At 36.0% G+C, this 137,500-nt stretch overlaps 3 protein-coding genes, 5 long non-coding RNA genes and 1 pseudogene across 8 annotated transcripts; 7 read left to right on the forward strand and 2 right to left on the reverse strand.

The window, feature by feature from the left end:
* Nucleotides 1-11,432: 11,432 nt before the first annotated feature.
* On the forward strand, nucleotides 11,433-12,203 carry LOC114533395. Its single transcript, XM_028554908.1, has one exon. It carries the CDS (start codon nucleotides 11,433-11,435, stop codon nucleotides 12,201-12,203), a length of 771 nt encoding a protein of 256 aa, XP_028410709.1.
* A 7,841-nt stretch (nucleotides 12,204-20,044) lies between these two features.
* LOC114533390 lies at nucleotides 20,045-20,543 on the reverse strand. Its single transcript, XR_003688052.1, has 4 exons — nucleotides 20,504-20,543; nucleotides 20,329-20,437; nucleotides 20,154-20,235; nucleotides 20,045-20,081 (listed from the first exon to the last, which is right to left on the reverse strand). It is a non-coding gene; the product is annotated as an uncharacterized LOC114533390 (long non-coding RNA).
* Nucleotides 20,544-32,487: 11,944 nt separating this feature from the next.
* LOC114533458 lies at nucleotides 32,488-32,875 on the forward strand. Its single transcript, XR_003688061.1, has 3 exons — nucleotides 32,488-32,588; nucleotides 32,680-32,759; nucleotides 32,844-32,875. It is a non-coding gene; the product is annotated as an uncharacterized LOC114533458 (long non-coding RNA).
* Nucleotides 32,876-46,657: 13,782 nt separating this feature from the next.
* On the forward strand, nucleotides 46,658-47,210 carry LOC114533392. The gene is made up of 3 exons (XR_003688053.1): nucleotides 46,658-46,728; nucleotides 46,836-46,935; nucleotides 47,151-47,210. It is a non-coding gene; the product is annotated as an uncharacterized LOC114533392 (long non-coding RNA).
* A 3,741-nt stretch (nucleotides 47,211-50,951) lies between these two features.
* LOC114533396 lies at nucleotides 50,952-53,406 on the forward strand (annotated as a pseudogene).
* Nucleotides 53,407-61,839: 8,433 nt separating this feature from the next.
* Nucleotides 61,840-66,031, forward strand: LOC114533453. Its single transcript, XM_028554971.1, has 3 exons — nucleotides 61,840-62,418; nucleotides 62,605-63,367; nucleotides 65,747-66,031. Exons 1-3 carry the CDS (start codon nucleotides 62,179-62,181, stop codon nucleotides 65,776-65,778), a joined length of 1,035 nt encoding a protein of 344 aa, XP_028410772.1. The 5' UTR covers nucleotides 61,840-62,178; the 3' UTR covers nucleotides 65,779-66,031.
* A 14,245-nt stretch (nucleotides 66,032-80,276) lies between these two features.
* Nucleotides 80,277-81,029, reverse strand: LOC114533397 (protein ALP1-like). Its single transcript, XM_028554909.1, has one exon. It carries the CDS (start codon nucleotides 81,027-81,029, stop codon nucleotides 80,277-80,279), a length of 753 nt encoding a protein of 250 aa, XP_028410710.1.
* An 8,065-nt stretch (nucleotides 81,030-89,094) lies between these two features.
* Nucleotides 89,095-90,424, forward strand: LOC114533448. The gene is made up of 3 exons (XR_003688060.1): nucleotides 89,095-89,244; nucleotides 89,575-89,661; nucleotides 90,104-90,424. It is a non-coding gene; the product is annotated as an uncharacterized LOC114533448 (long non-coding RNA).
* A 34,617-nt stretch (nucleotides 90,425-125,041) lies between these two features.
* LOC114533432 lies at nucleotides 125,042-132,750 on the forward strand. Its single transcript, XR_003688056.1, has 3 exons — nucleotides 125,042-125,094; nucleotides 130,335-130,410; nucleotides 131,175-132,750. It is a non-coding gene; the product is annotated as an uncharacterized LOC114533432 (long non-coding RNA).
* Nucleotides 132,751-137,500: the final 4,750 nt, after the last annotated feature.

Consider the following 137,500-nt stretch of genomic DNA (forward strand, 5'->3'; position numbering starts at 1 on the left):
TAATAGAACTAGCTTGTTGATTGGACGATCCAAGATTGAACCACTTGCGGTTTGTACAGTTGCTGATCGAACAAAACATTGATCATCTTCATTGACATTCGTTACTCTTGCCATAGGCCAGTGATTCCTTACTTTGTCCACGTGGATCAGCAAAACTATGTCTCCTACTTTGAAGTTTATCCGTATCCCATCCATTTCGATCTCGTTTGAAGATTCTGCAAGTACTCTTTCTTCCAGCGTGTCCAGAATTGATTCGACAGGTGTTGTACTCGCCGCCATCGTCTTCTACAATAAAAATCTTCGTTCTGAAATTTGCCCGGAGGTGGTAGCACTAGTTTCGTTTTGCCAGTCAGTAGTGCATTCGGAGTGAGTGGTAAAGGCGAGAGGGGATCATTTAACGTTTCCACAGTTAAGGGGCGACCATTAACGATTGCTTCTGATTCACAGATGAATGTACGTAAAGACTCATCATCTAGTTTCTGACCATGCTGCCTGATGAGAGCGTTCATGACGTTACGGACAGATCGAATTTGTCGCTCCCAGACTCCTCCGAAGTTACTCGCTTTCGCTGGATTTTTATCCAATCAATACTATTCTTCAGCAGTTCCGATTTAATCTTGTCATCATCCATCTTTCAAGCTTTCTTCAATTCGTTTTCCGCGCCTATAAAATTAGTTCCTTGATCACTACGAAGTTCTCTAATGTTACCTCTGCGACAAATGAATCTACGTAGCGCTTGTAGGAACGAGTCCGTTTCCATTGAGTGCGCAATCTCAATATGTATAGCACGACTACACATACACGTGAACAATGCTCCGTACCGCTTGACTTCTTTTCTGCCTTCTTTCACGTACCAGGGACCAAAATAGTCGACTGCGCTATAGATGAATGGTGGCACGTCTTCGAGTCTCGACTGTGGCAGGTCCGCCATCTTCTGTTCACCTGCAGTTCCTCTAAGGCGTCGACAAGTTACACACTCTGAGATTAGTCGTCGAACTACTGTATTGCCATTGATTACCCAATAACCGTGAGATCGTAGTTCGTTCATGGTTATACCTTACCACTGTGTTGTGTTTTCTCATGAACATAGCTAAAATCAACTTCGTAAAGTGTTCAGACTTCGGTAAGATAATAGGTGTTTTTAAATTTTCCGTGAAGTTTGATCTACGTATTCTTCCTCCAACTCTCAGAATACCGTCGGAATCTATGAATGGATCTAGCGTCTGAAGCGAGCTCGTTTTCTTCAAAACGGCTTTCTTTTTCTTATCGGAATGACGATTGCTTAACGATGTATCAGCTTGAATGCTCTTTATGTTCTTGATCTCCGTAGGAAATGCCTTGGATTGTATCTTTGGAAAATGGTTTAATGCCTGACTCTCTAAAGATTGCTGTTCTTAAACCGTTATTAAAAAAGTGTGGTCTCTCCTATGAAGAATTCTGCAGCTTTCGTCCAATATCTAATTTGAAATTTGTTTCGAAATCTATTGAGAAAGCAGTTGCTGTACAATTAATGAATTATCTTGACGAGAATAAACTACATGAGAAGTTCCAGTCTGCCTATAAGTCTCGTCATAGTACAGAAACAGCATAATTAAGGGTTCAAAGCGATATTCTCCAAGACCTCGACAATGGAAACTCTGTCATTCTCGTTCTACTGGATCTGTCAGCAGCGTTTGACACCGTAGATCATTCGATCTTATTGACACGATTATGGAAGCGATTTGGTATAAAGGGTCGTGTTTTGGATTGGTTTACTTCATATCTTATATCTAGGAAACAATTTGTTCGTGTTGAGGGAACAGATTCGCTATGGCGTGATCTTGAATGTGGTGTACCGCAGGGATCGGTATTAGGTCCGCTGTTATATTCATTGTACACTGCCCGCGCTTGCAGATGTGGCTAGGCGTCATGATCTCCGTTTTCACTTTTTTGCTGATGATGGACAACTTTACATTGCATTCAAAACAAATGATCCCGGTGAATTGATTTCATCTAAGATTCGTATGGAAAAATGTATATTTGAAATTACAAACTGGTTGATGCTGAGTAAATTGAAACTAAATAGTGAAAAAACAGAACTTATATTAGTCCATTCACGCTATCGCCCTATGCCTCCCTTGAATTATATCATGGTGGGTGATGACAGAATTGTACCAACTGGTTCAGCTAGAAATTTGGGGGTTATTTTTGATGAGTTCTTTAAATTGGAGGAACATATTAATGGCATCTGCAAGTCATCTTTTTATAATATCAGAAACATTTCAAGAATAAAGAAGTATTTGTCTCGGGACTGTCTTGAAATAATCATTCATGCTTTTATAACTTCACGATTGGATTACTGTAACTCACTGCTATATGGTGTATCAAAATATTCTCCAGAGGTTACAGAGAGTCCAAAATACTGCAGCACGTCTATTAACTGGTACTAGGAAATCGGAACATATTACACAGTACTTATTGAATTGCATTGGCTACCAGTCCAATATCGTGTCCAATTCAAAATTATCCTTCATGTGTATAAGGCTATGAACGACCTTGCTCCACCGTATTTGAAGGAACTCTTGCATTATCATACTTCGCAGCGTTCACTTCGATCAAATAACTGTGAATTGCTCCAGATTCCCTGTTCTAGACTGAAGACATTTGGGGATAGATCATTTTGTGTCGCGGGACCACGATTGTGGAACGAATTACCCATTAATGTTCGGATGTGCAAATCAATTACTGTTTTTAAAAAAAATCTTAAAACATATCTTTTTAACTTATTTTTGAATAATGTATGACGTTGGTCTTAACATTTATATTATTAGGTTTGTTAATGATTTAGATATTTTAATAGTTTTAATATTAGATTTTACTGTAAAGCGCCTAGAACAGAACACAATTTGTTTGTGCGCTATAGAAATACTTTTATTATTATTATTATTATTATTATTATTATTATTATTTAATTATTATTATTATTATTATTATTATTATTATTATTATTATTTATTATTATTATTATTATATATTATATTATTATTATTATTATTATTATTTTATTATTTTATATTATTATTATTATTATTTTATTATTATTATTATTATTATTATTATTATTATTATTATTATTATTATTATTATTATTATTTTTATTATTATTATTTATTATTATTATTATTATTATTATTATTTTTTATTATTATTATTATTATTTTATTATTATTTATTATTATTATTATATTATTATTATTATTATTATTATTATTATTATTATTATTATTATTATTATTATTATTATTATTATTATTATTATTATTATTATTATTATTCTTTTTGCTCGTCTCCTGAATCTCTGCTTCATGTCGTTGCTGGTTGTCAAACGTACTTAAAAGAAGGCCGATATACATGGCGACACGATTCCGTCTTAAATTTCCTCGCATCAACCCTTACTGCGGTACAAAGTTCCAGACTTTTCGTTGATTTACCTGGTTTTATAACCCATCTGTTCTCACCGGAGATAACTTGCGACCTGATCTTTTACTTGCCATTGAAAACAAATATTTATATATTCTTGAGCTTACTGTTGGATATGAGTCAAACATGGAAAATAACGCCCATCGGAAACATCAAAAGTATACCCACTTAATTAAAGAACAAGAGTCAAGCTATGATAGTGTTAAATTTGTCAACTTATCCTTGAGTGCACTAGGCGTTTTTAGTAGATCAGCTAAATGCTTCGATGAAATGCTCAGAAGCCTAAAATTTGATGCCCAGCATAGCAAATATATAAAAAGAAAATTGTAAATATGTGCATAAGATCATCGTATTATATATTTTGTAAACGAACAAGGAGTGGGATAACCCAACACTTATGACACTATAATCTTTTTATAATCGGAAAATCATGACATATAGTACATTTTAATCAGTATATACATATTAATATAGAGTCAATTCTTGTAGTCATTGATAAGCTACCTGTAAAGCGAGGATTATCAAGTTTGTATTTTGTAATAATCAATTGAAAATAAAGTTTCCATTATTATTATTATTATTATTATTATTATTATTATTTAATTATTATTATTATTATTATTATTATTATTATTATTATTATTATTATTATTATTATTATTATTATTATTATTTTATATTATTATTATATTATTATTATATTATTATTATTATTATTATTATTATTATTATTATTATTATTATTATTATTATTATTATTATTATTATTTTATTATATTTTATTATTATTTTTTATTATTTATTATTATTATTATTTTATTATTATTATATTATATTATTATTATTATATTATTTATTATTATTATTATATTATTATTATTATTATTATTATTATTATTATTATATTATTATTATTATTATTTATTATTATTTTATTATTATTATTATTAATTATTATTATTATTATTATTATTATTATTATTATTATTATTATTATTATTATTATTATTATTATTATTATTATTATTAAGTCTTCATAACTCATCTCATCTCTCAGCACGTCTGTTATCTTGGCAGCAATTGTAGCAGCCGTCAGCTCAAGTCTTGGAATACTGACAGTTTTCTTCGGAGCTACTCTAGCCTTTCCCATTTGGAACGAAACATGAATAGTTCCGTGTTCATCTACCAATCTCAAATAGGAGCATTGGCCATACCCGTATTAGATGCATCTGACATGGTATGAAGTTGGGCGGACTCGATCTTTCCGAATCCCGGAGGCTTCGAACTTCTTTCTACTTCTACGTTTTCGAGCAGGAACAGTTCTCCATTTCTCCCATCGCACCCGTGTTGTCTCGCTAACTGGCTCGTCCCAATCTCGGTTACATATCTCTTGCAGGATTTGCTTTCCCACTAACACTACTGGGGCGATGAATCCAAGTGGGTCATATACCGAGCTAATAGTTGCCAGTATTCCTCTTCTCGTGCAAGGTTGATCTTTAAGCTGTATTCTAAACTGCAGTGTGTCCGATTCAATGCACCAACTCATTCCGAGTGCCCGTTCTATAGGTAACTTATCCTGTCCTAGGTCTAAGCCTTTGATCTCTTTCGCTCGGTCTTCTTCCGGGATCAGCTCGAGTACTTTGCGACTGTTGCTTACAAACTTGGTCAGATTGAATCCTCCTTTCTTACATATTGCCTTTGTTCCTTGAACTACTTCGATCGCACTTCCTCCCTAGGAACAGATTTAAGCATGTCATCAACATAAAAGTTCCGTCTCAGTGTGTTCGCTATGTCTGCTCCAAATTCTTTTTCGTGATCGTCGGCTGTACGCTTCAGTGCAAAGTTGGCACATCCTGGCGAGGATGCACCACCAAACAAATGGACGGTCATGCAGTAGTCCACAGGTTCTTTTGTCAAGTCAGGGTCTGGCCACCACAGGAATCGTAGATAGTTTCGATCTGATTCCGTTACCTTGACTTGGTAGAACATTTTTTCCACGTCTGCCATCACTCCTATTCGTTCTTCTCTGAATCGTATCAAAACACCCGTTAATTTGCTGGTCAAGTCCGGTCCTTGTAACAAATGTTCATTAAGGGACTCTCCTTGATAACGAGCTGAGCAGTCAAAAACAACTCGAAGACTATCAGTCTTCTGCCGATGGTAGACTCCGTGGTGTGGCAAATACCAAATACTTCCTTCTCTTGCTGTAACATTCTTTTCTTTCGCTTCGGTCGCATACCCTTTACTTATTATATCATTCATGAAGTTAGTGTAGTCTTGTCGAAACTTTTCGTCAGATAAAAGCCGTTTCTTCAGACTCTTTAATCGTTGTTCGGCTTGTGGACGGTTATTTGGAAGAGTAACGTTCTCACCTTTGAATGGCAATGGCATTTCATAATGCGAGTCTTCACGATGCGCGGCACATTCCGTTTCCAACCTTGTTTAGAAACTCACGATCTTCCTTTGAAATTGCCAGCCCTTTCTCCTTTTCCGAGAAGTCTATTCAAACATTCTCTCTACAGTTTTCGGCGCTATTTCTTCTTTGACATTTCTCTCGGTTACAATGCATCCTGACGATTTACCAGGATTTGATACGTGTGCTCGATTACAACGAACTGTGGCATCACCATTGCTGTCTACTGGACCATTAACATACCAACCAAGTATAGATCGCACTGCGTACGGTTCCGTCTCCTGACCGTGTATTACTTCTCTTGGACGTAGAGCCTTTGGGCAGTTCAGGCCAATTAGTAGGCCAACCTCTACGTTCTTCATATACGGGGCTAGTTGTTTGCTAATCTTCTGAAGATGTTGATGCTTCACAGCAACTTCTGGTTTGGTATCTCATCTCTGTCGATCGTATTTGTTGTCTCTCATAACTTCTTGGTAGGTCCACAGATACGTCTTCTTGCTGATAGTTTACAGCTACTAGACCATTGACCACTCTTGTTTCGATCTCTTGTGTACCATGCATAGTTGTCAACACTAACGTAGTGTTCTCACCATTGATCCCAAGTCTATTCATGGTTTCTGTCTTAATGAATGTTCCACCACTTCCGTTATCTAGTAGAGCATATACCTTTACTTTATTCTCTGGTTTGCTTTTATGGAATAGCCAGACCACTACAACTCCCATGCTGACTGGAACATCGCCAGCTTCAGTGATACTGCATACGGTAAGTCCACTATTTATTCGTTCTTGATCGTTCTTCCCAAGTTCTTGTGTTTTGTTATCCTCTCTTGAATCAGTTTGGCGCCTTTTGGACTTTGACTTCCAATCAGGGTCATGTAATACAAGGGATGCTTCTTTCACACGTCTTGCATGTTAGCTTATCATTACACTTGCTTGAAATGTGTCCTTGTTTCAAACATCCAAACATAGCCCTTTTCTCTAATAAAGCCTTTACGCTCAAGCAGAGTTTTCTTTCGAAATTCTTCGCACTCATTTAAGTCGTGTGGCTTCAAGCATAATATACAGCTCTTAGTACGTTCTTTGTCTTTATTATCCCCTTTAACTACTGTACCAAAGTTCCTAGTACCCTTGTCTCTTCGATATCGTCCGGTGTCACCGAATTTATCCTTACTCTCTTCCTTCGACCTTTCCGAGAAATCTTCTGAGAACACTGGGTCTGTGGCGAAGTCAGCTTGTTCTGTGACGAACTTAAAAAATTCAGCAAAGGTTGCGTTTCTGCTCTGACTACTTCTTATTCTACTTGCTCGCTCTGTCCACTTGCTTCTCATGTACAGCGGTAACTTTTCCCATAGCTGACGTAACACTTGGGCAGTATTAAGGTCATCCATGTAGGGCAAGTTGGTTGTTGCATTCTTAGCTTGTTCTAGTGCGATAGCAAATTCTTGCAAACGCTTTCCATCCTTAGGTTTTACTGATGGCCATTTGGTGAGCCTCGCAATGTAGGCGTTTGCTACTTTGAAAGGATCTCCAAAATGTTTCTTTAACAACGCTTTAGCTTGGCTATAGGAATCATCCGATTTCATTTGAATACATCCTTTAATCACCTCGTTTGCCTTTCCAGATGTGTATTGGTCTAGGAAATACAACCGTTCGATAGGTTGTGTAACACATAAAACTTAAGCCAACCAAGCATACATATAAAACGTAAATAATTTCCGTTTTCTTAAAATATGATATGAAAACTTCATATTCAAATTCTTTCGAGATTTTAGTTCGCCAATGTTTTCAAATATCACCATTATTTACTAAAAATTTTCAGCTTTTAGTAATCGTATGCCACATTTAAAGCACAACAAGTACGTGTCAGTTGTGTAGATCTTAAAATGAAATTAACAAATAGTAGAAAAAAGGTCGAAAAATAAAAATTCATAACGAAAACAATTTACCGCTAAGTGTTTTTAAAAAATACGCAGGGGAGAGTGAATGTTGGAGCGGCCTCAATATTGAGCAGTGTCAGTGGTCATTACCATTGCCCAGTGGGACCACATCTGGCGTCAGCACGAAAAATCCGCCATGTTTCTTGCTTCACTTTTTGAGAAGAAAACATTAGGAACCGGTCCTCCAGGAATTATTATATAGCTCCGTGCATAACAATCATGATGGTCATAATGATGATCTTGATCATAATTAACATATTAATCGTAATAAATTATAGTTGCCATAGCAACCAAGATGATCATTATGATGATCTTGATCATAATTAGCATATTATTCATAATAAATGATTGTTACAATGGCAATTATAATTATCATTATGATGATCATGATCATAATTAGCATATTATTCATCATAAATTATGGTTACCATAGCAACCATGATGATCATTATGATGATCATGATCATAATTAGCATATTATTAATAAATGATGGTTGCTATGGCAACCATGATGATCATTATGATGATCTTGATCATATTCAGCATATTAATCATAATAAATGATGGTCACCATGGCAACTATGATGATCATGATGATAATCATGATCATATATAGCAAATTAATTATATTAAATGATGGTTGCCATGGCAACCATGATGATCATTATGATGATCTTGATCATCATTAGCATATTAATCCTAAAAAATGATGGTTACCATGGCAACCATGATGATCATTATGACGATCTTGGTTATAATTAGCATATTAATCAGAATAAATGATGGTTACCATGGCAACCATGATGATAATTATGATGATCATGATCATAATAAGCAGATTAAACATAATAAATTATGGTTGTTATGGCAACTATGGTGATCATTATGACGATCTTGATAATAATTAGCATATTAATTATAATAAAGTATGGTTTCCGTGGGAACCATGATGATCATTATCATAAATGATGGTTGCCATGGCAACCATGATGGTCATAATGATGATCTTGATCATAATTAGCATATTAATCATAATAAATTATGGTTGCTATGGCAACCATGATGATCATTATGATGATTTTGATCATATTTAGCATATTTATCATTGTAAATTATGGTTACAGTGGTAACTATGATGATCATTATGTTGATCATGATCATAATTAGCATAATAATCATAATAAATTATGGTTGCTATGGCAACTATGATGATCATTATGATGATCTGAATCATAATTAGCATATTATTCATAAGAAATGATTGTTACCATGGCAACCATGATTATCATTATGACCATCATGATCATAATTAGCATAATAATCATAATAAATTATGGTTGCTATGGCAATTGTGATGATCATTATGATGATCTTGATAATAATTAGCGTATTATTCGTAATAAATTATGGTTGCTATGACAACAATGATGATCATTATGATGATCTTGATCATGATTAGCATATTAATCATAATAAATGATTGTTACCATGGCAACTATGATTATCATTATGATGATCATGATCATAATTAGCATATTAATCATAAAAAATTGTAGTTACCATGGCAACCATGATGATCATTATGATGATTATGATCATAATTAGCATATTATTAACAAATGATGTTTGCTATGGCAACTATGATGATCAGTATCTACATCTACATCTACATTTATTGCTCTTCAACACTTTCGTATTATGGTTACAGTGGCAACTATGATGATTAGCATAAGAAGATCTTGATCATAATTAGCATATTAATCATAATAAATGATGGTTACCATGGCAACCATGATGATCATTATGATGATCATGATCGTAATAAGCAAATTTTCAATAAATGATGGTTACCATAGCAACCATGATGATCGCTATGATGATCTTGATCATAATTAGCATATTAATCATAATAAATGATTGTTACCATGGCAATTATAATTATCATTATGATGATCATGATCATAATTAGCTTATTATCCATAATAAAATATTGTTACTATGGCAACCATGATGATCATTATGATGATCATGATCATAATTAGCATATTATTAATAAATGATGGTTGCTATGGCAACCATGATGATCATTATGATGATCTTGAACATATTTAGCATATTAAGCAGTATTAATGATGGTTACCATGGCAACTATGATGATCATGATGATGATGATCATGATCATAATTAGCATATAAATCATAATAAATGATAGTTGCCTTGGCAACGATGATGATAATTATGATGATCTTGATCATAATTAGCCTATTATTCATAATAAATTATGGTTGCCATGGCAACCATGATGATCATTATGACGATCTTGATCATAATTAGCATATTAATGAGAAAAAATGTTGGGTAATATGGCAACAATGATGATTATTATGATGATCTTGATCATAATTAGAATATTAATCATAATAAATTATGCTTACCATGGCAACCATTATGATCATTATGATTATCATGATCATAATTAGCAAATTATTAATAAATGATGGTTGCTATGGCAACCATGATGATCATTATGGTGATCTTGATTATAATTATCATATTAGGCATAATAAATGATGGTTACCATGGCAATTATGATGATTATTATGATGATCATGGTCATAATTAGCATATTATTATTAAATGATGGTTGCTATGGCAACCGCAATGATCATTATGAAGATCTTGATGATAATTAGCATAATAATCATAATAAATGATGGTTACCATGGCAATCATGATGATGATGATCATGATCAAAGGTAGCATAATAATCATAATAAATGATGGTTGCTATGGCAAGCATGATGATCATTACGATGATCTTGATCATACTTATCATATTAATCATAATAATTTATGGTTACCGTGGCAACCATGATGATCATTATGATGATCTTGATCATAATTAGCATATTAATCAGGCTAAATGATGGTTACCATGGCAACCATGATGATCATTATGATGATCATGATCGTAATTAGTAAATTTTTAATAAATGATGGTTGCCATGGCAACCATGATGATCATTATGATGATCTTGATCATATTTACCATATTAATCATAATAAATGATGGTTACCATGGCAACTATGATGATCATGATGATGATCATGATCATAATTAGCATACCAATCATTATAAATGATGGTTGCCATGGCAACGATGATGATCATTATGATGATCTTGCTTGATCATAATTAGCATATTAATCATAATAAATGATGGTTGTTATGGCAACCATGATGATCATTATTATGATCTTGATCATACTTAGCGTATTAATCATAATAACTTATGGTACCCGTGGCAACCATGATGATCATTATGATGATCATTATCATATTTAACATAATAATCATAATAAATGATTGTTCCCATAGCAACCATGATGATCATTATGATGATTTTGATCATAATTAGCATAATAATCATTACAAATGATGCTTACAATGGCAACTATGGTAATCATTATGATGACCTTGATCATGATTAATATATTAATCATAACAGATAGTGGTAGCACGGCAAGATGGCGGAAGCAGAACTTTGAGCTCCGTCAATTTGCGAGAAAATTTAAGTATTTTTGTACATTTCTCTTTATTTTATTACTCAAACATCTTTAATTATGGGTTCAAAAGGTGCCATTACGAAAGATGTACTTGCATCTATTCTAGATGACAAATTAAAGCCTATTATTTCTACCATGGACGGGCTAAAGGAATCGGTTCACTTTATGAGCGAAAAATTTGACACTATCACGATGAAGATTAATGACCTAGATAAGAAATATTCAGCAGTGGAACTTGAAAATAAACATTTGAAAGTCGAAGTATTACGCTTGGCAAATATCGTTGAGCATCAAAGTGTTGAAATCAACGATATAGAGCAATACTCACGCCGTGATTGCCTGGAGATAGCTGGGGTGCCTGAAACTGAACAAGAGAATACAAATGAATTGGTGAAGAAAATTGGTAACTTAATTGGCGAAAATCTCAATGATAGTGATATTTCGGTTAGCCATCGGCTACCCAAACCAAGCTATAGCTCGCGTACAAGTGAAGGGATTTCTGGATACAGTACTAATTATTCAAAAATCATCGTCAAGTTTGTGGGAAGAGACACTAAGGAACGATTCTATAAAGCTCGCAAATACTTAAAAGATAAATCAACACGTGATATTGGAATTTCTACAGTAACAGAAAACAAGATTTTTATATCTGAAAGTTTAACGTCGAAAAACAGGGAACTATTTAAAGAATGTCTCAAGTTCAAACGTGACCATGACTTTAGATTTATATGGACGAGATCTGGCCGTCTATTTTTACGAAAAGACACAAATAGTCCAATTCACGCTATCTCCAACAAAACGGATCTTCAAGCATTACTACCTCGATAAGTATAATTTTATTCATCAGATAATTATGCTTATAATTGAGTGGCTTCAATGAGTGAAATTTATAATTCTCTTCCTAAATTTGACTTAATTTCTAAATTATCAAATATACCAAACTTTGATGCTGTTGATATAGAGAATAATCTGTTGCCCCAGATAAATTTCAATTACTACACAATTAACGATTTTAATAGTCAATATAGTACAAGTTTGGAAAGTTCTAATGACACCTTCTCTGTGTTTCACTGCAATTTAAGAAGTTTAAGTGCAAATTTCGACAGTTTTCTAACTATGCTCTCTGAAGTCCTGATTTATTTTGATATTATGGGTATTTCAGAAACTAAACTAATTGCCAATAAAGATCCAATTATAAATATTGAAATACCAAATTACCACTTTTTCTCACAACCCAGTTCCCAAATTGCTGGTGGTGTTGGCTTCTATGTTGGTTATGACCTTAATTTTCACTCTCGATTAGATTTTTCTTCTACCACAGAGGATTTTGAATATCTGTGGATTGAAATTCATTGCACCCATACTAATTTTGTTTGTGCAGTAGTATACAGACATCCTAAAAGCAATTTTGAAAACTTCACTGGTTATCTTATTTCATGTATCCATAAAATTTCGAATGAAAAGAAAAAATGTATAATAATGGGAGATTTTAATATTAATCTACTTAATTTTGAATCACATAGTCCAACCGAAGAATTTTTTAATACTATGACAGCTTATTTCTTCCAACCACATATAATCCAACCTACCAGAATTACAGATCATTCAGCAACTCTAATAGACAATATTTATTTAAATACTATTGAGTATAATACAATAAGTTGAAACTTGATATATGACATTTCTGATCACCTACCTAACTTTATTATAATTAGTAAATTATCTAGTAATAGCTATAATTATGATAGGCATATCAGAGATTACTCACAATTTAATGAGTCAGAATTTTTAGAAGAAGTTGCCACAATTGACTGGATGACTATCTTTGGTGGTACTGGTGACGTTAATTCTATTTTCAGTTCTTTTTTTGATACATTATCCACGTTAGTTGATAAACATGTACCCTTAAGAAAATTATTCAAGAGAAAAGCAAAACTATTATCTAAACCATGGATTACAAAAGGCATACGTGCTTCTATTAAAAGAAAGAACAAATTTTACAAACTATACATGAAATCAAAAAATACCTACTATTTTTCTAAATACAAATCATATAGAAATAAATTGAAGCATTTGATATTACTAAATAAAAAGTCATATTATGCTAAATATTTTGAGAGTAATTCCAACAATATTAAGAAAACTTGGCAGGGGATAAAACAAATAGTTACGTTAAAGAACAAAAATCTTATTGCCTTGGCAACCATAATTTATTATGCTAATATTGATCATTATCATCATAATGATCATCATGGTTGCCATTGCAACCATTATTCATTATGAATATTATGCTATGTATGCTAATTATATTCATAATCATCATCATTGTTGCCATAGCTAACATAATTTATTATGATTATTATGCTAATTTTATCATGATCATCATAATGATCATCCTGGTTGCCATGGCATTTGTATGACTATGTTTCGTGGTGTTTGTTTTCAAGGGGTAATAGATGGACAGAAGAGACAAAAATAAGGCTCACAGTAAATCTCATAGATGGAGAAAGAATAAAATTAGACCACTAGATGTCACCCAGCGAGGTTGATCTTTTTTGTTATTTTCGTAATAAATTTTTCAATAAAAATGTTATCATGTTTGCTCTCTTTTGTCATTTCCTACCATGTGTTGAGACCTCTGTGACGCTAGGCGAGCTACAGCGAAAGAGCACTGGCTTCAACTGTGATTAAGAAAGAGAAAAAAGTATTTAGTGAAGTCTTATCTGTACCCGTTTCGTTGAAGAAACGTTGAACGAAGATTCAACTTGTCGCCATAAAATATTTGAAACATCAGCCCGACTTTCTTTATATTTCAACTGAAGGCATTTCCGTAAAATACTTTATATAAAAAAGTCATTCGTATCCGGATTGGGTTCCTCCTCGAGGGGAAGAGTCGTGTATAGGTCACGTGATAACGAAACATTCTGAGCTCATCAGTGAAGGATGAACAATTGTAAAGGTTTTATTGTAACTCATAAGAATTACCAAAGGATATATTTTGTAAAATCTGTTATATTACGAGCGTCTTTCCTTAAGTCTAGCGACCTACATTGTTCCAGTACCGCATGAGGAACTCTAGCTCAAATCCTCTTGATCTGACGTATTCTTTTTAACTAATTAGAGCCTAGGTATGTGTAGTTTTCTTCTGATTTTGGTCAATAACTGACGCCATCTTAAAAAGAAAAACATTCGTATACCGTCAATATCACATCCGGACATTTAAATTACCCTAAGTTACTGACCAAATTTTTTTAACATGAATTGCAATATGACGAACCAACTTCGACAGGTTTTTATCAAAAATAACTCTAGGGCCATAATTTGTATTGTTTAGAATATCCCTGAGTTCATGTTTAACGTTCAAACACACGATATTACTGTCGTTATCCACAAGCTTGATTACTATTTCCACAAAGTTGAATTGACCCTTGAGAAAGAAGAAAACATTAACACAATTTAATCTCTTAAATTTCGTGTACTTACAACATTCATGATCACGCCAAAAAGGTTTACTTACTTTAATAGTTCCCATATTATACGACGTTTAGGAGTCGTTGTAGACAATAGTGACAAAGTCATTGCCAAATGTGTAATTTCTTCGAGTGAGAGTTTGGATGATTTTCTTTGTTTGGCATTAATATGGCGACATGGAACATAACTAAATTTAAATGTTAGGACTTTTTAAATTGACTGTATATCATTCCATGTTCAACACTTGAAGCACAATGACTAAAAGAGCTACATTCTTGGACAAAAATGTTGTAACACCCCACCCCCAAAGTCAATGTTGTATGGAGATTTCGTAGCAACATTGAATTTGAGGGAGGGGATTGGTGTTACAACAACTATGGTCCAAAAATTGTAGAAATCAGATTATGCAATGACTGTGTGCAATCTCACTTCTCCATCTATAACCGTAGTGTACATCTGCGCCGTTTCTTTCCAAGCCCCCAGCATAGACCTCAAATTACAAGAAATCTCTAAGACGCACAAATTCACCATGATCGGAGAGGAACATCATGTACCTGGAGGATCCATATTGATTACGCAGGATAGAAACCTCATCGTTTTCCTGGTCTCGACCCACAAACTTATCAGAATTTTTGGTAGCAACTTGAAGCGGTCATCGCAGTTTAGGGAATATAGTAAGAATATGCACTAACGTCTTGTAAGGTTCATGCAGTATACAAACCTCTTCTTTCAGGTCATGGAAAAAGTACATTTTCATCGCCAAACCAGGATGACTGAAAAATTGCAAGAAAATAAAATTCGGGGGCATCGCGTCATAAGTAGTAGACACGTATTCCACGTTCTTCTCGCAACGTTTGGTGATCGAAACATGGAACAGTCCGTTGTTATTTCTTCTATTCACTTGGTTTCTTGGAGGTTGGTTAGCTGCTGACAATGTTTGACGTGGCATCACCAGGGGCTGCCTCTTCTCCTTGCTTTTCTTGTCAACTTCATTATCAAAATACTTCCTCAGCCCCAACAAACACGAAATTATTTTAATAATCCTAAACTCGATTCGGGAAAGATCATTCAGTCGTTACTAACCACGTCTTCCGTTATTCGGTTCATCTAATCCCGGAGATGACGAAGTCCGAGATTAGACACTCTTCGTTCGCGACAAAATCGGAGTAGTTGCGAGCGACTGTTTAACTGCTTGTCTCACTGACTGGACAACATCGCTCAAGGTGGGTTTGGGGACTCTGCCCACGAGAACCAGGTAATGACGTAGTGTCGTCGACAGCGATAATAGCGTGATTTGTCGCACAATCTTCGTTTACATCAACAAATTCTGGAAAGCAAGTCCGGTCATCCTCGTGAACAGGTAAATTTTTTAGTTAATTGAGCGGAACTTTCGGCTTTTGAGCTTTACCTCTAAATTTCGACGAAGGAAACGTGTTGTTATAATACCTGGATTTTCTGAATGCTCCACGCTATTGTCTCCCTGCAGTAAATAAGATAAGTTGCAAGTCCTCACCTTCAATCACGAGGATTAGATTACGTAATTGAAAGTGCTAAATTGAGATTACTGGTTTCTGAGTTTACCCGTTTATAATGCTCAGTTTAGTCCGTAAGACCAATTTTATCATTATTATTACTTAACTCACGGATTCATCATGTTCATCCTCGTGTTAACTGAGAAAAGTTTTAAAAGGACTTGCATCCAGAAAGGATTTACCAAGAACAGGTTAAAGTTAAACAGATGTTGAGATTAATGCACGATGATTCGTGATCTTAAAATTGCGATCTTTTGAAACTCTTCACGAGTTAATAAGTCTTGACTGTTCCCTGTGAAAGAAAAATATGTAAATATAGTCATATTATAATGCATATCTCCTTCATATTGCAAAGGTAATTTCGCTTGCCTTCAGTTTCTTCCTTGTGTAAAACACTGTCTTTGGAATCTGGTACGAAATCAAGAAGCTTAAGAAACGATTGAAAATAACAAAGCTAGTCTAAATCAAAGATCTCTTTCTTTTCTGCTTTCCCTGCCAGTCATGTTAGAAGCAATATTGGGATGGATAGTGAATGTGCTTGCATGAAATAAATTTCACGCAAAGCAAGTTTGAAAAGAAATTCTTACCATAAAAGCGCTTGGTCCATTCCTCGGACTACGAATCAAATATCGAGTTCGTTGAACAAACGACGACCCAAGATTCAATTTTTGACCGGAATCTTGTAATAAAATTGACGAGGGTGAAGATCTGCCGTGTTCTGTAAGCAGCACCTTTTGTTCTGCGTTGTTTAAAATGTAAGCACATATTTTTTTCATTTCGTAAATGCGCGAACAATGGCCGATCTGTTTTAACATTACAAACATCATCCCGGGTATCTTCAATATTAGTTTCCTCATCCTCTCTACACGATGCGAGGCGATCTTTGATAAGATCTACAATCAATGTATCGCTGTCTGCACTCTTGCTAAGAAGTTCTGTTGTAGTTTCAAGGCGTTGTCTGGCTCCTTCTTTCATGAGTTCGGCCGGTAAAGCATCTGAAATACAACAATATTAATTTGACATTCCGCCAAAGGAAATGCCCAACCGAAACATTGAACAGGTTTGACACTTCGTTAACAAGTTGTGGGCGAAAACATTCAGAGCACAATTTGACTGAGAAAATAAATGGGCTTATAAAATAATTATTTTGGAATTAAATTTAATAAATCTCTGTCTTTCCCACCGCTGGTCGTGAAGTTTGCGTTTCTTCGAGTTTCGGCCGACTTTGTAATCTCAAAATCCACGAAGTAAGTCTGGTTGGTCTTCGAACCAGAATCTCGGCCCATCCTTGACACACGCACAAGTGCACCCATTGCTTGAGTCACAAGATTTCTGTACTGAGCCTACGGTACCAGTGGCCTTTAAATCGCGGGTAAGAAGGTCAGTTGCTGTGGTATCGAATTTTGTGTTTGACACCTGGCTAGAATCATTTGCACGAGTTTTGCTATCAGTTGAAGAAGCCTGGAAATGTCAAATACGTTCCTAAGAGCTTTCACTAGAAGAATATTAAAACTTGGTCGCTCTTGCAAATATATTTTGTTGTTTAAGCATGAATACGCTGGGCAGACAGTGTATGCCAATTTAAACAATGATACTGAAAGTATTTTCCTGACCTGACTAATTGAGGCCTCGTTTTTGTTTCTCTTAAGCTCAACTTTTAAAACCTCTGGCTCCGTGCCCTTCAGCAGTAATCATCTCCCACAAACACTTTTCCTGCCGAACAATATGCGCATGGCATGTTCGAAGTTGCCCGCTTGTTTGACTGTAACCGTGCTCAACACATTGCCAAACAACCAACTTCTTGACGCTCCATTGCGCAGGAGTCGTTCAACAACTGCAGTTCTATAAAAACAACAAAATAGTCATCTTCCTGAAACACAGTGCAGAAAAATACGAAACCAATATACAGACCTTTTTGGTTGGGTCAAATAAGAAGAAAATGTATATTTGACCATCATATCAACCACGATTTCCATCATCTCTGAACTAAGTGTGTTGCTGTAGTCTTCCTTTGATTTCTCAAGGGAGTTTGGGGGTGACTGGAATTTGGTGGGGGATTAGTGACTTTAGGGTATGGGTTTGCAGCATCTGAAGATATATCTGTGTTGTTAAGACTCTAAAGGAATACAAGGACATATATTTTAACAGAGTTTTCAAATGATTGAAAACGAGCTTCCATATTAGCAAAATTATGTAACATGAAATGGACAAGTTTATGTAACAACACTGACTAAGCTGTATAAAGTTTAAAGACCACTTCTTAATATCTATTGAAAATTTAGCAAGCAATCTCCGTGGCAATAGAATGAAATGTGGACTTACTTTTGTAATAAATGGCACGAATTGCTTTCTTAACAACAGTGGACAGTTGACAAACCAGGATGAAATGACATTATCAGCAAGAGTTACCGTGTATTGAGAGTATCTAAGGTGAAACATTTTCAACATTTTCAACTCATCAACAACTTTTCGCCGAATACGATTGTGTGTTTATACAAGCTAGCTCTCTTTAGGGGGTACATTGATATTTCGCAAAAGATTTCTTAATTTACGTAACTTCAAGAAACATACCAGAGAGAAATTCTAACAGTGGTATGACAACTTGAGGCGTTGGCGAAAGTTTAGTAAACTTTTCCAGATATGTTGGGAGCAGTCTAAGGAACGAAAATCTAGAAATAATTGCTCAAAAAATCTTGTATTTGTGAAGGAGTATCTCGCATAACAAAAGACGTTACATTTAGGCTGGAGTTTGTTGAAAAACATTTCTGTAAATTCATTGAGTGCATTATCAAGGCTCGATTTCAAATATCTCCAAAGCAATAAACTTCTAAAACGCTTCAATTACTTAAACCAACTTCATTCTTCACAAAGTGCTAATGGACATAAAAAAGTCTCAAATTCCACACTATCTTAAGTAGCCATACCTTGTCATAACTGGCAAGGCATTTCTAACATACATATGGTGAGAAAGGATACGCATAACGTTGCGGAATGAGCAACCAAACCAATCTCCAAAGTACGCATCAGACAAAACTAGACGAAATATACAACAACGTTTAAGCGAGAACAGACAACCGCTGAAAATAAAGTCAAGCAGGTTCTTACCTGTTCATCTTGACCAATAAAAATGTGGTACGTACACAGCTCTGTTAATACCTTCACATGTTACAATAAAATATCCAATTAAATCATTAGTATGGTATGATATAATTATGGTATAAATTGGTTATGGTATGGTATGGTGTGATATAATTATGGTATGATATGGTTATCGTATGGTATGATTTCGTCATGGTTAGTTATGGTATGATATGATTATATGATATGATTATATGATATGTTGTGGTATGGTTATGGTATGGTATGGTTTTGGTATAGTTATGGTAAGATAATATGATAGATGCAAAACTGAATGATAAGAACCGTACTGGAAAAATTCTAGCGTACAAATGAGGTCGGCGCATGTCATGAGGAACACGAAATAATCCAGGAAGAAAATCAAAATTCCAAACCTGAATGCAAAGTAAAATTTTTAGTTCAGGATTTTGGTGTGAAAAGTGCACAACTTTACTTCCCTTACCATTTTAGATAACACTGTACATATTTAACGTAAGTAGTGCTTTCAAGAATGTATCAAGTTTTTATCTTGCAGTGCCTCTGGAAAGTTTCTCAGAACAACATACAACACCTCCCATTCCAATTTCTAGAAAATGAAAAAAGTTGAACTTCAATCGAAACTTAATGCCAGATGATATATTATGATGGAAAAGTTTACCTGTTGTAAGCACACAAGAATAACATTCATTGCCTCGTTGTAAGGCAGTGAGACAATCCCGGTTGTCTTATCTTCTGCAGAACTAAAACAAAAATGAGGATGTATTACACTAAGAAGAAAAGGAATTTTGGAAGCAGAATACTTGACATGCGTTGCACTATCATCATTAACCAACCTTTTCCTTTCAGAACAAATAACATACGAAGTGAATTTAACTTTTCCAATTTTGTCTTCCACAAGGCCTAGATGTTCTCAGCTCGCAGACTGAGGAAACATTGAAGAATCTTTAAAAAACCACAATGTAAGACATCATAGAAAGATCGCGAGAAATAACATTGAATTTGGCTTACCACAAGTCGTATCTCCGATGCAATAGACGTCCGATAGCGATTGTCATAATGAGTTTTTATGTGCTACACTAATATATTGAATATTCGTTCTGCATGTATTTTGTGACTTCTATAACAAAAAGAATATACAGAACAAAATGCAGGCTGTTTTCTTTCATATTCACATAATACCCCCAACCCCTGTATATTGGTAAATGGCAATTACATAATAGGAAAGGGAGAATAAAAAAAATTATATTTTATATAACACCAGTGTAAAATGAATGATAAATGGAACTGTACAGCAAAATAGGCTATTACTCCTAACAATAATGTTGCACAGAAGCAAGACATTAAATGTCTCAGAAATATTTGGGCTAAAGACCCCGGAATACCACTAAACGATAGCGGTTGAAATGATTATTTGAATAGTATATTCCAACCAGCATATAGTTATAACCTGCATTTGTATTATTAGTAAAAACAATAATCAAAATAATAGGTTGCTTTGTTATCTCAAATTACTCACCCATAGCAAGATGTATTTTAGAAATTCCATATCTTTTCGCTTTTTTGGTACTCTGTTGTCTTCAAAATGTCCCAATTTTACATGTTATCAATCTGTTGTAATTATGAGTAATTTTTGGGATAGGATGTGCAAAAGAATGGAAGAAATAGCATTTCATAAGTGCTAAGCGATAACCGTTGGTAAGCACGTGCTTAAGACAAGCTCGAATCCGAAGTAGGTCAGAATTTCGGCTTTTTGCCCGAATTTGTTTTCCATATTTTTATTATTGTGAAATATTATTGCCGGTGATGCGATAATTCATATCATCAGGTATGTTTATATAAAAAATCGGCAAGAATCTTCTAAAGGCTCGATTTTGACGCTAAATATATCAAAATAGTACTGATTATTTGAACTAAACAACTGCAACCGGTTTTCGTTTGCATTTTGGGCAATACCCTAAGGATTAGGCCGCTTTGATGTGTAATATTGAATATATAAAACGCGTGAATATCATACCTGTGAATAGTTATGTATGCATGGCGGTAAAACGCCATATTTCCACTGGAATTTGCAATATTTAGCCTTGAAATTTACTACATTTGCATTTTTGTCAGTTTGTTATATTTACTATTATTCCATGCCATGCCCAATTCGACAATATTCTAAAAGGTTCAGTAGTTAAATGTACCACATAATCCACATAATTCTAAAGCTGGTAGGGAAAAAAGCCTTTTAATAATGATTGAACTGTAATTTTTTGTGAACTTCATGAGAGAAATAATCGAACAAATACACACATACTGTGATACATTGGCTTGGAATATGCTCCAAAACGTGTGAAATTGAACATTTGTTGTGCAATCACCTTGCAAATATCAATGAAACGGGATCAAAATTTGAATATAGATTAACCAATCTGATTGGTTTTTATTGAACCAATCGTGGAGTACAAAAATTGACCAATGACAAATTGACCTGTGCACAGAAATAACCAATCAAGTTGTCTTAATTTTGCTGAATTATGCAAGAGCCTACAGGCTATAAAACAGAGCCGTCTGCAACCGTTTTATTCAGACACAATTGCCTTCATGCTAATTTTGAATGCTTCCTTTTCTAGGAACAACTCACCATATTTTTTGTCGTTTCAGCTACAGAGTTAGTGGGTTGTGGGTTGTTGGATGTTGTGTCGTCGGTTGTGTGTTTTGTGTTGTACGTTCGTAATGTCTGCCAGTAGGTTTGCGAGTTGCCCTGTAGCTCTGGCTTTTTCCTGGCCACACAAAGAACACATTTCGGTTACTCCTTTTTAGGAGATTGGGTTCGAGTCCCATGAATGTGTCAATTTTGCGCTGATATCTAATGTGGTCCGTCTCTAATACAAAAGCACAACATCCAACGGACAATCTGCATCCTTTCACCACACCAACTACAAGTGTTTCCTCATACAACAGAATGGAACTTCCAACAGAGTAAGGAGTCACCAATACCCAAGATGAAGTTCTCGTAACTTCTCAAACAGGACAGGATGCGTCACTTGTTAATGAAGTATTCTCGATGTTTAAGGGATCCTCTCAGTTAGACGTCCGATCAGAGGATATTTCAAAGTGGTAAGCTGATTTAAACTTGTGATTACTGTGCGATTACTTCACCCATTTTAATAAATATGAGACCACTAAACTCATTGCTGTCTGCTCGTAAACGGCGCACAAAGATAATTTCGATTTTATCTGGAAGTGTTTTATCAAATCAACTAGAAATTGTGTTATCTCAAAGAAAAAACATTTACCTATTTGTATAAATTTAGTTCATTTCAAAAGCTTTCCAATAAGCCAAGATATTTATTGCCGAACTTGTACTTTTTAAGTTGAATTTTAGAGAAGCGAAAATACGCAAAGCCTTCCAAAAATCTCGCCTAAAAACCTTCAAATATTTGTAGTATACATTGAGATCAATATTTTCATCTATTTTACTTGAAATACAGTCGCTTTGGCGATTTGTAGTGATATTTCCAACAAACGTGTTTACAAATGGAAACTGGAAAATGTGCATATAATATTCCATATCACCATATTGGCGAAAATTTGACAATTATGACTTCTAGGGACAATTTTACCCTGGAAATCGATTACCAGGCTTATTTTACCCCCACGGGGTAGGCAACCTTACGTTTTTGACACCTCTAACCTCACGTGACAACCACATGTGCGTGCGGCTGAGCAACGCCTCGCTATACACAATAACAAATAAAAAAAGCTATATTTTTCGAGTTTTTCTGCCCATCCTGACTTAAAAACTATCAGAAAAGATAACTAAACAGTTTACATGTAACGGTTAAAAGACGACAGGATAAAATTAACGAAGAAAATAACGATATTCCAAAGGCGAGTTATATTTCCGTTTGTAATCCCGTGTAATTTGATATGATTTTTAGAGCTGCACTGCAGTGTCAGGTTAACAGCAATATTGATTAATTTCTGGATTAAAACAGAAGCGATTGGGTTAAAGTATTTTTCTTCAGCTATATTTTGGTGGTATTTTTGTGCTTTTCAAATTAAACGGATTAATTTAAACATTAAAAAACCAAGATAATTTCATGATATCTGGTGATGGAAGGCATGACAAGAATTATGCCTACACAATATTTTGCTGTACAGTTCCATATGTCATTCATTTTACACTGGTGTTATTAAAAATAGATTTATTTTTCTCTCTTTCCTATTATGTAATTGCCATTTACCAATATACAGGGGTTGGGGATATTATGTGAATATGAAAGAAAACAGCCGGCATTTTGTTCTGTATATTCTTTTTGTTATAGAAGTCACAAAATGACATAGTTCGTTATAGGGTTTTTAGACTAGGCAAAAACACTCCAATGGAATTTTTACCTTTGCGTATAAGCATCACCAACCATGCTACCACAATGATGCTAAAGACGGGCGTCATGTAAACAATTTCTGTGTGGCAAAGATCCGAAATTTAAAATGAGAAAACTGAAAATAGCTATTAGTAGTTTACCTTGGACACAAGTGTAAGTGCCGGATACTCTTCCAAGACGTTCTCAAGAGTTTTAGGCGCACGAAGGATTTCGTGCCTCCTGGAAGGGAAAGTGACCTCCATTAATTCCTTACTCAGGTCTACGTTTTTGTTTCGACTTTTGGCCATCTCCTTCTTTATCGCTACCACATGTTCCCTGCAGGTTTCTGCCGTCTCGCCTTCAGTTGCTTCCGACAACACCGACAGTTTAGACGACCCGGCCGTTCGTTTGGAGTCACTTTCCTATTTGAATTAAGTGAGCAAGTGTGAATGTGAGTGATGCTAAAACCGAAGTATAGTGAAATTTCACTTAGGATAAAAAAGAAGGAAAACAAGATAACGGTTCGAACAAGAGCTCACGGAACATGGCGATTTTAGTAAGTGCATTACGTATAAGGGGTAAATACTCCTTCGAGTGTCACAGTACTCCTACTTCTCTTCTTTCTTCGTTGGTTTTTAAATATATTTTTGTTTGCTTGTTGCCATGAAGCCTGCAATAAAATCATTTAATATATATATTATAGGTCATTTGGTATTTTCCGTTGAAGAGTCATATCTTTTTACACTGTATACTATACAAAAATACGCGACGGTTTTGAACGAGGGTATGTAGAGGATTTATTCAGGCCTGTGAGCATTACGAAATGACCTAGGGTGCTAACTAACTAGCGTATTATACGCACATGAGATAGGCTTGTAAACTTATTGTTTTAGAACCAAGTTTGTCTGCTAAAAACGGCTATTTTTAAATGATTAGAAACGCTACGTGTTCACGTTCCGTTTTTTTAGGATTCGTCGTATGAATCTGAATGGTGGAGCAGACATCACGATTGAACTGATCGCGCAGATTACCAATGAGTTCCTGTTTCTCCAAGGCGGCAGTAACGGATGGGGGAAACTGTAAAGGTATATGTACTCTGTGTCTCCATTTTCAATAGTCAATAATGAATAAAATCAGGTCTTATATAATCCTTTCAAAGGGGTATTTTAATGGTCTGTGAGGCGATACCTGAGGACAAGCTAAGTCCAAAACTATAGAATATGAATAGAATGCCATTGAGTGGGGATGTTTCACTTGTTCCATCGGTGTAAAATCTACTATCTCTTCAATAGGAGCGACCATATCATCAGCCAAAGACTCTACCTTGATTGCTACTGGGAATTCCGTTTGCTGTTTGTTTGATACCTCCTGGCCAACTTCGTCCGTGATGGCTTGCCTTATTCGAACAATTTGTCCCACCTTTATATTTATATAAATCCTAAAAGGGGATCTGTCGATGACTTAAGCAAGTTCGCCGTCAACAACTACGTACATCATTGAAATGTAGTATATATAGTATATATATATTTATATTATACCCAAACACTCCATAAAATGATGATTTTCACGGTTTGCATTGCCTACACGCAATACATCTAGAATATTTCGCAAATTACGAGCGAATGACGAGTTTGAAAATTTAAAGATTTCAGCAATGCTACGTGTGCAGAAACATGGTGGGTCATGGTGACATTTTCCGCAGTAAAAAAGTTTACCCATACAGAGGCTTTTGAAACATCGTTCTTCTATGCGTTTTTACTAAACCAATTAGTATACGATGTCCATTTTGTCAACATATGGCAAAGCAAATTTTTCACACCTCTCTAGTGGCCGTTTACAAATTACGTGGCGCATTTTTGGCCATTTTTGACACCCCCTTCTTACACATACTATCAAGTTGTGAAGGCAACGATTGTGGCTGTTTTCCTTGTTGTCTGGTTTATGTTGTCCCTTCTACAGCGTTCCTATCAACTATTCCTCTTTTTATCAACCGTCGTCCCCTTTTGCTCTCACCCACGACCATCTTCTCACCCCTTCCCCCAGTCATTTGGCGTCAATCTGACGTTAATTGAGGGGACCATATTCATATCTGCTGTGCCTGGTTAATTTCTTTTGAACACAACTCACTTTCAATAAAAATCATCCTGGCGTAACAGAATATATGAATATAGGTCCTCCCTAATTAACATTAGATTGACAGCGATGCCCAGTCCCTCTGTTCAGTCCCTTTTAGCGGGATTCGAAACATCGATTTACCACTTAAGAGACAGTCGTCTTCGCCTCTAGACCACAAGTTCTTGTACTGGATAGCCATGGTTATTTAGTTTACTTTACCCTTTTACGAAGTTCATAATAAAAAATGGTTTTATCAGGATTCGAAACATCGATTTACCACTTAAAAGACAGCCTGCTGAAGACATGCTGAACGGCCATGGATGTTTAATTTACTTTATTCTTTTCACAAAGTTCATAATGAAAAATGTCATGGCAGGATTCGAACCATCCATTTACTACTTGGGAGACGATTGTCTTCGCCACTAGACTGCATGATCTTGCGCTGAACCGTTATGGTTATTTTAATTTATTTATCCTTTTCACAAAGTTCATAATGAAAGACGGTTACTGTAGGTTTCGAACCATCGATTTAACACTTGGGAGACCATCGTCTTCGCCACTAGACCACAAGGTCTTGTGCTGGATGACCTTGTTTATTTAGTTTTCTTTACCCTTTTCACGAAGTTCATAATAAAAAATGGTTTTGGCAGGATTCGAAACATCGATTTAACACTTGGAAGAAAATTGTCTTAGCCACTAGCCCAAAAGTTTTTCGGGGGAATGGCTATATTCATTTGAACTACTTTATCGTTTTCACAAAGTTCATAATGAAAAAAAATTATGGTAGGATTCGAACAATCGATTTAACACTTAGGAGACCTTCGTCTTCACCAGTAGAGCACAAGGTCTTGTGCTGGATGACCATGGTTATTTAGTTTACTTTATCCTTTCACGAAGTTCGTAATAAAAAATGGTTTTGACACGATTCGAAACATAGATTTAACACTCGTGTTAGCCACTAGACCACAAGTTCTTCGGGGAATGGCTACGTTTATTTGATCTACTTTATCGTTTTCACGAAGTTCATAATGAAAACGGTTATGGTAGGATTCGAACCATCGATTTACTACTTGGGAGACGATTGTCTTCGCCACTAGACTGCAAGATCTTGTGCTGAACGGTTATGGTTATTTAATTTATTTATCCTTTTCACGAAGTTCATAATGAAAAACGGTTATGGTAGGATTCGAACCATCGATTTAACACTTGGGGAGCATCGTCTTCGCCACTAGAGCACAAGGTCTTAAGCTGGATGGCATTGGTTATTTAGTTTACTTTATTCTTTCACGAAGTTCATAATGAAAAGGTCATAGCAGGTTTGGAACCATCGATTTACCACTTGGGAGACAATTGTCTTAGCCACTAGACTACAAGATCTTGTGGAGAATGGCCATGGTTACTTAATTTACAGTATTTCTTTTCACGAAATTTATAATGAAAAACGGTTATGGTAGGATTCGAACCATCGATTTACCCCTTTGGGACCATTGTCGTTGCCAATTGAGTACAAGATATTGTGCTGAACGGCCACGTTCATTTAATTTACTTTATCCTTTTCACGAATTTATAATGAAACACGGTTATGGTTGGAGTCGAACAATCGATTTAACACTGGGGAGATCATTTAAGTTTGACAACCTTCAATCCAGCTGTTTTTGAAGCATTGTAATAAAATTTTTGTGTTCCTTCACAGGCAGCTAGTGATCTACAATAAAAATAACCAATGATTCAATATTTTGTCCACCACAACCCAAGGTGTGTGTACATAGTTTTTACTAGTAAACAACTCTAACATGACTTTCCCTGGACAAGTAAAGTTGTCGGGTTTAAATAGAAATAAACACACTTACAATGATTTCCCAACTTCTTCTTTTCGTTCCCGTTTTCTTCTATCCGATTCGTTAAACAAGTTTTTAAAGAAATTATCTAAAGCTGATAACGTGATGTTATCATTGAATCACCACCTTTTCGTGTATGGAAATGAATATTGTGTTTCCATATTGCTTAATTCACGATCAATATGGCGGTGGTCGGTAGCTCTATATATTTTTTATGATATTTATTTTATCTAACGAGTTTCGTACATCTCGACCAATTAATATGGCATTTAAGAATATTAATTGCATGGATTTGGACGGATTGGCTGCGGATGGCATAACCTTGAGTATTTGTAGAGATATTGCTTTTCGATGTCGGGTCAACATACAACGAGTTGGTTTTGAATCTAAATACAAAGTCTCATTTGCGATTGCTAAAGAACCGAAACATGGATTTGTTAGTCTAGTCCTATGTGCGAAGCCTTTTAAGCAGGATCTAACAATGTGTGTGGATGTTTCGTCTAATCCTGGTCCTCAATCTTTTGATAATAATCAGGCGGATAAGATGTATCAACATCGAAAGCAGTCACGTTTGATGAACACGTTTCGACCCGCTAATAATCCTGAGGAGCTTAGTTCAATGCTTGGGCAGTTGAATCTACAGAAAGGTTGGTTGTTCCATATGACCTATAGGAATATTTTCTATAATACCTACTTGGCAAACACCTCCGCGACACTATACAATCACTATCATCATGCAAATCATCAGCCTGTAAACATATATGGCAGAAATGATATTAATTAAGAGAAACATCTCATCAATATTCCTTTATCAAGCATTGCCAACACCTGATACAGCTGTTACTCAGCTTTGTTCTTTTGGTCTTCTCAACTGCCTGTCTATTCGAAACAAAGCCAATTTAGTCAAAGACTATGTGGTTGAGAATGAATTTGATATATTTGCGATAACAAAAACCTGGCTTCACCCTGACAAATTTGATCTTATATCTATTGGGAATTTCACCCCGAAGGGCTACTCTTTAAACATATCTCGAGACAACAAGGTAGATGGGGAGGCATTAGTATACTATACAACAACACTTAAAAGTCAAGCTGGACTCGGCGAACATGTTCACACACATTAAGTGTTTCGAACTGATAGGTATGCAAATCAATGTGTTATCTCAAATTCTAAATATAATCGTATTATATCGACCTCCATGTAGACGATAAGTCGGAATTAACAACAAAAAAAATTCTCAATCTTGTTGATTCTTTTAATCTGGAACAACAACAACAACAACACACATTGCTGGTCACACGTTAGACCTTATCTTGTCTCGCCATGAGGAAAATATTGTTCAATCTATTGACGTTCATGATCCATCTATATCTGACTATTACACGGTTACATGTGAACTCAATTTTAAAAAAACATTGTTTCAGAGAAGGGTCGTGGAGTCACGTAAAATTAAAGCAATCAATATGGACTGATTCTTTAATGACATTAGGCTATCTCCGATTATCACTGGGAACACGGCTGATATTAGTGCGAAAGTCAACCAATACAACTCGGAGCTGTCCAGAATTCTGGATCATCATGCACCACTTATCACCAGAGTGATAATTAGTCGTCCAGCTGCACCTTGGTACACTGAACAAATTAAAAACGAAAAACGTATCAGAAGGAAACTCGAGCGGGTATGGCGTAAGTCAAGACAATCCTGTGATCGTCTAAAATACAGTCAGCCATGTCACCGTGTCAGTGAGCTATTATCGGAAAGTCGTACTCATTACTATTCTGAAATTGTTAGAGATAATGGGAGTGACCAAAAGCAATTATTTAAAACCGTTGGAAAGTTTCTACATCATACCAATCTGATCAGAATCTAGCTAACAATTTTATGACTTTCTTTGAGGACAAAATTTTGTAATAATGTAATGTTTTGGTATTTTGATTTTTGTTTAAGTTCGTGATGTATTTCTATGTAGCCTCAGTCTTATCCTAATGGGAATTTTTTTTAGATGTGAAGAGAGGACGGCCATTCGAATTAAAGTACTAAATGTGCTTTGTAAGATATTAGGAACGTTATCTCCACTATATGAGGTATAAAATGTTGGTACTTTGAATAAATTTTAGTCCATTTTTCTAGACATTAGCGATATTATGAATTTTTTTTTTAGTTTTGTAACTCCTTGTTTTTTACAGGGAGAAATACTTGAGAATTCAGTGTTGCCACATTTAGACCACATTGCGAAAGATCGGGATATTTTTGTGCAGATCCGAGCTGTCCAGTTTCTGTCGATGTTATTGAATCCTCTGATTCACCGAAAGTTTGCGATGTTTTGCATATAATCGAGAAGGTACTCAATACAATCCTTTTCAGTTGGTTTCATTTCTCCACTCCAATTTGCCTCTTCATTAGTGATGAGCTGATACTGTACTTCAATAAAAAACTCTCTCTTATCAGTGAAAGCTTCCTGACCTGAACCCAACCATATACCCGCGAATTGGATCGTTTTACACGGGAGTCGTGAATGCAAACGCATCAGTGAAGTAAAAGGATATATATTTCATTTATCAATTCCAGATTGCCACTGTCCAGTAGATCCTCTCAAGCGATACGTTAAGCCGTCGTGTAAAGAACATGTAAGGTAATTATAGAGACTGCAAGGTATTTGTAGGAACATCTAGAGACATATAATTACATCTAATCACTGTAGATTGCCTTTGTTGCTGCAGCCTCAGGATGAAACAGCGTAGAAAGACATCAAAGAGGCTGCATTAGGATTAGTACGGGGAACTATTTTGGCTTCAAGCTAGATAGGGATTTTTGTCAGGACTTATCGTTCCAGTTGTATAAAATGAAACTTTTCACAATGAATTCGAAATCGTAATTCATCATGGTATCAATGCCCCCCCCTCCTCTCTCTTTCAAAAATTAGGCCCATGTTCCATTTTTAATTTAATAAGTGGGTTCTTTATAAAGTGATAAGCTAGCTAAAGCTAATGTTTCCAAACTATTTCCACATCAACATATGCTATATTTTTGTGCAGAAGATTAGTGGATATAAATAACATTGGAGTGAACGAAAGGTTCCAGTGACGTTAGAGGTACTATTATTGTTTTCAAGTTTCTTCATAACTTACCTGTGTGTTCATTTATATATATATATATATATATATATATATATATATATATATATATATATATATATATATATATATATATATATATATATATATATATATATAATACTTGATATTGCCAGACATTTGAATATTTGTGATTTGAATAATTCAACTCAGGCTTTCATTCCATTTCTATCCTTAGGTCTCAGATTATCCTAAGGGATTTGTTGTTGTCTGTGGTGGTTTAGAACAATGGTATGTACCAGATGCTGCTGTACCAGCCATATAATAACAAAAGGATAAGATACCGGTTATTTCTGTAAATTGAAGTTTTACATTTTGTGCACCATTTTGCTTTTGTTTTCCAGCTTCTTTTCACATCAGAGAGGAGAGAGGAATTGCTGAAAAAGATTATGGAATCTTCTTTCAATAATGTTGGTGTTATGATAAAGTATGTGAACATTTTAAGTAAACAAATTTTAAGTAAATGACAAAATGACTTACATTCAGGTTACTTTATTTACGTTTTAACCGTTTTTGACAAAATTCTTTCCAGGTCTGTAATTTACTTTGAGCTGTATTTGTTATTTCTTTTGCCTCGGTTTTAGGCAGAAGAAAAGTTCCATCAAAGTGGAGTCGTTTTTTAAAACAAATTTGGAAAATACAGTTGAATGATATATTGTTAAGACAGTATTTCGTTTGTCCTGTGTAAAGAATGTGAGATATGACAGTAAATGACAAATTTTTCGTCTCAGTGATGACGAACATATCACATCAATGTCAGAATTCAGCGTCTATAAAGAAACTCCTCGGATTAAAGTGAGTTATGTTTTCTAAGAGTCTATCCTTTTTCTCATTTTAAAATCGTTTTGACACTCTCAAATTTAGGATCCTGTTCAAAGAACGCTGTGTTTCTTAGAAAGTGTCTTTTGGAAAGAGATCCCGCGACGTACAATATCGTGACCCTTCATCCCCTTAGCTCATTAAGTCATGCGACATTCCATGTCAGTTCCAGTAATTGTTCATGTCTGACCTTGAAAAAAACACTCCAAACACTCCAAACACTCCATGTCTTCTGACCTGGATTCACGTTTACTGCTTTTATCGTCTTTTTTATTTCACGTTTCCATTTTGAACATGTCCAATTGCAAAAAAGTATCCAGCCGAGTTAAAATAGTTTTATTTTTGTAGTTACTTTCCAGAATATACCGTATATACCGTATAGAATATTATAGTTTTCAAACTTCTTTTGCTGTCAGATATTTTCAAAATTTGCTATCGAAACCATCCTCAGTTGTTGGGGCGGAATACACAAGCGGTCGGCTGAGAAATTACTCGTCTCCTGACAGGTAGTGTAAGAAAGCAAATTTTGTATGAAGCTATAAAAAATATTTCTTGTTTTGAATGTTTGTATTTCACTCAATCTGGGATACATTATTGGCTGGTTTGCTAGACGGTGTTAGAGCCAGTTGAAACGAGATGTTTGCGTAAAAACGACCCCAACGAAGAAAAGTACTGTACGCTTATTCATAGATGATTGAGCGAAAATTATGGTCAAAATTTTCCTGATGAAAATCTTGTACTGCTATGATTACCCTAAATACGATCCCTCATTTCATTCTCCTGCTGACGTATGTGATCTCATATAACACACCAACAATTACACTTCTCGTCAGGTATCAGGCAATAGCATTATTCCTATTAGCCAGTTCAATACATTACATACAGCAAAAAGAGAATTGTTTTTTTAAGATGATATTTTTCAAGGTTATCGTTGGGGTCCATTGTATAATGTTGTTGACGAAGAAGTAGAAAGCAGTAATTTAAATTCCTCGCTGCGTCTCCAGGTGAAATATTTCTCTTTTTATTTCACTTTAAATTTTTGAAATATCTCCAAAAGCTTATATTGTCTTATGACTGGTTCCTTGCAGGAAATTTAACCGAGGCTGTGTACAGATTTAACTGCAATATTTCCTACTGCGGTCTACTTCATGCAGTCACCCAAGACGTAAGTTGACAACTTCTTATCTTGTACTTTTCTGCAGACAAAATCCTGTGTAGAGAATATTATTGCCTTTTTATTGAGTTTTAATGTTCTGTCAAAATCTGGATTAAGGCTGTTTTCCACTCACGTGTTTTTTATACGCACGTACACGCACGTAAAAATCTAAATCCTTGTTCATGCTACCTTTGAAAGGACTAAGTGAATAAATCGACCTACAATCATGTGCAAAAATTATTGGGACACGGTCATGACACCTAGTATCTACCCCCTCTACCCCCAAAACAATGTTGTTTCTATGATACCAAGCCATTTGATTTGCCGAAAATATCACTCTCAACATTGTCAATGGGGGAAGGGGGGGATAGTAAATAGTTCAACAAAATTCGTGACATAATAGTTGTCAAAATGAAAAAAGTGATTAAGATACGTAAAGTTTCATAATGCACATGATTGTAGATGCACGTTAATTAATTTAAAAGCATTTAAATTCTCCGTAGTGTACATGCGTATAAAACGCGTAAGTAGAAAGCAGCCTTTAGTGTAACTAAGCGATTGCTAAGGCTGCATAGTTACGCCAAATGAAAACATTTGCCCATTTCGGCTTCTAATTGAAAACATTTAGCAGGGTTTAAAACGTGCAAACAAACAACACGGTACATTTAAACTGGGTTATCCAATATAGGCAAAGAGTATGGTTTTAATAAAAATACCCTAACCTTCTACTGTTCTGTACACAAATGTAGACAAAACACTAATAGTACTCCCTAAAAACCACCGTAACTCCAGCCTAGTCCCAGGCCTCTCATTGCGCGTGTTTTATATTTCCGTCACGTCACCGAATGAAACGCGCGCGAGAGGCCTAACACAAAATATTTTCTAATCTTAACGGCCCATTTAATGTTGTGAACTTGAAATTAGAATTGTTTTTAAAGTAAATGTTTGCAATTTACAACAGTAACCGTTATAAAGGAAGCGAGAATAATTTAAATGGGTGGATAGAAGTTTATTATAATCATAAACATGTACGTACGGACTCGAGTTTACTTGATAGTCGATAGCGTTGACGGCGAACGACATTGAAACGTTTGTATGAATATTTCGACTCCTGGCAGTATAATTAATATCCTGTAGCTTATTTCAAGCAAATATTTGACTAACGACGTCGAGCAAGGCCAGTTAACCGCGCCGTAGATCGTAAACTGACTTCAATTCAGAAAATGGGGACAAAAAGTCCCCACATTAGCCAAAATACAAAACATTTTGTTCTAGGCCTCTCAGTTCCCGTCTCGCCGCGTATAAGGAACGTTAAGAGGCCTAGGGACTAGGCTGCGGTAACTCTGGTTGCAGAGTTGACTGGGTCCGAATCCATGAAATGTTAGTTTTGAAATTTTCTCGCCAGAAGTACAGCTGGAATATTAAGTCTTTTAAACTCCAATATATATTTCAAACGATTTTAAATATTTTGTAGGACTTTTCTCGGAGAATAAAGAAAGACTTATCATTAATGCCATCACAATGCTCATTGCTCACGAAGGTATTGTATATCTTTGCCAATAAATTTATTTAGTGTTCAACCCTAAAATATACATATTCTGACTGCTATTACCTTCACAGGTGTTCTATATATACATAAAATAGTTAAAAAGTTTCGTCTATTTGCAGGAGACCAAAACAAAATATGAGATAAAGATCTCGAAGCACTGTTTCACGATTTGAGAAGTTGTGTTCGATCGAAAGCAGGTTTCGCGCTTTCACAACGCTCACTAGGCGAGAAACGTTTATCTTTAACTGCAACACATGCTGTTTACTCAACCAGTTCACTTCCGTGAGAAGGTTGGTGTGAAAACTGTGAAAGCTTTGAAGAGGAATAATGAAGCCGTGACTCACGCCGCTGTCGACATGTTGTGCGTGCTCTATGGCAGGTAAAGACAGGGCTTTTCTTTAAGTGGCCAAAATGGTCAGACCGGACATATTTAAATTTAAAAAAGAGTATTTCGTTCAGAATATAGCGGCGAAATTTCCGAGCTAAATAGATGCAAGAAACGAAATACGTAAACTCAGCCAACTTTGAAATTTGCATGTTAACAGGATCCAATTTTATCGAAACCAATTCTGTTGTTTTATATAGCCAAGGCACGATAACTATGACATTCGACAAGAACAGATAAACAAAAGCTCTCTGTTATCCTGTGAAAAATTTCCAAGCAGTTTGTTAGGAATTCTCACGATAAATGTGGTAAGATGTGTGGTTTTGGTTGCCTATAATCTATGCTGAACCAATTCATTTTATTTTTCAATCCCTCTTGTATGTATATAGCCTTGTTTTGGAAGAGAAATTCCCTTGCAAAACTCAGCAAGTGATTTGTAGCAACTGCCTTTGTAATTTGGACTACCTTTCTAATTAACACAAGAAATAGATTAACCATGAAAACTTTTGTTCTAGAATCGTTCCACTGGGGTTTTAGGTATAAGTGGATTGCTTGATTTTTTGACGTTTGCTCTGTGTCCTCCTTATAGGTAAGTTCAAGTTGCTTTGCAATATATCAAAATAATGGGGGGGTGAAGTTGGACATTCATGTTAAACTAATAGTAAGGTGTGATTGCTTCTAATATTTTGAATCAATCATGTGGTCTGTTATAATAAATCGACTATTGCATATTCCTCTTAGTGAGACAACAGACGATGAACAGTTTGGGAAATTACTGGAGAAAGTTGCAGGTATGCTACAAAGAGATTTGAGGAGTTTTCATTCAACTTGCCTTCTTAGTAGTTTATAGCTCTTTGACTGACGTTGAGAGTTGATTAAATTGCCTTTCTCTCTTTACATTTTTGGTGAAGTCTACCACGACCACTAGCTTGACCTATGCATGGGAGCAACTCATGAAGTCTGTTATTTGTGTGTCTAGAAATCGGTCATTGCATTTATCGATTGTTCCAGGTAGGTTTACGATAAAACTGCAATAAATAGTACCAATTTTACCATTTCTTCGCTTATGTATGTTTTACTATTGCCCGCTAATAGTTCTTACCAATCGTGGTTTTGAATTCGTTCCTCAACAATTTCAGCATCCGTCGACAACAATTGTGAAAGGTGCTGGTATGGTTCTGAAGGCGATAATCGAGGTACGTTTTATTCATTCATTGATCCATTCAGAATTTTCTGCTTTTGACGAACGTCATTTATAATGCTCTGCCCTTTTTTAGCTCTGATGAATGTACATATTAGTTCAGTTGATATTTAAGAGGTTTTAAAGCGTCTTAATTTTGAGAAGTATTATACACACTTCAATTCAAGCCAGGAACAGTTGATGGAAAAATGAGTCAACTATAGATCCTCCGGCAGGAATCGCTTTTGCGATGCCGGTGCAATGCTCTTGTCACTGAGAACGTATAGTTGACTAATTTTTCCATCAACTGTTCCTGGCTTGAATTTGAAGTGTGTATAATACCACACGAAATTAAGACCCTTTAAAACCTCTAGAATATTCCTGCACCGTGTGAAGTGCCTAAAATCATCTGTTGATATTTATTTAGAACTTCACTTTAGGAAGCTGATGAAGAAACCGCGGCAAAAATACAAGATTTGGCGCTTGCCAAGGGCGCTCTACCAAAACGCTTACGCATGGCCATGATTACGCAAAGCACTGATAGACGTTCGCTACTGAACAGGTGCGAATTAGTGTGATAAATTAACAAATTGTTGCAGATGTATAGCCTCGATTCCATCCGGAGGACCTGAGTTGTATTTTAGCAACATTCTTAGATTCATCTTAAAACTTGTGATTTTATAATCCTCTATATACTAGCCATCTGTAAATAGTTCAATTGAGACTAACAAGCATACTCCATAAGTAATTTATAATCTTTATTGTTGGCATATAGGCAATTGAGTGGACATCTAGTGGCTCTCTGGACAACTGGTCATCCAAGAGCAATGGCATTACTTGTGAGAATAATGTTCGTATTAAAGCAGTTATAGTTTTTAATGTCTAAAATATACAATAAAGTTTAAATGCGGGATTTCCTGTTCGTAAGTTTTGGTTCATAAACCATTATGTAATAAATTTGAATACGATTTTCACAGCCTGCTGGTTTGCTCTATTACCTTGAAAGCCCTGACGAGGTAGGAAATCTTTGAGAATTTTTTGCGAGGGCCATTATTTACATAAACCCATTGCAGTGGTTCTGACTAACCAATCATAATAGTGACTAAGTGGTATCAACTGCTTTGGTAACTAAACTCCATCATTCATCCTTAACTGTGCCAACTGCCCCACTGACGAAATAATTACATAGTAATTCATTCAGAAGTGTAAAACCTTTTTGTAAAGAAGCAATTTTGTTGGAAAGTTTTTATCTTTCCTTCAGCCACCGGAGACTAAAGAAGATCATTTATCAATTCGTGACAATGTAAAGCTTGCAGAGTACGTTTTAAAGCAACAATCGTGTTCCAAAATTTCATGATGCATGCTTGTATGTACGTATAAGCCTGTTATTTCACGCGCTATACTTGTCTGTTACAGCTCAGGAAAAGCGAGAGGAACGTCAAGGAATCAACTTGAAGGATATCTCTCGCATTGGAGGACAAAAATAGGATTCAAAGCCAGGAAAGATGTGAGAATTTAAATCCAGTTGTTTTATTACAAGTAAGTGTTCATATTAAGAAAATGGGAAATGTTCTAGTCGTTTGAAAGATGAAAAAGCAATGGTATTTAAACGGATCTTTTTTACAGATTCAGTCAAGATCTGACAGCGTACAACCTGATTTGGAATTACAAGGTGAGTCTCGAAGTTAAAGTTAGTTTCCATTGAAAATATAGGAAATGAAAAGGTAATGGAGATTTCCTGTCGCTATGAGTATAACAAGACAATTCAATAGTCCTGACCTCTTTCTCTAAACTGTTGTCGTAAAAGAGTATGAAAAAATTTCTTTTGTTTTCAATGTGACAGACGCGAGAGGAACTTCTGGGGCTCTCGAATCTGAGATGCGCAAATTTGCAATGGAAAAAGACCTGAGTGGAAACTACGTTGTTTTTTGGAATCACCTTTAGTTTGAAGTCCTGCATGAATGTTTAGCTGATCAACTGAAAATAGGTTAGTGATAAGCCTTATACTGCTCTAGCTTTTTAACAGTTCTTCTTAAAGCGCCCCCCCCTATCCCTTGATCGCAATCAAACTCAGTAACGTATCTCTCCTATCAGGCGACTATTATTTGAGAGTCTTGTTGGAACAAAACGACGGGGAGACGCCGATAACAAATGTGTGAGTCCACGACATTTATCTATCAGGATTTGCAAATATTAAACTACTGTCTTGCTTCCCGCGTCATAAAAACGATTCCAGATACCTAATATATAATATACCTCAGCGTCTTATTCTCTATATTGCTGCACAGTTCACACAATGTTATTAGTCCTGCAGTATGTAGTAGAGAAGTATAGAATCATGGATGAAACAATTCATGATTCGATCGAATTTTCTATTTTGTTTTCAGGCTCGAGTTGTTTAACGATCTGTACTACAGACTGCGATTGACAACTAAACCAACTATGAATGTGCAATGTGCTTTCCGGTGAGGATGTCGTTTAGCGCGAGTCTAGCCATGTGTAGTCTTCGAAGAATGAATGAAACAAGTTGGAATATTTTATTCACACGCGAAGACTAAAGTTTATGGAAAATGTCAGGAAGTGATTGGCGCTTTTAATGACACCAAGCTAAGGATCATCTGTTATTGATCCAGTGTTACTACAGGAGCCTGAACTAAACTAACTTTATTCATACTGTTTCGTATTTTTAGCCCTTACATGAAAATGGCATCACCAACAGGGATTCGAAGGTAAGCGCGTGTTATTTATTTATCACTACTGTCTTTATATCCTAAACTTTAACGACCATAATTTAACTTTTTCATCTCTAGCAACAAAATGTTTTATTGTGTTCCTCGGATGACGAAACGCTTATAAAGGTTTGTGTCGGTTGTGTATTGAACTTAATCTCAATTCAGAGTTTTGTCCGTGATTTCGTTTTACGAAAGCAGAGCGCATTCTGCGAACGTTTTTTGCGTACATGGTGAAGACTAGCCGACGGTCACGTTCGACAGACGAGTCTCTGCGAGCAAATAAAATACTCAGTTACGTAGCTAACACGACAATTTAGTCATGCTCTGTTAATATTTTGGAGTTCATTCACTGTGAAAACAATGAATTTCTTAAGAAATTAATATGATAATAACATAAAATTTGCATAGCATGACTGAAAATGCTTCAGGTAAGATCACATCGAAGGAATATGCATCCTCATTGACACACGTGGTGGGTTAAAAACGCGCTAGTTCTTCCGATAAATTAAAGAACAGTTCCATACCTATACTTTTGTACGTGTGAAACTTTTTGCTTTATTTTCTTTTAATTGTGAGAATCCGACCGTGCAGCAAACATTAAAATCAAGCGATAACACTAAACTTGATTGTGATAGCCCTGAGTATATACGGCTATAATAGCTTTGTTCCTCATAATGATATGCTGGATTCCCCGTCCAGGTATCACTTCTAAAACATGCTTTTTTTTAATTGTATTCCAATGCACCTAAGTTAGTAAAAAACCTGACAAACCCACAGGAGGGGTAAGAATGGAAAAAAAGAAAAAAAATTCATCGTGTAAACAACTTATTTCTAAATCAAAAACTCACTCTTACATAAGCCACTTATTGAAATATTTTCGCTATATATTTCAGTCAGATGGATCTCTCAGTCATTTCTCATTCCTTAGTGAACAAATAGTATTTCAGTGAATTGCTAGAACATACCTGAAGAACAGCTATAAACTTCAATTCTCAAAGATATGTTGCGTACCATGTCTTTGGATGAATGCGGATGTAAAGCGCGGTTACAGTTGGTGATAGGACATTTTCCACTAGTGAGTCTCTAATGAAATGAGTAATTTGTTAAACAATTAATCTTAATCACACATTAAAAGTTATATATGACCGCATGGAAATGATGTGATGCATATAACGTGAGAGGGTAATCTGTAGGAGCCTTGCTTATTAATCCAGCTAACCCTGACTAATCCATTTATTTTGTAATGAGCGAATTTTTGCCCGTCGGAACTATAGGATACAGAGTAGCTCTTCACCTACTAATTATAATTACGGCGACTTTGAGTGAAATCGCTCCGACAACATCTTTTTGCCAAAGTCAATTTGAATGCATTGGTCCTGGTAATTTTTCCGTGCAGATCAAGAAGCTGCCTCATTTAAGCGACCATGTCCTGTCGACTTATCCGCATTCCGAACAACTTTTGCTATTATCTGGGATGTTATGTGTCTTCAGTACGGGGGGCAATAATTAGTATCAATTATTCTATCTTCCGGCACCAAAACACCATCGAAACAATCATCAACAAAAATGAAACGATAATGCAGATAATTGTGCCATATATGGGGCCTCCAGAATTGAAACCAGTCGAAGTACAACGTTATTTCAATTGATTTTGTGAAATCTTTACTAGGGGTTAACTTCGAATTTTATCACATTCCCATATAGGGGAATTACTGAATAAAAAAATAATGTCGAACAGTCTTAATATGACATAATAATAAACTGAACATATACCATGTAGCCTGCAATATTTACCTTGCTTGGTATGTCAGTCAATCAAATCCATGTATGGCACAGCAATGGATGGAGGTGTATTCAGTGAATAGATAAAGGTAATAATTGTTAGCGACTCTTGGGTTGCCATAATTTATTTGATCTAAAATTGAGAAACAAGGAACAAGTAAATTAATATATTATTGTCCATAGTTGTGAGGCTATCAGCATTGTGATATTCCAGGTTCGTGCGTACCGCTACCATGGGACAACATACCTTAGCGAAAAATAGTACTTCAGTGAATTGCTAGAACATACCTGAAGAACCGCCATAAACTTCAATTCTCAAAGATATGTTGCCATATCAATTCGGCTCTATATGCAATAGAATCTACAATTGAGATTACAAGAACATCACTTTCACACAATTGAAACTATAATTGTATATGAATCACAAGGCCCTATACTGTGTAGTAACAGCATGTATTTTGTGACTTCTATAACAAAAAGAATATACAGAACAAAATGCAGGCTGTTTTCTTTCATATTCACATAATACCCCCAACCCCTGTATATTGGTAAATGGCAATTACATAATAGGAAAGAGAGAAAAATAAATCTATTTTTAATAACATCAGTGTAAAATGAATGACATATGGAACTGTACAGCAAAATATTGTGTAGGCATAATTCTTGTCATGCCTTCCATCACCAGATATCATGAAATTATCTCGGTTTTTTAATGTTTAAATTTATACGTTTAATTTAGAAAGCACAAAAATACCACCAAAATATAGCTGAAGAAAAATACTTTAACCCAATTGCTTCTGTTTTAATCCAGAAATTAATCAATATTGCTGTTAACCTGACACTGCAGTGCAGCTCTAAAAATTATATCAAATTATACTGGATTACAAACGGAAATATAACTCGCCTTTGGAATTTCGTTATTTTCTTTTTTATTTTTATCCTGTCGTCTTTTAACCGTTACATGTAAACTGTAAAGGCTTTAGCTATCTTTTCTGATAGTTTTTAAGTCAGGATGGGCAGAAAAACTCGAAAAATATAGCTTTTTTTATTTGTTATTGTGTATAGCGAGGCGTTGCTCAGCGGCCCGCACCTGTGGTTGTCACATGAGGTTAAAGGTGTCAAAAACGTAAGGTTGCCTACCCCGTTGGAGTAAAATAAGCCCGGTAATCGATTTCCGAAGTAAAATTGTCCCTAGAAGTCATAATTGTAAAATTTTCGCCAATATGGTGATAATTATATGCACATTTCCAGTTTCCATTTGTAAACACGTTTGTTGGAAATATCACTACAAATCACCAAAGCGACTGTATTTCAAGTAAAATACATGAAAATATTGGTGCCAATGTATACTAGAAATATTTGGAGGTTTTTAGGCGAGATTTTTGGAAGGCTTTCCGTATTTTCGCTTCTCTAAAATTCAATTTAAAAAGTAATAGTTCGGCAAAAAATATCTTGGCTTATAGGAAAGCTTTTGAAATGACCTAAATTTATACAAATAGGTAAATGTTTTTTCTTTGAGATAACACAATTTCTAGTTGATTTTATAAAATACTTCCAGATAAAATCAACATTATCTGTGTGCGCGCTTTACGAGCAGACAGCAATGAGTTTAGTGGTCTCATATTTATTAAAATGGGTTGAGTATTCGCACAGTAATCACATGCTTAAATCAGCTTACCACTTTGAAATATCCTCTGATCGGACGTCTAACTGAGAGGGTCCCTTAAACATCGAGAATACTTCATTAACAAGTGCCGCATCCTGTCCTGTTTGAGAAGTTATGAGAACTTTTTCTTGGGTATTGTTTACTCCTTACTCTGTTGGATGTTCCATTCTGTTGTATGAGGACAACACTTGTATTTGGTGTGGTGAAAGGATGCAGATTGTCCGTTGGATGTTGTGCTTATGTATTAGAGACTGACCACATTAGATATCAGCGCAAAATTGACACATTCATGGGACTCGAACCCAATCTCCTAAAAAGGAGTATCCGAAATGTGTTCTTTGTGTGGCCAGGAAAAAGCGAGAGCTACAGGGCAACTCGCAAACCGACTGGCAGACAATACGAACGTACAACACAAAACACACAACCGACGACACAACATCCAACAACCCACAACCCACTAACTCTGTAGCTGAAACGACAAAAAATATGGTGAGTTGTTCCTAGAAAAGGAAGCATTTACAATTAGCATGAAGGCAATTGCGGCTAGGGGTTTAACTGACGGCATGGATATGGGGTGGCTTCTTAGGGTTGGATACTGAAACTAAACTACGATCGTCTTTGTCTGAAAAACACAAAAAAAATTATTAGTAGCTCCCTAGAAAACGAAGAGCAAAACACAGTTAGACAAGCAGTGAGCCGTGTTTCCAGATACGGGGACAGAGATTCTTAGCTAACAGAGTGGCCACGGGGATCTACTTCTATTAAAAAAATAATTACACATACCTTGATCCTACCTAAAGAAAGAACTCACTTACCTGAAGAAAACGGTCCAGACGGCCCTGTTTTAAAGCCTGTAGGCTCTTGCATAATTCAGCAAAATTAAGACAACTTGATTGGTTATTTCTGTCCACAGGTCAATTTGTCATTGGTCAATTTTTGTACTCCATGATTGGTTCAATAAAAACCAATCAGATTGGTTAATCTATATTCAAATTTTGATCCCGTTTCTTTGATATTTGCAAGGTGATTGCACAACAAATGTTCGATTTCACACGTTTTGGAGCATATTCCAAGCCAATGTATCACAGTATGTGTGTATTTGTTCGATTATTTCTCTCATGAAGTTCACAAAAAAATACAGTTCAATCATTATTAAAAGGCTTTATTTCCCCACCAGCTTTAGAACCCCATCGAGCAGGAAAGTCGGAATTTAAAAGGCAAGTAAATCTTTCAAACTGTTGTAGCATTTGAATTATGTGGTACATTTAACTACGGAACCTTTCAGAATATTGTCGAATTGGGCATGGCTGGAATAATAGTAAATATAACAAACTGACAAAATCGCAAATGTAGTAAATTTCAAGGGTAAATATTGCAAATTCCAGTCGAAATATGGCGTTTTACCGCCATGCATACATAGCTATTCACAGGTATGATATTCACGCGTTTTATATATTCAATATTACACATCAAAGCGGCCTAATCCTTAGGATATTGGCCAAAATGTAAACGAAAACCGGTTGCAGTGGTTTAGTTCAAATATACAGTACTATTTTGATATATATAGCGTCAAAATCGAGCCTTTAGAAGATTTTTTCCGATTTTTTATATAAACATACCTGATGATATGAATTATCGCATCACCAGCAATAATATTTCACAATAATAAAAATATGGAAAACAAATTCAGGCAAAAATCCGAAATTCTGACCTAGTTCCGATTCGAGCTTGTCTTAAGCACGTGCTTACCAACGATTATCGCTTAGCACTTATGAAATGCTATTTCTTCGATTCTTTTGCACATCCTAGCCCAAGAATTACTTAAAATTACAACAGATTGAAAACATGTAAAATTGGGACATTTCGAAGACAACAGAGTACCAAAAAAGATGAAAGATATGGAATTTCTAAAATATATCTTGCTATGGGTGAGTAATTTGAGATAACAAAGCAACGTATTATTTTGATTATTGTTTTTACTTATAAAAAAATGCAGGTTATAACTATATGCTGGTTGTAATATACTATTCAAATAATCATTTCAACCGCTATTGTTTAGTGGTATTCCGGGGTCTTTAGCCCAAATATTTCTGAGATATTTAATGTCTTGCTTCTGTGCAACATTATTGTCAGGAGTAATAGCCTATTTTGCTGTACAGTTCTATTTATCATACACTGGTGTTATATAAAATATAATTTTTTTATTCTCCCTTTCCTATTATGTAATTGCAGAACGAATATTCAATATATTAGTGTACCACATAAAAACTCATTATGACAATCGTAGCGGACGTCTATTGCATCGGAGATACGAATTGTGGTAAGCCAAATTCAATGTTATTTCTCGCGATTTTTCCATGATGTCTTACATTGTGGTTTTTTAAACATTCTTCAATGTTTCCTCAGTCTGCGAGCTGAGAACTAGGCCTTGGCTTAATTCAAGTTGAAAAACCGGTTTAACCTTTGCAGTCATCTTGAAATTTTAGCCCATTTGCGTTTAAAACGTTCGCATAAAAAAGTATTTATAAATTTTCGACATGTATTTTTACAAACTTTAATTTTTTTGTGTGTTCTCGTTTTTTTTCAACTTGAATTAAACTTTGACTTTACCCCCCGGATGCTTGACAAGCACACGTCGTTTGTTTATTTTTTTGACCAATCAGATTCGTTCTTCAAACCGCATTTTATATCTCGCATGGTTCCACGATATTTTTCGGCAAATAGGCAAAAGTTTTGTACATTTTTTGTGCATTTTCATTTGCTTTTTAAAATATTTTTAATGGAATATTTATTGTTCGAGTATCTAAAATGTATTTGTGATAATTTATTTGAGGGATTCTCGTTGTTTTGATATGAAATTTTGCGAGTGAAATTCGTATGTATGTTTATATTATTACAAGAGTTTCCATCCTTCTCAATAACTATATATTTATATGCTTCGCGATCACTGACGTTACTGAACTTGCAACCGTAACTGGACTATTTACTTTTTCTTTCAACAATATTTATTGGGGTTCCTATGCTCAGTGGTCATAATATTAGACCAAGTAGACTGGCGTACACGCGCGAGGCGCAAGCGCCGCGAGAAGGAAAACATGTCTGGGCAAGGGCTGCCTATATGTATAAACCTAAATGGACCAATTACCGTAAAATCGTTGTGTGTGTGCCCGAATTAAAGCAGGGACTTTTGCCTGGTCCGTTAACTTACCTGTTGATATCACGTGCACGGATTGCGAGAAACGGAAGAAATATTGGTCACAAATAAAACTAATGTTATTCCGAGGCCATTTTTAACCAGTAATTCTGAGGTTACAACTAATATTTGAAGTTTGTGCTTAATATTACCTTCAAACGCAGATTTTAGCCTTGTAATTTGTAATAAAAGGATCGGTAATTTGTGCTTCATACAGATACCTTTCATACAGAGTTTAGCGTTATTCTAGACAAACAGTGCAGGCGAGCGTTAGGTGAATTCAGCACCTCTCTGGTTATAGAAGTGCAGTTGTTGAACGACTCCTGCACAATGGAGCGTCAAGAAGATGGTTGCTTGGCAATGGGTTGATCACGGTTACAGTCAACAACCGGGAAACTTCGAACATGTCATGCGCATATTGTTCGGCAGGAAAAGTGTTTGTGGGAGATGATTCACTGCAGAAGGGCACGGAGCCTGAGGTTTTAAAAGTTGAGCTTAAGAGAAACTAAAACAAGGCCTCAATTAGTCAGGTAAGGAAAATGCTTTGAGTATCATTGTTTAAATTCGCATACGCTGTTTGCCCAGCGTATTCATGCTTAAACAACAAAATATATTTGCAAGAGCGACCAAGTTTTAATATTCTTCTAGTGAAAGCTCTTAGTAACGTATTTGACATTTCCAGGCTTGTTCAACTGATAGCAAAGCTCGTGCAAATGATTCTAGCCAGGTGTCAAACACAAAATTCGATACGAAAGCAACTGACCTTCTTACCCGCGATTTAAAGGCCACTGGTACCGTAGGCTCAGTACAGAAATCTTGTGACTCAAGCAATGGGTGCAGTTGCGTTGGTAAAGGATGGGTTCAGATTCTGGTTCGAAGACCAACCAGAGATACTTCGTGGATTTTGAGACTACAAAGTCGGCCGAAACTCGATGAAACACAAACTTCACTACCAGCGATGGGAAAGACAAGGATTTATGAAAGTTTAATTTCAAAACAATCCTTTGGTAAGCCCATTTATTTTCTCAAACCTTCCCAACCTTCAATTGTGCCAGGCGTCACTAGAGTTGTCGATGGGGAAAACTTTGTTGAAGTTTGCAAGTCAAAAGGCAAGTCGATTCTATCGCTACAAAAATTTTTAGAGTTTGCGTTTTTATTCTAAAATCCATTTTACTTCACATATTTCTTTAGTTGTTCAGTTATATTGACAAGCAATTGCTTTTGACTTTCAGGAGCGATTTATTACTATATCGAGAATGGCTTGATTGGCGAAGGTGGATTTGATGGAGTATTCAAGGGTGATGCCATAAAAAGAACTAAAAAAACACCGGTAATTCTCACACAATGTCTCTGCTTCAAAAAACAAGCATTTTCCTTGGCATTATTGGCCATATTGTCCTGCTTCTGAGATGAATTAAGATTCCAAAATCTTACTAGGTTGCCAGCCGTTGCGTTGATTTTTCAGGAAAACCATCCGGTTTTTCATTTACCAAGAGATCGATTTTGCAATTTTTACATTTCAGACAAAGGGATTCAGGTAAACATTGACATTTCTTTGCTGTTAAGATTAAAAGTGTTCAAATTTCTGGCACAATGGCACTCAATAAGTACTTTATTGGTGCCAGGCGAAGAAAGTCAGCATAATTTTCCTTTATCCTTGAGTTATTATTGTCTTGATGATGACACTAATAATGCTGTCATTGCTGTGGCTATATTGCTAGCCTTGTTAATTCATTATTTTTGTCCTTTTAGATTAGAACAGAATTTTGCAACATTGCATGGGGAAAGACATGAGGGGATTCAATAAATAAATGAGAGACCAATGGTAACTGAGCAAATCTGATAATTAGGAAGTTTTAGATCAAAGAGGACATTATATTATAATAATGATTAGCCTAAATCTAGTTTTTCCATGAATACATACCATATTTTATGTGGTATTATCTGTAAAAGATACATGTATTCATATCATGCTAAATAGATGTTTTAAGGTGTGCAAAATAGCACACCTTGTGTGTTTCATAACACATGAAAAGGTGTGTTGTTAGCTTGTCCTCATTTTAACACACCTTTAAGATGGTTCTACCATTAGGTGTGTTAGTTAGCACATCAAGGCGTGTTATTTAGCACACCCATGTGTGTTGTCTAGCACACCTTGCTGTGCTAAAATCACAACTTAAGGTGTGTTATTTAGCACACCAAAGTGTGCTATTAAACACATTGGGTGTGTTAAATGTGCACACATTCAGGCACACAAATAAGCACACTATTAAAAGGACAACATGAAACTACTGGTAATTTAACTTCGTTAGCGTGCAAGTAAACAATAACACATGTCAAGTTTTAAAATGCTATTCATTATAATAAGGCAAATACTATACTATAAATAAACCACATGCAAGGGAAATGTATTTCTATGAAACTATATATACAAAGATACAATTAAATTATGTTAGCGGGAATATGTGGGTAATTAACAACCCGTGTTTAATAGTTCTGATGCTAAAGTAGAGTACTTTATGGACCTTTTGGCATTGTCCTTTGCCCTAAGACCAAAGTCTTGAATAAAAAAAGAATGCCTGAGAGATTATCAGGGTAACTCACATCAAAAACATAGTAAGTACAAATAAGGTCCACTAAGGCCTCCAGAAGATTGGTTTGAGGTTCCATGAAGCATTGATCCTCACCAGCAATGAAGGCTTGCAGGATATCATCTGGCGACCCAACCAACACAAGCTTAAACTCCACCATTTTGTCTTTAAAAAGCTGGTCAGGCTTACATGACCGCTGAAAGAAACAGCAAAAAATTAATATCACTTGTATACAGGTAAAAAATTATTCTAATAATCAACCAGAGTACACACACAATTAAGCTGTAGTGAAATACTTACATCTTTCAACTTTATGGCTGATGGCCTTTTCGCATTGTTTTGTCTTTCTCAATCGCTACAACAGCGTGTATACTTCCCCATTGTCAAGTTTTGTCATCTTGTTGTCATCTCCTATAACTTGCTTTAATGCAGCTTCGAAATTCTTAGAGTTTCAGGGTAGGAGAATCCCTGCATGACCCGTTTCATCTCCTTTCTAACCTAAAAACATAAAATGTACAGGGTATATCAATAAGATATTTGGTACTAATGTATAAAATTATATTTTTCCCTTTATAATGGTGGGCAGTAATATAACCATCAGGTAATTTCACTTACATTCTCTGCTTTTCCAAGATAAGGGCATTTCTCCAGAATCTGCACTGGAAGAGGCCTCTGAAGTTATAAACTTCCTTCGTGCCTGATACGTGTCTTCCACCAGTGTGGCAAATGTCTTTCCCGATATCGATCACTTGGTAGTCTTTAAGCAGCTCTAAATTTCTTTGTTGTGTGACTGCATCATCAACTTTCGAATCACTAATCTTTGCCAATTTTGAAGCCGGGCATCCATTCTTACTATCAGCACTGGACAGTCTCACTTTTGAATACCTTCGCTGATTTCTAAAGTACTGGCTCAACTGTCTCTGAACAGATGCCTGAAAATGATATGATCACCTAATCAACAATAATCATCATTCTAATAATTTATTTTTATGGCTAACTTATTTACTTTTAAAATGTTTATCGCATTGCAGTATTGTTCACTTTAATTTATGCCTCATTTCATCAACTTTGAAGCACAAATAAGTTGACACTACTGGAACATGTTATTAAGATGAGGTACATTAATATTTGGCAAGTTCATAAATGGTAGGCCTGTGACATTACTTTTCAGGCTATTTTGAAATTTTTTTCCTTCACCAAAACCACTTAACTAAAAAGACTTGCCAGTATAAAAAGTAACATATAAAATGGCTTTGAACATACCCAAAAATTTGTTCCAGTTGAATCTTTTAGCTGGGGAAACTTCTCACAGGTCTTCAATGCAATTCTTTTGTAGTCTCCTTGTTGGGGAGAATTTGACAATCCTTGGTAAAATTGTGCTATATCAGCAATCAGTTGTCTCCTCACAGGCAAATATATTGCCTTCTTCAATTGCCTTTCCATTTCATCGAAAAGCGCTCAGGAAAACCCATATCAGTCGGCAGCCCGGCCGCATTGGACTTTTCCATCTTTGGTGTTTTTTTCATCTTGGGTGATGGAGTGCTAACTTGGGATGAACTTAGAGCATCTTTGGAAACAGGATTTGTTGTTGGCGTGGATTGCATACATGGCGATGGCATGCTCAGGATATCAACACCATTGGAAAATGCACCTAAATTCTCAATATTAGCCAAATGAGACATGATGCTACTTAACTAAAAGAAAGTGAATTTATCCTTAAGTTGTAACACAACACATTTCAGTCTACCTAAATTAAGTGTGTAACTTGAAAAGTCCCAAAGAAGGTGTATGTATAAGTTTATCACATATAACCCAACTATCTAAGCATTGAGTGAATAATACAGGGTGTCCCCCAAAAAGTCCCCCTATTACTATGGGGAACCTATTTCGATGGCAACTAAAGTGTAGAGATGACATAAATTTTTTCAAAATCTATCGATTTATGTGACTCGGTTGGGTTAAAATTGAGAAATAAAAAATAATAAACACATACCGACTGTTCATCTATTGTCGATGTTAAGTTCTCTCGGCTTGGGCTTGTAACATTTACATCACAGAAACCACTTTCAGGATTCGAAGTCAACGTGTGACATTCCGCAGCTAGACTTTTTACGACCCGCTTCATATGTAAACGATGTCCAGATTTCGGGAACATTGATTGAAACTCAGCTTGATCGTCAATCAGATCACTCAGTATCATGCCATCAATGTCGTTTGCTATACGAAATTGTGAAAATGATAAACGAAACCGAATTTTTAAACAATTTGCTAGATGTTTTTTACTAATTCCATAGCATTCAGAGCAATACAAAGGTATTTACCTAGAAGTGAATCGCATATATCCGCTGGGACCGATCTGCTCCTCATCAAGTCTTGCAATTGTATACAGGTTAGACTCTTCAGATCCATCACGTTGAAATTATTATTCAGAATTACAGAATAGTTTAAATTAAACAGCAGTGATAACGCAAAGAAAGCAAACAACAAGTGTGTCAACAACAGTAAAATGATACCCCAAAGCCCAAGTTGTTTAGTTGCATCAAACATAATTGCTTCTCATTGGTTCACTAAATCATAATAGGCCGTCAATTACCTATTAATTTCCTCCCTTGGGCGTGCTTCCATATTCTTTCCATCGATCACGAATTTCGTTACACATCATGCAAATCAATCTCGTCCCGAGGTGTTAGGAGAGACACTTGCATGATAATTGCAGAATGAACGTATGGCCAGTCAGGCAGAGGAATTTAGTAACTTATTTTGCTGTGATTATTGTAATTTTTCATGCCGAAAATCTGAGAGCGCGCTATTTTTTAAGCACCTGAGACATGTACATTCGAATGATCCTAATTTTAAAGTGTTTTGTGGCTCGTGTCCGCGTTCATTTACCAGAGTTGATAGTCTTCGAAAACGCTATCACCAAGATCACCGAGCCATCGATGAGCATTGTGGAGGTGACGATATGGCCGTGACCAATTATACTTGTCAAGACGATGGTGAACGACCAGAAAACGATGAAAAGTGTGCTGAAAACCTTAAGTATCATGCTGCAAAGTTTTTGCTCCGGGCTAAAGAAAGAGGGAATATCACACAAACTGCTCTCGACACTGTCAAGATTTCTACCAAGGATCTTTTGAATGAGTACTTTGACATAGTCAAAGCTAGTTTGATTCGAAAGCTACGTGACGAGGTTGGTGAACAATTCCAGTTTTCGCAAGATATGGAAAAGCTTTTTGATGCAGATAGTGTATTTGAGGGATTAAACACGGAGTACCAGCAGCAATCTTTCTTTAAGAGTCAGTTCAATTTAGTGGTAAGTTGCTATTCTGTGTTCCGTGTTGACGTCACATACCTATATTTCGGTGTATAAACTTCAAAGTAACCCATTTTTAACAGAGCAAATAATGTTTGGATTTCCTTTGTTTGATAATGTTTTCAACTTGGCCAATGAAATATAGTCCTAGGCAAGTCTCAAACTTTGTGTGATTAACCCTTTCTTTCTAGGAACCAAGGAAAGAAAAGTTAGGAGTTCAATGGAAGCATGTCACCTGTGGAGGGAGGAAGATTTTGAAGCGGGTCACTGCTTATGGTTACCTTGTTCCATTGCTTCAGAATTTAGAGGTAGAATAAATCATGAATAGGCATTAAAAAAAGGCTTGTAAACATGCTGGTTTTTTGAAGCTTTATTCAAAAATATAAACCACCCTATGGCAACTATGGGCATATCATATATGAGGGATGCTTCTTAGTCCGCACTGTTGTGCCTGTTAAGTGGATTGTCCTTTTTTATTCAGAGCTTATCAAAGTGGCTGTTCAATAATTCAATTGCTCAATATCAAATTATTGTCATGCACTGAATAACATAATGATTAAACCCAAAATTGGATTCTTCAGGCACTTTTGAACAATCCAGATGTTATGAATGAAGTTGACAATCCTCATTCTTCTGATGATGGTATAATGAGAGATATCATGGATGGAGAATTTTTCAGAAACCATCCAATATTTTCCAAAAATAATAAAGCCCTACAGCTTCTTGGTTATTATGATGACTTAGAATTAGCAAATCCATTGGGATCCAAGGCAAAGATTCACAAAATTGGTAAGTGTGAATATATTATTCTTGTTATAAGTTTATATTGTTTTTTTAAATTTTAACATATTTTATTAATAGGTGTTTTCTATTACATGCTTGGGAATATACGACTATTATATCGGTCCTCGACAAGAACAATTCAGTTGCTTTCTATTGCGAAGACCTCTGACTTGAAATTGTATGGCATGTTGAAGAAGTTAACAAATTAACTAAGGTATGTTAATTGATAATAATGCAATCATATGTTAATAATGATATGTATATTGATGCATATATAGCTGATTTGTATAGGCAACTTGATAGGAATATTTCAACCCTCTCCTGTTTATAGGAGCAAGGATATAGCTTTATCATTGATGGTGTTGAAAGAAAGTTTCAAGGGGATCTACTCCTTTGGAGTGGGGATACTTTAGCAAGTCAACAGATTGCAGGGTTTAAAGAGGGAGTTGGAGGTGCACTTCGCTTTTGTAGGTCTTGCCTGGCAACAAGAGAAGAGAGTAATGAACAGGTAATGGTTTTTGGTTATTTAGGTCAGTATATGTATGTGCAAATTTAGGTACAATAGGGTATTTTTATGTCTCTTCAGTTCAGATCAGAGAACTTTTTGCCAAGAACCTTAAATACCCACATCCAAATTTGCCACATGTTGGATGATCCAGAAAATAGCAGTCATGAGAAAGATCGCATTTCAACAACTTATGGTGTTAATGGAAAGTCGGTGTTGGTCAATGCTGGAAACTTTGATGTTTGTCAATGCTTCCCACAGGATATTATGCATGTTCTGTTTGAAGGTGTTATTCCATACGAAATGAAGCTACTACTTAAGGTTATAGTAGATGAAAAGAAGTTCATTTCCCTAAAGAAATTAAACCACAGAATAGAAAGTTTTGATTATGGTTACATGAATGCAAAGAACAAGCCATCACAGATTGTCCGGAGACTGTGAACTCTTCTGATTCAAAACTTAAGCAAAGTGGTATGATAGAAATCATTTATTTTCCTTCTTGAATTGTAAGGCAACAGAACATTTTCAGAAACTTCAATTCTTTTTTATTTTAGCTCACAAATTGGTGCCTTTCAGATTCTTTCCAATAATCGTGGGGGATCTGATTGACAAGAATTTAAAGGAGTGGCACTGTTTTTTACAATTATGGAATATTGTTCAAGTTTGCACATCCCCTGCTATAAAGGAAGAAGATGTACCTTATTTAAAGGTTTAATTGAGGAACACCACAGGAGTTTTAAAGAGATTTACCCAAATACATCTATTATACCTAAGATGCATTATTTGATTCATATACCTGATGATATGTCTAGGTAGGATTCTATGAAGCACAGATTAACACTGATGTGAAACATGATTACACCTAAATGACAATGATCGATATAAATATGTAATGTGTTTTCTATTTAGGTTTGGGCCTCCGAGAAATTTTTGATCCATGAGATTTGAAGCCAAGCATTCATTTATGAAGCAATGTGTGACAAAATGTTTTAAAAATGTTTGCAAGACGCTGGCAAATCGTCACCAACGGTATGTATTCAGTAATTAACAAGTAAATTAGATCAGTCACTAAATAAAATCAGATACTCTGTTTTCTGTTAGGTATATGTGAATTTGTTAAAAATGCCAGGGCAGATATTTACAAATTTTCTATATGATGGATATAGTTCCTCCCGGTAAGTGTGGTTAGCATGATCATGCATATTTTGAGTGAAAATTGGTTGATTATATAAATATAATTACATAAAAATAATAACAGTCATAAAATATTTTACTTGTTTAGGTAATCACAATGTTAATCTGAAGGAACATCTTCAAATCAACATGATTCGAGAGTCTGCTAAGATACCTGAAACTGATGGTCCAATAATAGGAAGCAGGTATTCTATTGTTGTAGTAGTTACATTGTATGCATTTTATTTTCAAGGTTCACTGAGGGGACAGGACAAAGGAAACTAGCACCACCAGTTGGGTCGAAAAAACTGAAGAAATCTGGAAAACATGCGGTGAAATAAGTATAATATTAAATATTTTTTTGAATTTATTACAGCTTGGGGTCTGTGACAATTCATGGAGTGGAATTCAGGATTGGTTGCGCCTTGCGGCTCTTGACATAGATGAAGATGTGGAAGAGATTACCCCGTATGCTCTATTGGATGAAATAATCATATGGAATGATGAAAAAATTTTTATTGTCAATCTTCTCCATGTAACATCATTGGCATCATTACATGGGATATGAAGTTGGTAGGAGCTATGAGAAAAGAGTGTCTCCCAACCAACTTCCATGGCATGGGGTTTAAATTAATAAAAAAGGAAGGGAAATTATTTATGTAGAAAGGAACTCTAGAATGATTGAGGAATTACTGGTGTGACACTAAAGAAACAGTGCTAAAAACGTGATTGCCACTTATTATAATGAATAAAGAATATATTTAATAGTATTATTATTGCGTTAATAGTTTCTACATGAAACATTGTTCAGAAATATTAATCTAACCCGACGTACGGGATAGCCACCTGACACATCTGGTTGTATTTTAATCCACGCGTAATAAGCCTATACTCAGGCGTTCGCCGGCTGAGGGTTGCAGAATTTGGTAGAGGCATAATACAAAGACCTGCAAAAATCAGTGGAATTGCCAAATTGGAGAATTTAACGAAATGTTTTAAAATATCCGCCATTCTCAACTGAGTGTGCGATGCTTGATAGAAAGTCGCGTCTCTGGCCTGAGACACCTTAAAAAACTCAGCGACCATTTTATAGTCCGCGCTAGAAAAATAGCTAATACACTACAATAATTACTAGTCTTGCTTCGCGTATCATGACTAATGTGGTTATGAGTTGTCACTAAAATAAAATGCTGATGTCGGATTATAACCTGGTGCGCTAATCCTAACGAGTAAATGTGTGTTGTGCACAAATCCGAAAGTGTGCTATTATAGAAACGTTTAAAAAAAGGTGTGTTATTAGGAATAAAGTTGCAAAGGTGGTGCTATTTCCTTAATACAAAAAGGTGTGTTTTGCAGAAGTGTGTTTTATAGAAAGGTGTTCTAAAAGGTGTGCTGAAGGTCCATTAAAAAGGGTGTTAGTGAGAGGGTGTGTATAAAAAATTGGTGTGTGTTTTTTAACAGGTGTGTTGGCTCTAAGGTGTGTTGAATTGAAAGGTGTGCTAAATTAGCACACCTTTATGAAAAAAGGTGTGTTGAAATTAAAGACAAAGATGTGCTATGAAAAGGTGTTATATAACACAGTAACATGTGCTGTACAGCACACCTGGTGTTCAACAGCACGCTAAGGCGTAAAAAATTTCTCATTATTTATAGCACACCTTGCGTGCTAAATAACACAGCAGTTGTGCTTTTTAGCACACCTTGGTGTGTTATTCAGCACAACTATTTTTTAGAGTGTACATACCATATTTTATGTGGTACTATCTGTAAAAGATACATGTATTCATATCATGCTAAATATATGTTCTTATGCCAGCCCATTGTTCTTTATGGATGACTCTGACATGGTATCAAAAGTCAAAAACTGTTCATCACCTGGACTATTGGCAGCCGGATGACTTAAAGAGATAAGCTCTGTTGAACATTTTGATTGCATAAAAAAACATTAGTAATATAATTTTATATATTGTAACATTATTATTGCTTCAACATGTTTGCTTGTAACCCATCCATGCTATGAAAATTGTTATCCATACCTATAAATTTTGCTATATGGTACAACTTATTTGTATACTTGCTAAAATTTGTTGTAATCACCTATATAGGTATTTATATGCATATGTTTCTTTTGACTCTTTAGTGTGACGGCATGCTTAACTTAATAGTACATTTTTTAAATGTTTGTAAATAATACCTATAGATAATGAAATGTGGTGAAATCATGTAAGCCAACATTTTTGTCGTGTTTGTTTTGTAATACAGATATGAAACTGAAGCCAAATCGAGTCACACGTTTTTTTGCCCAATGTGCGCATGAGGTAACTTGCTTGGCAAGTGTCATGTTGAAATTTATTAAGTAAATCGATAGAAAATCGAATTATTGACAAACAAATGCTGATTTAAACAAAACCTTTAAGGCGATGTCTATTTTTTGTTATTTTAACCTACACATCAGTTTTTACATCGTCTTATTTAACACCCGAAGTTTGTGTGGTTTAGTTTTTGCACTTTTGGCGCTAGCATTGGAGCGACTAAATAGCATAAGCTATATAATCATACGAAGTATACAAAATGCGACTTGAAAATATTTATTTCTACATATGCTGTGACAGGAAAATCTATGTACAAGAATGTATAAAATGTCTAGGCTACTTAACGTCCTTCAAAAGTTTTTGTCCTAAGGCTTGCCGACCAGAGCAGTTTCCATTTGCCACACCAGCAATGTACTCCATGTTTAGTGGATAAAATAAGGTTGAGTGCTCTTCGATAGGATAACATTTGCCCTCCACCGCAATCATCAAAGTTTGAACGTCTGAAATGTCTTCTGAATCATTATCCTGATCTATGCAATCAACAACCTTTAATAAGAAACCAATGTTTTTTAGAAGGACTTTAAAAGTATTTAAAAAACAAAGTCAGCCCACAAAGGTTCTTACACTTACCGAACAAATCTTAAAAAAGAGAGACTGAGATTCTCCTACACTCTTCTTGAATAATTCCTTCAAAATCTAAGCAACTGTGCTCTGGATGTCTGTTAAAAAAATTGTTTATCAAGATAGATTAAGTTAGATTATAAATAGGCATATTTCATGTAGCAATAGCCTGTATTGCTATAATACTATAATTTTGCCATTGGTTTAGACAAATTATTATTAATTGCATGACTTACCTGATTTCCCAGTAATTGCTCTCTCCACTCTGTTTATAAGAACAAATGTAGTTTCTTGTTACATTTCTTGGCATAGTCCAAAATATTTTTCTCAATCAATTGAAATTTGCCAACAATATCATGGATTAACTTGTGGTTTACTCTTTAAAATTCTGCTTTTACCTGAAAAAGAATTAATAGAGTTTGCTAGATACATTGTGAAAGAAAATTCCTCTACTGGTAATTTAGAACCCTTACTCTGTCAATTAACTAAAATATCAATGAGAATTTTATACAAAATATGGCAGGTAACTAAAAAGTAGCGAAGTAGCACACATGGGTATTATGTCGAACAAAGAAATTTGGCAGTCAATTATCAGCTTGGATAGTTTGTCAACAAGAATTATAGTACCTTATATCAATATTAAAGCTGTAAACTAAAAGCTAACTTACCTCTGTAACAAGCTAAAGTGCAGGATTTTTTCTTAAATTGTTTCTACCCCAGGCATTCTTATGCTCCATGAACCCTGTATCAGAAAAAATAGATTTATTGATATGTTTAACAAGTCAGATCCATTTCTTAAAGGTATCATAGAGGTGGTAAACATAAATAATCGTAAAGATTATGTACATCAACAAGGTTATCACTTACTCTTCCACCACAATTGAGTCAGCAAGGAAGGGATATGTCCAAATTATCATAGGTGAAATATTTTGTTTTTCTTCCATAGTTTGATAAATTAATTGTATACGCCTGATTGTTGACAGTAAATATCCCTCATTCCCTTGTGAACCAATGTTACGTAAATGCATCCACTGACCGAAATATAATAATGAGTAAGAGTCAGAGTGGACGCATAATCGACATATTTGGGGATATAGTGTCGCGGCAACCAACCGTACAACGAGAGAAAGGCGAAATTTTAATTTGAAATTTCAAACATCGTCTCGCTTTGCCTTTTTTGGATTTATTAACAATCGTTTTTAGTTTTTTACGAATTTTAAGACAGTGTAAACCGAAAAGAGAGTAATATACTTTATTAGAGATTTTTAGAAAATTTCGTACTTATTGCAATAGAACTGTAAAACCATAGAACCGTAGAACAATGGAACCGTAGAATCCTGGAACTGTAGAACCCTGGAACCGTAGAACCATAGAACCATGGAACCATATAACCGTAGAACCGTAGAACCGTAGAACCGTAGAACCATAGAACCATAGAACCGTAGAACCATCAAACAATAAAACCATAAAACCGTAGAACCGTAGAACAATTTAATGGTAGCATTATATTATTAGTGCCGTATAATTATGCATTACATATTTATTTAATTATTACAATATATTTCGTGACTCGTAACACGGCCTTATAACCCTCATTAGTGATCTGCCACATAATATTTCATCAGTCCTTTCATCACGCGCCCGACGTCAAAGTTCACGAATCGGGTATGCGCCAAAGATCATGGCGGAATTGCAATCGAATGTTTTTGATTTTGAGTAAGTGTAATAGTTCTGGATACTTTTGTACTTTCACACTCAAGTACTGCTCTGGTATATTAAATAATACCAGGTAATTGTAATATTTTTGTTATTACAAATTACAAGTTTTCTAACCGAGTATGTGACTTTAATACCTGAGTGTCAATGTTTGTCAAAGTCATTTTGATGTAAATTTTGATTAAGATGTCTTGTGCAACCTGGGCTTATCTGACATGATATGTATCCTGACTTCCTGTCATTATAATTGCTGCATGATCCTGGGGTTTCCAATTGGAATTTGCTTGCAAATGCCTAACATATATAATAGCTCTTTGTTATGATAAACAACTATTAGAAAGTTTTGGCAAAATGTCAAGAATTCAGACCAACTCCAAAATAGAGGTTCTTTTGCTGATTTTCCTAACAAATGATGTTGAAATCAATCCTATGTCCTTTTAGGATTTTATTATAATTTCCATAATTTCATGCAAATTATTTTTTGTAGGATTTCAACACCTGACAACTATCATTCTGTCTTTCTATGTATTTTGGCAACTGGAATATAACTGCACCCATAAAGTTCTCAATCTAGTTTTGTCATTGCACATGTGAATGTTTGGTAACCACATGGAGTAAGTTATTAACTGACAAATTTTCAAAAATATTTTATTGGGTTTCAAACATTTTCTAAACATCTTGCCAAGCTTGAAGGCACCAACAGAAGTTATCATTGGTGGGAGAAAAGGTCAGTTGTCAATCTTGAGATAAAATAAAACTGACAACTGCTGGTAATTTGTAAAAAAACTGTTTTTGTTTTATAGACAAAGCAGGCAAAAGACTCAGAATATTACATTTTCTACTGAGCGCAGAGAAGACCTTATCACAGAGGCTTTAGTAAGGAAGTGTAATTTTTATTATTTCACGCTTGGCATTTTTGCACGCTAAATTGAACAATTAGAATGTGCCGGGTTTTATTGGAGGCGCGCGACATTTTCTGAAGAGTGGTAATGAATTTTTCGAACGGAGAATTCCTTATATTCGGCTATGTTTTTCCGGAGCTTTCTCCGTGAGGTGTTTGGGGGTATAATAGTGTTATAGAGGGTAACAAGAGGTTTATTTTGATATCAATATTGCTATGGTAACGGCAAATGTTTTGCTTTAAGCGAGCTTCTTGTTAGAGGCATTTGGCGCAAATGGCGTCGGGCGGAAATTAAATTTCAAACAACCGCATATTCGGCTTGTATAGCATTCTTTGTGTGAGGTTACTTTTGTTCATTTTTGGTATATTTCAAAAGCTAAGGAACCAATCTCAAATCGTATGTTTTTTTTTCTGACAAAAATGAGCTAAGAAACTCAGAATCATGCCTTTTAGAAAGGCATCTCAATACCGCAGATTCAATGTTGGGGAATATATGCGCAACAAAAGACTTGCATGGCAAGCTGTGGAGACGAAACAAAAAAAAGCAAAATGCGTATCCCAGAAGCTTAAACGTTTGGATGATAAGGTAAGAACGTTTATTTATTTGTATTTATATATTTAACTTGTATATTTCGTGTTTGACTTGCTATTTTTCGTGTATTATATGGACTTGCGGCTAACCTGATCCACTTAAATTTCCATACCGATAACCGATTTGCTATATTTCTGAGCCAATTTGCATTTTTAACTAAAGCATATTGTATGTTTGTGCCTTTGATAAATTTTGTTATATGAATATATGAATATGTTTTCCCTAGTTTGTTAAAAGCTTGTTGAAAACTTGACATTTAATTCCACATTGTAAGATTAACTCTCAAAAACCTAAATTTATGATCTTTAACCCACTGAGCTTCAATGCTACTATTAAATATATGTTTTTATAACTTAATTAACCCAGATGATTTTATTTGTCAGTTGGGAAGCCCAGCAGTGTAATGGTTCACTAAAAATTTGTCAATATTTAACTCATTAGGCTTTAATGCAGTAAATGCACCCACAGTGTATACCCTGCTATCTAATGCCAGAATGATTGTACTTGTTCCACTGAGAAAGCTCTTTTTCAGCTTAGTGGTTAACTAAAAATCTTACTTGTGCAACATGTAGTGCAACCATTCGTACTAAACAAATCCCAGATGATTATTTTCTCAGTAACCTTACTCTGTATCTACATAGGAGTTAATTTATATTTAACAGAATCCAACATTTCTGAAAGATTAGACAAATTTGGATTTTAAAAAGGATTTGGGGCAACTTTTTAGTATATGAATATCTGGGCATTTCTTTGTCAACACCAAAGTCTACATAACAATATCTCACAAATATATCATATGTTTAATAGCTTGTGATTGTAAAATCAAAATATATAAGGATAGCTCAAATAGTGTTATAAATTAATGGTGTTTGACATGTGAATTATACATTGTGATAAAGCTTATAAAATTAAACAAAATTGATGTAGAATTTTCTTAAACAATCAAATTAATAATAGTCTATCATTGGGCGTGAGAGTGGCATTATATATACATATGTCCAGTAATTTGGCAGATGCTGTGGTTGTGTGTTCATAACTAGTTAGGAAATATATGAAATTGATGAATTCCTTAGATTTTGCCTTTGTTCCGTTTTATTTTTTATTATTAAAACTTACAGGCCTTGCATGGTACTGGCTATAAATTGGCACAGGCATGATTGAAACAACATTGTACATCTTTCAGAATTATGCTATGTTTTTTAGTTTAAAACATTTTACTAAACATTTATAACAAGTATCAGTTATGTTCAACTTTATATATGCAGGTAAATAGATTGGTGAATGAAATTGAAGACCTAGATAACATCAGGGCTGAATTAGTTGATGATAAGCAGGAAGAACAGGAAGGAAGCTTTAGTATAGGCGAGAAGGCAATTACTAGACGTAAGAGCAAACAAACAGGGGAAGGTTGTGTGGAGTCTACAGGTAGAAAGCGGAGGAAAGAAACCATGGTAGCAGCATGTGCAATACACGGGGGTAGTGACGAAACAGGAAGCCAGGAGTTATTGGAATGTTGGAGACATTAGATAGGAAATGTAAGGAGGAAGATATTGTTGAAGGAATGGAAAAGTGTAGCAAGATCAAGAATAAGGTTTTACCGAAGATATACAAAGAAGATTTAAAGAAGTATGAAAGATCAAATGACAATATGTTGCGGTCAATTGCAGTATATTATAGCAAGGGTATTATGGGTAAAGATAAGTATAGGAGAGTTTATAAGGCTAATTCATATAAGCAGGTAGTAGGTAGTAAGCGGGCTGCGCGTATTAAGGTTGCCAACTGTCCCACCCCTCGCCTTGTTCCCTATGACAGGTTAATGCGGTATATAAATCCATTGATATTGGTGAGTTGTTTAGTGTTCGTGAAAATTTGTGCAATGGTATGGATGAATGTGAGAAAGTCAACGGATGTTACAGGGATATTGTAAGACTAGCTAATTTTTATTTGAACAATGGTGAGTATCAAATTGTTAACTTCGGTGAGCCGAATACATTTCATATTGCTCTGGGTGGAGATGGTGCACCTTTTGGAAGAGATGATTCAGCATGTTCATGGTTGGTAAGTTTTCTTAACATTGGACAAGGCGTATTGAGTAGCAACGAAAATTTTCTTCTTTTTGGAGCTAATTGTTCAGAAAACTGTCTACCGGTAAAACGTTTCTTGGGTAAGCTTATGATTGATATTAAACGAGTTGAAAGCAAGTCTTACTCTGTTCTTACTCTAAAGAAGAAAGCGTTGAAGTCAAGTTTGTATTTTCAGAACTGCCAAACGATATGAAAATGCTTTGTTTTTTAGCTGGGGAGCTTACTAATAGTGCTACGTACTTTTCCACTTTTGCAGATGTAAATCAGGAGTCCATGTCGGTAAACGGAAAAGGAACCTTCGGGCGAAATAAAAACGATACCTGGAAACCGTGGAAATACTCGGAAAGGATCAAACAGGCGAAAAAAGTTTCTGACTTCAAAAAACAACTTGAAAGGAAGAATGTCAAAGCCGCCACCAAACGAACAAATGTGACGACTTTCATTGCTAAGCAGAAAAGCCGCCAAGAATTTGTTCCTTTGGTGGCTGAGCTAATAGACAGAGCTCATGTCTAACCGCTTCATTTAAAAAATAACGCATGTGCCTTAGCTCATCGTTATCTTTTAAATCAAGCGATTGAAATGTCAAAACCTAACTTACCTTCATCTTTTTCTCAGGTTCTACCAGAAACACCATTTTACAAGTTTGTTAATGTTTTAAGATCAAAGTGTAACCTGAATAGGCTGGCGAAACGTATCATACGGTGGTACGACGAAAACGCAAAGCTTGATGGAATGACGTTCAACTATAGATTCACAGGTAAGGACTCTCGCATGTTTTTACACAACTTTATGTTTCTCATTGATGTGCTTGAAAATGGTGTTTCTGGAATAACCTCTAATATACTTCACGTTCATGCTTATCTCTGCCTTTGCTTGCGAAATGCAGTTGCTTTATTTAGTCGGGTAAATATTACTGATGAGCAGGTAAGAGAACTAAAGAAACATTGTGAAAATTTCCATCGTGGTTACTGGCTATATCTGAAAGTGAATCCAACTGTGTGGACTTTAGGTCTTGTTGTTCCTGTTCACACAAAAGAAATGAAGGAACGTTATGGGTTGGGGCTGGGTTTAAACTCAATGGAAGGACGAGAAGCAAAGCATATAGCTATCTCAAAGTACTGTGCAAATACTGCATATAGCCATAGGTGGCAACAGGTTTTCCATCACGAATACATTTCTTTAATTTGGTTGCGTAAACATGGTTATAATAATGTTAATAGTTCTCGTAGTAATAGCACCCTTTCTTATTTCCCCAAGCGAGTGCGCGATAGTGACACTAATTATTGTGATTGTGGTTTACAGAAAGTATTTTCAGATGAGTTGTGTAGGTTTTGCGGTAACGAACTAAGGAACAAGATAAAGGAAAGCTTGGAGAAATGTAAGTCGTTTTTTTAAATACTGTACTGCATGTATACAGTGGAATTCCGTCAATATGACCATTGGTAAGGCCCGGTTCCATTTCAACCATATCGCAGCGAAATGTCTCGAATACTCAGAAACAAAGAAATACACGTTTTCAGGGTATTTATGTTAGCGAAGTGTGTTAACACGATTGACAACTGTTTCCGAAAAATAAAACATGAAAAAGGGTTTAATAATGACCCTAAAGGCCTAATTTCGAATGGAAATTATACACATGTCAAATTCAACAGCATGTACTGTAATTTCATTAATTTTAATTAGACAATATGTGACATCAAAAGTTGTCGTGCACGCGCGTTTTCCAGATTTATAGTTTTTGTCACAAAAAAGGAATTGTCGTACAGTCGGGTTCCACTGTATAAGAAATAAAATATATAAGAGGTGATGAAGACGCTAGATTGGTGATTACTTTCATTAATTAAACTAGCGATGGTATCCGGTATAGTAGCGATAATTGCGATGGATTATTTAGCTGATAGCCATGAACTTATAATTTCAATTAAAGAAATCTTAAAGCTCCGTTTACACTGTACGCGTGATATTTGTAGGGCACAGATAAAATTCCGGCCGTGCCACTTTTACAAGTACTTGGACTACCTAAATAGATCGTCCAAGCACGGATAAAAATGGTACAGGTACCAGATTTATCCGTGCCGTACCAAATATCGCGCGTAGTGTAAACAGGGCTATAATAATACCGCGCGACTATAGTTGAATAGTGTCAGGGGTATTATATTCCCTAAGGGTACTCGAACAGCGTTCTGATTTGTTCTTTTTTTTATTCTGTCGTTTGTTTCGTGATGTGTCGTTCATTGTTTCGTGTTTCCATAGTGTTGAATGTTGATGCGGTGTTACGCTGCTCGTTTGTGTTACGTTTGTGTCACGTGGTGTTGCGTTTTTCATCTTGTCTGTACGTTAAGAAGTAACTGATTAATTTCATGTGGATATTATATCTTGTTGTTTAAAGCTGGGTTACATGCAGTCTGTAATGTAAAGAAAGGCTTTGTTTACATTTTGAATCACTATGTAAAAACATCTTGTTCTGTCCGAATATTTACTAGTATTACCATTTCATTACACTAACTTTTTTAAATGAAAGTTTATGTTCGAAGAAATTCAAAACATGCGAAATTTGGGCTGCTTTCAACTGTCGCGTTTTGTGCACCTATATGTACACGCAGCAATTTAAATAATTTAAATGATACTTTCAAAAATTTGCGATTGAATAGTTGCATTGCGTTGGACTCTTTTGAAGATTTGTTATGTTTTTCTGGCATAAAATTAATTATATAAAAACTTTGAAGGTTTTAAATATTTATGTGCGTGTATGTACCTGTAAAAACGAGATGGTGGAATCTGGCCCTTAGGCTTAGGCAATTTCTAAATCATGGAGCCCCCAAATTTATGAGCAGAACCGCAATGTGCAGAATCCGGTCAATCCGCTGTAACCCCTCTTTAAACTGATTTATAACCTGTCATTGCCATTGGGAACGTTTCTAAATGTGAAGGTTTGTTGACCAAACATGCAAGCTAGCGGCATAAATGATTCATTTTCTACTTTGAAATAAGTTCGTTCAGGATAAAATTATAAACATAATGTTTGCACGATAAGCGAACTTTATTGCTTAAGAAAGACGTTCTGTGATAATACCCAGATGATTTTCAATTAAATCTGTGTTCACATGCATGCCATGCCCGGTTTGGCAACCTTTGTCGCGCGTAGTCTGTACGGCCTGCATACTCTGGACGCGATTCGCCATAATGCGACGCGAATTTTTTTATTTTCAGAAACAAATTAATTCAATTCTTAAAGGACCTTTTGCGATATATGGGCACCAGAGTAGTCAAAATGTACCTTCAATCGGTATTACCAAGAATATTATTGCGTTGTCAAAATTAGCGGTTTATAGTTATAAAAACTGAATTCGTAAAAATCGCGTCGCGTTGGCCGGATCTCATCCGGTTTGTGTAGGCCTTTAGCCCCACACAGACGATTAATTTTTTTGTCAACCTAGCTCCTTGTCGAGAGTAATTTGCTCGTGTGCACCTTGCAAAGAGCTGAAACTTCTAAGAGAAAACTGCTCGTTTGTGTGGGCCTTTAAAATTTAAGTCAGTATGATTAAGTACGACCAATGAACTTAATTCAAATCTGCCTCATGTTTCCACAGCTGAATGAGTTAACCTATCTTACTCTGCAGGAAGCAGTACATGGATTGCCACTGAATTACAATCCATGTACTTAGGCTATAGCCGGTATACATGTTTCAGACATACACGCTTATATTAATAGCGTAAATCACTAAATTTATACGTAATGCTTTTCAACATTTTATAGTCAAAAACAATTTTGATGAAAATGTGTTGTGACGCCGACTCGAATCATGCATGAAATCGAACAATCATTTAGCAGGATTTGCTCTTTTGTGTGAGTACATCAGCAGAATTGATATAAGTTTTAATGATTGAGAGAAATGTTTATCATGATTCATTCTATTTATGGCATGTGTCATACTCCAACTTGATGCTTAAAACAAATACCCTGTCATGATTGTGATATTCTTTCTTATTAATGTCCAATATATGTTATTAATATATTTGACCATATAAACATACACAATTGTGTATATATGAGAAATTTACTATAAACCAGAAATATTTAGCACTGTTATTAGTTTTGATTATTGTTCTGATTAGTTGCAATGTCTCAAATGTATTTACAATATAACAACACTATATAAGTGGGCTTTAACCAAATAATGTACAAATGTAAAATATACAGTAACATACTAACTGTGTATGTAAGCACACTGGAATATGCTAATACATCTTAATAACAACTCTGAACAATGTCGGCCGCACAACATTGATCAATCATGTTCATATCAATATTGCATCAACCTGATGTTTTTTAAGTGTGTACTTGTTAGTATATTAGTTTGACAAAGTATTGAAATCAGTGCTATCAGTTTTAAATAGTGTTCAGGTTACTTGCAATGTCTTAACCTAAATGTATTTACAATATAAAAACAAATATGAACAGTAACATTTTACATAACTGTGTATGTTAAACACACAGGAATATGCTATGCATATGTTGCATACATCTTGATTATTAGTGTATTAGTTTTGTAATTTTTGCATGAAATATGTATGTTTGATTTCTATTTTTAGAATAGATATATATTAAGACAAAAACTTGTGTTGTAAACCTATACTCATTTGTATAAACTCTTCAAAGCTCCATTCTCTCCACTAGTATTCAAGTATCCACTAGTATCCAAGGGGTAAAAATCTCAGTGCATCCTAGTTATATTTTTCTGAAAAAGTCCTGATGATTTTTCTTTTCAATGTGGAATCTTAGAGGACCATTGCAGCTTAATGATAGACAAAGTCATGCAGTACCATTTAGTTAAAATCAAAAAGAGGACTATAAATACATTTTAAATGTATTGTAACATAAATACATTAAAAATGTATTTATTGTTTCTTTTTCTTAAAATGGTGGCAGAAGAAAATTGATTTTTTTTCAAATTGTTGGGGGTGGCTGTGGCAAAAAACCCTAAAATTGTGTTTTGTTCTTGACATTATTTGAGTTGTTTGATTTACTATCTGGCAGCAGTTTGATTTTCTGACTGAAAAAGCAACTGGAAAACTAGTCATTAAAAGGGAAGTTCACATATATTTGTCTGCTGGTTTGCCTTCAAAATATTAGTATGTAAATCTATGATTTTGGAGGCAATATCCAGCTATATAAGGATTATTACTTTGATATAGTTAAAAAGGAAATATAGAGCTTTGACCAGGATCGTAACTAGAACGATAATTGGGGGGGTGTTTATTCATATATTCAGTTCTGCCCGACGGATTTCCATTGTGAGCTATTGCACTTACAAAAGAAATCCGTCGGGCTGAACTGAATATATGAATAAACACCACCCCAATTATCGTTCTAGTTACAGCCCTGGCTTTGACATGGTTCTTAACAGTTGTGAAAACTTGGCAATGAAGTGCATTATAAAAGCCAACATCAGATTAAATTAACTAAACTAAGCATATTTCATCAAAGTGCACTGAGAACAATTCAGATTTTCATAATTTTGGTAATATAATTGCCTGAAATGATCAATCATGTTTGCAGTTACATTACCAAAATTTTGCCTAAAATGATTTAAACAATGCTCTGAATTTTCACAACTGTAAGAACGTGCCTATGTTAAAACGTTTTTCATAGATTAAAGAAATGTTAGCATACATGCTGAGGAACTCCATTTACATTCCATTCACCATAATTAAAACCGATGACTAGTTTTCCAGGCCTTTTCTTGTAAATAAAAACAAAGTCTTTCACCTCGGTTATAATAACTGCCGCTGTGTGACCCTTTCGATTGCCAGAAAAACATCTCTTAAAGTAATCGGCAACTTCATCTATCGACAAGCCAGATAGTAAAACAAACAACTCGTTCACAAGACGCATTGATGTTAAAGATATTACATGTGCCTTCTTGTTTTGGCGCTCATAACAAAAAGGTGCCACGAAACCATCCATCCCCCGAACAATTCGACACAACGCCGTGAAAACCTCGTAAGGCATATCCCTCGTAATTCCCCATAATACGGGTTCCGAATGCTCCTTCTACCACCAACCCGTCGCCGAATCCCATTTAACCACAAACGTGATTCTCGCTGCAAAATAGGGCCGACATTGATGGGAATTGCCAGCAATTTCAGCCCAGATTCTCCATGGTTTGTTGCAAGTTCAAGCATAGCTTGAACTTGCTCAACACATGCCCCAGTGACAGCCTCTGCATTGCTGCACCCACGCTCAACTGCCAAACTCTCAATTGCCTCCTGAACTTTTGTCAAAGAGTTTGAAGGCTGTTCAACGGCGTTTTCGTTGAAGATGTCTTGTTTTAACACTTCTTCCAACGAAAATCGCACATTTGAAACAGCCGCCATGTTTACTTAATTAAATATTCTTGGGCAGTACACCACTGACTCAAATGAACGTGGCGCAAACATTTTGGGGGTATACCGCATGCCATATTGAATGGCAAACTAGCGATTTCGCATGCAAAAATGCCAAGCGTGTTTCGTACCTTTGTTTTACTGTATTGTACAATCTGTCAATTAACCACTGATTATTATATTTTAAAAGTTCTACAAAGACTTTGTTGGTCATAAAAGTGGAAGTGATATGGTATGTTCGGGTTAATTATACCTCTTTCCCTAAAATGAAACTATTCGCAATAAATTCAAAATCGTAATTCATCATGGTATCTAATGCCCCCCTCCCCTCTGTCTTCAAAAAGTTAGGTCCATATTCCTTTTCTAATTTAATAAGTGGGTTCTTATTAAAGTGATAAGCTAACTGAAGCTAACGTTTCGAAACTATTTCAACATCAACATATGCCATATTTTTGTGTAGAAGTTTAGTGGTTATAAATTACATTGGAGTGAACGAAAGGTTGCACTCACGTTAGAGGTACTTTTATTGTTTTCAAGTTTCTTGATAACTTACCTGTGTGTTTATATACATATATATATTCCTTGTTATTAGCCATTTTTGAAGCAATTTTGTTCAATTTAGGTGTCACCAGGCTCACTGGATCAGATTGATTAAAGAGATAATAAAAATTGGCTTCTTACAACTATAAAGATATAGAACTGATTGCACTGGTATGATACTTGATATTGCCAGACATTTGAATATTTGTGATTTGCAATAATTTAACTCAGGCTTTCATTCCATTTCTATCTTAGGTCTCAGATTATCCTAAGGGATTTGTTGTTGTCTGTGGTGGTTATTAGCAGAATGGTATGTACCAGGAATTCCAGGAATCAAAATGTGATTGCTAGCATTGCTTTGCTGCTGTAAATTAAAACTACTTGTTGGCGACAATGTGGTTGCGGAATGCCGATGCTAGGCTGGCTGAGAATGGCGGAGTGTGCATCAGTGAGGACACGTTGGTTTGCGGGCTGAAATAAAAATTCCGTTGACAAGAATGGAGGGTAAATGCGGGTGGAATTGTCCTCAGCAAGCGTGTTCGTGGGCAATGATTGTTGCACATTGGGTTGTTTTACTGGTCCAGTGGGAGAGGACTCATCACTTGTGGCCGGTCTTTATGTGAAAGTTTTTGGGTCTCGCTCTTTTTGTGACCTTTCAGCGAAGAGGTTAAGTCAGATTGGACAGCTGCTGTTAAGTTGACGGCTTTTTTACCGGCGCTCTTCTTTCGCTTGCCAAGTTTTTTTCATAGTTCACAAAGGTAATTGCAGAGAACTCCGACCTCATCTGCGACGGCAATGGCATCACAGCACATTCCTAATGCCTTATAGACCTTGCATGTACACTGAAAGAGGTCTCTGTTCTTATGGAATGGCTTAATTAACAATCAATGGTACGGATCCACTGTGGCTTTTAACTGTGCGTAAACGATCATCGTAGGTAGCCGCTTTGGTGATGGAGTTGGGTTCGTCTAACAGTTCTTCGGCTTTATTAAAAGCATCTTGTAAGAGGTGAGGAGGCAAAACATCATTTAGAACCGAAGCTTCTTGAAGCGATACGGAAAGCGTTCGGTTGGAATGTAAGCCATGAATGCTGCGATGTGCACCTTTCGTCCGTCTGATGACATGCCTTTACAATCGGCATATGTTTTACGAAACATGTGGTAGGCTGGTGCTAGGACGTAAGGACCATAATCATATATGGCTTTGACAACATTGCTAAATAAACGGATACTGCGTGCTTTCAAGGCATCTAGGCACTCTGAAAGTGTCGGGTCTCGATGACTACGGCCCTCTGAATGCACGTGGGCGGATATTTCATCTTTTTGTAAGACGTTTTGCTACTCATTGGATTTTGGCCGTACGCTCCGTCAATGGAAGCTTGCTTTCGAACTTTTTTAATAATTTTGTCCCTCATTTGCTTCTCTTTATAAGTTTCAAAATGAAGTAAAATTTAACGACTGCAATTTTTTATCTACATTTGCTTGGGCATGCTCTTTGCCCAAAAGGTGAATGGTCTTTCCACTCGTTTCTTTAAGAATGCCGCTAGAAAGTGCTTCGTCTTCATCTGTACCAAAAGCAAGGATTTTGGTAAGAGCCGGATTCCCTCTTTTCACTGCTTGCCAAAAATGTGCAAAATCCTGCGCTGATTGATTTCGATGGATCAGAAATGGGACCTAGAAACCAGGGATTCCTTAAACTCTCTCTTCCAATTACTGACATCTGCTTGTAGGCCGTTTGTGTCACGAGATGATTTGCAATGTTAAATGTAGTGTCAAAAGCCAAAGGCGTAGTAAGCCTGGGATTTGCTGATGTTGTGGAGAAGCGTTCTATATCTGTGAGACTGTTGCAAATATGCCACAAAACAAGCTTGCTTCTCGTGTCTTAACAGGAATTCTCTGACGAATGCTTTATTCTTGTCAAGCAAATCTGGGTCCATTTCATCAGCAGTGGATCTTTGCTCAAGGAGTTTAAGGATAACTTCCTGAGTTTGATCGATACTAGATCTGGTTTTTGTTTCCCCATACAAATAACGGTAATTATACAGCTGCTTGGTATCCCGAATAGTGGTTGACTGTAATGGAGAGTCAAGTAAATTCAGATCCTTCGATTTTTCGTCTTCAATAATCCTTGGGGCACGAACATCTGTATGAACCGTTTCTTTCACTTTTTTCTTGAGAGGGTGATCTCTTGAAATGCCGTTTGACACATTTTCATCGTATTCTTATGCACTGCTCTCTTTCTCACTACAGCGTAGATATGCTCCTTGCCTACGATCTGCCGAACCCAATTTCAACCATCGCGGACGCTGCAGGTACCACCAACGATAATGCCAGTGTCGTCTTTGTTAACCGAGACCTTTGAACTGATAAAAAGTTCGCCTCCGTCCGTAACTATAACTTCATAAAACCTAGTTTGCTCTTTTTTCTCATAGTCCCCAAGTGTTTCATCTGCTTCAATATCAAACGGATGCTTTACTTTTGCAAGTTTTCTGTCGACAACGAAGGATGAGGTTGTAGAAATGCTTGTTGGCTTGATTTCTCCCTTTCGTTCGGCATGAATATCCTTTTTTAAACAGATCTGGAATATTTTTTTAATGTCAGGATAACTCGAATAACTGTAAATTGGAAGTCTCTTATCACCCCTGTAATGGACAAGATTAGGCAAATCGATGTCAAATGAGTAAGACATATTATCATTTTCACTGTTCTCATTCACTGATTCGGGATCACTGGAAAATGTGATAATTTTCTTCGCTGTTTTCTGTTTTTATTGTTGGAAAAAAGATATCATCTTCCTCCGTGAGATCCACAGTTAAGTTCTCTCGCGCTTTTTTCTTCTTTTCGTCGTTTCCCGATAAATTAGTTTTTCTTTTGGACATCTAGAAAAACGGGTCATTTGTGTTATGTAAGTGCTCATGTTTCTGCTTTTTTCTACTCTTCTGCCTTAAAACAGTTACGCATGCAGTTAAATATTAATTTTGGATTGTCATCTTGATTACTGATGATTGACATTCTTGTATGGTAACCCTTACCATGACAAAATCAATTAGTCGAAAATTTTCTCATCCACAGCCTGAAAATACAGGGTGTATAAAAAAAAATGTCCCAAATGTAAAATTTCGGTTTTTCAGGATATTTGCAGAACTTGGATATTTTTTGTGTTCCTAGAGATAGTTAAGACTTATCTGGTATACCTAGGTGAAGTTTGGTTTTTCATTAACAAAATTATGTTACCGGGGGGGTGGTTCCTTTCCACTGATATTGAGAGAGCTTGCGCGCGAAAATGTGAAGCTGAAATTGAGATATTATTTAGCTTTCTAAAAGTAGGAAAGCTATTTAATAAACTGTCAAAGTTTCAGGAAAAATAATGCAAACTGGGAGCAACGCGCGACCCCTAAAAGTGACAAATATTTCATTGCGCGCAGTGGATTAAATGCATGGTTGATTTTCGCGTGACCGATCTCATGCAAAGATGGCAAATGAATAAATTAAAGCGAGAAACTGAACAAGAAGACGAAGCCAGTTAATAACAAGATTTTTATTCTTCATGTTAATTTTCAACATTTCAACCATTTCTTTTTAAGCAAACTGCGGCTCGTCTGAGCATAATAAACACCGAACGGCGAACCACATTTGTCTGTCCTGCCTCAAATTATCCATTTCCTTCGAAATTCTTTCTTGCAAATCACCTACGCTACCACCGGCAAATCTAGGCGAATGGACAGACAAATAGTTCGTTGTTCAGTGTTTAGTATGCTCAGACAAGCCGCAGTTTGCTTAGAATGAAATGGTGGACTTGCTGAGGATTAACATCACGAATAAATCGCTTTCTTTTTGTGTTCAGTTTCTCGCTTTAATTTATTCATTTGCCCACCTTGTATGAGATCGGTCACGCTAAAATCAAGGATGCATTTAACCCACTGCGCGCAATGAAATATTTGTCACCTTTAGGGGTCGCGCGTTGCTCCGAGTATGCATCATTTTTCCTGAAACTTTGACAGTTTATTAAAAAGCTTTCCTACTTTTAGACAGCTAAATAATATCTCAATTTCAGCTTATATCAGTGGAAAGGAACCACCATCCCGGTAACATAATTTTGTTAATAAAAAACCAAACTTGGCCTAGTTATACCAGATAACTATAATATACCAGTCTTAACTATCTCTAGCAACACAAAAATTTGCCAAATTCTGCAAAATATCCTGAAAAACGGAATTTTTACATTTGGGACATTTTTTTTTATACACCCTGTAGTATACAAACTCTATACATATATATATATATATATATATATATATATATATATATATATATATATATATATATATATATATATATATATATATATATATATTATATTATATATATATATATATACACCATATATATATATATACACCCATTTGCAAAAACGTTGGCCGCAGATAGATAGATAGATAGATATTCGAAGTCTAATTAGAATTGCATATGATTACATTTGCATGGGATTTCAATCATATTACACAACATATGCAATTCTAATTAGATTTCAGGTATCTATCTATATATCTATCTGCGGCCAACGTTTTTGCAAACGGGTGTATATATATATATATATATATATTTATATATATATATATATATATATATACAGTAGGGGGCAAAAGTTTGAGTCCAGTCGTTGTAGAATACCAGTATTAAATCCTGGCAGTGTATTCGAGTTAAGACCTGCGTGCTAGTGTTTCAGAACAGTAAACCATATTAATTGCACACTGTTTCGGCCCTAATGATCTAAATTATCACAAAATAAAGTTCTTATTCCTTAACATTGCCCAAGATGGGTGGGAAAAGGGCAAAGTGGTGGTGCACAAGGACAAATAGTTGCAATAAGTATTGAAGGATTCTTTCGTTGTAAGATCGCAGAAAAAGCGAGAATTTCAAAAGGTGGTATGCAACTAACCTTGGAGAGGTTTGAGGAAACTAAATCCTACTCAAGCAAACTTTTAGCTGCTTCGGTCATGCTGGGTTTGGCAATATTGAAAGATATAATAGGATCCTAATTAGAGAAAAGTATCATCCAAATCTTCAAGGACACGGAATTTCATCTGCTACAAAGATGATCGCGCGTCTAACTACATGATAATCACCCTAAGCAGATGCACATCTTCTATGTGCCAGAAATCTTTTAGAAACAAACTTGCTTTGGTGATCTCGTTCTCATGGCTTTCCACCTGAAATTCCAGATCTAAAACCTATATGGAGCACTTGTAGGACCATTTTAAGCGGAAAAGGGCGAGGCACAGACCCACCAGCCAGGATGACTTGAGGCAAGCGGTCAACGAATGCTGGCAAGGTATTGAACGTGCGACATTAAAAAACCTATGGAATCTATGCCAGAAAGAATAAGGGCCGGTTTAAGAGCAAAAAAGAGGGATACTAAGCATTGACATGTAATGCATGTTTGCACATTAACATACGTAAAATGAATATCATAACATCTTATAGTTGTTGTACAGCATGTATTTTTCTGTTTACTTATTTACTTTTTCCTAGTTCACTTATCGGTAAGGTTTTCTGTAGAATATTAATATATGCTGCTAAAACAATTAGATACAGTAACTGGACTCAAACTTTTGCCTCCTACTGTATATATATATATATATATATATATATATAAATCATATCAATATATATATATATATCAATCAAATATCAATCACGTGAAAATTACATTACTTAATTTGTTCACTTATCTCTTGTTTCATAATGATATCTTTGTACATGATGTCAAAACCTGGGTGATCATTCACAAAAAAAATGGATGCTTTAATTTGCTATACGTGAGATAATAATACCTTGTCATTTACGTGCACTAGCTCAACGGCTGATAATATTTTCATATTCTGTTCAACTCCATTCAATAATTGTTACATATTATGCTAGCCTCATCGAGTAATTGTATAAAATATTATAGGAGAAATTAAACCTTGAGATAACCTATTGGAATAAATTGTCCAAAATAAAGGCGTGTGCATGTGAATCTAGAATTCACATTAGAGTTTACATAAAGAACGTGTCATATATTAAGGTAATGTTTCACGAATATTTTACTCAATTCAAAAGAAAACATTTGCTAAAAAAGGATTTGGTGAGATCCTGAGGGGAATTCCCCTTTCTCCCGGTTTCCCATTCCACTGTTCCCTCTTCCCCTGAAAAAGTCTTGTGCTGTCCTACTTGGCAAGCCGCTCAGAGATTTCAATTTAGTTGCAAAAAGTTCAGTTTGGTGCAGCGAGGGTTTTAAGTCAGTATTAATGTACAAGATACTTAATTACCATTTTGCGCCGGCTCTTCGGGAGTCTTTCATGAGAAGAGAAATAGACTCCCAAGGCCGAATCGAGAATACCTCAAAAAAGTTTCAAATTTAGCCGCGCTATGCTTTGGAATCGGCTCACAAACGAAGCAAAATCAGCTGAGTCGCTCGTTTGTTTAAATCAATTGTTGTTGGACACTGAAATGAGTCCTACTTACCTGTGTGTGAAACTGTCTGAGTGTAATTGTTATACTGTATTCTTATTACTGTCTTAATATTTAAACACGTCCCTCATGGAAACCAGCCTAGAATTGATGGGGCTAGCATGTTTCTTGGTTTTAAATAAAGTTTACCTACCTACCTACCTATCCACCTACCCTGTCCCCGTTTTCATTCGTGCTGATGATTTTTTAACTCGTGTTCACTCGTGTTCATATTTCTTGACACGTGTTCTGACTCGTGTTCACAGGTGTTCATTCGTGTTCACTCGTGTTCTGACTCGTGTGGTGTTTTAGAACAGATCATGGCAAGAATCGAACCTACGCTTTTGCGATGCCGGTGCAATGCTCTTGCCACTGAGAACGTATGGTTGACTCATTTTTCCATCCACTGTTCCTGGCTAGAATTTGAAGTGTGTATAATAGCACTCGAAATTAAGACCCTTTAAACCTTTTGTTCCTTGATGATACAATCGCGTTCTTCCAAAAGCTCCTTTTTAACCGTGTACTTAAGCGTAGACGGCTTGCTAAAAGAGACAATAAAACCTGACACGAGTGGGTCATTTTGGTATGAGTTTCTTTTTCCAACGAGATAGCTGGTTCAGGATACTTAGAACTATCATCGTCGTCCTCATCATCATCTCTGCCTTTCTTTTCCTTCACATCTTCACATCGTTTAAAAGCCTTTTGATAAGAAACTTTTTCTTATCAACGGCAGCTTCTATTGCTTCTTCTTGGTCAAAATCATCATTTGTAATAAACGCATCTTATGTGTGCATTATTTCCTTATGTACCGGATCTTTCTTTTGTTGTCTCATCAAAAAAAGGCGCTCTAAATAGATATTTTCTAATTCTTTCTGGACTCTAGGCATGGCATTAAAGTAAGCTTTCTTTTTAGCAGAGTGCTCAACGAAACCACGGTTTTAAGGCTTTCTTTCATTTCCTTGAATGCTGTGTTACTTCTATGTTATGCTTCTTCTAGTAACGGTATCCAGGGATCCATTTCTTCTTCACATTCTGAGTCCGTTGTCGTCGAACTTCCAGATTGCTGAGTCGAAGTGGTCGAGACATCATCTTGGAAATCACTTTCTTGACTGTCCAAGTCTGTTTGAGCCATGTTTCTTCCTTGTTCTCGTAGTAGGCAATACTCCCGTTCTTGTCTGCGCTGATTGTAACTGCGGCTGAAATATTTTCCACAAAATTGGCAGCTCATCCCCTTAGCACTAGAAGTTTGTAAATGCCTTGTTATCGAGCAGCAACGCAGTTTTATGACCAGATGTCTGCTCATGTGTAGTTATAAGCATGTGTTCATCTGCTCAACGGTACTTTTTCTTACTCCAGTACATGCACACAAACTAAAATGTTAGCCATCCCTTATGTACTTTCTTCGTTTCCCCCGAGATAGAGGTTCTTGGTTTCAGTGCTTAAATAAACATTAAAGTTTCTCTCCATCTCTTCTTGGCGCTCGAATAAATTTTCCAGACGCTCCTCCATATTGAATTCCTTTGGTTCTTTACTCGATCGAGGTACACATATTCCTTTCTTACTCCACTTTAACCATCTCTTGCGTTCCTCTGTGCCCATGCCGTGTACTTGGTCGACGATTGCTAACCTTCCTAAATTTGTATACTACCACAGGTAAGCACAAGACAGTTTCTACGCGTGCGACCCATATTTAGACGTTTGCTCAACAAATTCCTAATATTAATTGCTCGTTTTTTCGTGGGTCAGGTATTTTATTAGCCTTTTGGGCCCTATATGGCCTTATATGGCACTTAGGCCCGATGGCCCGATTGCTGCATGACTACGCGTCTAAATCCGGAAAAGTCCGGGCTTGTCAACGCAAACTCTTGCTTACGGAAGACAAAGTCAAACCATCTAGACAAGAAAACAGTGTATTGCCCGGACAATATGTTTAAAATATTTGTAAAATTGTTCTACTTAATTACATTGTTACAAGCGTTAATCCTTGTCTTAGTTTATGCTCCAAGCATCGCGTTGTCCATAACAACAACATATATTTCGCTCTAAAAATGCACACATTTTCGCATTCGCCAAATCCCTTATATATATATATATACATATACATATACATATAAAAAAAGACACGTAATTGATCTCATGTGTTCAATATTTTAATAATATAATAACGATATTTGTGACCTTCCACGGGAAAACATACGTTAACGCTATTTCGTTCGTTCGAAAATATCGTTCGTTATCCGTTCGTTTGCCGTTCAAACGCTTGAAGCGTTCGTTGAAATGATTTTCGAGATCGTTCATCGTTCGAAATTGCCCGTTCGAACGCTTAGGAAAAAACGTTTGAAAATTGGTCCAAAAGCATTCAACCGTTTGATATACCGTTCGTTGAAACGTTTGCCGGAATTTCGTTCAATCGCATTGGATTTGGTTCAACATATTAGATTAAACATTAAAGCGGCAAAATGAGCAAATTTGAAATGGCGCCTATCAACTGTTTATGCGTGCATGAGCGCGGGGGTAAAGATCTTTACCAATAATTTCGCGAAGACTGTCCCAAATATTTGCTGGATATTAGCATATATGAAGAAGTCAAGGCGTTTTAACGCGTGCATATATAAAGGTTAATACCAGGTATGAACACTAAATGAAACAGCTATGATATAAGGAAAGTCATGACTGGGCCACTTTATTAGGCGCGCTTGCAATTATTTTCCTGCAAGCATTGAAATCAGGCTTATCCATGAAATCATCAACTGAATTCGTAAAACGGTTGTCTCGATTTAAACTGAAGTTTTTTTTCCCTTGAGTGTATTTGCTTCGCTAAACTGTAGCTCCTTTTTGACCATGCATATATCGAAATATGACACGCATTCGAAGTAAGATTTCATATAGATGATCATGCAATTGTATATAACAAGACGTTCTCAATTGCATTTTATGTATATGTTAACGTGAGTAAAATGTATTCGAATATAAATGCGCACTGCAATATAACCTTTTAGATTGTTTATCATGGCCGGTGGAATCAAGTTGGGCCACGATCATCCAATCATTCCGAATAAACATGACATGAAAGGTTGCCAGACCTTGAAAATGGCTTGGCTGAGGTTGGAATTTAAGTTGTTAGCTTGGGCCGTGGTGGTTACAATTTATAGGATGCATTTACTTACATTGAAACAACAATTGTTTACAAATTTTGCTGACATTTTTCATAAAAAAGGGTAGATGCTACCTCGAAATATATATAATTATATGATATAAAAAAATTTCGCAAGACAAAATGGATTAATGCTTTCATGCATGTCTTAAATAATCTTGATTAGTTAATTTTACTATAATATGTATTATATATTTAATATCAAAAGTATTAATTAGCGATATACTGATTCAGTCAGTATACACATGCATATGTGATCGTATGGTCACAAAACATATCACTTATATGAAAAAATATGGCGGCAGAAATAGGGACATTGCAGCTTTAGCTTTGCGAAGAAAATATGGCGATGGTGCATGCAGTCGATAAAATAGATTATTATCAAATTTTAAAATATTCTTAATGATGCCCTTAGTTGCTACTGACACTACTGTGTATAGGCGACATTCCGCGACAAGCTTGACCGCAGCTAGAGGCTATTGCCGCACGGAACATATTGTGTGCACTAGGTAAATAAGCCAATAGCTTATATTTTAAATATTTTATTACCGCGCAATGCATATCTGAAATTTAAATGTGGATTTTCACGTGCATAAATGGTTTGGATATTTAATGTAGTAGGTTATTTATACCAAATAAGTTTTGACAGCATTCAAGCACACGTTACTACGCTGGTTCGCATACAAACGAACTTTGCGTATGCGATTTTCTGTATAACTGTTATTAAAGCCCGGCGCACACTGGAGGAAACAGCTGAGCTGAGCGTCACTCGTGGCTGTTAGCTGAGCTGTTTCCTCAGGTGTGCGGTGTCGTGTTCTGCGATTTTCGCCACGCGTGCCATGAGCGCAGAATATTCAACATGTTGAATAATTTTGTGCACGAGTGAACATTTCCTCACAGTGTGCGTGCGTTCTGAGCTATCAGCTCAGCAATCAATGCCAACGCGCATGCGTCTTTTCCATGTTTTACTGAAGTCAAGATGGCGGCAAACAACTCACCAGTTGCTGAAGCAGTGTTGGAAGATAAATTGGCCGATTTTTGGCCCGATTACCCTTGTCTGTACGACGTTCGAAGTCCAGACTTTAAGAACCGGGAGATACGCGATAAGGCGCTTCAAGAACTGGCCGAAAAACTCGGAACAACATGTAAGATAATTCAGATTTTATTAGTGTTATTGTAGAAATAACTCAAATAAGAATACTGCATGAGGGAATTCGTACACTTCTGCCTTCTAGCAAGGATTCCTCTCAGTGCAGCAGGTTTTATATGATTCCTTGACGGTTTAGTAGTAATATTGCCTAGAATTTGACATTTTTTATTGTTTATCAAAAATTTTAAGTTATCTGTGATTGAATAAACAAATTCAATTATTATTTATAGGTGAGTGGGTTAAAGCTAAAATCAGAGCTCTGAGCGAGAAACAGCTTTAGCAAAGCAAAAAAAACCCCAGCTAGTGGAAGTGCAAGAAAAAATGTGACCAAGCGCACTCAATGGCTGCTTGAGAAACTCCAGTTTCTCACACCTCTTGTGGCAACTTGGGCTTCAATTTCAAATATTGATTTGGTAAGCACATACATTGAAGAACTTAAGGCATGGAAACAGTTTGTATATATATATTTATGTACAAAGAGAAAGAAAGTGTATAATAACAGTGCAGTTGATAATAGGGTAGTGATAACTCTTACAATATATACATGTTTGCGTAAGCAATATGGCTAAGCAATCATACTGCTTTGCCAAGGGACAGATCCATGATTATTAAAATAATCAGTCAAAAGTACCCTTTGAGTTTTGGCATCCTTTGTTGCATTGTGCAGGGTGGTTGGTTGCATATTAGTCAAAACCTGGTCGTTTCTCCAGGTACCTCTGACCAATGTATGATCTGCATTCTCAAGGTCTGCAGCTGATGCATAACTTGCTTTGTTCTTTTCAACCATTAAATTGTGCAAGCAGCAAGCTGCAAAAATTATGTCTTTAACTTTGTCGGGTGATAGTTTAATGGTAGTTAGGAATACCCTCCACCTATGAGCTAAAATGCCAAAGGCATTTTCGACAACTCTTCGTGCTATTGACAATCTGTAATTGAAGATACGCTTCTCTTTCTCCAAATTCCGATAAGGGTATGGCTTCATTATACGATTACTTACAGGAAAGGCATCATCCCCAACAATATGATGTGGTATCATTTTTGATATCCCTTGTAAGGCAACTGCATCTGGAAGATCTAAAGAGTTTGTTCTCAGTGCTTTATTCAATGCAGAATCAGCAAAAACTCCAGCATCACCTGCTCTGCCAGCTGTTCCAACATCAATATAAATAAACTTGTAGTTTGCATCAACCATGGCAAATAAAATTACACTAAAAAGGTGCTTATAGTTAAAGAACTCAGAGCCTGTATCAGCTGGTTGTTGAATAGCAATGTGCTTCCCATCAATAGCTCCCAAACAGCATGGATAATTCCACTTCATGTTAAATTCTGATGCAATTTGTAGCCAATCTTCTTTATTACTTGGAGTCAAGAAAATAAAATATTAGTTTAATTTTTAGGATTCCCGTGCTAGTTGTAGTACTCCATTTTCGGAAATAAGCTTCAAAGAAAATGATGAGGGTGAAGATGATGATTCTCCTGATCAATTATTTCCAAGTAGCCCAACAAATCCAACAGAGGAAAGTGGTGATCAGAGCATTGGAAGATCAACAAGTGAACCACTGAAAAAACGAGCAATGTCCAGAAAGAAACAGGCTGAGGAGGAGTATCACCTGATCAAGAATTTGTCTCAGTCTATTGCAAACAAGCAAAAAAAAAGGGAACGACACCATTTATGATGCTTTTGGGAATTATGTTGCCAAAGCTTTGTCTGAATTGGATAAAGTGGCAAGCAATTTGGCACAAAACAAAATAAATAATATTATTTTTCAAGCTCAGGCTGGATTACTGACCCAGGAAGTACAGACACCAACAGTCATACAACCCCAACCCCAGAGAAATTATTTCCACCCAATCATGCCTGGTACCCCACAAAGCGAACAACCTCCAATTTATGGGCAAAATAGTATGCCCTACAGAGAGGATCACTACTGAAAAGGACAATACATTATATAATTTATATTAATATACTTTTTACTGATACTTGTTATTAATATTTTATAGCTACACAGTTTACAAAATAAAATTTTATACCTTTAAATACTTGTCTTTCATAACTTCATGCAAGGCTTGACATGTTTCTTCTACTATGCATGATATTGTTCTCTCACCAATTAGATATTGGAAAGAAAGACTTCTGAATGTCTCTCCTGAAAATGATAAGTTTTAAAAAAGAGGCATTCATTAGTAAACTCCGTGTCTGTATAGTAATCATTATTGACAATAATACAACAAAACTGGGAAACAAACTATAGACAAACCTGTAGCTAAAAAACGTAATGTCACGGACAATCGTTCAATGGGTTTTATCGAGCAGCGAAGGTGAGTGTCTTTCTTTTCGACCAAAGGGTATATTAAGGTCAAAATTTCCTGAAATGAAGTTCTGTCTAGGCGATGATATTGTCTGAATTTCTCTGGATCTTCGTAATTCAATTCACGAACAATATTCGCACATGCCCCATGGGTTTGGCGGCGTGAAACCCAGGATTTAACCCAAGTCTTTCGGTTAGCTGCTCTCAAACGCCTTCGCTCCGCCGCAGTATCAGAAGGGAAAGCAAAACCTCTTCATCTCCCGACGAGCTCGAGTCTAGATTTTCATCGACATCGGCCATCTTGACTTCAGTAAAACATGGAAAAGACGCATGCGCGTTGGTATTGGTTGATGAGCTGATAGCTCAGAACGCGCGCACACTGTGAGGAAATGTTCACTCGTGCACAAAATTATTCAACATGTTGAATATTCTGCGCTCATGGCACGCGTAGCGAAAATCGCGGAACACGACACCGCACACCTGAGGAAACAGCTCAGCTAACAGCCACGAGTGACGTTCAGCTCAGCTGTTTCCTCCAGTGTGCGCCGGGCTTAATGTCTGGTTATCATCTGTAAACAACTTGACCTTGCGCTAATTAATTTAGTCGTTTGCGCGTCAAAGAGTATAAGCAATAGTGAACAATGGAATCTCTTGTGTTTAGCTTAACATAAAATATGTATCCCGTAGCTGAAACTCAACTAAACTGAGACGGTGACCAATGACATTGCCTATGATATTATTATCGAAGCCAGGCCATTTATTGCAATCTTCGTTTACTCTCGGTTTAGAGCCGTGTTAATAAAACGGATGCATGCATGTGTTTATATGTCCTTAACCACCCATACATTTAGTTTGTCCGTGGAGAGATTTAAACATCTGTAACGTTGTTGCAAATAAACACGCGCTGAATATTTTGATGTGTATAGTTGCAGATGATGCATTGATTAATTTGACATAACGATGATAATTTGTACTGATAACTGAAGGCTTTCTAACGAAATATAATATATTATATATATAATAATAATATATATATATATATATTAATATATATATATATATATATATAATATATATATATATATTATATATATATATATATATATATATGTATATAAAGTATAAAACAATGTGATTTAGGTAGTTAAGCTAATAAATTTAGTTAAACATTCAAATGAAGGTATAGCTATTTATATGTACACGCATACTTGCGCCAACACATGTTACGTGTTTGAAAATATTTCCTATTAGTCAATAATATCTTGCGTCAATCATACGCGCAACAGGCGTTCAGACTAATTCGTTAAAGCCGTTCATAAACATAAATCGTTCAAACGGCTTCAGATTGAACGTTTATTTATCCGTTCGTATTCTCGACTTTAAACGTTCACATTTTTAGCTGAATTCGTCAAAACGTTTTTTGGGTTCGTTGAAACGTTATGACAGATCGTTCACTACCCGTTCGTTATCCGTTCGTTTTGCTGTTTCAACGAAATATCGTTAACGTACGTTTTCCCGTGGAAGGTCACATTTATGCTGCATTGTTTGTGGATTCGGTATTATTAAGGTGGTTTTTCACTATATTGGTGGAGGGGGAAATCTTCGATGGAACGGAATATTTCGCTCAATTCTCTTTTCAATTGTGAATAAAAACCAAAGCAGATTAACTCGACATATCACAATTGAAAAGAAAATCAAGCGAAAAATTTCAACTTCAAAATGGAGTTATGTTAAGAAGTCGAGAGCTATTCGCAAATCGTCTGACTATTTAGCAGGTCAAGGTCTCGTTGAAGAACAATTGAAGCAACAAGACAGATCCATCCTCTTCGATGTCTACACAAAGTAAATTATCTTAAGGCATTGATTTATTAGTAGAAATTAGTGCATTAGAATATTAGAGTATTAGAAACAGTATAAATCAGTATGTGTCAAGTATAAAGGAACAAAACAGGATGCATAAATTTGTGCCCCATACAAACCACGTGTTCTTCCTTATTTGTTTTCATACTAACCTTCCTGACAAATCCCCTTGGGTCAAAACGTCAAGAAGTTTTTATTCTATTTAGGCAGTTGTTGTACCACATTTAATGTATAAATATGTGTTTAATCCAAAAAGTTTCATTACCTGACTTTTTTCAAGGATCATCAGTGATAGCTTCAACCATTTCATTCTTACTTTTTTTCACCCCGGAAATAACCTTTTTCTTTTGAACTAGGTTGAGCAACTTTGCCTAGATTTCAGTTTCGAACATTTTGACCATTTTTTTTTGTTCCAGTCATCCCCATTATCCTGTGAAACTCTGCTTTCAGCTGAAGTAAAAACAAGAATATCTACATCATATATTTCAACTACTTGCAACAAAAATCGGAGCTTAAATGCTACATATGAAGGTAACAAGCGGTGAATAACATAGTTCGTTATAGGGTTTTTAGACTAGGCAAAAACACTCCAATGGAATTTTTACCTTTGCGTATAAGCATCACCAACCATGCTACCACAATGATGCTAAAGACGGGCGTCGTGCAAACAATTTCTGTGTGGCAAAGATCCGAAATTTAAAATGAGAAAACTGAAAATAGCTATTAGTAGTTTACCTCGGACACAAGTGTCAGTGCCGGATACTCTTCCAAGACGTTCTCAAGAGTTTTAGGCGTACGAAGGATTTCGTGCCTCCTGGAAGGGAAAGTGACCTCCATTAATTCCTTACTCAGGTTTACGTTTTTGTTTCGACTTTTGGCCATCTCCTTCTTTGTCGCTACCACATGTTCCCTGCAGGTTTCTGCCGTCTCGCCTTCAGTTGCTTCCGACAACACCGACAGTTTAGACGACCCGGCCGTTCGTTTGGAGTCACTTTCCTATTTGAATTAAGTGAGCAAGTGTGAATGTGAGTGATGCTAAAACCGAAGTATAGTGAAATTTCACTTAGGATAAAAAAGAAGGAAAACAAGATAACGGTTCGAACAAGAGCTCACGGAACATGGCGATTTTATGTAAGTGCATTACGTATAAGGGGTAAATACTCCTTCGAGTGTCACAGTACTCCTACTTCTCTTCTTTCTTCGTTGGTTTTCAAATCTATTTTTGTTTGCTTGTTACCATGAAGCCTGCAATAAAATCATGTTAATATATATATTATAGGTCATTTGGTATCTTCCGTTGAAGAGTCATATCTTTTTATACTGTATACTATACAAAAATACGCGACGGTTTTGAACGAGGGTATGTAGAGGATTTATTCAGGCCTGTGAGCATTACGAAATGACCTAGGGTGCTAACTAACTAATGTATTATACGTACATGAGATAGGCTTGTAAACTTATTGTTTTAGAACCAAGTTTGTCTGCTAAAAACGGCTATTTTTAATGGATTAGAAACGCTACGTGTTCACGTTCCGTTTTCTTAGGATTCGTCGTATGAATCTGAATGGTGGTGCAGACATCACGATTGAACTGATCGCGCAGATTACCAATGAGTTCCTGTTTCTCCAAGGCGGCAGTAACGGATGGGGAAAACTGTAAAGGTATATGTACTCTGTGTCTCCATTTTCAATAGCCACTAATGAATAAAATCAGGTCTTATATAGATCCTTTTCAAAGGGGTATTTTAATGGTCTGTGAGGCGATACCTGAGGACAAGCTAAGTCCAAAACTATAGAATATGAATAGAATGCCATTGAGTGGGGGTGTTTCACTTGTTCCATCGGTGTAAAATCTACTATCTCTTCAATAGGAGCGACCATATCATCAGCCAAAGACTCTACCTTGATTGCTACTGGGAATTCCGTTTGCTGTTTGTTTGATACCTCCTGGTCACCTTCGTCCGTGATGGCTTGCCTTATTCGAACAATTTGTCCCACCTTTATATTTATATAAATCCTAAAAGGGGATCTGTCGATGACTTAAGCAAGTCCGCCGTCAACAACTACGTACATCATTGAAATGTAGTATATATAGTATATATATTATATATTATATATATATATATATATATATATATATTATATATAATATATATAATATATATATATATTTATATATATAATATATATTATATATATATAAATATATTATATATATACTATTTATATATATATAGATTGATATATAGATAGATACTCGAAATCTAATTAGAATTGCATATGTTGTGTAATATGATTGAAATCCCATGCAAATGTAATCATATGCAATTCTAATTAGACTTCGAGTATCTATCTATCTATCTATCTGCGGCCAACGTTTTTGCAAATGGGTGTATATATATATATATATATATATATATATATTATATATATATATATATTATATATATATGTATATTATATATATATATATATATATATATATATATATATATATATACATATATATAATTTTCTTTTGACAGCGCTGAATTAGGAAATGATTTCGTTCACCGCAGACAAAATCTAATTGAACCAATTTGTTTTCTCCACACTGTAAACAAACCTTTAACTCCGTGGACGAAATGATGATGGGTTGTATACGAATTTTGTAAGGGGAAGGAAAATGCCATTATACCCAAACACTCCATAAAATGATGATTTTCATGGTTTGCATTGCCTACACGCAATACATCTAGAATATTTAGCAAACTACGAGCGAATGAAGAGTTTGAAAATTTAAAGATTTCAGCAATGCTACGTGTGCAGAAACATGGTGGGTCATGGTGGACATTTTTCCGCAGTAAAAAAAGTTTCCCATACAGAGGCTTTTGAAACATCGTTCTTCTATGCGTTTTTACTAAACCAATTAGTATACGATGTCCATTTTGTCAACATATGGCAAAGCAAATTTTTCACACCTCTCTAGTGGCCGTTTACAAATTACGTGGCGCATTTTTGGCCATTTTTGACACCCCCTTCTTTACACATACTATCAAGTTTGTGAAGGCAACGATTGTTTTGGCTGTTTTCCTTGTTGTCTGGTTTATGTTGTCCCTTCTACAGCGTTCCCTATCAACTATTCTCTCTTTTTATCAACCTGTCGTCCTTCCTTTTTGCTCTCACCCACGACCATCTTCTCACCCTTCCCCCAGTCATTGGCGTCAATCTGACGTTAATTTAGGGGACCATATTCATATCTGCTGTGCCTGGTTAATTTCTTTTGAACACAACTCACTTTCAATAAAAATCATCCTGGCGTAACAGAATATATGAATATAGGTCCTCCCTAATTAACATTAGATTGACAGCGATGCCCAGTCCCTCTGTTCAGTCCCTTTTAGCGGGATTCGAAACATCGATTTACCACTTAGAAGACAGTCGTCTTCGCCTCTAGACCACAAGTTCTTGTACTGGATAGCCATGGTTATTTAGTTTACTTTACCCTTTTACGAAGTTCATAATAAAAAATGGTTTTGGCAGGATTCGAAACATCGATTTACCACTTAAAAGACAGCCTGCTGAAGACATGCTGAACGGCCATGGATATTTAATTTACTTTATTCTTGTCACAAAGTTCATAATGAAAAATATCATGGCAGGATTCGAACCATCGATATAATACTTGGGAGACGATTGTCTTCGCCACTAGGATGCAAAATTTTGTGCTGAATGCTTATGGTTATTTAATTTACTTTATCCTTTTCACGAAGTTCATTATGAAAAACGGTTATGCTAGGATTCGAACCATCGATTTAAAACTATGGAGACCATCGTCTTTGCCACTAGCTGCAAGGTCTTGTGCTGGATGACCATCGTTATTTAGTTTACTTTATCCTTTCACGAAGTTCATAATAAAAAATAGTTTTGGAAGATTCGAAACATCGATTTACCACTTGAGAGACAGTTGTCTTAGCCATTAGACTGCAAGGGCTTGTGCTAAGCGGCGATGGTTACTTAATTTGTTTTATTCTTTTCACGAAGTTCATAATAAAAAAGGTCATGGCAGGATTCGAACCATCGATTTACTACTTGGGAGACGATTGTCTTCGCCACTAGACTGCATGATCTTGCGCTGAACGGTTATGGTTATTTTAATTTATTTATCCTTTTCACAAAGTTCATAATGAAAGACGGTTACGGTAGGTTTCGAACCATCGATTTAACACTTGGGAGACCATCGTCTTCGCCACTAGACCACAAGGTCTTGTGCTGGATTACCTTGGTTATTTAGTTTACTTTATCCTTTCACGAAGTTCATAATAAAAAAAAGTTTTGGCAAGATTCGAAACATCGATTTACCACTTAAGAGACTGTTGTCTTAGCCATTAGACTGCAAGGTCTTACACAGCAAAAAATCATTTTCTTATCGAGAAAATATATCTTATCTTAAGAATTTTTTTCTTACGTAAAGTAAATTTTTCTTAAACCGAGAATTTTTTTTCTAACTCTAGGATATAAAATCTCGTTTAGAAAGTAATTTCTTAAAATAAGAAAGTCGCCAACCCACAGATTTAGAGATTTTAAAACAAGAAATTACATTCTTATGAATTAGAAATTTTTTTCTTATGCTGAGAAAATAATTTCTTGATGTAAGAAATATTATCTTAACTTCTGAAATTCTCAATATGAGAAAATTAATCTTGAGTAATATCCCAAATATTTCTTAAAATAGGAAAGCTTTCCTTATCTGATTCTCGTTTCAAGAAAATAATTTCTTGGAATAAGAAGATAATAAGAAAACAAGAACTAAATGGGGTATAGTAAAAAAATATATATACAATAGAATTATTGTTATTTACAATGAACGAATGCCCGCCTCCCTTCATAAATTATATTTAGCTAAGTCTTATGTACAAACAATTTTTACAATATAGAAGCTCTTTAGAAACAAATTTCATCGGAGAAATGTGTCACATTTTGCCTTTCAATAGGTGTGCTTGGTTATTGAACTAAAAACACCATCTTAATTCGCTACCCATGTACAATAACATTTGATATACTAAAAGTAACATTTACAATGCAAAAGTCAAAGATTGATATTTAAAATTTTAATTATCATAGAAAGGAGCATGGATTGCAACATAACGTCGTGTGCGCGACATATCGCGCGTGATCACGCGATCAACGAGAGAGCGCTAAAGGCATTGTGGGAAAGAAGCGCGTCCTTTTCAAATTTTCGTCGTTGTTGTTTAACGCGTCTTCACTGATCCCTGATATTTTATCGATTTTGTTCAATTCATACGTTTTAATATGGATCAAGAGACGACAAGTTTGCTCGAACAAATCGCTAGTGTGGTCAAAGAATGCGAGCAGATATTGGAAGGTATTAATTTTGTTGAGTATTGATACAATTAATAGTATTTAACCGAACGTACTCTAATAAATTCGTTACGAACTAAACTCAAAATTCTGCTACTAGTAAAATGATTATCATTTTACGAATAGTAAATATCGCACACTTAAGACTGACTTATAATTAGCTTAATCGTATTTTAGTATGTTGTTATTTGCGTTTTTATACTCAGATGCTGTTACATGTAAACGAATATAATTTATCAGATATTTGTGCTGTGTGACCTGGGGTCTGGATATCCCCTACACATATTGTAATTGAAAAGTGGTACACCGTGGTAAATATTTCAATTCTTTATAGGAACTGGCATTGTAGAAGATGAAGAAAGATATAGATATACTCTATTTTACTGGAAATGGAAATAAAAACAAGCCTTTGCATTTGAAAGTAAGATTATTTTAAAGATGCATGTTTTTTGATTATGGCCTACTATATGATTATGGCCTACATTCCAATAAACCTATATGTTGCCAGGTTTTTGCCAGTTAGATTGTTGTTAGATATGTTGCAAGTTTTGAAATTATATACATTAAAATTCTATTTGTCACAAATCACAATAATATCAATAGCATAACCATCTCCCAAACATCCAGAAGGCTTGTCGTAACATGATGCATCTCCTAAAGAAGATTTCTGTGATATTTCCTGACAAAAGTCCTTAAAATTTAGGATAATTAATTAGTCCATAAATTAACTGCATGTAAATCTATACAGAGGTATTAAGCAATATAACATGTATAAATACTCACAAATAGCTTTCAGGCATAATTTATAATGTGAACTTAAATTGTTAATATGAGCATTCATTTTGTTTGTACTCTACATATAGGTCGACAGATAAGATCCAAAGCATTTTGGGGAAAAAGAGTTCGAAATCTTCCAATCATCCTGATTGACCAGGAAGGTATTTACAATGTTATTGAAAAACATATTTTGATGTGGGCAGCAGTTGAAAAGATAGCTGATGCAGTTGTTGCCTTCCTGGCTTCATTCTATTTGTTGGACATTGACTATCAAAAACATCATGAAATAGAATTGCCAGTCCTGCAAGTTATAATTTTCAAAAACACTCAAGTGCCACAAGACATCAGTTCAGCTTGTATCAGCATGTTAAGGTCATATAAAGAAGTATGTTGAACTTTAGTTAAGTAAATTATCCATGTATATTGTTACGCAAGGCTTTATTGTGTTTAGATATATGCATGTAAAAATAGAATAAATAGCTGCAAAAATAAGAAAATCAATAGCATGGCAGGGATTAGTGATTAATTTTTGCCACAAGACGCCTGAGTAAATATAATTTCGGCCCATTCGCAACCATTAATCACATTTCCTTTCATGCATGACATTTCGTGGGATTGAATTAAGTAGTAAGGTGAGGGTGTCGATCATCCTGTCAAAACGTGTGCATCTGGATCAACAATCGTATGTCGTTGCCAAGTTTAATTGTCATAATTAAAAATATGCATGCTCGAGGCAGCTGCGAAGCTCTTATGTCAATCAAATGTGTTTTTTATAATGCGCGGTCGAGCATTTTAAGAGTTACGTCACAAGAAACTTAAGTCGATTAAAAGTTGTAGTAAATGTAGTTAAGTCGTAAAATAGGGTTCACAGAAGTAATGTTTGAATTTTTATTTAGTATTGGGGATAAATATTTTAAGTTGTGAACAAGTTTTAGTATTGATCGATTGAGCGAAAGACCAACTCGACCACTGCGTCAACGCCTTAAATAAACAAAATATGAGAGCTGGAGCGAGCTTCTAAGACCAACCCACTGATTACATGTACAACGCTGATTGGCTGGATAAGGATCAGCCCACTATGGTTGATGACGTATGCAAGAGTCACTGAACCCTCATTATAAAAGGGCGTGCACAGCACCTGAACCTTCAGTGGACTAGCGGAGTAAAGATTAAGTTATGAAACGCTAGAAAACTCAACGACAGAACCAATGAAGAAGACAAGAACAATTTAAACGACGATCAAGATCAAAATTTGAAGAAGAGAACAGTAACGAACTTTAGTTAAAACCATTGTAAAGATCTCCTACCTCGCGTAAATAAGAAATAAAAGTTACTTAACAATATTATTACTCATATTATAAAAGCATATATTAATAGGATTTTCAGCTATTTTAATTGTCAAAATTGTCTCATTTGAAGTTATTTATTCTCAAAACAAGGATGTTTTACTTGAAATAAATTTTTTTTCTTATATGTAAAAGATATTTTCTTATTTCAGGTGTAATTTTATCTAACTTAGACATCATAATTTCTTATGAAAGATGTTTTCTTAAAACAAGAAAATAGGTTTTGAGAAAAATTTTCTGATTCTGACAAAAATTCTTGCTGAGAAAATATTTCTTGCTATTCTCCCACTTTCTTAAAACAGGAATATTTTTCTTAATATAAGTAAATATTTCTCAAATTAAGTTAATTTTTCTTAAAAAATAGTTACTATATTTCTTGTTTTAAGATTATTTTTCTCCAAAATTTCTTGTTTTGAGAAAACATTTTTTCTTAAAACAAGAAAATATTTTCTTAATATGTTTTCTTAGCGAGAAATTATTTCTTGCTATTCTCCCATGAAAATTTTTCTCATTTCAAGATAAAAAATCTTGAAATGAGTTTTTTTTTTCTCAAAATAAGAAAGCGACTTTTTGCTGTGTACGCTGAGCGGCGATGGTTATTTAATTTACTTTATTATTTTCACGAAGTTCATAATAAAAAAGGTCATCGCAGGATTCGAACCATCGATTTACTACTTGGGAGACGATTGTCTTCACTACTACACTGCAAGATCTTGCGTTGAACGGTTATGGTTATTTAATTTATTTATCCTTTTCACAAAGTTCATAAATAAAAAACGGTTACGGTACGATTCGAACCATCGATTTAACACTTGGGAGACCATCGTCTTCTCCACTAGACCGCAAGGTTTTTTGCTGGATGACCATGGTTATTTAGTTTACTTTATCCTTTCACGAAGTTCATAATAAAAAAAAAGTTTTAGCAAGATTCGAAACATCGATTTACCACTTAAGAGACAGTTGTCTTAGCCATTAGACTGCAAGGTCTTGCGCTGAGTGGAAATGGTTATTTAATTTATTTTATTATTTTCACGAAGTTCATAATAAAAAAGGTCATAGCAGGATTCGAACCTTCGATTTACTACTTGGGAGACGATTGTTTTCGCCACTAGACTGCAAGATCTTGCATTAAACGGTTATGGCTATTTAATTTACTTATCCTTTTCACGAAGTTCATAATGAAAACGGTTACGGTAGGATTCGAACCATCGATTTAACACTTGGCAGACCATCGCCTTCGCCACTAGACCGCAAGGTCTTTTGCTGGATGTCCATGGTTATTTAGTTTACTTTATCCTTTCACGAAGTTCATAAAGAAAAGGTCATAGCAGGATTCGAACCATCCATTTAAGACTTGGAAGACAATTGTCTTTGCCAATAGTCTGCAAGGTCTTGTGCTGAACGGCCATATTTATTTAGTTTACTTTATTCTTTTCACGAAGTTCATAATGAAAAAGGTCATGGCAGGATTTGAACCATCGATTTACCACTTGGGACACAATTGACTTTGCCACTTGTCTGCAAGGTTTTGCGCTGAACGGCTATGGTTATTTAGTTTAATTTATTCTTTTCATGAAGTTCATAATGAAAAAGGTCATGGCAAGATTCGAACCATCGATTTACTATTTAGGAGATGATTGTCTTCGCCACTAGACTGCAAGAACTTGTGCTGAACGGTTATGGTTATTTAATTTATTTATCGTTTCACGAAGTTCATAATGAAAAACGGTTATGGTAGGATTCGAAAAATCGATTTAACATTTGGGAGACCATCGTCTTCGCCACTAGACCGCAAGGTCTTGTGCTGGATGACCTTGATTATTTAGTTTTCTTTACCCTTTTCACGAAGTTAATAATAAAAAATGGTTTTGCAGGATTCGAAACATCGATTTAACACTTGGAAGAAAATTGTCTTAGCCACTAGCCCAAAAGTTTTTCGGGGAATGGCTATATTCATTTGAACTACTTTATCGTTTTCACAAAGTTCATACAGAAAAAAATTTATGGTAGGATTCGAACAATCGATTTAACACTTAGGAGACCTTCGTCTTCACCAGTAGAGCACAAGGTCTTGTGCTGGATGACCATGGTTATTTAGTTTACTTTATCCTTTCACGAAGTTCGTAATAAAAAATGGTTTTGACACGATTCGAAACATAGATTTAACACTCGTGTTAGCCACTAGACCACAAGTTCTTCGGGAATGGCTACGTTTATTTGATCTACTTTATCGTTTTCACGAAGTTCATAATGAAAAACGGTTATGGTAGGATTCGAACCATCGATTTACTACTTGGGAGACGATTGTCTTCGCCACTAGACGGCATGATCTTGCACTGAACGGTTATGGTTATTTTAATTTATTTATCCTTTTCACAAAGTTCATAATGAAAGACGGTTACGGTAGGTTTCGAACCATCGATTTAACACTTGGGAGACCATCGTCTTCTCCACTAGAACCGCAAGGTTTGTGCTGGATGACCATGGTTATTTAGTTTTCTTTATCCTTTCACGAAGTTCATAATAAAAAAGTTTTAGCAAGATTCGAAACATCGATTTACCACTTAAGAGACAGTTGTCTTAGCCATTAGACTGCAAGGTCTTGCGCTGAGCGGCGATGGTTATTTAATTTACTTTATTATTTTCACCAAGTTCATAATAAAAAAGGTCATAGCAGGATTCGAACCTTCGATTTACTACTTGGGAGACGATTGTTTTCGCCACTAGACTGCAAGATCTTGCGTTAAACGGTTATGGCTATTTAATTTACTTATCCTTTTCACGAAGTTCATAATGAAAACGGTTACGGTAGGATTCGAACCATCGATTTAACACTTGGGAGACCATCGTCTTCGCCACTAGACCGCAAGGTCTTTTGCTGGATGTCCATGGTTATTTAGTTTACTTTATCCTTTCACGAAGTTCATAAAGAAAAGGTCAAGCAGGATTCGAACCATCCATTTAACACTTGGAAGACAATTGTCTTTGCCAATAGTCTGCAAGGTCTTGTGCTGAACGGCCATGTTTATTTAGTTTACTTTATTCTTTTCACCAAGTTCATAATGAAAAAGGTCATGGCAGGATTTGAACCATCGATTTACCACTTGGGACACAATTGACTTTGCCACTTGTCTGCAAGGTTTTGCCTGAATGGCTATGGTTATTTAGTTTAATTTATTCTTTTCATGAAGTTCATAATGAAAAAGGTCATGGCAAGATTCGAACCATCGATTTACTATTTAGGAGATGATTGTCTTCGCACTAGACTGCAGAACTTGTGCTGAACGGTTATGGTTATTAATTTATTTATCGTTTTACGAAGTTCATAATGAAATCGGTTATGGTAGGATTCGAAAATCGATTTAACATTTGGGAGACCATCGTCTTCGCTACTAGCCGCAAGGTCTTGTGCTGGATGACCTTGATTATTTAGTTTTCTTTACCCTTTTCAACGAAGTTCATAATAAAAAATGGTTTTGGCAGGATTCGAAACATCGATTTAACACTTGGAAGAAAATTGTCTTAGCCACTAGCCCAAAAGTTTTTCGGGGAATGGCTATATTCATTTGAACTACTTTATCGTTTTCACAAAGTTCATACAGAAAAAAATTTATGGTAGGATTCGAACAATCGATTTAACACTTAGGAGACCTTCGTCTTCACCAGTAGAGCACAAGGTCTTGTGCTGGATGACCATGGTTATTTAGTTTACTTTATCCTTTCACGAAGTTCGTAATAAAAATGGTTTTGACACGATTCAAAACACAGATTTTACACTCGTGTTAGCCACTAGACCACAAGTTCTTCGGGGAATGGCTACGTTTATTTGATCTACTTTATCGTTTTCACGAAGTTCATAATGAAAAACGGTTATGGTAGGATTCGAACCATCGATTTACTACTTGGGAGACGATTGTCTTCGCCACTAGACTGCATGATCTTGCACTGAACGGTTATGGTTATTTTAATTTATTTATCCTTTTCACAAAGTTCATAATGAAAGACGGTTACGGTAGGTTCGAACCATCGATTTAACACTTGGGAGACCATCGTCTTCTCCACTAGACCGCAAGGTTTTGTGCTGGATGACCATGGTTATTTAGTTTCTTTATCCTTTCACGAAGTTCATAATAAAAAAGTTTTAGCAAGATTCGAAACATCGATTTACCACTTAGAAGACAGTTGTCTTAGCCATTAGACTGCAAGGTCTTGCGCTGAGCGGCGATGGTTATTTAATTTACTTTATTATTTTCACCAAGTTCATAATAAAAAAGGTCATAGCAGGATTCGAACCTTCGATTTACTACTTGGGAGACGATTGTTTTCGCCACTAGACTGCAAGATCTTGCGTTAAACGGTTATGGCTATTTAATTTACTTATCCTTTTCACGAAGTTCATAATGAAAACGGTTACGGTAGGATTCGAACCATCGATTTAACACTTGGGAGACCATTGTCTTCGCCACTAGACCGCAAGGTCTTTTGCTGGATGTCCATGGTTATTTAGTTTACTTTATCCTTTCACGAAGTTCATAAAGAAAAGGTCATAGCAGGATTCGAACCATCCATTTAACACTTGGAAGACAATTGTCTTTGCCAATAGTCTGCAAGGTCTTGTGCTGAACGGCCATGTTTATTTAGTTTACTTTATTCTTTTCACGAAGTTCATAATGAAAAAGGTCATGGCAGGATTTGAACCATCGATTTACCACTTGGGACACAATTGACTTTGCCACTTGTCTGCAAGGTTTTGCCTGAATGGCTATGGTTATTTAGTTTAATTTATTCTTTTCATGAAGTTCATAATGAAAAAGGTCATGGCAAGATTCGAACCATCGATTTACTATTTAGGAGATGATTGTCTTCGCCACTAGACTGCAAGAACTTGTGCTGAACGGTTATGGTTATTTAATTTATTTATCGTTTTCACGAAGTTCATAATGAAAAACGTTATGGTAGGATTCGAAAAATCGATTTAACATTTGGGAGACCATCGTCTTCGCCACTAGACCGCAAGGTCTTGTGCTGGATGACCTTTATTATTTAGTTTGCTTTACCCTTTTCGCGAAGTTCATAATAAAAAAATGGTTTTGGCAGGATTCGAAACATCGATTTAACACTTGGAAGAAAATTGTCTTAGCCACTAGCCCAAAAGTTTTTCGGGGGAATGGCTATATTCATTTGAACTACTTTATCGTTTTCACAAAGTTCATAATGAAAAAATTTATGGTGGATTCGAACAATCGATTTAACACTTAGGAGACCTTCGTCTTCACCAGTAGAGCACAAGGTCTTGTGCTGGTGACCATGGTTATTTAGTTTACTTTATCCTTTCACGAAGTTCGTAATAAAAAATGGTTTTGACACGATTCGAAACATAGATTTAACACTCGTGTTAGCCACTAGACCACAAGTTCTTCGGGGAATGGCTACGTTTATTTGATCTACTTTATCGTTTTCACGAAGTTCATAATGAAAAACGGTTATGGTAGGATTCGAACCATCGATTTACTACTTGGGAGACGATTGTCTTCGCCACTAGACTGCATGATCTTGCACTGAACGGTTATGGTTATTTTAATTTATTTATCCTTTTCACAAGTTCATAATGAAAGACGGTTACGGTAGGTTTCGAACCATCGATTTAACACTTGGGAGACCATCGTCTTCTCCACTAGACCGCAAGGTTTTGTGCTGGATGACCATGGTTATTTAGTTTTCTTTATCCTTTCACGAAGTTCATAATAAAAAAAGTTTTAGCAAGATTCGAAACATCGATTTACCACTTAAGAGACAGTTGTCTTAGCCATTAGACTGCAAGGTCTTGCACTGAGCGGCGATGGTTATTTAATTTACTTTATTATTTTCACCAAGTTCATAATAAAAAAGGTCATAGCAGGATTCGAACCTTCGATTTACTACTTGGGAGACGATTGTTTTCGCCACTAGACTGCAAGATCTTGCGTTAAACGGTTATGGCTATTTAATTACTTATCCTTTTCACGAAGTTCATAATGAAAACGGTTACGGTAGGATTCGAACCATCGATTTAACACTTGGGAGACCATTGTCTTCGCCACTAGACCGCAAGGTCTTTTGCTGGATGTCCATGGTTATTTAGTTTACTTTATCCTTTCACGAAGTTCATAAAGAAAAGGTCATAGCAGGATTCGAACCATCCATTTAACACTTGGAAGACAATTGTCTTTGCCAATAGTCTGCAAGTCTTGTGCTGAACGGCCAGTTTATTTAGTTTACTTTATTCTTTTCACGAAGTTCATAATGAAAAAGGTCATGGCAGGATTTGAACCATCGATTTACCACTTGGGACACAATTGACTTTGCCACTTGTCTGCAAGGTTTTGCCTGAATGGCTATGGTTATTTAGTTTAATTTATTCTTTTCATGAAGTTCATAATGAAAAAGGTCATGGCAAGATTCGAACCATCGATTTACTATTAGGAGATGATTGTCTTCGCCACTAGACTGCAAGAACTTGTGCTGAACGTTATGGTTATTTAATTTATTTATCGTTTTCACGAAGTTCATAATGAAAAACGGTTATGGTAGGATTCGAAAAATCGATTTAACATTTGGGAGACCATCGTCTTCGCCACTAGACCGCAAGGTCTTGTGCTGGATGACCTTTATTATTTAGTTTGCTTTACCCTTTTCGCGAAGTTCATAATAAAAAAATGGTTTTGGCAGGATTCGAAACATCGATTTAACACTTGGAAGAAAATTGTCTTAGCCACTAGCCCAAAAGTTTTTCGGGGAATGGCTATATTCATTTGAACTACTTTATCGTTTTCACAAAGTTCATAATGAAAAAAATTTATGGTGGGATTCGAACAATCGATTTAACACTTAGGAGACCTTCGTCTTCACCAGTAGAGCACAAGGTCTTGTGCTGGATTACCATGGTTATTTAGTTTACTTTATCCTTTCACGAAGTTCGTAATAAAAAATGGTTTTGACACGATTCGAACATAGATTTAACACTCGTGTTAGCCACTAGACCACAAGTTCTTCGGGGAATGGCTACGTTTATTTGATCTACTTTATCGTTTTCACGAAGTTCATAATGAAAAACGGTTATGGTAGGATTCGAACCATCGATTTACTACTTGGGAGACGATTGTCTTCGCCACTAGACTGCATGATCTTGCACTGAACGGTTATGGTTTTTTAATTTATTTATCCTTTCACAAAGTTCATAATGAAGACGGTTACGGTAGGTTTCGAACCATCGATTTAACACTTGGGAGACCATCGTCTTCTCCACTAGACCGCAAGGTTTTGTGCTGGATGACCATGGTTATTTAGTTTTCTTTATCCTTTCACGAAGTTCATAATAAAAAAAGTTTTAGCAAGATTCGAAACATCGATTTACCACTTAGAGACAGTTGTCTTAGCCATTAGACTGCAAGGTCTTGCGCTGAGCGGCGATGGTTATTTAATTTACTTTATTATTTTCACCAAGTCATAATAAAAAAGGTCATAGCAGATTCGAACTTCGATTTACTACTTGGGAGACGATTGTTTTCGCCACTAGACTGCAAGATCTTGCGTTAAACGGTATGGCTATTTAATTTACTTATCCTTTTCACGAAGTTCATAATGAAAACGGTTAAGGTAGGATTCGAACCACGATTTAACACTTGGGAGACCATTGTCTTCGCCACTAGACCCGCAAGGTCTTTCTGGATGTCCATGGTTATTTAGTTTACTTTATCCTTTCACGAAGTTCATAAAGAAAAGGTCATGCAGGATTCGAACCATCCATTTACATTGGAAGACAATTGTCTTTGCAATAGTCTGCAAGGTCTTGTGCTGAACGGCCTGTTATTTTAGTTTACTTTATTCTTTTCACGAAGTTCATAATGAAAAGGTCAGGCAGGATTTGAACCATCGATTTACCCTTGGGAACATTGACTTTGCCACTTGTCTGCAGGTTTTGCCTGATGGCTATGGTTATTTAGTTTATTTATTCTTTTCATGAAGTTCATAATGAAAAAGGTCATGCAAGATTCGAACCATCGATTTACTATTTAGGAGATGATTGTCTTCGCCCTAGACTGCAGAATTGTGCTGAACGGTTATGGTTATTTAATTTATTTATCGTTTTCACGAAGTTCATAATGAAAACGTTATGGTAGGATTCGAAAATCGATTTAACATTTGGAGACCATCGTCTTCGCCACTAGACCGCAAGGTCTTGTGCTGGATGACCTTTATTTAGTTTTCTTTACCCTTTTCACGAAGTTCATATAAAAATGGTTTTGGCAGGATTCGAAACATCGATTTAACACTTGGAAGAATTGTCTTAGCACTAGCCCAAAAGTTTTTCGGGGGATGGCTATATTCATTTTGAACTACTTTATCGTTTTCACAAGTCATAATGAAAAAAATTTATGGTGGATTCGAACAATCGATTTAAACCTTAGGAGACCTTCGTCTTCACCAGTAGAGCACAAGGTCTTGTGCTGGATGACCATGGTTATTTAGTTTACTTTATCCTTTCACGAAGTTCGTAATAAAAATGGTTTTGACACGATTCGAACATAGATTTAACACTCGTGTTAGCCACTAGACCAAGTTCTTCGGGGAATGGCTACGTTTATTTGATCTACTTTATCGTTTTCACGAGTTCATAATGAAAACGGTTATGGTAGGATTCGAACCATCGATTTACTACTTGGGAGATTGTCTTCGCCACTAGACTGCATGATCTTGCACTGAACGGTTATGGTTATTTTAATTTATTTATCCTTTTCACAAGTTCATATGACGACGGTTTACGGTGGTTCGAACCATCGATTTAACACTTGGGAGACCATCGTCTTCTCCACTAGACCGCAAGGTTTTGTGCTGGATGACCATGGTTATTTAGTTTACTTTATCCTTTCACGAAGTTCATAATAAAAAAAGTTTTAGCAAGATTCGAAACATCGATTTACCACTTAAGAGACAGTTGTCTTAGCCATTAGACTGCAAGGTCTTGCGCTGAGCGGCGATGGTTATTTAATTTACTTTATTATTTTCACCAAGTTCATAATAAAAAAGGTCATAGCAGGATTCGAACCTTCGATTTACTACTTGGGAGACGATTGTTTTCGCCACTAGACTGCAAGATCTTGCGTTAAACGGTTATGGCTATTTAATTTACTTATCCTTTTCACGAAGTTCATAATGAAAACGGTTACGGTAGGATTCGAACCATCGATTTAACACTTGGGAGACCATCGTCTTCGCCACTAGACCGCAAGGTCTTTTGCTGGATGTCCATGGTTATTTAGTTTACTTTATCCTTTCACGAAGTTCATAAAGAAAAGGTCATAGCAGGATTCGAACCATCCATTTAAACTTGGAAGACAATTGTCTTTGCCAATAGTCTGCAAGGTCTTGTGCTGAACGGCCATGGTTATTTAGTTTACTTTATTCTTTTCACGAAGTTCATAATGAAAAAGGTCATGGCAGGATTTGAACCATCGATTTACCACTTGGGACACAATTGACTTTGCCACTTGTCTGCAAGGTTTTGCCTGAACGGCTATGGTTATTTAGTTTAATTTATTCTTTTCATGAAGTTCATAATGAAAAAGGTCATGGCAAGATTCGAACCATCGATTTACTATTAGGAGATGATTGTCTTCGCCACTAGACTGCAAGAACTTGTGCTGAACGGTTATGGTTATTTAATTTATTTATCGTTTTCACGAAGTTCATAATGAAAAACGGTTATGGTGTGATTCGAAAAATCGATTTAACATTTGGGAGACCACCGTCTTCGCCACTAGACCGCAAGGTCTTGTGCTGGATGACCTTTATTATTAGTTTTCTTTACCCTTTTCACGAAGTAAAAAATAAAAAATGATTTTGGCAGGATTCGAAACATCGATTTAACACTTGGAAGAAAATTGTCTTAGCCACTAGCCCAAAAGTTTTTCGGGGGAATGGCTATATTCATTTGAACTACTTTATCGTTTTCACAAAGTTCATAAAGAAAAAAATTTATGGTAGGATTCGAACAATCGATTTAACACTTAGGAGACCTTCGTCTTCACCAGTAGAGCACAAGGTCTTGTGCTTGATGACCATGGTTATTTAGTTTACTTTATCCTTTCACGAAGTTGGTAATAAAAAATGGTTTTGACACGATTCGAAACATAGATTTAACACTCGTGTTAGCCACTAGACCACAAGTTCTTCGGGGAATGGCTACGTTTATTTGATCTACTTTATCGTTTTCACGAAGTTCATAATGAAAAACGGTTATGGTAGTATTCGAACCATCGATTTACTACTTGAGAGACGATTGTCTTCGCCACTAGACTGCATGATCTTGCGCTGAACGGTTATGGTTATTTTAATTTATTTATCCTTTTAACAAAGTTCATAATGAAAGACGGTTACGGTAGGTTTCGAGCCATCGATTTAACACTTGGGAGACCATCGTCTTCGCCACTAGACCAAGGTTTGTGCTGGATGACCATGGTTATTTAGTTTACTTATCCTTTCACGAAGTTCATAATAAAAAAAGTTTGCAAGATTCGAAACATCGATTTACCACTTAAGAGACAGTGTCTTAGCCATTAGACTGCAAGGTCTTGCGCTGAGCGGCGATGGTTATTTAATTTACTTTATTATTTCACGAAGTTCATAATAAAAAAGGTCATAGCAGGATTCGAACCTCGATTTACTACTTGGGAGACGATTGTTTCGCCACTAGACTGCAAGATCTTGCGTTGAATGGTTATGGTATTTAATTTATTATCTTTTCACGAAGTTCATAATAAAACGGTTACGGAAGGATTCGAACCATCGATTTAACACTTGGGAGACCATCGTCTTCGCCACTAGACCGCAAGGTCTTTGCTGGATGTCCATGGTTATTTAGTTTACTTTATCCTTTCACGAAGTTCATAAAAAAAAAGTTTTAGCAAGATTCGAAACATCGCTTTACCACTTAAGAGACAGTTGTCTTAGCCATAGACTGCAAGGTCTTGCGCTGAGCGGCGATGGTTATTTAATTTACTTTATATTCACGAAGTTCATAATAAAAAAGGTCATAGCAGGATTCGAACCTTCGATTTACTACTTGGGAGACGATTGTTTTCGCCACTAGACAGCAAGATCTTGCGTTAAGCGGTTATGGCTATTTAATTTACTTATCCTTTTCACGAAGTTCATAATGAAAACGGTTACGGTAGGATTCGAACCATCGATTTAACACTTGGGAGATCACGAACATTTTTTTTTATTTGTTTTATTCAATATCCATACTAGCATATACTATTTACAAAAGTGCTGAAAGACTCTCTTTAGGCCTCGACTGAAAACCATTATTCCATTGCACTCTTCATTCATCTCTAAAAAAAATGACTTTAATATTTGAAACATCTATGACATGAAGAGAAAGTGCAACATTTGGAGAGAAAAACTCACCAAGTTGAAAATTATCAAAGAAAGCCAAGTCAAACCTTCCCAACCTTAAAATATTCAACCCGTCACCAAAGTTGTCGATGGGAATTAAAACATTTGTTGAAGTTTGCAAGTCGATTGTATTGCTACAAATATCACGAACATTTTTTTAATTTGTTTTATTATATCCATTCTACTTTACATATTTCAGTATAAGTTTTTGTATTGACAAAGCAATTGCTTTTGACTTACAGATGTGATTTACTACAATATAAAATGGCTTGAGTGACGAAGGTTGACTTGGTGGAGTTGTTGGGAGATATGCCATTGCAATGGCGACATAATTGATGAAATCAATGGCGAAAAGAATTCTTTAGTCAACTAGAGTCGTGTTAGAGTACCATGTTTAGAAGGCGCTTGCGACGGACGACGAAAAACAGCGATTAAATTTGCAAAATATGGCTGAAATTGTGTTTTAGTGGGGGTTAAGTGAAATGAAATATGTCGTATCGCAACAAAACATCGTTATTTCTTTGGAAATTTATAATAAATATATTAAAAGCATTTTTTTCATAATATGGCGAACATTTTTAGAAAATAGAAAAAATTAGACTTTTCCGGCTGAATCAGTAATTTTATGCCTAATTAGCAGTTGACCTGGAATGGTAAACATAATTTGCTTGTAAAATATAAAACTGATGATAATTTCACCCTCCAGTGACCACCCCTAAAAGCAACCATTCTGAACCATATAAGCAATTCAGAAAGACTGTAGCTTTGATAATTCAGGATTTAGAGCTATGGCGGTTATGACCGCCATGGTCATTTTACCCTAAAACAATTGAGATAACCTGTTTTGCATGAAATGCACACAAACTCCTTTACAGGGCCTTGACTAGTAAATATACCTGAGTTACACGGGCTGTTGATATCACAATTGTTTATCTCTTCACGCACTTGCAATAAATCACATCATTAGCAGGGGATGGGTTAACTTTGCAATTCCGGACTTGACTTGATATGTTCATATCAGAGAGATGTCGGTATTGGAGAGGTACATATTAAGACATGTTTACATTTTTTAATTGCTGCTGCCATCTTCTTCTTTTGATATATGTGAACGAGCAGATAAGTTATGGATTTTTCTGATAACAGCACCGATTTCTACACACAACTAGTAGCGTAGTAAAATTCAAGATAAATGGTACGATAATTTATTCAGCTTTAGAGAGATTACATGTTCTGACGTTTTGGGTTCATTACGAGAGCTAAATCCCAACAAAGCTACAGGACCCGATATTATGCCTCCTATTGCTTAACGAAAGATAGCAGAAGAAGTCTCTACTATGCTTAATGCTAGCCTCCTCCGCAAGCATATCTTATGTATTAATATTAGGCATTTATATTTCGCTTGGGTTAGCTGTGTCGGGGAAGGCGAGGAAAAAGTGGGAGAGATCAGCAATTTTTTTTCTCGCTCCCCGACAAAGCTAACCAAAGCCAATTATAAATGCCTAATATAAATACATAAGAGATGCCTGCGGAGGAGGCAAGCTTAATGCATTATAAAATAAAGTAATCCGACATGGAGTGTGACCGTTGGACTGGAAACGGGATGAATGGATTTCAGTGCACAAAAAGGGCGATCGCCTTTCCAAAACCAATTAGAGCACCGGTTACCACACTGATAACCGTTGACAAAATTTTCGAGCATCTTCTTTGAAAGCAATTGAGTGAACTGACGGAAAAGATCTTTGACAACTTTAATTGGTAAAATACGGAAATATAGCCATGCCAAATTGCCATATTTTGTATTTCGCGCGGAAATTGAGTAACTAATTTAGTTACAAACTTCCAGCCGTAAGATTCCGGCTTTTCTCTATCCTTGTTTTAAAGATCCCGGCTTTTCTCATTCCTGTTATAAAATTTCGGCTCTTCCCATTCTTTGTTTTTAAGATTCCGGCTTTTCTCATTCCTTGATTTAAAGATTCCGGCTTTTCCCTTTCCTTGTTTTAAAGATTCTGGCTTTTCCTATTCCTTGTTTTATCGTCCCCCGTTCCCTTCCTCGATTCCCCGTAACTGGTTTTAAGGCTAGTTTCCACTCAGGAAAAATCTCCTTTGGATCGGAATGGACAGTAAAATTTCTTTTGTCGCTGAGTTCTCAGGCGGCGTTTATACAAAAGAAACTTTTCCGTCCCCTCCGATCCAAAGGAGAATTTTCCTGAGTGGAAACTAGCCTTTAAAGATAGCCCTTTTCCGCCCCTCCCTTGCATATGAACTAACCGCTAATTAAAAATTTTTGCGCTGTCACATGACCAGCCTTAACCAGGGTTTTCGCCGCAGCGTGGGTCGTGGAGCGTAGGTAGAATAGCCTGGCCTGCGAAGTTGGAATATGTCAATGTACACACACACCCGAATTACGAAAATTGCACTTGTCAGCAAATCGTCACAAAGGTTTAGTAAAATGTCACGTACCCTCAATATTCCATTATGAATAGGAAAGTTTACTTGAACGAGATCCGCATGTCTTCGGTTATTTGATACAAAAATCAATTCATATGAAGAAACATTGGCGTTGAATTAAAATCGTATCATCATGCACATGGGATAGAAACTTCGTCATAATTATTAAGTCGTTTTTTGGCTTCACCGAAAAAATAAGCCTGGAAAAATTTGGCATAAAACGATAGACAAAAACATGATTATCTTTAATTTAATTTCAAGATCAAAGAACGTTTTTTGGATCAATATTTAAATATAAGTTACGCTTGTGTTCCTTACAACGGAAACAAGACCACGTGAATGAAACAGCTCACAAATTTTATAAATCTAGCAACATCTATTGTTTGCTTTACTTTAGTTTATTGAAAGGTTCCTGTTACTGTTTCAGGAAAGTAGCGGTAGTATATTTACTGTGTTTTAGGCAGAAAATGGTTGTTTATAACAATTGAGTCTCATCATAGGTAAGTGAAGTTTCCTTCTCTTACAACAACAATAGGGCCATTATGGGATACCAGATATGGATACTGCACATCGACAACTTTACAAAAGAAGGTAAGAGTTTCCAGCTTCCCGCCTGCTTCAGGGTAGCGCAGAAAGAAATAGGAATTTTTTCCCCTACCACGGTTAGAACCAATATTTTACAAATAACCTAGTGAAATGCCACTCTGACAACTTTATGATGGTCTGGGACTTTTATTGTTGTCTTCAGATTTCCTTCCTTGGTGTATATTTGAACTGCCGTATGATCGTTTGTTGGTATCATGATTTCATTCTGCTGGGAAATACTCAATGAAAATGCCTCACTTGAGTCGTTGTCAAATTTGTATTTCAATTGACACATCTTGTTACAAACATACACATCAGGCCTCTGTGTTGGATGATGATGATATCATCGTCTTTGCATATTGCGATTCTAACTACAGAAGATATTTTGTCCTCGAGCAAATCTAATTTGTCTTCTGCTTTTACATTGTAATTCTCGTTCAATATCGTCAACAGGAATCCTTCACCAGTATGTTTTTAGCACGTAAACATTGTTATTGATATCAACAGAAAGGGCCATTAAAATATTGCCTGTAATTCAGGTAATTCAATCCGTTTAATTTTTCCTTCCTCCTGGATAATCATGATTTTCTATAAGGCGGAGTACGAGGGAAAGTAAGAACACCCCCTGACTTTCACAGCATATGGAGAAGCTCTTTTTTTTCATGAAGGGTCTGTTCGTTTGGAGGATGAGGCAATTCCTCTTTTATAGAATTTCTTGCTGAAATTTCGTGCCAGCTTATTATTGGATGAAAACTGCGAGTGGGAAGTTCAATCGTTGGCATGCAGGCGGACACTTCAAATGAACATTTATTACTGAATTTGCAAACATATTGAAACAAACATAGTTGATTAACATAACCGACAGACGTTCTCCACCCGTTGAGTTTTATTCAACAACGATTTGACTCCATCGTTCAAAGACACTGAGAATATCTCTTGAATCAGTTGAATGGCTTGTAAGCTATGCAGCTTCTTCCAAAACGATAAACATTCGGTGATTGCGGTCTCAGGACAATCGAGATGTTCCACTATTTTTGAAACTATTCGTAGCTTCGCTGCAAAAATTCGATCTTCGATACTAAATGCCTCATTCCAGAAAGCAGTGGTTGCTGCCTTGCGCGCTTCCTCGAATCTTTTTCTCGCAGTTTCTAACTCTCTGTCCGAGTTGATTTTAAGCTTTTTCCTGGCTGGAGGAAGCTCTATTGCTTGGTTTAAGATACCAGACAGAATAACGCTCGAAAGTTCACCTGGTTCGTCCTGAGTTTCGCTCTCTTTCTGCTAAGATTTGATTTATCGAGAGAAACACTGAGTAACTCTATTCCTTCTTCTAGAAAATTATAACTGGCGAGTGAAGTTGATCTAGAAAGGCCATCGATTTTAGACTTGATATCATTATAACTCGCGTACGACAATCTTACGAATTTCGCCGTCTTTCAGTTTGTCTGCCGTCGAGGCTATGACCTTATTCCATAATAAACCAAGTGTTGAACTGAGTATACTTGTCACAATTAAAGTCGTATCGCGTTTCTTATTAACTGTACCCAAAAATTAAGGCTTTATTAAAAGCATCTGCTAAAAGGTGAGGAGGCAAAACATCATTTAGAACCGAAGCTTCTTGAAGCGATACGAAAGCGTGCGTCGTGGTTTGTCTAGAACGTCGTGGCCTTTAACCTCTGGCTTGGACCGATGGTAGAAATTTGGTGGAGGAGAATTCGAGATTTGTTGTGACACTTGAAGATAATCTTGTTTAGGTGCTGACGTAGATAAACCAGGTGATTCGTCATCTAACAGGGAAATAGTTGGAATGGATTCCTTGTTTTCTGCACTTCGAACTCCGGAGCGCAAGAGTACATCGTCGGTAGGAATGTAAGCCATGAATGCTGCGATGTGCATCTTTCGTTCGTCTGATGACATGCCTTTCCAATCGGCATATGTTTTACGAAACATGTGGTAAGCTGGTGCTAGGACGTAAGGACCGTCATCATATATGGCTTTGACAACATTGCTAAATAAACGGATACTGCATGCTTTCAAGGCATCTAGGCACTCTGAAAGTGTCGCGTCTCGATGACTACGACCCTCTGAATGCACGTGGGCGGATATTTCATCTTTTGACAAGACGTTTTGCCACTCAATTGGATTTTGGCCGCACACTCCGTCAATGGAAGCTTGCTTTCGAACGTTTTTAATCATTTTGTCCCTCATTTGCTTCTCTTTATGAGTTTCAAAATAATCCACGAACTGACTCGCGGGACGATTGCTGGTGTGTTCCTTTTCTATTTGAAGCCATTTTGATTTCAGTTGCAATAGCTTACGGTTGTAAATATGAGTACTTTCGCTTCCGTATCTTCTTCTTTGCCACGTGGCACCACCGAAAATATCACTCAGGATAATTTTTTTTTGGATTGAAGGAAAATTTAACGACTGCAATTTTTTATCTACATTTGCTTGGGCATGCTCTTTGCCCAAAAGGTAAATGGTCTTTCCACTCGTTTCCTTAAGAATCCCGCTAGAAAGTGCTTCGTCTTCATCTGTACCAAAAGCAAGGATGTTGGCAAGAGCCGGATTCCCTCTTTCACTGCTTGCCAAAAATATGCGAAATCCTGCGCTGATTGATTTCGATGGATCAGAAATGGTCCTGGAAACCAGGGATTCCTTAAACTCTCTCTTCCAATTACTGACATCTGCTTGTAGGTCGTTTGTGTCACGAGATGATTTGCAATGTTTAATGTAGTGTCACAAGCCAAAGGCGTAGTAAACCTGGGATTTGCTGATGAATGCTTGATTCTTGTCAAGCAAATCTGGGTCCATTTCGTCAGCAGTGGGTCTTTGCTCAAGGAGTTTAAGGATAACTTCCTGAATTTGATCGATACTAGATCTGGTTTTTGTTTCCCCGTACAAATAACGGTAATTATACAGCTGCTTGGTATCCCGAATAGTGGTTGACTGTAATGGAGAATCAAGTTAATTCAGATACTTCGATTTTTCGTCTTCAATAACCCTTGGGGCACGAACATCTGTATGAACCGTTTCTTTCACTTCTTTGTTGAGAGAGTGCTCTCTTGAAATAAAGGATTTGGCGTGCGGACGTGTTGTATTTCCATGCGCTGTTGCGACTACGAGGACGGCATTCCCGGTGTTAAAATAGTAATGCATGATAATCGTGGAACATTTCAAAGTATATGACTTCAAATTCTTTAGACGACTATAAGATTCATTATATTCTGCTATTAGCATAATAAATATGACATATCTTGTAAATTCCGTCTGATACATTTTCATCGTATTCTTATGCGTTGCTCTTTTTCTAACTACAGCGTACAAGAGCTCCTTGCCTACGATCTGCCGAACCCAATTTCGAGCATCGCGGACGTCGCAGGTACCACCAACGATAATGCCATTGTCGTCTTTGTTCACCGAGACCTCTGTCCGTAACCTTAACTTCATAAAACCTAGTTTGCTATTTTTCTCATAGTACCCAAGTGTTTCATAAGTTTCGATATCAAACGGATGCTTTACTTTTGCAAGTTTTTGGCCGACAACGAAGGTTGAGGTTGTAGAAATGCTTGTTGGCTTGATTTCTGCCTTTCGGTCTGCAGGAATATCCTTTTTTAAACAGATCTGGAATATTTTTTTAATGTCAGGGCTGGAATGACTGTAAATTGGAAGCCTTTTATCACCCCTGTAATGGACAAGATTAGGCAAATCAATGTCAAATGAGTAAGACGTATTATCATTTTCACTGTTCTCATGAGTTGACTGATTCGGGATCACTGGAAAATGTGATAATTTTCTTCGCTGTTTCCTCTTTTTATTGTTGGAAAAAAGATTTCATCGTCCTCCGTGAGATCCACAGTTTAGTTCTCTCGCGCTTTTTTCTTCTTTTCGTCGTTTCCCGATAAATTAGTTTTTCTTTTGGACATCTAGAAAAGCGGGTCATTTTTGTTATGTAAGTGCTCCTGTTTCTGCTTTTTTCTAGTCAGATGCCTTAAAACAGTTACGCATGCAGTTAAATATTAGTTTTGGATTGTCATCTTGATTACTGATGATTGACATTCTTGCATGACCCTTACCATGACCAAATTAGTTAGTAGATAATAATACCTTGTCACTTGAAGTACACTAGCTCACCGGCTGATAATATTTTCATATTGTGTTCAACTCCATTCAATAATTGTTACGTATTATGCTAGCCTCATCGAGTAATTGTATAAAGTATTATAGGAAAAATTAAACCTTGAAATAACCTATTGGAATAAACTGTCCAAAATTAAAGGCGTGTGCATGTGAATCTAGAATTCTCCATTACAATTTACATAAACAACGTGTCATATATTAAGGTAATGTTTCGCGAATATTTCACTCAATTTAAAATAAAACATTTGCTAAAAAAGGATTTGGTGAGATCCTGAGGGGAATTCCCCTGTCTCCCGGTTCTCCCATTCCACTGTTCCCTGTTCCCCGGAAAAAGTCTTGTGCAGCCCTACTTCGATTACTGCTCGCCCCTGTGGGATACTTGTGGCAATCTGCTCAGAGATTTCAATTTAGTTGCAAAGAGTTCAGTTTCGTGCAGCGAGGGTTTTAACAGTGCAAATTATGAACCTCTTGAAACTAGACGGTCTGGTGCTAAGTCAGTATTAATGTACAAGATACTTAATAACCATACTGCGCCCGCTCTTCGGGAGTCTTTCGTGAGAAGAGAAATAGGATCCCAAGGCCGAATCGAGAATACCTTAAAAAAGTTTCAAATATAGCCGCGCTATGCTTTGGAATCGGCTCACAAACGAAGCAAAATCAGCTGAGTCGCTCGTTAGTTTAAATCAATTGTTGTTGCACACTGAAATGCGTCCTAGTTACCTGTGTGTGAAACCTATACTGTATTCTTATTACTGTCTTAATAATTAAACACGCCCCTCGTGGAAACCAGCCTAGAGTTGATGGGGCTGGCATGTTTCTTGCGATTTCCACGTTTTCATGCGATTTCCACTTCTGTTCGTGAGCTTTCGTTCGTGTTCATAATTTTTTGATTCCTGTTCACTCGTGTTCGTGATCTTTGGTTCGTGTTCATGATTTTTTGACTCGTGTTCATTCGTGTTCATAATTTTTTTATTCGTGTTCACTCGTGTTCGTGATCTTTGGTTCGTGTTCATGATTTTTTGACCCGTGTTCACTCGTGTTCATTCGTGTTGATGATTTTTTAACTGGTGTTCACAAGCGTTCATATTTCTTGAGTCGTATTCTGACTCGTGTCCACTGGTGTTCATTCGTGTTCACTCGCGTTCTGACTCGTGTGTTGTTTTTGAACAGATCATGGCAAGAATCGAACCTACGCTTTTGCGATGCCGGTGAAATGCCCTTGCCATTGAGAACGTATATTTGACTCATTTTTCCATCCACTGTTCCTGGCTTGAATTTGAAGTGTGTATAATACCACTCGAAATTAAGACCTTTTAACCTATTTGATTCTTGATAATACAATCGCGTTCTTCCAACAGCTCCGTTTTAACCGTGTACTTAAGGGTAGACGGCTTGGTAAAGGAGACAATAAAACCTGACACGAGTGGGTCATTTTGGTATGACCAAAGCTGGTTCAGGATACTTAGAACATATCATCGTCGTCGTCATCATCATCTCTGCCTTTGTTTTCCTTCACATGTTCACATCGTTTAAAAACTTCTTAATAAGAAACTTTCGCTTATCAACGGCACCTTCTATTGCTTCTTCTTGGTCAAAATCATCATTTGTAATAAACATATTTTCTTATGTACCGGATCTTTCTTCAGTTGTCTCATCCACAAATGGCGCTTTAAATAGATATTTTCTAATTCTTCCTGGAGTCTAGCATGGCATTGAAGTAAGCTTTCTTTTTAGCATAGTGCTCATCAAAACCACTGTTTATAAGGCTTTCTTTCATTTCCTCGAATACTGTGTTACTTCTATGTTATGCTTCTTCTATTAACGGCATCCAGGGATCCAATTCTTCTTCACATTCTGAGTCCGTTGTCGTCGAACTTCCAGATTGCTGAGTGGAAGTGGTCGAGACATCATCTTGGAAATCACTTTCTTGACTGTCCGAGTCTGTTTGAGACATGTTTCTTTCTTGTTCTCGTAGTAGGCAATACTCCCGTTCGGGTCTGCGCTGATTGTAACTGCGGCTGAAATATCTTCTGCAAAATTGGCAGCTCATCCCCTTAGCACTAGAAGTGTGTAAATGCCTTGTTATCGAGCAGCAACGCAGTTTTATGAGCAGATGTCTGCTCATGTGTAGTTATGAGGATGTGCTAATCTGCTCAACGGTACTTTTTCCTAGTCCAGTACATTCACACAAACTAAAATGTTAGCAATCCCTTATGTACTTTCTTCGTTTCCCCCTAGATAGAGGTTGTTCGTTTGCAGTGCTTAGGTAAACATTAAAGTTTCTCTCCATCTCTTCTTGATAATAAATTTCTCTCCATCGCGCTCTAATAAATTTTCCAGACACTCCTCCATATCGAATTCCTTTGGTTCTTTACTCTGTCGAGGTACACATATTCCTTTCTTACTCCACTTTAACCATCTCTTGCGTTCCTCTGTGCCCATATCGTGTACTTGGTCGAGATGATTTGCTAACCTTGCTAAATTTGTACTACCACAGCTAAACACAGGACAGCTCCTACGAGTGCGACGCATATTTAGATGATTGCTCAACAAATTCCTAATAATAATTGGCTCATTTTTTTCGTAAGTCAGGTATTTTATTAGGCCCGTTTGGGCCCTATATGGCCTTATATGGCACTATTAGGCCCGATGGCCCGATTGCTGCATGACTAGGCGTCCTAACCCGGACAAGTCCGGGCTTTTCAATGCAAACTCTTGCTTACGGAAGAAAAAGTCAAACGATCTAAACAAGAAAACAGTGTAGTGCCCGGACAATATGTTTAAAATATTTGTAAAATTGTTCTACTTAATTACATTGTTACAAGCGTTAATACGTGTCTTAATTTATGCTTCAAGCATCGCGTTGTCCATAACACCAATATATATTTCGATTCGCTCTAAAAATGCACACATTTTCGCATTCGCAATACCCCCCTTTTTCCTCCCTTTGAGGAGTTTGGGCCTGAAATATCTCATTGAGCGGATGAGCATCTGCTCATGAGCATTTATGAGCATGTGCTCATAGGCCCGTTTGGGACTTATATGGCCTTATATGACCCTATTAGGCACGATGGCCCGATTGCTGACTGCATGGGCATCTTAACACCCGAATATGGACAAATATTCGATTAAACATTGGGGAATAAATGTTCCCTTAGAACATTCCTCTGCAACACTGCAAATCTATACGTCGTATACGTACACATTTTTTATTATATGTATACGAATATAACGCCCATACGATATGTGACCTTCCACGGGAAAACGTACGTTAACGATATTTCGTTGAAACGGCAAAACGAACGGATAACGAACGGGTAGTGAACGATCTGTAATAACGTTTCAACGAACCCAGAAAACGTTTTGACGAATTCAGCTAAAAATGTGAACGTTTAAAGTCGAGAATACGAACGGATAAATAAACGTTCAATCTGAAGCCGTTTGAACGATTTATGTTTATTAACGGTTTTAACGAATTTGTCTGAACGCCTGTTGCGCGCAGCCTCGTCCCCGGCGCGTGTTTTATTAATTTTAATAATCGCGTAGCGACAGCGTGGGGGAGAACGCGCCTGGCAGAAAATGTTTTCAAGATGGCGGAAGAAACATTCGAAGAATCCGAAGATGTATTATGTATTTTGAAGATGTATTATGTATTATGTATTAATTTACCTTCGATATTCACGTTTTCAAACGATTTGTAAGTTCTTCAACCATTTAATACTGTAATGCTGTTCTTATTCAAGGTATCAAAGATTATCAACAATGCAAATTTCACTTTTCGACTCAAATTTCACTTTTCGAAACATTTTCTGCCAGGCGCGTTCTCCCCACGCTGTCGCTTCGTGCGTGTCCTCCCGCGAGACAAACATTACTACGCGATTAATATTTTAAAATAAAACACCGATTAATAAAACGCGCCGGGGACGAGGCTGTGTTGCGCGTATAATTGACGCAAGATATTATTGACTAATTTATCTAATTAAAAGAATAGGAAATATTTTCAAAAAGTAACATGTGTTGTTCCAAGTATGTGTGTACATAAATAGCTATACCTTCATTTGAATGTTTAACTAAAATTATTAGCTATACTACCTAAATCCCATTATTTTATACTTTATACATATATACATTGGCGTTTTGCATCAAAATTCGGGTTAATCGTTAGAAAGCCTTCAGTTATTAGTATATATTATCATCGTTATGTCAAATTAATGCATCATCTGCAACTATACCCATCAAAATTTCAGCGCGTGTTCATTTGCAACATCGTTAGAGGTTTTGTAAATTTTTCCACGAACAAACTCTATGTATGAGTGGTTAAAGACATATAAACAAAGACATACAGGCGATACAGCATGCATCCGTTTTATTAACACGGCTGTAAACCGACAGTAAACAAAAATTGCCGTCTCAGTTTGGTTGAGTTTCAGCTACTGGATACATACTTTATGTTAAACTAAACACAAGAGATTCCATTGTACACTTTTGTTTATACTCTTTGACGCGCAAACGATTAAATTAATTAGCGCAAGGATCAAGTTGTTTACAGATGATAACCAAACATTAATACAGAATATCGCATACGCAAAGTTCGTTTGTATGCGAACCAGCGTAGTAACGTGTGCTTGCATGCTGTCAAAACTTATTTGGTATAAATACTACATTAAATATCCACACCATTTATACACATGAAATCCACATTTCAATTTCAGCAATGCATTGCGCGGTAATAAAATATTTAAAATATAGGCTTGGATATTTACCTAGTGCACACAATATGTTCCGTGCAGCAACACCAGTAGCCTAGCTTTAGCCGCGGTCAAGCTTGTCGCGGAATGTCGCCTATACACAGTACTGTCAGTAGCAAGTCACTAGCAACTAACACGGGACGAAAAGATAGATTTGCCTGTATGCAAATGTATGGGCAAATTTATTGCCAATTTCAAATTCGATCGTATATGACCACATTTGCACCATTGCAAATTTTTAAATTTGCCTCGTGTTTGCACCTATAGTGCGATACAGTGATTGCCGCGATGCCACCGGGTGCAAATTTAGTGCAAATTTATGGTAAATTTATAACATTGCACATATTGCGATTGCAGTGTGATTTTGTTGTGAACATAAAATTTGCGATTTGTATCACGCGTGTTGCCATTTTCGTGGAAAATGCAAAATGAAACTTGTTCAAATTATGCTGGTCGGTTTGATTTGTTTGCGTGTGCTTTCTATTTTTGTGTCGCGCAATTGAATTTTTTAAAGTGTAAACGAAGGTAAATAAAAAATGATTTTTTTATTATTTTTAAAAAATATATTGAAATCGTACATATATATAAGACAATAATATAAACGTAGAGTCATAGATTCAATATAAACCTATAGATGTTCAAAAATATCCTGAATAGATCCTAATGCGTACAATAATATAGCTACATGCTATTTATAAACCGATATAATTATACATTTAGTTAAAAAATGTCTATACAACAGAATTCGAAGCCGGCAACCTATTTTTTTCGCATATCGTTCTTATATTGTATCGTCTAAAATCTTATAAAATTTTTCAAATTGATTGTTATTTTCCATACTCTCCAGTCATATATACTTCATATTTTTTTATAAAACATGAACATGGAATTTTTCATCATGTAGACCACAGTTAATAGAACATACATGGTTTAGAGACTACATATAATTAATATATATACGGTATAAATATAATATATATATATATATAATATATATATATATATATATATATATATATATATATATATAAGTAGTTACAATAGAACTCATAACTATATATATATATATATATATATATATATTTTATTGAAAGACTAGCTTAGCTACTCGGAGTTTCACGCTATAAAGCGATCATCAGGCTAATGGCAGGTCTGGTTGCTATTCTCTATATTTACATCGTGATATAAGGTGTCGAATTACGTGTCTACATTTCGTAAAGAGTTCAGAGCGTTTGTTCAGCAGTGTTCTAGTTTTGTCTTTCATGATATGGAGTTTCTCCTCAAGGCAGAGGTTGCATCTTCTTGAACCGCTTTGTAGGCTGGGACAGTTTTCAGTAGGGACCATGAAATCGAAAAATCTTTCTTAGCTTCCTTCAGCTTCCATATGTGTTTCGACAGTTCCGTCTCCTTGGCATACTTCTTATTCGCGAAAGATTTTGCGTGATTTCGGTAGCGTGTTTTGAAAACGTCCGCAGTGACTCCGATGTACCTGGCTGGTGGATCGTTGTTGCGCGTGGACACTTCGGCTTGGTAGACTACGTTTGATGTGAGGCATTTACCTTCAGCTGGGCATTTTTCCGGTAGTCTGCAGTTGCATTGTCGTTGTTTGCTTGTGTCGTTTGTGTTTGCGTTTGTCTGTTTTGTGTGTTTGTTCAGTATTTTCTTGTTGTGTTTGTTTATGAATGAGCGCATGTTGTCAAGACAGCCGTAGCTGATTCGTACGTTATGTCGATTGAAAATTTTATGGAGTTGATTGGAAGGTGGGAAGTGTTTGTCTAACAGATGTAGGAATTGTTGTCCGATGTTCGTTTTTACGTTTTTCGAATAAGGGGGGTTATACCAGATTATATGGCGATGCCGTTTACGTTTTTGCGTTGTGTTGCTGCTGTCGATGTCTACGTTGTTGGTTGGTTGCTCGTACGTTAGTGTTGAGACAAAGCAACTACGACGCAACACTAACGTACGAGCAACTCCATATCATGAAAGACAAAACTAGAACACTGCTGAACAAACGCTCTGAACTCTTTACGAAATGTAGACACGTAATTCGACACCTTATATCACGATGTAAATATAGAGAATACACTGTTAATTTTGAAGTGTTAAAATAGCACCACCGTAGGTGCCAAATCAACACCATGCGGTGGTGTTAAATAGAAAGTGCTATTTTGGCACCAACTTCGGTGCTAATTTAACACCACCAAATCTGGGATTACGCTAAAAGTGTCAATATGACACCATATTACCAGCACCATTGTTAGGTGCCAAAATGACACCTCTTTTGCCGACGGAAAGTGTTAAAATAACGCCATATAGGGAGTTAAATATGGGGTGTCAAAATAACACCAAATGGCGGATAGGCCGGGAAAGAGCATGTTTGTTTGTTTTTAAGTTATTGGAAAATAAATTTGTATTTTTGAATGAGATGGTTTTGGAACAAAGAATTCCCGTGCGTTTTCGCACGACTATTTATCTAAAAGACGACATGGAAATTCGGCTTGTAGCTATGAATACGTCAGTTACGTTTTTATATAAAAAAAACCCCGAGATACATCGATATTGATCGATTGTCCTTTTTATTTTATCAAACTATGTTATTTTGTGCTATGTATTGATCGCTACAAAGTAAATATTTCGCAATCGCGTATAGGCATACGATGTATGTCCATATAAGGAACGAAATATGACACGTGTAGGCGCTTGCATGCAAATTTTTTGAGCGCGTCGTTTGAAAACTCATCTGAATCGTATATTCATCGAGATGTTTATGCTGCTGTGTTAAAGACGTTTTGAGCGTATTTACTCAACTATTTCTGTACTTCTAAATATCCTGAACAACAACGGACTCCTATAACGAAATTTCAAGGCAATTGGTTGTGGTATTATCTCAGAAACATCTTGGTAAGTGTTTGAATTTGATCAAATACAGACATATACAGTATCCATGTTCGCTCAAAGTCAAATGGCCAAATCGCCAAACAAACAAATGTGTGCTATTTTTCTATTCTAGAGAAGCCAAATGACGTATTCTACTTTACTGCGATCACTTCAGGAAGCTGTGGTCAAAGAAAATATCATTGCAATAAAGGTATCTATTCATATTTACTTTACCGTAATTTTATGCGTCTTCGCTTGTCTATTATATTATTGACATAATTTAGCGATATTTTATCCTATATCAACGATTGTCCGTGCTCTATTTTCATATATTAACGATAATCCTTGCTCTATTTTGATAAATTTGATGTTAGAGAGCAAGTTATTTGTTTAAAATCAATGCCTGTGTATGTCTTTTGATAAAATTATTACTGTAAGAAATATAATCTCCTACAGGTTACCTGAGAGTCCCATTTAGCCTATTTTCAAATTCACATTTATATTTTAGTCAAATAACAAAGTATGTTTCCATAATTAAGTAAAATCATTTTCTTTTGCAAGTAAGGTTTGCAACTGAACACATTCTATTATTTTGTTGCAGGTAAAGTGGAAGTGAAATGTGCAAGAACAAATTGGTCCATGGTATGGCTGGCAAATTTCAATCAGGAATGCCAAAAATTGGGCCAAGAAGTATGTATTGGTTCTTTCGAACAGGATAGAAACAAGAAACAAGATTAGCTGCACAGAGAATCAGGTAAATCATGCAATTAATATACTATAATTTTCCCAAGGACAAAATTACAATGTCACTTGTAGTTTATTGCCCCAAAATCTGCAATTTAGACTGTCTTTATCCAATGCTTAGTGTGCCTATTATAGTTTTGGAAAACTAACTAGATTTTCTGCTATTGATATTTGATAAACAATTTGTTTTTCAAAACAGACATTCAGAGCACAGCTTGTGGTTGCTTTAGGTCTAACTGAAGGAGAATCTCTCCTCTTTATGCTAAGAAACCTTGTGGGCTGATTTGACTTGCTAATAATACTAATGATTATTGATAAATTTATCTTAGGGTTGATGACTCCATATACAGATGAGGACATACAAATAATAAAAAATGGCCATGGAAGAACATACTGGAAAGTGAGTTTTTGTGGATAAATTTATACGAACTTGACATTACTTGTCGAAAATTGTAATGATGCATTGTAAGAACTTCACATTGATTGTCGAAAATTGTAAATAATTGTCTGGTTGTTTTTTGTAAATAGTCCTACAGGAGCAATTGTAAATATGCAACTGTGACCAAATATATTGATTTTTAGTTTCCTTGTATAAGTGTCATTAATTTTGATTTAGATATGATTACTGATGTTAGAACTGCACATTAAATTGCAGTAGGTAAAAAGGTGCTGCTTTAACACCAAATGTAGTGCTATTTAAACACCCAAAGGTGTTATTCTGACACCAGAATGGGCGTTAATTTAGCACCAGGGATTGGAGTTAATTTAGCACCCAGGTCATGGTGTTAAAATAGCACCTCGACAGGTGTTATTTTTGCCATATTCATTCAACACCTTTTTTGGTGCTAAATTAACACCTTCAAATTAACAGTGTAGCAACCAGACCTGCCATTAGCCTGATGATCGCTTTATAGCGTGAAACTCCGAGTAGCTAAGCTAGTCTTTCAATAAATATATATTATCGCTCTGCCAGTAATGGTATTGAGCGCTCTCCAACCATTGTCAAGTTCTGTGATCTTTTTGTTACAGTCAATTATTTGGAGATATATATATATATATATATATATATATATATATATATATATATATATATATATATATATATATATGTCGTCGGGAAACATTTATGCAAAATTGTTCCTTATTCGCCACGTGTCTATCGTATTTTGAACAAATAAACTAATAGTAAGGTCTGAATTAACATGTTGTTCAAGAGGATCTAAACCAAGCTATAATTACTATTTGTTAATTGGGCAAAAATACAGAAGACATGCATGTGACGGATAAAGAACAATTTTCAGCATAAACCTGCAGGGCAATAACATAAATAATGAGTTTTATTGTACTTCCATCTATAGTATCCAAACCATGTATATTCTAGCTAATAACTGTATGTAGACTAAGGTGCAAGTCTGCCGGGTTGAGAAATCCTCAACAGTACTAGTACGGAAAATAGCTATGCAAATTTGACAGATTGATGGCTATATTTGTTTTCCATACTGCTCAGTATGGCTCTACAGCATAGAAATACTGGACCATACGTCGTCAGCATATGTGACTTAATGAGTTGCACATTTTCTTACGTAAAGTGTACAAAATTTACGTAATTAAATTTGGTTTTTCCATACATCTAAAAAATAGGTAGCGCTGAACTCTTATACATATAGTTTAATTCATGCAACAGACTAGTTGTTCACAAAATGGAAACATTTTAACGGTAATTAAGTGTAGTTTAATAACCTGTTTTTAAATTTAACTTTCTTCCATCATCAATGGATGCCATATTTATCTAATTTTTAATCATCCAATCAGGGATGTCACTTGGTGGCAAACAAACTATTCTTTCGCCCATAATTCTTTCTTTGAACATGGAGCGAGCCTTCTCCGAAATTCGCCTGGTATATTTCCGGTCCAAGCTTTCCAACACGCTTTGGAATCTCTCGCTACGCCATGACAATGGCGGGTTTTAATATTTTCTTCGTACCCAAAGCGTCATCGTCGGATTCGGACTCGTCATCTCTTTCAATTACCTCTTCCTCGCTGTGCTCGGGAGACATACATGATATTTTCATCCCTTTCTAAATTCTGCCTTTTCACCCTCAGGCCAAGAGGTAGTTTTATAGTGCATCCAGCCGGCGTCGAAGTTTCTATAAATATACGAGAAAACAGTGCATTAGCTGTGTAATCATTAGCTATGTTGATCTGAACTAGATTATTTTATGATAATTATGTCTCCCATAGATTTCTTGTTATCTTATAGTTGTATTTAAGTTGAATAAGAAATGCGTATTATTCTTTTTGAGGCCCAAAAATGGCAAAGAGAGGGATTGATGTCCCAAAAATTAACAATGTTTGAATGTCCCAAAAAATTGCGAGAATTGAGATGAAGTTATATGTGTCGAACGAGAGGTTGGAAACGTTTTGTAAATCAGGTTCGTAATTTCCGTGCATTAAACTAAAGTATACAAATTTGCAAACTTTGTAAAGCCACATTTTGGCATCTCATGACATTTCGCACCAAACGTTGCATTTCTACTAATTTCAGTACGCTCTTTTAGCTGTGGTGATTTTAATGGGTTATCTTGCATGTATAAAAAAGTTGCCTATAATGCAAAAGGTCCATTTAATCTTTATGTTTGATGATTTAATCTTTGTATTTGGCGCGTGAGAGCAAAACTGAAATCCGTCTCATGGTTTTGAACAACGGCATATGCTCTGCGAAAGTTGGAAAGGCAAACGAGGTACGTTTTTACATTGATTTCTTACATCTGCCTTGCGATGGCGACGTCGTTCATTTTGCAAAATATTACTTCTCTGCCTGAATCGACCTCCTTGCGTCTCTCCGCATTGTCAAGAAATGTGCCTTCATTGCTCCTAGAAAATGGTATCAGACTGCATGATTCAATCTTGAAAGTTCGTCCGAAAAAGGGCAACGTTCTCATGATAAGTGGGATTCATGCAATGTCTCATCTAAGAAATTGGTGAGGTACGTTTTTCGTTTATGGCACCAGAGTCAGAGGAATATAAACTCAACTATTCCGGCATATATATAATCAATCACCTAATCATATATTTATCATTTATAGACCAGGGGCCGGTTGTTCAAAGCCGGATAGCGCTATCCACCGAATAGTGATTTTTTCAACCGCTCAAAAATGCTCGAAAGGGGAATAAAATTTCAGCTTGAAAGCAACAATTATTAAGAGGATCTTCAATTAAGGAATACTAAAGATTTAATCAAAGTTGTAGCAAATAACGGGCGATTTTGAAGCAATTGAAAAACCACTATCCGGTGGATAGCGCTATCCGGCTTTTCATACAACCGCCCCAGGGGCCGGTTGTTCGAAAGGTGGATAAGTCGCTATCCAACGATAACTCGCTATCCAACGGATAAGTTTTATCCAGCGTGTGATTTGCGTTGCACGAAGCTTGCATAACTTTATCCAGCGGATAAAAATCGCTATCTCCGGATAAATTTATCCAAGGTCCGGAGGTGTTTAAATCCACTATCCAGTGGATAAATTCAAAGATACAAGGTAAATTGTAAACATTTATATAAAATAGGCAAAAATGCAATATTCCTGTTACTGTGTTTCAACAAACTTAATGCACATCATGATTGCATGTATTCACTATTAAAAAATGGTTCGCGAAGTGCAATTTTTCGCAGCAGCGTTTTACGTTGCCTAGACATTCCTTTCCGAGCGCGATTTTTGGACATCCTCGCTTTATAACAGGCAGTAAATTTACTATGTTCAAGTCTTTTCCATTCAGTAACTATACTCGAGAATTCGTAATGATTATATTCAATGTTGTAAATGCTTAGCAACAGCTGACGTTGTGGTACGAAATTTCAGTATAATCCTTTTCTTCGGGAAATTTTAACTTATCTATTGGATAGCTATCCACTTCACTATATCCACGCTTCGTGCAACGCGTTTTTATCCAATGGATAACTATCCACTGGATAGCAGATTTATCCGTTGGATAGGACTTATCCGTTGGATAAGTTATCCATCTTTAGAACAACCGGCCCCTGGAGCGAGGGGAATTCGATGAAATATACCCCGAAGGGAAAATATATCCCGAGGGCTTCGCTTCCATATGAACGCAAATTTCTCGATTTTTCCCGGTAAGCCGGTATTAAAACACGATCACACACGCTTGCCTGCAAAGGTAGGATAATAAGTGGGATAATAGGCGGTATGAATTGCATATGAACGACCTTCAAACTCATCTCAGCAAGCCGAGCTTCCTGGCTAACCGGGCTATCCCACCTCATATGAACAGGCCCTTAGTTCCTTTCGAAATTGATTATTTACGGTCTGCTAACATGAATGTATGAATATCAGCATCTCCACTTAACGATACTCCGCCGCAGCTTGTTTTATGCCGTGGGTCAAAATCAAACGTAAGCTATGGGAAGTTTTCAAAATTTCCTACTTCCGAACAACCCGTGTACCGGCGGTAGCAGTTTGGGTCTATGCTTGAAGCAAGAACAAATTGAAACGGAGGCTAGGTTTGATCGGATTCAATTTTTATTTTTCAAGGAACAAGCCCTTAAAATCGTTAGCTATCTCTAAGTTTTGATGTGAAAATTAATAATGATAGATTGATAGTCCTATCACGTGTTGTATCAATCAAAATAATTTGTGACTACACCCCCGGTTAAGCTTAACACGTGCGCCAGACTGATTCGTCATCTTCGTTGCCATGTTTTCGTGTTGAAAAAATATTTAATGGCTTGAAAATTGACTCTTGTATTCTATATTTTATCCTATGAATTAATGGGCTTAACGTACTCCTTTTGTGTATGAATATTAATGTCAAAGTAAGTATGTATTAAAATGTATTCAAACCGCATGATTTTGTGTTTGCCTAAGTCGCAATATACATTCCGGGGATATTTTCATTAAATTTTTACAGCTAAAACCCAGAAACAAACGTAATTGAACTGTCTCTCCTGACGGGATAGAAAACTCTACAAACATTCGAATCACCTCAAATATATTTTCATGCATGGATGCTGAGACCTACTGTACACACGTTGTTTACCCTGTCAATACCTGTTTGCATTTTGTCATCCAGGGCTGAAAGTGAAAGTTACTTTTCAAATAAACTGCTTGTATAAACTGCAATATACCCCATCTTTACTAGCTATAATGCTCAATATGCACACCGGTTCCTATTTAGGCATGCATATATAAACAATTTATAGTAATGCAGTATGCCAGATGAGTATACAGGTTATTGAACAAGGCAATAGAGGGTACCATGCAGAATTACTTAGACAGAATTCAATCACTTCTAACTGCCTACCAGAGAATGGCGATAAAAAGTGCTATACCTAACCATTAATTGGCTTAGTAACACCTCATAATTTTGTTATTCTATTTCTGGTACTATACAATGATCCAGGCTCGGAACATTAAAAATCATTTCTATGACAGGTAAAATTTGCCATTATATATATTTTGAATATTTTGAACAAAAAAACCCTGATTCAACCCTGTAGTTTGTATGCTATTGAACCATCTAAGGGCTTGGTAGACTTTAGTGCTAATTAATGCCTAGCTGCAAACTATTGCAATTGCTGTTCTACATCTAGCAGATCTTTTTTATGGATTTAAAAAGTTCCCTGAGTAACTTAATACGTTAGAGGATGCCATGTAAATGTCTCTTAACACTGGCCTCTTTGACAGAGGATGAGTCTGAATTGCAAAAAAATATATGGTGCTTACAATAATCACTTATTGGTGAAAAACACAGCCTATTGTTGTTGTAATCTATGCTTTTCCTTTACTGCAACTTACTTTCAATTATCTGATCTGACATCTTTTCCATGCCAGTCAATGCCTTGATATTTGTCACCAGGAGTTTGTTGGTGTCTTCATTAGCTGTTGCTCTAAAACTACATTATAAATTTAAATACTAAAATGTTGCATGTATCTAGGCAATTATTAATTCTTTTTTAAATTCATTTTATGTACCATTTGCTATATGATGTACAAAACCTATTACATCACAAAATGTGGAATATATATACCCACCTCTGAGTTAAGTCCCATCCCTGTTCTAAGCCTTTTACTGCTAAACGGACAGTACGCTGAGAAATTAAATGTAATTGCATATAGGTTATTGGGTAGTTACTAAAGCTCTCTTCTTTAATCTATATAAATATTGATGTGCATAATAATTATGTCAATATTGTCTGAAATTGTTTTATTTTTAGGAAGTTTTACTTGAAATCCAAATGAAAATGATTATAAATCAATGAAATTGATGTGAGTATTCATCATCATGAAGATTATAATAGCATGCAATATAACAATAGAGTTGATGTTTGCTGGCATAAATGTGTTTTTGGCCCGACTCTGAACTTATTTTAGCCCGAGCGTAGCGAGGGTTAAACAGTATTCTGAGGAGGGCCAAAAACACATTTATGCCCAAGAACATCAACTGTATCACTATTATATTAACTTTTTAAAGGGCGATCTTCTGATTGGCTAAGATCAAGGTGGGCTAAAATATATTTTAGCCTGGCAAATTTATCATTTTAGCCCGCAAAGTACACCGCAATGCCCACCAAAGTTAATATAATAAATATTAGCTACTACACTTCTTTACTAAAACTGTCTTGTATTATTTATATATATCTGACCATACATAATATTAATATTGTCTAAATCTTTCATTATTTATAGGAGTTTGGATTGGAATCCAAGTGACAAGTATTAATTAATCACTGAAATTACTGTAAGTTTTCATCATCATTGAAATTTACAAGCATGCAATATTCCAGTGGCATGTATGGAGTTCTACCCCTGTTTAATCACCAGAATATTCACATTTAAATTATCATGCTGTTGACAATTTCTACTGTCATCCCTGACCCTGGGCAATTAATTTTCACCCTTTTAAAGGGAAAATCATAGGAAATGGACTAGACAAACTATAAACAGAATAAAATGAAAATCTGAAAAGGGAAATTTGCTTTATATCACTATACCCAATACTCAAGGTCAGCAGCAAACCATATCCTGCATGACATGCTCATGTTTGATTTCATTGTTGCATTGATTAATGATTTGGTTATATGCACCATTATTATTATATGTTGATACTGTAGTCCTTCCTTCCAATCCCTCCTCTTCTTACAAATTCAAGTTATCATACTGTACTACATTGCATTGTTTGCTTTGGGACACCATTGTTGTATACATTTAAGCATTTGCAAAAACTGTATTCTGTTGAAAAAGGCTTAGTGGATCGTAATACATACACAGTTTTTCTTCCCCATATAGAAATGATTGATTAAATTACTTTAATTCGAATGAGTAAGCATTTACCTTTAAAATAAGGGGGATTTTCTCTCGGGTAGCAAGCTGTGCCCCGCGCTCTTTAGCTATATTCTGCTCTTGTTGATGTAATATTTTTTCATTTTGTTCAATGATTGTCCGTTGACTTGCCAAAATACGTCGCATGAGTTCCTCATTCTGACCATTGATGCCATTTTTTTAAAAAACTGGTAGCTTTCGTTAAAAAATTAAATGTTAAGTGTATAAAAACTGGCTTGTCAAAACAACTTGAAAATTTTTCCTTCGAGTTTCCCTCTTGAATTCTAGATTTAGCGCGAAATAAATATGAGGCTTCTAATTGGTTGGTTTAGGTCACCTGGACACTTATAGTGTCCCTGAATAGCATCTACTACCCCCGTTTAGCCCTTTGTGTTTCTTTTAAACTCTTGTTTTTATATCAACATCGCTTATAAAAATCTAAAAACAATCATGGCTGAATACAACAACTATATGACCTTGTGTCCACATTGCGAGACCTATTTACCTGCAAGAACTTTCAGGCGACATAGAGAAGTTTATTTTGACCAAAATTCAAACTCGTGGCAAAGAGATCCAATTTTAGAAGGCAGTAGTGATGATGAAGACAACTTTATTGAGATCGACCAGGTCACTCCATGTTTCCCTCTTCCATCAAATCATTGCGATAGCAATTATACTGAACCTGACTCGGCTGATGAATTGTTCCGCGAAGAACTGCTTGAGCGTGAGATCTGGGATGATATTTCAGATAATGAAATCGACGAAGACACTAAAATTCCATCCGTTAGTGTCAATACGTCAGATTCTCCTTCAACCGCACGTTGCTCATTGTCTAGTTATTTTACTTGCGTTTTTTTGGACCTACTTTCCCATACCGGACAACGCAATGGAGTTTTTGCTTTTGTCGTTGAAACGATTCTTTCAAGCAGCATCTCTTCCAACAATTGGCTTGCCACATTCTCCTTGGCTTTTCCTGGATCGCTGTACCTTTTTAGAAAAGAAGTAGGCCTGGTAGGTGACAAGTTTACTAAGTACGTTATTTGTCCAAAATTATAGACAATTGCGCATGCGTCAACCATGCAGCTCAACTCTGTTGAAAGAGGTAACTCTTAAAGATGGTGGTAAGCGATTATATCCTCATAAAATATATTGTTACCAGAGTGTTATTGCAACATTGCAACAGTTTGTTAGGCGAGCTGGTTTTACCCAGCGATGTGAGTTGTGGAGAAATCGTGATATTCGAACTGCTCATCAAGTTATGTGTGACGTATTTGAAGGACGAGTCTGGAGAGATTTTCAGATGTTCAATGGATCATCCTTTCTGGCATCTCCTCGTAATTATAGCTTTATGCTCAATGTTGATTGGATGCAACCATATGATCACACACCATATTCTGTCGGAGTTTTGTACCTTGTTTTGATGAACCTTCCGCGCAGTGAGCGCTTTAAACGACAAAATATTTTTCTCGTCGGAATCATTCCCGGACCTAGTGAGCCCCAGAATAACATTAACTCATACCTTAAACCACTCGTTGATGAGCTTGTTGTTCTTTGGGAGGAAGGCGTGACCCTACGACATTCTGGCTCACTTATTTTACCAGAACGCTTTCGAGCTGCTTTGTTGTGCGTAGCCTGTGATATGCCAGCCAGTAAGAAGGTTTGCGGGTTCACTGCTCACAACTCTAAACGTGGTTGCAATAAGTGCACCAAAGAGTTCGTTACTGGTGGATTCGGTGATGCAACTGATTATTCCGGATTCAATTCGAGTAGTGGGAGAAATATTGTTGACCATAGGAGGCATGTTGAGGAGATTTTAGCGCAGTTGACGCAGGAATTGCGTAATGCGAAGGAGTCTCTATATGGCGCTAGATATTCCGAACTTCTCCGACTACCATACTTCGACTGCATTAGGTTTACTATTGTTGATCCGATGCATAATTTATTTCTGGGAACTGCGAAACGCATGATGGAATTGTGGTTGGAACTTTCTCTTTTGACACGTGCAGATTTGGAACTTATTCAACAGAAAGTAGACATATGTAATACACCTTCAAACATGGTCGACTTCCGTTCAAAATAGCCAAGTCGTTTTCTGGATTTACGGCAGAACAGTGGAAAACCTGGGTAACTGTCTTCTCTCCGTTTGCATTGTTAGGTCATCTACCTGGTAAACATTACAAATGCTGGTTGAATTTTGTTAAAGCTTGTAAAATTCTGTCACGGCCAATGATTAAAATACATGACGTGGGTCTTGCGCATTCTCTGCTTGTAAAGTTCTGTCGTGATGTCGAAAAGTTATATGGAACACAACGCATTACACCGAATATGCATATGCATACACATTTGGGCGATGTATTCTTGACTATGGACCAGTGTATAGTTTTTGGTTGTTCAGCTTTGAACGGTACAATGGCATACTAGGTAACTATTCGAACAATAATAAGTCAATTGAATTGCAAATTATGAGAAAGTTTTTGAGAGATCAGAACTTGAGAGAACTTGAATTCCCAAAAGAATGTGTGCAGCATTTTAGCGATTTGACTGATAAACTACAACAGCGCGAAGGCCATCAATCTTGTAGCGAAGTAGTTGATAGCAAGCTTGCAATTGATATTCTTCATTTGTGTGATGGTAGGCTTGACATTCGTGATGAGTTATGGTTTACTCTGGATGGTTACTCCCTTGGTTTACCTCACGTTATTGAACAGTTAGATTGTGATGAGCACGAGTACCTGAGTGCTGTTTACAAAATATTTCTTCCTGACATACCAGTCGACAACATTCCTTACCTCTACGACAAATACGCGTCGATCGAATTTTCAGAGGAACGATACGGGTCAGAGTTTTCCCGTCTAAGTCGTTTTGCTTACATTTTAGCAAGGTGGGCAGGACGATTCCATGGAGGTGTGGATATGGAAGGTGTAAAGGAAAGACCGGGCATTATCGATTGTTTCGTACGCCAGTCGATTTCGTATCGGGATAAGGTACATTCGTTTTGTTTTGCGCACGTTCCTGGTTTCAACGGCACCCTGAACGATTTCATTATGGTAATGATGGAGTTACGCCCGAGATTTGGTGCTCAAACTTGTTCGAGAGTTTTGGTCCGGCGTCCTTTATACCCGTTCAACGCATAGCGCGAAATTTAATACCCGGTTATGATAAAGTTGATGACGAAACCGTCTTGTTTGTTATGCCATTGGAAAGGCGAATTCTTCTGTGATTCAGATGGAATTTGGAGGCTAACTAGTTTAAGTCTGACTATAGCACATTCAAATCAATGCCCTTGATCATGGTTCTTCGTAGTGCTTTAAAGTTCGTAATACCGTGCTGACAGAACTGTGACGTATTTAATACCCAGAAATGGGGGCAGATCAGGGTTAAAGTAACACATAATTAACGGCGTTAAGTGGTTTAATACATGAATGCATCCATGCATGCACGCTATATAACCATATGCCCTAGATTATAACCGCTATTTGTATTATCGCGTTATTAATTCGTGTAAGCCCTAATGGATACTGAAAATATAATTTATAGGTTCCTTGAAAGCTTGCATGTTGAAAACAGTATTTTATCGTACGTTTGTGGAAATACCGCGTGAAAAATTTAATTTTGCAATCCTCTGGGGCCGGTTGTATAACTGCATGTACTGTAGTTAACGACAGAATTGGCCAATCAGAGTCGTGTATTGCTCATTTAATATGCAAAATGTAGTTAAAGAGTTTTATACATCTGGAGCCGGTTGTATAAAGCTCTTAACTATATTTTGCATAGTTAAATCGTAGTTAACTCAGAAATACATGACTCTGATTGGTCAATTCTGTTACTAACTATGATTAAGAGTTTACTACATTTTTATACAACCGACCCCTGGTCCCTGATCTGCAAAATTATATTCACGCGATATTTCTCCAAACGCACGATAAAAAATTGATTTACTAATGTAGACTTAAATTTAGTTCTCACTGGAACAAAGATATTATCAATTAGGTAATTTAAGCACTCTGTTTATACTATATATGCTATCCGAATTTGCTTTCTTGGTATACAATACCACCTTATACTAGCAAGAGACCGTATTGCCCGCGTTGCTTCTAAGCAGTTGTTTTGTCAGCCACCGAAAACCGGGTTTTTGGTTAGGGGCTAGGACTTTTGTTACTTAATTATATTCTAAGTTTTAAAGTTTAATATATCCTGGTTCCGGTTTATGGTACATATTGGTTGAACGTTTTTCAGTGGTTAGGCCAGCCTGCCAACTTAGTCCTTGCTATTCTCGTATTTTGATGTTTAAAGAAATCAGTAATGATAATAAAATATGTTCCCATTCGATTAATTTTTCAGTTTTAAACGGATTCCATTTAGAGATTTTCCCCTTTTCGAAAGGCTCTCACTTTTTGAAAGTGAATAAAATTCTAGTTGATGCTTTTCTAGAGAAGTCTCGAAACGCTACCCGTAAACTGGATCCAGGGTGTTTTGTCAACATTAGGTTTAAGACGTTGAATCCAAAGTTATTCAACGTTTTATTTAAAAATATAATCAAACGCCTTGTATGTTTAGGTACATTTGTTCATATAGCGTTCTATTTAATGCATTTTAAACTATTTAAACGTGATTAACGTTGTATTACTTTTCCTGATCTTTGATTCTGACGCCCTTTAGAAATCATACAAATCATCAGCCTTGATACTGCCTCGATTAATTAAGGGTCGTGGTCAAACTTCAGATGAAGAAACGGGTAAGGAAAGTCCAATGGGTGGAGTAATTTTAACGTAGTTGAGTAAACTTTATTTTTCAGCTGTTTTGTTTTTAAACCAAAAAGCTTTGTAGTAGGGTATAGAGAGGCTGCTCTGTTTACTGCTAGGCGCCGAAAACCAGGCCTGCGTAACCCTATGTATAGGTTTCGGCTTTTACTGACGTTTTTGAACGACTGCACTGGTTCTGCTCGAAGATTTTAGTTAAAAATGATAAAAATCCTCGTTTGAAAGCAGCATGTACTTTATTACATAATTATAGTGCTAAGGAACGATTTTGGTATTTTTAAACTGATTGCGTTTGAAGGATATCGTCGATGCGAAGTTTTTTTGAATAGCTTATTCTTTCAAAGGAAATAACTCGGGTCTTTAAAAAGCATGGGTAAACAGGATGTAAGGAGCTCTAGGTTTACTTCCAATAGTCAGAAACAAAGGTGCGAGATCATAGCGGACGCTGTCACTTACAACCGCAACCTGTTTCCAGGATCTAGACCCGTAATAATATAACTGTTAACTGTTTACTTTCCGAGATCATATAGTCCAAAAACCTAATAAAATATATAAATCTAACAAAATTGCACAGTAAAACTTGCCAAAATCCCGAGAATTTCTAAACTTAGTTTGCATAAAGAATAGTTTTATTAATTTAGAACAAGTCATGAGGAAATAACATTAGATATTAAAATATTTTCCCCTTAATTGTGCCACGATTATGTGCCTCTGATCGATATGAAAATCTGCTTAATAGGTATGAAGGAGCCAGTCCTTTTAAGCACGTGAAAGTCATCACTGCATCTTTGAAACGTAACTGACGGGAAGCCAATTTACTTGACGTAACACTGGTGTTAAATGGTCATATTTGCCTTTCGCAGTCACTATTCTTGCAGGAAAGTTGTGTACACGTTGCAGTTTGGCGACATTCTTGTTTCGTGTATTCGCCTAAACAGAAGAAGAGTAATGTACGTAATCTGCTGGATACTAAAGCGTTAGTTTATTATTGTCACAAGGGTATGGTCATCTAGGATATGTTTAATTCGGTTAATTTGACACAGAGATTTCATACATTTCGATACTAAACACCCATCCAATTCCATCCCAAATCGTTTGCAGCGGACAGTGGTTGTAGTTGTTTATCAAGAAAGGACACACTGAAATCTTGTATTCCCTTCAACATTTGTGGTAATCCAAAGCTTTTTTTTTCTGGATTAATAAGCAGACTATTGGAAAAACATGCACCACGTTGCATGCACCACACTGCAATTTTCTGCAAATCATTCCTAAGTTGAGCCTGTGGTAGACTTATTTATAATAAAGAACGACAAGTAGACTTTTGAATAGTCCGCAGAAGATTCCAAAGGGCACGTGCACTTGTCATGAACAGTCGGTAAATGATTTATACAGATGTTAAATAACAATAATGGACTAAGCATGGAGGCCTGAGACACACCATATTCAACCGAGCAAGTATATATCTGACAAATTTTGACCAATTTGACCGACTGTTTCCTTTTAGACAAATAACTCTTAAACCAAGCTATTGTGCGGTAGAAGCACCCATTGAGCGAAGTTTGTTAAGAAGTTCAGATGATTAACGCTTTCAAACGCTTTTGATAAATCTTATCAAGCGACTGTAGTCCATTCCTTTCCATCCATATAGCATCCAAGATCGCATCTGTCAAAAATAGATTTCTGTCGAATGACTCCTTGTCTTACTGCTTTGATGAACGGTAATATAAGGCGTTTTTTCCCTAGTTAAATACTCAGGAAATTGATTTTGCGCGACCACATGGAGCATTTAGCGAAGCTGCTGGGAGCGTGACAGAGGCCGGTTATCATTTAGTATATATTTCAAAGTCTCCTTCTTTTAAAAGTGGTGTGACTTTAACAAGAACAATTAGCGATCTATATCTCTTTTAATGTTGGTAATATAACAGGTAAAGCATCTTTAATCACTCTAAACGATACCTTGTCTATGCTAGGTGCTTTATTTGGTGAAAACGAGTTCACAATCTCATACGTTGATACCGGATAAAAGCGGAATTCGTCCATGTCCTTAGCTAGCCGGTTGTAAACTTTTCGTTCGCCGCACCTTGCGTCCCGCATTTTTACCGCTGATATTTCACGAGGCGAAGCCGATCCCCGCGGCTCACCCCCGGTTTGTGACACATATCGAAAAATTAAATAATTCGATAGATTGAGTTTTTTCAACTTTAATTTATATAACTCGGACACGGACAGGTAGTTACCTTTTTAATGTTCGTTCCTTGTTTTTATGTAGAATTTATTTTTAGCTAAGTTATTGATTGTATTTTAAATTGAGGGCCTACATGAAAAGCACCTATGGGTGATTGTGGCCCTCATAAAATATTTGATAATAATAAAAAAATAATAAATAACAGGAACTTCGTGTAATGTCAAGCTAAGCAATATAGTCTGCCGCCTCGCTTCGGCTCGAAAAATAATGTTACTTAAAACGTCAAAAATCTGTTCTTTATGACATACCTAATGACTTTAAAGTGGTATTCTGATTCATTCCGAGCAGTTAAGCTTTTTTATATAACGAAAAGTAAATTTTTCGGTTTCTAATGTGATATTTCGCAAACTCTGATCTTTTATCAATATTTCGCGCTCTTTATATAAATCTATATCGCTATATAAATTTATATCGCGACTGTATCGATATGTATCGATAATACCAGTATTTAATATGCTCAAACTTATCAAGTAAAGTAGATTGTCTTCCTTCAATGATGTCATCAGGGGGTTCCTTTTATCCCTATCGCCCGGTGACACTCATAACGCTAATCCGCCCCCGCACACTTGCGCTCTAATACTCACGCCACCGATACCCAGAGGTTTACAATCTAATTTAAATTAATCGACAACTATAAAAAGGTTTTAACGCACTAGAAAAACGCTAAAAATGAAGCCGCGTATAGGTTTCAACCAAATTAATATAAGGTCTTCGTTTAGATGGTTATAATAAGTATAGATAGTTTATAATAGTAATTGTGATTTGAAAATTGAAATTTAATTTAGGAATCGTTCGAAAATTTAATTCAACAAAATTGCAATAGATTTGCTCTATACAGCAAATTTGACACGGATTTGGTATTATATTTGCTACAGTAATATTTATATGCAAATTTGTGTGCAATTTGTTGCCAATTTGTTGGAAATATATATGCTAGTAACACATGAAATTTTTATTTTAAGCCCTGTTTACAATTTCTTTGAGGTTTTCCATACTTATTTTTGTACGCTAAAGCATAAAAACCGATTTTAACGAACTTACGAATTTACTAGAGAGCCTGATGAATTTGCTCAAAATTGGCACCTATACGCAAATGTCTTGCAAATTTTGGGATAAATTTGCCACGCTGGCAAATTTGTGGCAAACGTGTTGCAAATTTATTCGGTTGCAAAGATGAATACGCAATGGTTGCAAATTCAAAATACGAAATTTGCACCAAATTTGCATCTGGTGCAAATTTTGTGCAAATCTAAATTTTCGTCCCGTGTAAGGGCATCATTACCTTAAGAATATTTTAAATATTGACAATAATCATTTTGTCGATTGCATGCACCATCGCTATATTTTCTTCGCAAAGCTAAAGCTGCAATGTCGCTATTTCTGCCGCCATATTTTTTTCATATTAGTTACATATTTTGTGACCATACGATCACATATGCATGTGTTATGATTTTTAACCAGTATAACAAGTCGCTAATTAATACTTGTGATCTAACTAAATTATTGGTGGTCACTATATTCATTCCCCCCATATATTCGACCATCTACATAGTTAACTGTGTAAAAATGCCTAAGCTAACTGCATGAGCCTAACAATAGTGACCTAAAGACATAGAACGCATAAATTAGTGGGATAATTTTCGAAATCTTCATTTCAAACGACCGCGGCAATCCGCAATCCTAAAGGTCCGAAAATCCGTCCTGCAAAGCAACTTAATACTCAACCCCGGCAGCAAGACAAAAGTGCACATTATTTTTACTAAAGCATATAGCAATAGCACACGGCCCATATAGAAACCGAGTTTTTAAATCACAAAGAGTGCAAATAATTTTTTTCTGCAAAGCTTATAGCAATGCTGCCGCCCATATAGAAACGACAATGCCAAATGCATGCACAGGGGAGTTTATACTCACCATTTTAAGAAACACCCGATCCTTAACATCTTCGAGACATCTACTTGTGACACAATTTGTGCCTCCTGCTTACAATAAAATTAACTAATCAAGATTTCCCCAGACAGATGATTAAGGCATGCATCAAAGCATCAATCCATTTTGTCTTGCGAAAACTTTTTATATCATATAATTATATATATATTTCAAGGTAGCATCTACCCACATATTTTTTGACAAATGTCAGAAAAGTTTACAAACAATTGTTGTTTCAATGTGAGTAAATGCATCCTATTAAATTGTAACCACCAAGCTAACAACTACTCTAACCTCAGCCAAGCCATTTTAAAGGTCTGGCAACCTTTCATGTCATGTTTATTCGGAATGATTGGATGATCGTGGCCCAACTCGATTCCACCGGCCATGGCAAGTAATCTAAAGGATTATATTGCAGTGCGCATTTATATCCGGCTCCATTTTACTCGCGTTAGCATATATACATAAAATGCAATTGAGAACGCCTTGTTATATACAATTGCATGATCATCTATATGAAATCTTACTTCGAATGCGTGTCATATTTCGATATATGCATGGATCAATAGAGAGCTACAGTTTAGCCAGGCAAACACACTCAAGGAAAAAAAACTTTAAATCGAGCCAACCGTAATACGAATTCTGTTGATGATTTCATCGATAAGCCTGATTTCAATGCTGGGAGGGAAATAATTGCAAGCGCGCCTAATAAAGTATGCCCAGTCATGACTTGCCTTATATAATAGCTAATGTTTCGTATAGTCTCATACTTTATATGCAGGGGTAAAACGCCTTGACTTCTCCATATAGATGTTAATATCCAGCAAATATTTGGTTTAGTCTTCGCGAAATTACTGGTAAAGTCTTTACCCGCGCGCTCATATACGCATAAACAGTTGATAGGCGCCATTTCAAATTTGTTCATTTTGCCGCTCTAGCTGGCAGGCTTCAAGGTGCAATGACCATGCATAATTGCAATTTAATATCCGGAATGTAATTTCCTAATAAAGGAGCCCAAATCAAAATTAGTGAATATTTTCCTGTTGCCCAAGCAGCTGATATGTTGTCCAAGCAAGATAAATTCTAATGTTCGTTTTCTGATGAAGTATGGCGAAATATATATAAGCGAAATATCCGAAAGGTCAAACTTAAATGTTTGTACACGTTAGCTTGGCAACTTGCCCTTGGGCTTGGGCCAGTTGTGCGCAAGGCTGCACGCACTTGGTTAAAACATAGCGCTAAACTCAATCTCACAAAACACGGAATTTGTAGACGGCGTCTTTGATGGTTTATGCTAGTTAAATATCAACAAAACTTAAATGGTATAATATAGATCATAATTTCTGTTTTGTTATATTTTTCACACGGGCCACAGCTCTAATTATGTTGACCAGATGATTTTGTGCATTATCAAAGCCTATAGGCTAAATTTCCCTGAGCAATATTATGATGTTCATTGTACGACACTCTTGTTTTTTTATTGTAATAAACAATGTCACACAATGAACATCATTGATATAGCTTCATTACTTTCATACAGTCTCTATGATTTGTACGATTTGAGACTTTTCCGCGTTCCACGTTTCCGATTCGAGGAGCTAGTCGAGAGAAATCAAATCACAACCAAAATATAGCTACATGCATGGGGAGTGAATTGTGCTGAAATGTGCATATATATATCAACATATATGAAGTAATTTTTTTGTGAATTAAGAGTCTAAATAAACATTTACAATGCATGAGTTATATTTATGCCATAAGTTATATTTATGCCAATTGATACCTTTCAACATGCCAGCAACAATCGAGCCAGATGGCTTAGATCTGGTGAAACAAATATACCCTTTTAAGGAAATAAGACAATTTTGCAAGCGGGGCACTGCTCCAGTTTTAGACTAGATGCACGCGTCATATTTAAATTGCTTGGATATTCATGCAGTGGCATAACGAACAGAGGATGTGGTCTTGAGATATACTTGGTACTGCCGGGTCCCTTAATTCGTTGTTTGTCATTGATCACGTTTTGCTCATATACTATGATGTTTCGTTATCTATTCTGGCCCCCAATAACTGGGGAACCTTATTTTAGTTCTCGTCCTAACCCTACCGAACGCGCGTTAGGTCACTGTATTTATGTCTTCAAATATTAGCTAGGGTATTTCAATTGTTGTATATAATTTGCATGTCAGACTGCATTAAAGACAACGAGCTGAAATGCTGAACCGCATTCTCGTCCTAGGATGCGGTCCTTTATTTTGAATACATTTTAATCAGTAGCTGCTTCGGACGGAGGCCCTGCTATCAGATTATCAGATGTAAATAAATTAGCTTAAATTTATCGCACTTAAAATCTGGTTTTGTCTGTTTACATACATTACAGACTTCCGACAATTATGCAACTTAATTAGCACCTTGCCAAGGCATATTATGGCTCGTAATGCTGTAATATATGGCTTGCGACGTTGTTTGTGCGCGCGGTGAACTTTGGCATTATGGAAGCTACAGAAGTATATTAAAACACAAATTCTAACCATTCAGTGCATTACCGAAGCACAAAAACGATAAATTTTTAAGAAAAGCTTATAACGTGAAATTTGTCGCTAATGAAATAAGAGCACGCTAAGCATAAACCAGAACATGAAGCGCAAAAAAGCATTCGATTAGGCTAAAATGATATAACCCTACTATTTCCTTTACAAGCCTTCTACTAAGGAACTGAATACATTTCTGGGAGTATTTCTGTGTAACACATTCTGCGCTTCTTCTCTAAAGTTGTAACATTGCAAATGTTTAATTGAATGTTGAACCAAATCCAATGCGATTGAACGAAATTCCGGCAAACGTTTCAACGAACGGTAAATCAAACCGTTGAACGCTTTTGGACCAATTTT

The sequence above is a fragment of the Dendronephthya gigantea genome, unplaced genomic scaffold, assembly GCF_004324835.1.
Source record: "Dendronephthya gigantea isolate DGI-Jeju-01 unplaced genomic scaffold, DenGig_1.0 000090F, whole genome shotgun sequence".
In the NCBI taxonomy this organism is placed as follows: domain Eukaryota; kingdom Metazoa; phylum Cnidaria; class Anthozoa; order Malacalcyonacea; family Nephtheidae; genus Dendronephthya; species Dendronephthya gigantea.

Excerpts from the sequence above, each read along its gene's own strand:
- LOC114533395 (XM_028554908.1), top strand. The coding sequence starts at position 11,433 with ATGGGTTCAAAAGGTGCCATTACGAAAGATGTACTTGCATCTATTCTA.
- LOC114533453 (XM_028554971.1), top strand. The coding sequence starts at position 62,179 with ATGAAAATGCTTTGTTTTTTAGCTGGGGAGCTTACTAATAGTGCTACG. Across the intron at positions 62,419-62,604 it reads CCGCCACCAAACGAACAAAT|GTTCTACCAGAAACACCATT; the intron begins GTGACGACTTTC and ends TCTTTTTCTCAG. Across the intron at positions 63,368-65,746 it reads AAAGGAAAGCTTGGAGAAAT|TCAAAAACAATTTTGATGAA; the intron begins GTAAGTCGTTTT and ends AACATTTTATAG.
- LOC114533397 (XM_028554909.1), bottom strand. The coding sequence starts at position 81,029 with ATGAAGTGGAATTATCCATGCTGTTTGGGAGCTATTGATGGGAAGCAC.